Source organism: Diabrotica virgifera, chromosome 10, assembly GCF_917563875.1.
Source record: "Diabrotica virgifera virgifera chromosome 10, PGI_DIABVI_V3a".
NCBI classification, from domain to species: Eukaryota; Metazoa; Arthropoda; class Insecta; order Coleoptera; family Chrysomelidae; genus Diabrotica; species Diabrotica virgifera.
This window is the reverse complement of record NC_065452.1, coordinates 141,191,954-141,326,172: the sequence shown is the minus strand read 5'-3', so window position 1 is coordinate 141,326,172 and position 134,219 is coordinate 141,191,954. Positions and strand designations below refer to the sequence as shown.

Sequence of the window (134,219 nt, the reverse complement as noted above, 5' to 3'; positions counted from 1 at the left end):
GTATATTTACTTTTAATTAATATTAATAACTAATTAATAAATTATACTAGGTAAATATACCTTGTATATTTATCTATTAACGATATTTTTTATATCATTTTAAAGTGCGCATGCGTTTTGCTGCTAATTTGTCGCCAACAGGCACCCGCGAACGCACTTAATGCATGCTCCAAGTTAAAATTTTTGAAGTCATCATAGTAGACTTGAGCTTGAGCAAAAATATTTGTACTTAAGTAAATATTTTTAGTTGGTGGAACGAAACTCAACGGACTTAGGTAAAAAGTATTTCTTAAGATCAAATTTTCACTTAAATCACGTTGGTGGAACTGGGCGTAAGACTCTCTCAAATTTTGATCTGTTTGTCATGTCAAATGGGCTTAGGGAAATATCAAAACATGTAAGCAGCACAAAAGGCGAATATGCACATAATTTTTTTTCTTAGTTTTTTAACATATTTTGTTCGAATAAACATCTGTTTAATACTTCCACCTTAACAAGATGGGTTTTAGAATGATGGTAGTTTGTCGTGAACATTGTGAACAATTAAAAATAACCAAGAAATATAACTATTGTGATATATTCAACAAATTATATAAAAGGCACAAGATTTTCGAATAGTACTCTTAGATATTTACACTGTTTTAAGAGAAAAAACGATATTTACAAGAGTTTTGTTAAGAGTATGCTGTGGCTATTATACCTTTAGGGAAGAAGTCACTCTACGACCTACAAGATCTATTCTGTCCTCCTTTTCTTGTCTTCTCTGATGATTTCTCAGTGATTGTTTAGAGTCTAGTCCCATATATAGCAGTATGATTTATTACAAAAAGGACATTAAAATCTATAGAAATGAAAGATGAACAGGGGCAATTGGAATAAGCCAGTATAGATAGATAAAAAAAGATAGATTACGATTTTTATGAAAGATGTTAACTATTGAATAAGCCACTATAGATAAATGAAAAATAGATAACGATGTGTATTAAGGATATTGACTGTTTTAAATAGATGCAATGATAGATTGATAAATGTGAGATAAAAAATCTCAAAAAGCTGCAATAAATTTAGAGACAATACAAGACAATACTGCCGCTATTATGTAATCTGAGTATAATAAACTTACCTGCATAGAAATCAACCCACTTAAAAATTTGGTCATTTTTGATGTCTCATATTTCCTAAACCTGTTGGCCGATTTAAGTGATTTTTTAAACATATTATAGCCTGATTCTTTAACAATACCACTGTAATAATACTGCTGCTAAATAGGTAAATTTTCATTGTATACCTGGTGTACCAATCAAGCTGTGTTTTTTCACAAAGTTCGCAACACCCTGTGGAATATTCTAGCATTTATAAAATACTCAAATTAAAAACCTACTATAGCCTCAGGTTTTCTTAACATTCTGTTTTTTGATTCATTCGTTTATGTTGGATAATAAAAAAGTTAGGTACTTTAACAACTAGACATGTTCTTCATGAATACACGGTGTTTCTAAATAAGTGCGACAAACTTTAAGGGGGATACTTCTGCATGAAAAAATAATGCCAGTTGGCTTTATAAACGTATGCCCGCAAATGTTTCGTTTCCGAGATACGGGATGTTGAATTTTTTCTTACAAACTGACGATTTATTTTATTGATTTAAAACCGGTTGAGATATGCCAATGAAATTTGGTGGCTTTTAAGATGTAGTTATTGCACATTTTTTGACATACAATTAATTAAGCATTGAATATTCACCATTAGCGCGCATACGTATAATATGACCGATCATATTACCCGTATGTACGCTAATAATTGTGAATATAAAATTCTTAATTTTATGTCAAAAATCCGCCATAACTATCTCTTAAAAGCTACCAAATTTCATTTGCATATCTCAACTGGTTTTAAAGCAATAAATAAATCGTCGGTTTGTAAGAAAAAATTCAACATCCCGTATCTCGGAAACGAAACATTTGCGAACATACGTTTATAAAGCCAACTGTCATTATTTTTTCATGCACAATTATCCCTTAAAGTTTGTCGCACTTATTTAAAAACACCGTGTAGTGATGAATAACATGTCTAGTTGTTAAAGTACCTAACTTTTTTATTATCCAACATAAACAAATGAATCAAAAAACAGAATGTTAAGAAAATCTGTGGCTATAGTTGGGTTTTAATTTCAATATTTTATAAATTCTAGAATATTCCACAGGGCGATGCGAACTTTGAGAAAAAAACACAGTTTGATTGGTATACCCGGTATACAATGAAAATTTACCTGTTTAGCAACAATATTATCACAGTGGTATTCTTACAGAATCAGGCTATAAGATGTTCAAAAAATCGCTTAAATCGGTTAACAGGTTTAGGAAATATGAGACATCAAAAATGACGAAATTTTTAAGTGGGCCGATTTCTATACACGTAAATTTATTTATGAAACACTAAAATGCTTGAGATGAACTATCCGAAATGTTGATGATACTGTGATAAATGCTGAAAGGTTAGATGTGTGATTGATGGATAAAATTGAGCTGCGGGTTATATGGATTTTCTAAACATCAATAAAACCTTAGGATTTGATCAACAAAAAAATTAAAAAGCGTCATATTTGAACAAACTAATAAAAAAACAAAATATGGAAATAAAGAGAAGGAAAAGGATGACTTTGTGCATCGGTCGTTTAAGACAGATAACATTGAATAAATGAGTGAAAATAGAGGTAACAAGAAATTACAATTACCGCATTCTTAATATTTAGAACCAAACTCAATGGACTAAATTCAAGTAACAAGAATTTCCTTAAATTCGCCAATTATATCATTGAACAAAGTAAACAAAATATAAAATAAAATAATGATAATGAAGACCACAATTTGGACAGACCATGCTGGTCCAAGATTGGACAAAGTGCTCATAGAGTCGAAATCAAAATAAACTGCGCTTCATAGAAAACGGGCACCCTAAAAAATGGGTCATTTTTGATGTCACGTATCTCCTAAACCTGTTGTCCGATTTAAATGATTTTTTGAATATGTTATAGCCCTATTCTTTGTCAATATCCCTGTAATAATATTTTTGCTAAACAGGTAAATTTTCATTGTATACCGGGTGTACGAATCAAACTGTGTTTTTTCTCAAAGTTCGCAACACCCTGTGGAATATTCTAGCATTTATAAAATACTGAAATTAAAACCCAACTATAGCCTCAGGTTTTCTTAACATTCTGTTTTTTGATTCATTCGCTTATGTTGGATAATACAAAAGTTATGTACTTTAACAACTAGCCATGTTCTTCATCAGTACAGGGTGTTATAAGTCTAAGGGGTTTTAGGGAATAAATAAGTTCGACAAACTTTAAGGGGTAATTCTGCATTAAAAATAATGACAGTTTGCTTTATAATCATATATCCGCAAAAGCTTCGTTTCCGAGATACGGGATGTTAAATGTTTTCTTACAAACTGATGATTTATTTATTGCTTTAAAACCGGTTGAGATATGGAAATGAAATTTGGTAGGTTTTAAGAGATGGTTATTGCGCATTTTTTGACATTCAACTAAGAATTTTATATTCACTATTGGAGCGCATACGGGTAATATGACCGATCATATTATTCGTATGCACGCCAATGGTGAATAAAAAATTATAGTGTTCTAAAGTTACGTCTTAAAACTCACCAAATTTCATTTGCATATCTCAACCGGTTTTAGGGCAATAAATAAATCGTCAGTTTGTAAGAAAAAATTCAACATCCTGTATGTCGGAAACGAAGCATTTTCGGACATATGTTTATAAAGCAACCGGTCATTATATTTTCATGCACAATTACCCCTTAAAGTTTGTCGTACTTCTTTAGAAACACCCTGTACTGATAAAGAGCATGCCTAGTTGTTAAAGGACATAACTTTTGTATTATCCAACATAAGCGAATGAATCAAAAAACAGAATGTTAAGAAAACCTGAGGCTATAGTTGGGTTTTAATTTCAGTATTTTATAAATTCTAGAATATTCCACAGGGTGTTGCGAACTTTGAGAAAAAAACACAGTTTGATTCGTACACCCGGTATACAATGAAAATTTACCTGTTTTGCAAAAATATTATTACATGGATATTGACAAAGAATAGGGCTATAACATATTTAAAAAATCACATAAATCGGACAACAGATTTAGGAGATACGCGACATCAAAAATGACTCATTTTTTAGGGTGCCCGTTTTCTCTGACGCTATGTACATGGAAATTGTAGCCAAAGATTGATGTTTTAACTTCACCGATGGAGAAGTTGGAATAAAATATATATCTCCATATAATCATTATTAACACTATACAGGGTGTTTCAAAAAAGGTAACACGATCTCTAGGATAGGTAAAAAACTGAAAAATAATCGGGGTTTGCTTAATAAAAAATTTTTGTATCGCCATACGTTTTCAAGATACAGGTAACATTGTAATGAAATTTGGTATGTTTTAAGAGGTAGTTGTTGTGCATTTCTTGACGTACAAGTAAGAATATTATATTCATCATTGGCGCGCAAGAAAAAAAATAGTACGCCATTGAAATATTTCAAATTAAAAATCATTTTTGAATTTTTCGCTAAATGTGTGACAAAAACTCATCTTACCTTTCTTCGTTTTCGCGCCGTTTTCATACAAAATATCTTGATGCTTCCAAAGTATTAGAATTAAGTTTCCTTGATGAACATATTATACAAACTTATTTCAAATATTTTGTAAGGGTTAAGATATTTTATTGTTGCATAAAAACAACGCGTGGTATAAAAAAGGGTAGATAGATTTGTTGTCACAAATGGAACGAGGAATTCAAAAATGATTTTTAATTTTAAATACCATACCATGGCATACTATTTTTTAAATACCATTACCCGTATGCGCGTCAATGATGAATATAAAATTCTTAATTATATGTCAAAAATGCACAATAACTACCTCTTGAAATCCACCAAATTGCATTACAATGTTGCCAGTAACTTCGGCAAAATCATAAAAAATGTGTAATTTTTTTGTCTTCAACGCCCTGTATCGACTGGCGTTACAAAAATGTTTTACTAAGCAAACCAACCCCAATTTTTTTTCCAGTTTTTTACCTACCCTAGAGACGGTGTTACCTTTTTTTGAAATACCCTCTATGCCTTGAGAGATAGGTACATGTACATCCTATCAAAAATAACAATTTTGCAACTGTTTTTTTTTATTAAGGTAGTTTAATAAACGTATATTAAGAAAATTTACCATTTTCTCTCTGAAACCCAGATTTTTATGATGGTAAATATGGTGAAACCTCTCTGATGAAAATCTGATGAATGTTGTGTACATTTGCCGTACTTTGGTAATGAAATCTAATACTTTTATTTATCTTACAGAACATGACGTTTTTTTTAGATCTTAGTCAAGTTCGTTTGTAAGTTGCTTGTTTTTTATTCGAATGGATATGTACTTGTTAAGTTGTATTAATGATGTATATTTTTTATTTCTATTTTTAAATTCTACTGGAATTTAAAAAATAAACTTTTTATGTGTTAATCGTTTTTCATTTATTAAATTATATAACATTATAAAAGCATGGTTTTAGTACCTAGCTGGAATTGTAGAGCATAGCTGTCATGCAAAAAAGGACAAACGTGAATTAAAGAAATTCAAAATTTAGATTGTAGATACATGTTGGTACTTCACATAAAATTAAAAATACCAAAAGTCCAATGTATCCAAAAATCAAACCAGACATAACTGCTCGGGGAGCAAAAATCATACTCGCCTTTGCCGATGACGTCGATGCAGTGGCACAATCAACATTAGAAGTTAAGGATATTTTCTCGAGCTTTGAAGAAGCTGCATTAAACATCGGTATAAAAATAAATGAAGACAAAAAAATGCAGATCATAAATGTGCAAAAACGATGTTTTGCATACCTACACTGTAAAAATAGTAACTATTTAACAAGATCTAAAAATTGTCCTTTTTATGAAAAGTAAAAGAAAATTAAGACCTTTGTGTTAGAGCAGAAAACTACCTTTTTAGAAGCAAAATTATACTGCGAAAATTCTTTCTCCCGCCAAATCAGTCACAATCTTTTATCCTTATCGATAAGGTAGAGTTGTCATTATTTTGGGTCGTGCCGCATTGAAGGGTCGCCAACTGTCATCAAATGACTAACTTAAATTCTGGGTCGGCTAAATTGCGGCTGCTCCAGATGTGTTTATATAGTTTCTCGTTTGATATATATAAATCTGGGAAATTGTCTGGCTTTTGGAGTACATTCCTATATAAATTATCGTACCAACCGCATGATTTTAGTTCCGAAGCTGGCAACTCCAGCTCTGGTTCTTCGTTATGGGTTTCTTGTGGCTGCCGTGATAAAGCGTCTGCTACCTTGTTTAGAACTCCCTTTTTATATATCGCTGCTTTCGAACAAGACTGGCACAATTCAAAATTTCATGTTTTTCAGTAGAAGCAGTTAAAATTTTTGTGTCGCAATTTATGATAAATAATATGTTTTTAGACTAGTATTATAAAAGATAAAATCAAAATTTCTTTTGTTTAAAATTAAAAGTTATGTAAGTCAAAATTTTACTACGGTTATCATAAATTTGTGGTTTTTAAGTGTCGTTCTTTCAGGAAAACAAAAATACCCATATTTATGAACAAGAACGACACAAAATGAAATGGCTCAATCTTGTGTATAAAAACATCATTTTTCAATGGAACTTTCCATTTTGAGTCATTGTTACAGGAAAATATATATGTAAAAATTTAAAACTGCTATGAGTCTTTTTGGATTGTCACAATCTTGCATGCAAAGTTCGACACTTACCTTATAAAAGTCACGACCAAACTAAATTGATACGTTTTTGTCCACAATACATATTGCGTCTTGTCAAATATGCCGATTTGCAGGAGCGCCATCTAGCGAATACGACTGCTAATTAGATAGAGGAAGCTGTAGATAAATTCTACGCCGTTTTTAAAACCTAGTGGCATAGAAAACTCTAAAATGAGAAATTTTGAGTTGTGCCGGTCTTGTTGGAAAGCAGCGATATGACCTCGAAATCGTACTGTTGCAGATCTAAATAAACTCCATCTGGCTAATCAACCTGACTGGTTTTTGAGGTTCTCATCCCCTCTCCCATCTTGTAGGAAATTTAATTAGGCAACTTTTATGTCAGAGGAACTTTTCTCGGAAATGCATACTTTTAAAGTTATGAACAAAAAACGAAGAAATAATCGTATTTTTTTTATTTTTTGACACTTTTATTATTTAAGCAATGTTCCGGACATTTTTGAGTGGAAAACTAACTCAATTATTATTAAACAGGGTGAGTCGTGAGGAACTGTACATACTCCTACCTCGTATAGAGGCTCCTATGGGGAATAACAAATGACCAATAAAAAGTGTCTGCTCCCATTGTTTAATAATATACAGGGCGAGTTTCGCATTTTGACAGAAATTTATATTAGTCATAATTTTTGAACGGTCTGATCGATGTGTCTCTTATTTTTGTCAATCGTTACACTATTACCACCTAATCAACTGATTGATTCAAACTAGAAAAAAATCAGGTCCGGCTTAAAAAAAATAGTTCGTTTGGGTCTTAGAAAAAATTTCACCCTGTATATGCTTTTTGAAAACTCTAATATGAATTTTACAAATTAGACAAATAGGCAATTAAAATGGAATATTAATTTTTTTCCCCACACAATTACTTATTTTTTTATAAAAAAAATCAAATTTGCCTATGAATTAAAAGTTTGGTAAAGTAAACCATAGGTTTAAAAAAATTTACTTTTATTACAAAAATTTATTTTTTTAACAGATATTTGATTTATGTTGCCACCCAATCAACTGATTTATTCAAACTAGAAAAAAATCAGGTCCGGCTTTAAAAAATTAGTTCGTTTGGGTCTTGGAAAAAATTTCACCCTGTATACGCTTTTTGAAAACTCTAATATGAATTTTACAAATTAGACAAATAGGCAATTAAAATCGCATATTTATTTTTTTCCCCACATGATTACTTAATTTTTTATAAAAAAATCAAATTTGACTATGATTAATAATTAAAAGTTTGCTAAAGTGAACCATAGATAAAAAAATTAAAGGCACTCATGGGAGTGCCGACAGAAGTGAAAACTTATTATACTATATGTATTACGAGCTCAATGCTTTTACCCCATCCTAAAAGAAGTGCTATACCTATATCATATACGATATACCCTATGCTATTTATGTATACATACACATAATTTATATATGTACAAAATTTATTTCAGCGAAGTGATGACGGTCTCAAATTCAATATTTTTTCCTAATCCAAGAAGTGCACAAGGTCCCTAAAGAATTTTTCAATTCAAAAATTTATTTCGTCGAAGCGATAGCGGTCGCTAATTTACTATTTTTTCCCCATCCAAAAAGTAAACAACGTCCCTCAAGAAGTTTTCACTTCAAATATTTATTTCGTCGAAGCGATGATGGTCGCTAATTTAATACTTTTTTACATCCAAAAAGTGCACAATGTCCCTAAATAAGTTTCACTTCAAATATTTATTTCGTCGGAGCGATTACGGCCCTAATTCAATACTTTTCCTCCATACAAAAAGTGCACAACGTCCCTATAAAAGTTTTCACTTAAAAAATTTATTTCGTCGAAGCGATGACGGTTGCTAATTTAATAATTTTTCCTTATCCAAAAAGTGCACAACGTCCCTCAAGAAGTTTTTACTTCAAAAATTTATTTCGTCGAAGCGATGAAGGTTCGCTAATATAATATTTTCCCCATCCAAAAAGTGCACAACGTCCCTCAAGAAGTTTCCACTTCAAAAATTGATTTCATCGAAGCGATGACGGTCGCTAATTTAATACTTTTTTACATCGAAAAAGTGCACAACGTCCATAAATAAGTTTCACTTCAAATATTTATTTCGTCGAAGCGATGACGGTCCCTAATTCAATACTTTTTCCCCATCCAAAAAGTGCACAACGTTCCTAAAGAAGTTTTCACTTCAAAAATGTATTTCGTCAAAGCGATGACAGTCGCTAATTTAATAATTTTTCCCCATCCAAAAAGTGCACAACGTCCCTAAAGAAGTTTTCACTTCAAAAATTTATTTCGTCGAAGCGATATAGGTCGCTAATTTATATTTTTCCCCATCCAAAAAGTGCACAACGTCCCTCAAGAAGTTTCCACTTCAAAAATTGATTTCATCGAAGCGATGACGGTCGCTAATTTAATACTTTTTTACATCGAAAAAGTGCACAACGTCCATAAATAAGTTTCACTTCAAATATTTATTTCGTCGAAGCGATGACGGTCCCTAATTCAATACTTTTCCCCCATCCAAAAAGTGCACAACGTTCCTAAAGAAGTTTTCACTTCAAAAATGTATTTCGTCAAAGCGATGACGGTCGCTAATTTAATAATTTTTCCCCATCCAAAAAGTGCACAACGTCCCTAAAGAAGTTTTCACTTCAAAAATTTATTTCGTCGAAGCGATATAGGTCGCTAATTTATATTTTTCCCCATCCAAAAAGTAAACAACGTCCCTCAAGAAGTTTTCACTTCAAATATTTATTTCGTCGAAGCGATGATGGTCGCTAATTTAATACTTTTTTACATCCAAAAAGTGCACAATGTCCCTAAATAAGTTTCACTTAAAAAATTTATTTCGTCGAAGCGATGACGGTTGCTAATTTAATAATTTTTCCTTATCCAAAAAGTGCACAACGTCCCTCAAGAAGTTTTTACTTCAAAAATTTATTTCGTCGAAGCGATGAAGGTTCGCTAATATAATATTTTCCCCATCCAAAAAGTGCACAACGTCCCTCAAGAAGTTTCCACTTCAAAAATTGATTTCATCGAAGCGATGACGGTCGCTAATTTAATACTTTTTTACATCGAAAAAGTGCACAACGTCCATAAATAAGTTTCACTTCAAATATTTATTTCGTCGAAGCGATGACGGTCCCTAATTCAATACTTTTTCCCCATCCAAAAAGTGCACAACGTTCCTAAAGAAGTTTTCACTTCAAAAATGTATTTCGTCAAAGCGATGACAGTCGCTAATTTAATAATTTTTCCCCATCCAAAAAGTGCACAACGTCCCTAAAGAAGTTTTCACTTCAAAAATTTATTTCGTCGAAGCGATATAGGTCGCTAATTTATATTTTTCCCCATCCAAAAAGTGCACAACGTCCCTCAAGAAGTTTCCACTTCAAAAATTGATTTCATCGAAGCGATGACGGTCGCTAATTTAATACTTTTTTACATCGAAAAAGTGCACAACGTCCATAAATAAGTTTCACTTCAAATATTTATTTCGTCGAAGCGATGACGGTCCCTAATTCAATACTTTTCCCCCATCCAAAAAGTGCACAACGTTCCTAAAGAAGTTTTCACTTCAAAAATGTATTTCGTCAAAGCGATGACGGTCGCTAATTTAATAATTTTTCCCCATCCAAAAAGTGCACAACGTCCCTAAAGAAGTTTTCACTTCAAAAATTTATTTCGTCGAAGCGATATAGGTCGCTAATTTATATTTTTCCCCATTCAAAAAGTGCACAACGTCCCTCAAGAAGTTTCCACTTCAAAAATTGATTTGATCGAAGCGATAACGGTCGCTAATTTAATGCTTTTTTCCATCGAAAAAGTGCACAACGTCCCTAAAGAAGTTTCACTTCAAATATTTATTTCGTCGAAGCGATGACGGTCCATAATTCAATACTTTTCCTCCATCCAAAAAGTGCACAGCGTCCCTCAAGAAGTTTTCACTTCACGAATTTATTTCATCGAAGCGATGACGGTCGTGGTGACGGTCGATAATTTAATACTTTTTTCCATCCAAAAAGAGCACAACGTCCCTAAAGAAGTTTTTACTTCAAATGTTTATTTCATCGAAGCGATGAAGTTCTCTTATTTATTACTTTCTCCCCATCCAAATTTAATAATTTTTCCCCATCCAAAAAGTGCACAACGTCCCTAAAGAAGTTTTCACTTTAAAAATTTATTTCGCCGAAGCGATGACGGTCGCTAATTCAATACTTCTTCCCCATCTAAAAAGTGCACAACGTCACCAAAAGAAGTTTTTACTTTAAAAATTTATTTTGCCGAAGCGATGACGTTCGCTAATTTAATACTTTTTCCCTATCTAAAAAGTGCACAACGTCCCTAAAGAAATTTTCACTTCAAAAATTTATTTCGTCGAAACGATGACGGTCGCTATAATTTAATACTTTTTCCCCATCCAAAAAGTGCACAACGACCCTCAAGAAGTTTTCACTTCAAAAATTTATTTCTTCGAAGCGATGACGGTCGCCAATTTAATATTTTTTCCTATCCAAAAAGTGCACAACGTCTATAAAGAAGTTTTCAATTTAATACATATACGTACAAAATATATTTCGCCGAAGAGATGACGGTCGCGATGACGAAATAAATCCTTTTTCCCTATCGAAAAATAGGTTTTACATTTATTTTAAATTTAAATAATTCTATACAATTTATGTATAGATACACATAATATAGATACGTACAAAATTTATTTCGTCGAAGAGATGACGGTCGCGAAATAAATCTTTTTTACCCATCCTAAAATAGGTTTTACATTTACCTTAAATTTAAATACTTCTATACAATTAGTATATACATACAAATAATATATAGCATAAGCGATGACGGTCGCGAATTCAATGCTTTTTCCCCTATCCAAAAATCACACAACGTCCCTAAAGAAGTTTTCACTTAAAAAAAAATGTACTTTTATTACAAAAATTAATTTTTTTTGAACAAATATTTAATTTATGTTACCACCCAATCAACTGATTTATTCAAACTAGAAAAAAATCAGGCCCGGATTTAAAAAATTATTTCGTTTTGGTCTTAGAAAAAATTTCACCCTGTATACGCTTTTTGAAAACTCTAATATGAATTTTACAAATTAGACAAATAGTCAATTAAAATGGCATATTTATTTTTTCCCCACACGATTACTTAATTTTTTATTAAAAAATCAAATTTGCCAAAATCGGAATTTTACCATATTGGCCCAGGCCATTGTGACGAGTTTCTAACTGAGGCCGGCCCTGCCCCTAGCAGTCACAAACAACGGGGCCACGTCAAAGACGAGTAATTTCTCCGCTAAGCCAGAGTATTCCCGATGATGGGCGGAGACATGTCTCAGGCATTCGAAATGTTCTCGAAGCAGAGCCGTATCTATATAAGCGGAGGATTTTTAAGCAGAGGGCAGTCAGTCAATGAACGAGCCGCGACGCGTGATATAATTGTATTCGAGTCGGATTTAATGAAATGTATATATTAGTTATCGAAGTTATTATGTTTAGTTAATTAAATCATAAATTTGAGTTGTAAATAAATTAGATGTGTTAGTTGGTGTTATTTGTAATTATTAAAATAAATAAGTGATATAAATAAAATAATATAAGTAAGTCTTCCTTTATTTAAATTAAACTTAGTGCCTAAAGATATAAATAAATAAAATAGTAGAGTCAATCGCGTAACAAAATGGTGCAGAAGTGAGGATACTTGAAATAAATATCAACGTAAATTTTCGGTTTAAATACAGTGTGGAACCTTTAAAAATAAATAAAATATAAATCGTAATAAATAAAGTGTTTGATCATGTCTACCTTGTGTAAGCTAAAAATTGCAGACCTGAGACTTGAATTGGAAGAAAGGGATCTGAGTTCTACTGGGAAAAAGGCTGATCTGGTCGAACGTCTAAAGAACGCTCTTCAGGAAGAGGGTCAAGATCCAGAAACCTATTTGTTTGAAGACAAGCATGCTGCTGTGATCTCGTCGATTTCGAAAGTTTCCTCCGATGTTTCTAAAGTTTCGACAGACATTACGTCGTTAGAGACCAAAGTTTCTAGTGAAATCTCCCAAGTTTCCTCGGATGTTTTGAAAGTTTCTACAGACATTACATCGTTAGAGAACAAAGTATCGACAGACATTAAATCGTTAGAGAACAAAGTATCGACAGACATTACATCGTTAGAGAGCAAAGTTTCTAGTGAAATCTCTCAAGTTTCCTCGGATGTTTTGAAAGTTTCGACAGACATTGCATCGTTAGAGAAGAAAGTTTCGGGTGATATTTCATCCCTTGAAAGCAAAATGACTAACGAGATCTCTGCTAACATCTCTAAGGTCACTTCGGATTTTGACGACAAGATATCGTCCAGAAAATCTACTTTTGAAGAAAAGATCAAGGAAATAGAAAAGAAACTGGAGGAAACTGAAAAAGTGGACAAAGTGGTGGAACCCATCTTAACAGATATTAAAGATGATGAAACCAAATACAAGTTGGAGCCACGGTCGATAGTTGAAGGGAGTGTAGGTCATGCTCGTGTTAAGATGCCAAATTTCGACGGAAAGTCATCATGGAACAACTACATGAAACGGTTCGAATCGGCGGCCAGAGCGAACGGATGGTCCGAAAAAGAAAAAGCTGTAAACCTCACTATTGCTCTTCGAGGCGACGCTTTGGATGTCCTCCAGACCATAGCCGTAGAGGAGACAGATGACTTCGAGCAGCTTAAAAAGAGACTGAATATGCGATACGGGCACGAACATTTAGAGCATGTCTATCAGTCGCAGTTTAAAAATCGAAGACAAAAGAAAGATGAAGCTCTTCAAGAATACGAGGTCGATATTGCCAGGTTGGTACGATATGCATATCCAACAGCTCCCGAAGACATGATGGAAAAGTTGGCTGTTCAAACATTTATTGATGGCCTTCGTGATCATGAAATGCAAAGAACACTGCGATTAGCTCGTCACAAGACGCTGGTCGATGTCTTGTCTGCCGCCCTCGAATACGAATCAGCTACCCAGGCCTCTGGTGGGTACAGTAAAGTGAGGACTGTGAAAGAGGAACAGGATGAGGACAAACTTGACCAGCTTGTTAATATGATGAAAGACATTGCATCCAAGAAAACGAAGACCATAAGGTGCTGGAACTGTGGTGAAATGGGACACGTACGGGGTTCATGTAAGTACCCTAGGTACAATAACAATCAAGAGACTCACCAGCAGGAAAACTAGAACGGGTCGGCCTTAGGGGGGCAGCTTCGACCCGCAACTTTTCCAAAGACCCTCTCATACTAATAGCTTCTTTGAAATGTCGTGAAGATAGTGTATATGTGGATGGAGAAATAAATGGTAAAAAGTATACATTGTTGGTGGATACTGGAGCGACCAGGACCATTATACGACCGTCAGTTATAAACAGCCGTAAGAAACTCTTACCAACGAGGTTGCGACTGCGGACTGCCACAGGTGAAAATGCCAACACTCACGGAGAAATCCAGATACAATTAGGTATTGGAGCAGAAAAGTTCGTCCATACTGTCATAGTTGCAGACATCGAAGAAGATGTTATATTAGGAATGGACGTAATGAATTTGCATGGATTTCAATTGGATTTTAAGAACAGGGTAATCAAAGTTGGCAACGAGGAGGTATTTCTTCATCCACATGATGACAGAACTGTGCTAGCAGCCATTAAAGAAGATACAGTTGTGCCTGCGAGGAGTGAAACGATCATCGTAGCGCGGCTATAGGGAACTGTAGAAGAAGGAACGCCTGTTATGATGGAGCCATGGAACCACGACGAGGAGGTTGGCCGAGGAATCATAATTGGAAAGGAATTGGTTACTTCTGCTAAAGAAATTCCCGTGAGATTGATTAATGTCAATGACTACCCAGTGACCATCAAGAAGGAGACAAAAGTAGGAACTTGTGTACCCGTGACGTCCATAATCCGTCAGACGACAACATCAGATAATTCCAACGACAAGTTCGACCAAATGGTTGCAGTTGCAGGTCAGTCTCTAAATCAAATGGAAAAAAGAAAATTAAGGGAATTTCTTAGGCAATATCGTGATATATTCGTACCGAAAGGAGGAAAGACAGGAAGAACGACAGTTGTCAAACATAAAATTGACACTGGTACCGCTAGGCCAATTCGTCAAACAGCTCGACGATTACCACAGGCAAAGAGAGAGGAAGCTGAAAGGATTGTTCAAGAAATGAAGAAATATGATGGGTGATAGAGTCTTCTACGAGCCCATGGGTCTCTCCGGTGGTCCTGGTCAAGAAGAAAGATGGAACTACGAGATTCTGTGTGGACTACCGTTTGTTGAACAATGTTACCAAGAAAGATAGTTATCCTCTGCCTCGGATCGACGACACGTTGGACACACTGGCTGGAAGTAAATTGTTTTCTACGTTGGACTTGAAGTCTGGATATTGGCAGGTAGAAATGGATCCAGTGGACAAGGAGAAGACGGCCTTTACGAGAGGATCTGGATTATGGGAATTCAACGTTATGCCGTTCGGACTCTGTAATGCTCCTGCGACATTTGAGAGGCTTATGGAAAATGTGTTGAGAGGGTTATCTTGGAAGACGTGCCTGGTGTATTTAGACGACATAATCGTTTTGGGGGAGACGTTTGAAGACCACCTGAAGAATTTAGAAGACGTTTTTAAACGACTTAAAGCTGCCCAGTTAATGTTAAATCCCAAGAAATGCTATTTCAAAGTAAAGTCAATTATTTAGGCCATATAGTCAGCAAAGAAGGAGTGGCCGTGGATAAAGGAAAAATCGATTCCATTAAGGAATGGCCTGAACCAACTGATAAACATCAAGTGAGAAGTTTTCTGGGACTATGTACATACTACCGGAGATTCATTAAGAAGTTTGCAGATATTGCTAAGCCATTAACGCGACTTACAGAGGAAGCAAACGATTATTGCTGGGATGGAGACTGCCAAACGGCCTTTGAAACTTTGAAGAGGCATTTAATTACAGCGCCAATATTAGGGTATCCACTGCCAGAAGGAGAGTTCATCTTAGATACGGATGCAAGTAATGTGGGAATTGGAGGAGTGCTGTCGCAGATCCAAGGAGCACAGGAACGAGTCCTTGGATATTTTAGTAAAGTGCTTTCAAAACCTGAACGAAATTATTGCGTCACGAGAAGAGAACTTCTAGCAGTAGTAAAATCAGTGGAACACTTCTATCAATACCTCTACGGAAGGAAGTTTCTAATCCGAACCGACCATGCCGCCCTTAAATGGTTAATGCAGTTTAAGAATCCAGAGGGTCAGATAGCCAGATGGATTGAACGACTTCAAGAATATGATTTCAAGATCGAGCATCGGGCCGGAGTTAGCCACAGGAACGCCGATTCTCTATCTAGAAGACCGTGTCCAGCAGAATGTTCCCATTGCAACAAAACAGAGTCAAAGGAAGCAGCAGTACTAAGAACAACAGTGGTCAACGACGAGTGGACGCCTACCAAGATCAAGGAAGAACAAGAAAAAGATCCAGTTTTACAGAAGATTCGAAATGGAAAGAAGAACATCGTCGACCATCTTGGCAAGAAATATCAAGCCTAGGCTCAGTAGTTAAGACGTATTGGGCCCAGTGGGACTCATTTATCTTGGAAGACAGCTTGCTTAAACGGGTAATAGAAAATGATGATGGTTCGGTGAGGAGAACACAGTTGGTGATTCCAAAGAGCAGAGTAGCCGAAGTACTTCGTCAGTTACACGACAGTCCATCAGGAGGGCATTTTGGTGTAAAGAAGACCCTTCAGAGAATTCGGGAACGATTTTATTGGATGAATAGTTCCGACGATGTGAAGGACTGGTGTAAGAAATGTACTACCTGTGCTACAAGTAACGGGCCCTACCGGAAAAGAAAGGCTCCTATGAGACAGTACAATGTTGGAAGTCCATTTGAAAGAATAGCTTTGGATATTGCCGGGCCATTTCCAGAAAGTGACAATGGATGCAAATACATGTTGGTGGTAATGGATTACTTCACGAAGTGGGTGGAGATCTACGCAATTCCAGATCAGAAGGCCGCCACTATTGCAGATGTGTTAATCAAAGACTGCATCAGCCTATTTGGAGTACCTCTGGAGATCCATAGTGACCAAGGAAGGAACTTTGAGAGCGATCTATTTCAAGGAATCTGTGATAAACTAGGCATGAAGAAGACAAGGACCACGGCCTATCACCCGCAATCGGATGGAATGGTGGAGCGTATGAATAGGACAGTCGGCAAGTATTTGACAAAGATGGTGTCCAATCATCAACGAGACTGGGACCAGTACCTTCCGTTCTTCGCAATGGCCTATAGATCTGCTGTTAATGAATCAACTGGCCAAACACCAGCAAAAGTCCTATTTGGACGTGAGATGCGTCTACCCTGTGATCTAGAGTTTGGATGTCGACCTGGAGAAGATGTTGCTGGTGAGGATTACGTGAATGAATTGCGAAGAAGAATGGACGATATACATGAGTTGGTCCGTTCTAATCTTCAGATCGCTAGCGACCGAATGAAGAAACGATACGATACCCAAGCCGAGAGGGGATGTTTCAAGGAGAACGACAAAGTCTGGCTTTATAATCCAAAGAAGCGAACAGGTTGTTCTCCCAAGATGCAGCAGTTCTGGGAAGGTCCGTACCTCATTGTCAAGAAAATCAATGACGTTATCTACCGAATAAGCAAGATTCCTAGGGGAAAGCCGATGATAGTCCACCATAACCGGTTGGCGCCGTACGAGGGAGACCACGACGTAGATGAAGAAGTGGAGGTAAACCAAGTTCGAGAAATACCTGACCTCACGTTTGAGGAGTTCATGGGGGCCTATGGAGGTACCGGTAAAGCAAGACATGGTGTTACCACTGAAGAAAAGCGAGATTTACTCGCACTTCCCGATGACTATTCACTGGCCCATACCATCCCGGCCAGTATTAAAGATGCACGAGGGTTGGCATCCGCCTTCCGAATGAAGTTTGGTCGAGTTGCAGAACTTCAATGCCAACTGCCAGCTCCTGGCAAAGCATTGAAACTCCAAGATGCATCACGTTACCTATTCTATCTGGTAACAAAAGACACTGTCCATGACCAACCTACCTACCAAGATGTATGGGATGCATTAATTCAATTGAGAGAGCATGTGTTGGAGTCCGACGTGCAAAAGTTAGCCATGCCAAAGTTAGAATGCAGCCAATTAGACTGGAGAGTTATCCTAAATATGGTAGAAGAAATTTTCCAAAACACCGAGGTCCAGGTGTTAGTCTGTTGCAATCCGCATAGTTACTGGTGCGGAGAGAAGACCGTCCCCTGTCACTTTTATACAACTGGGAGTTGTAAAAGAGGGTCCAGTTGCAGATACCAGCATCCAGTTCCAGCCCCGACAAGGTTCCAGGAGGAACCATTTTTTTAAGGAGGGGGCAATGTGACGAGTTTCTAACTGAGGCCTGCCCTGCCCCTAGCAGTCACAAACAACGGGGCCATGTCATTGACGAGTAATTTCTCCGCTAAGCCAGAGTATTCCCGATGATGGGCGGAGACATATCTCGGGCATTCGAAATGTTCTCGAAGCAGAGCCGTATCTATATAAGCGGAGGATTTTTAAGCAGAGGGCAGTCAGTCAATGAACGAGCCGCGACGCGTGATATAATTGTATTCGAGTCGGATTTAATGAAATGTATATATTAGTTATCGAAGTTATTATGTTTAGTTAATTAAATCATAAATTTGAGTTGTAAATAAATTAGATGTGTTAGTTGGTGTTATTTGTAATTATTAAAATAAATAAGTGATGTAAATAAAATAATATAAGTAAGTCTTCCTTTATTTAAATTAAACTTAGTGCCTAAAGATATAAATAAATAAAATAGTAGAGTCAATCGCGTAACACCATACTAGTTAATCCTAACGCGCTTAGGCCAAACTAGTTTGTCCTGAAATCAAGTTTGGCCGGTAAAATTAGCTGTTGTTGTTCGTAAAAGTAATTGATCGATCGCTCAAATTACATATAGAAAAATTAAGACAAGCACAAGTAACAGTACTTAGGCTGATCTGATGTTGGCAATTAACCCACATGAGTCTCTATATCCTAACTGATTGTTAGGTTTAGAGTTAAGAGTGGCGATCAACGCATTGATTATTGACCACTCGCCAGCAGAGAATTTTATCGCAGAATCAATACCTATCAACGCTTTATCGATGCAAACTTTTAGGCTGTAGAAACTTTCCAGCATACTGAGCTACTGCTAGCGCGATAGAATGGCAAGTTGTCGACTGATGCCTTTGAATAAAGAGGCCAATGAAGATATTAAGTAAGTTATTTCGAATTTGACACGTTTGCGGATCCGCGCTGCTGAATCCAGCATGTAAAAAAAGTGCTGGATCCAGCTCGAGTGCTGTATGCGGGATCCAGCAATTGCAATCTCTATGTAAAAAGTTCAACTTGCTATTTGCTTTATTTTCAAGACTGCAAAATTTTGAAAAATTGCATTTTTCTGCGAAAGCTGGATTGCAAAATCTATTGAACAGCAAAATCTTGATTAAATTTACAGTAAGTATTATTTTATCCACTGATGTTGCGGCTGACCCTCACTTCACTTCGCCGTGAGGTACGAGAGTTCAAGCCCAGCCCAGGCCATCGGAAAACAAAAAGGCTAACGCGTCAGTATAAAATTCTAAATATGAATCTGGCGTTTAGACCTGAATATGCGGGCATCTGATCGACCTATGAGGGAGCAGTACGGCAAGGGATAAGGGCTTGCGGCTCGGTGAAACTCCCCATAGATCCCTACCGAAGGGCGTTGACGCCTAAGAACGGTGTATATACATTATTTTATCCAAGATGTTACAGTAATCAATAAAATCACTGTTGGGAGTGACCATCGGTTGGTTAGAGCAAAAATATTGATCAACATTAGACAAGAGAGGAGAGCAATGATAACAGAGAGGCATTCTAATAAATGGGAATCGATAGAAGATATTGTAGCTTATCAGAATCTCATAACTACAGAACTGAAAGAAGTAGAACACCTAAATGAAAATGCATTAGATATAGAGGTGACAAACATGCGAATAAACAGTGCGATTTGAAACGCTCATAGCAAATATAAGGAAAAAAGAAAAAACAAGATGGATAAACTTACTCAAGCTACTAAAGACCTTATAAACAAAAGAAGAGAATTGAAAAACAAATACACAGATAATTTTGCAGCACTTACACAGTTAAACAAAGATATCACAAAATCCATTCGAAAAGATGTCAGAAATTACAACACTGAACACATAACTCAAGCCATTGATAAAAATAAGAGTTTAAAGGTACTGCGCCGACAAATGACTGAAGGATCGAAAAATATTTGTAAACTTGTAAATAAAAAAGGAGAAATAACAACAAATAAGGAAGATATTTTAAAAATTGCTCAAGATTTTTACTCAGAATTGTATAAGCGAGAAGAAATTCCAGATCCTGATCAAAGTCAAATACCAAAAGTTCAAAATGTAGGCTCAGAAGACATCCCAGATATCACAACAGAGGAAATAAAATCAGCTCTCTCGGAGATGAAAAACAATAAATCACCTGGAGAAGATGGGATAGTCATTGAACACATCAAAGAAGGAGGAGAAACGTTAATAAATGTGTTGAAAAAGATGTTCAATGTTTGTTTGACAAGAGGCGTAACCCCCTCTCAGTGGCATAATGCAATAATAACCATAATGCATAAAAAAGGTGACATTTCAGATCTGAAGAACTACAGACCTATTAGTTTGCTCTCCCATACATACAAACTATTCATGAAGATAATAACAAAACGGCTTGTGAACAAACTGGATAGTTACCAACCTTGTGAACAGGCTGGGTTCCGCTCCAGATACGGAACAAACGATCATCTACAAGTTATAAAAACGCTAATAGAAAAGTGCACAGAGTATAACAAGCCTATCTTTCTTATAATCGTGGATGATGAAAAGGCGTTCGATACTATAGATCATCATAAAATGCTTCGAGCATTGGCGGACTGCCGCATTGACTACCGATATATCGCCTTGATTAAAAGTATCTACGAAACTGGTACAGCTTGTGTTCGACTTCATGAAGATACCAAGAAATTTAGAATAGAACGTGGAATTAGACAGGGTGATACTATCTCCCCGAAATTGTTTACAGCTGTTCTTGAATATATGTTCAAGCAAATGGAAGGAGAGGATAATATGGGAATCAATATAAACGGGGAGGATCTGAACCACCTAAGATTTGCCGATGACATCGTTTTAATATCTGATAGAGTTGATAAAGCTACAAAAATGCTGCACACGCTCTATAAAGTGTCAAAAACAATTGGTCTTAAAATTAACACCTCAAAGACAAAATTTATGACCAACCTTGTAGTCAGCGATAAAATTCAGATTGAGAGTCATAGCATCGACCAAGTAATAGCTTACAAATATCTAGGGCATGAGATTCGCTTAGGCCGAGATAACCAGACAACTGAAATACAAAGAAGGATAGGTCTCGCACATGGGCTGCCTTCGGTAGATTAAATAACATTTTCAAGTCTAATATTCCAGTTTGTTTAAAAAGAAAGGTTTTGACCAGTGTGTTTTGCCGGTTCTTACATATGGTGCAGAAACACTAACTCTGACAAAAAGAACAATAAATAAAATAAGAGTTACACAACGCGCTATGGAAAGATCAATGTTAGGTATTACCATCAGAGATAAAGTACCGAACCTAGAAATAAGAAGAAGAACAGGAGTCACGGAGGCAGTTGAAAGAATAGCCATGGCTAAATGGGCTTGGGCAGGACATGTTGCCAGACTGACGGATGACAGATGGACCAAAAAGATTGGCAACCAAACTTTTGATGGAATGGCGACAAGGCAGGAGGCATATCGAAGCAGAGGACGACCATCGACTAGATGGACGGATGATATCAAGCGCATCACCACAAATTGGATACAAGAAGCTCAAAATAGAAATAGGTGGAAATTTTTACGGGAGGCCTACGTTCAGCAGTGGACAAATATAGGCTAGTTGATGATGAGTTGATGAAGTATTATTTTATTATACATATCATAAAGTTTTTCTGGGTGAAATATGAATGTCCTAAGTGTAGCATAAATGGTTGAAAAAAAGTAAAATGCGAATACTTGTTTTTTATGTTTCTTTCGTGATTATTGCTATTTTGCAACAAGGGTGACAATGTTTAAAATTTCTAATCAATCCTATCTTATAGAAAATTTAATTATGCAACTTTTCTCAGAAATGAATACTTTTGAAGTTGTAATCAAAAAACGTTTTTTGACATTTTTATTATTTAAACAAGTTTCCCACCTTTTTGAGTAGGAGGATAACTCAATTATTAGAATGAGTTATTTCCAAGCAATTTCTGCAAAAAAATATGTCATATTTTTACAGATGTGCCCTGTCCCGAGTCCGACTATTTAGCTGGCGCCGGTACTGTACATTGTATGTTTGTAAAAACGATAGACGATAGACTATAGACCGTATCCGTATTGTTTATTTTTATACAAAAGAATCTGAAAATTGTAAATCTAGTAAGTTGTTTTTTAATAATTATAAATGATTAATATTAGGATTTGGTACTATCAAGATGAAACCTGTATTAACTAACATAAATATTTAGTATTCATCATAATATTGAAGGTAAAATCTCATGCTTTAACCTCACTTTTTCAATAATTAATCGGCGATAAGACCAAAAAAATGTGTTTCTACAGTTTTATAAACACTTTTATGAATTTAAATGTGTAGTTAACTCTTGTTGGGAGGGTAAATACTTAGTATATACCAAAAGTAAATACTGCTATTCCACTTATGGGGCCTAGTTAGCAAAATACCGTAATTTGAATTTACTTCAGATTGTATTGGCATATTTACTTATATTATATTTTTTATTTCTAAATTAATCTCACATTTTTTACGTTGTTTATTTAATGCTACAATCTAGTCGAAGACCAATCAGTAACTTTTTATTGATCCTAACTTAAGTACTACAATCTAACTTAAAGGCGCGTTTACATGTATCCAGTAACTGGCGCCAGTCGCACTGGAACGACAGTGCTGGCATCATATAAACGCTTTTTCGTTCCAGTCCAGCGCTGTCTCGAATAGAAGGCTGGTCTATTTTTCGTGCCAGTGGCACTCGTCCGCGTCCCCTCTAACCCCGTGCCAGTGGTTGTAGACACATGTAAACACAGCGTTCCAGTCGCTGGCGCTGTCGTACCTGTGGTTTCAGTGGCCGTATTAGGATTTTTAATAAGAGTGCCAGTGAGATTGGCGCCAGTTACTGGATACGTGTAAATGAACCTATCCAGCGCTGTCTTAGTCAAGCACTCGCATTCCAGTGAGACTGGCGCCAGTTACTGGATACGTGTAAACGTTACTTAATCTAAGAATTACCCAATGGTGTATGCTTGTTCTAATTTTTAAAGCACCTTTTTCTTGTGAGCCAATCACAATAATAGCTTTTTCACTTAACTTGCACTATGCACTACACTAACTCATATGGATTTGTCCTCTTGGGTCTTCTTTTTTAGTTAGAGTTATCCAAAAGCTGAATGGCCTAGACGTTTTGGTGCTGTGAAAGCCTTTCTTCGTACCTGCAGGCGTTTTTTTTGTATTTCTTCATCAACATATCCCACCTATAGGTCTCTAGTCTCTGTGGATATCTTGGTTGCTGATGGACCAAGGTCCATTAACTATATGCACTTCAATTCTTTATTTTGGAAAGTCTGGGCTATTTTAATATCAGTTTTTTTGGTACAACCCTACAGTTGGATGCCATATGTCCACTTTGGTTTTAGAATCTGGTTATAGAGTAAAAGCTTGTTATGAATTGACAAGGCTGAGTGTCTTTTCAGAAGCCAATACATATTTTTGAATCTGATACCCAATTCTTCCCGTTTTTTCTTTATGTGTGCTTTCTAGTTCAGCTTTGCACCTAGGGATAAACCCAGATATTTGGCTGTATTAGCATATGGAATTTCATGTCCATTAATATTTACATGCTTGTGTTCCTCACATTTGTTAGTAAATTCTATATGACCCCATTTGCCTTCATTTTGGGAGTTTTTCCACTTCCTGGTCCAGTTATGGAATTTATTTACTGCATTTTGTAGACTAATAGTTGAGTCTGTATTATCTGTACCAACTGTCAGAATGGCAGTATCATCTCTTAAAGTGGCTATAGTGTGGTCTTCTAACTCTGATACGTCATTTGTGAATGCAGTAATCCCTCGTTATCCACGGACTCATCAACTGTGGTTTCACTTATCCGTGGTTGCGATATCTGTTAAATCTTTAATGAGAATATTTTATTATTTTTGTATATTTTTTATAATTTGACCAGTCGTGTTAAATTACTTATGATACGCCACTGGCACTTGTTCTTAGTAGTAATACTATGGCAATTAGTTTATAGTTCAGAAGGTTTAAAGGGAATGTAGACGCTGATCTCAGGGTTTTTATTTTTGTTGATATGATAATACTATTTCACAGATATGCAATTATTTCTTTCTATGTACTAATATACAGTATGTCCCTGTAAGTTGTATCCATATGGAAAACTTTTTTATTATTAATTTTACGAAAAAAAGTTATTCTTCATAAAAAGCTCTGCATGGTCCAAAACCTAAGATTTAACCATCAAATATTAAATTTTTTGAATATTATACGAGGTATGTCAAAAAGTTTGAATTTCACTCAAGAGTAAAATAGCTTTATTTTTCACAATATTGAAAATTGCTATTATGAAAAGTTGTTTGGAATTAAAAACTATATTCTAGTATGCAATAACTACATCCTTCTAATTAAATTTTTTTTTTTTTTTTGAAAAGTTATGGATAACTAACATTATTTTCAGTTATTTTAATTCAGATAACTCTTTTATTATTAATTTTAGGAAAAAAAGTGATTCTTAATAAAAAGTTCTGCATGGTCTAAAACCTAAAATACAACCATCTTATGTCAAATTTTATCAATTTTATACGAGGTATGTCAAAAAATATGAATTTCGCTCAAGAGTAAAATACATTTATTTTTCACAATATTGAAAATTGTTATTATGAAAAGTTATTTAGAATTAAAAACTATGTTTCAGTATGTAATTACATCCTTCTAATTGAAATATTCTGAACTATAAAGGTACTTTACTTTTGATCTAAATTTATCTTTTTTGACATACCTCGTACAAAATTGATAAAATTTGACATAAGATGGTTGTATTTTAGGTTTTAGACCATGCAGAACTTTTTATTAAGAATCACTTTTTTTCGTAAAATTAATAATAAAAGAGTTATCAGAATTGAAATAACTGAGAATAATGTTAGTTATCCATAATTTTTCAAAAAAAAATTTTTTCAATTAGAAGGATGTAATTGCATACTAAAATATAGTTTTTAATTCCAAACAACTTTTCATAATAGCAATTTTCAATATTGTGAAAAATAAAGCTACTTTACTCTTGATTGAAATTCAAACTTTTTGACATACCTCATATAACATTCATAAAATTTGATATCTGATGTTTGAATCTTGGGTTTTGGACCATGCAGAGCTTTTTATGAAGAATAACTTTTTTTCGTAAAATTAATAATATAATAGTTTTCCATATGGATACAACTTACAGGGACATACTGTATATATCCAAATTGGGATTATATGTCATATTCTTCTTTGGATCGTGGATCCCTCGGCAACCACGGTTTCACCAACCTTACCTTTCTCTTCGGAACGTAACCCCCATGGTTGAAGAGGGATTACTGTAGTAAATAGAGAATCGGCCCCAGGACACTACACTGTGGAACACCAGTTTTAATTTCGTTGGGGCTTTTATAAGCATTATCTTGTTTGACCCTGAATTGTCTGTCAGATAGATATGATTTTATTATCTCAAAATAGTGCTTGGATAAAATAGGTCTCATTTTTCGATGTAGTCTTTCATGCCATACCCTATCAAATGCTTGAACTACATCCAGGAAAACAACAGAACATATTGTTTTTTCTTCTAGAGCATTTTCTATCATGTTAGTCACCCTATGTATTGACCTATGGTGGAGTGCTTGGCTTTAAACCCAAACTGATGGATAGGCACTAATTTTTTATCTTCAATAATTCTCTGTAGTCTTGTAAGGAATAGTTTCTGAATAATTTTGATAAAACAGGTAGTACAGATATTGGTTTGTAAGAGAAAATAAAATGTGGAGGTTTACCTGGTTTAGGTAGGAACCATGATAATTTCTGCTACCTTCCATTGTAAAGGAATATATTTTAATCTAATTACTGCATTAATTATGTACATTAACTTAACAACTGGAAACTGCTTTAATATTGTTCCAGTTATCAAATCAAATCCAGAATCTTTTTGACGATTTATTAATATTTATTTCCTTCAAGACTTCTTTTGGAGTTCCTAAAGTTATCTTCTCATTAGTCTGCATAACAGGTGCTTCCAATGTTTGTTCTTCCACATCAGTGTTATGAGGTTGGAATATTTTTGCCAGATGGGATGCAAAGCATTCTGATTTTTCCTCATTACTGAGATCAAAGAATAATATACTTATGGTGGTAAACGAGTTTTTACTACCCTAACAATGGGGTTGATTAACTGGAAGACACTATATTTCCCATTAATACTTTATTATTTTATTAAGTACATATATTACTCGTTTCTAGTAGGTACCCAGTTGACGATGGAATGAACGTCCTCTCTTCGAGGTGGCACCTCTCTAAAGTAACCCCAACATTAGACTGCCCTCAATATCTCTGTGTATGAATACCTATTGATAACCTATGTTTGTAATACTTTCGTATATATATTCAAGATTATTATGTCAATAATAATATACAGAAATGCAATCTTGCACTAATACCTACATGTATAAGTTTTGTTTACAAGACTACTTAAACATTCGGCATGCTTGATTGTTTACTAATATATTTAAATATATTACAGTGGATTAATTTTAAGATATTTGAAATTATCTGAAATATTGTTAAAATCTAGGACATACTCTCCTAGAATAGTACTGCCCTGTAACGTTTCAGCATAGGATTTTGTGTTCCTACTGAGTAGGTGCATGTGACCTGACAATGACTAGGGAGCTTGCACGATCTCCTCACCACCGTGGCCGCAACATGCCTCGTCAACAAGCCTGCTTCTAAAATATGGAAGAGTGGAGCAACTTTCTTTAGATACTTTAGATACAGAAAAATTATTCAATGAAATAATTTCGAAAAATGTTCTAAAAAGTTTAACTAAAAAAAGTCTTAACAAAGTTGAAATTTTTGGTAAAATGTATTTTGAAATTTTTTTGAAAAGTTTCGTGGATGATTTTTTTGGGCAGGAATAAATTACAACAAAGAGTTACGAATGACAACAAATAGGGTAGTCAGGACAGCGAGAGACGGTTCCCCAATAGGAAGACGATCAGTGGGAAGACCACGAAAACGATGGAACGACAACTTACTAGAGGCACATTGAAAAAACAGACAGAGTCATGTCTATACAAAAGGAAGAAGAAGAAGAAAGAGTTACGTGCCGGTTTTTCGATGTGTTAGAACAAAATCATTTTTAATACATACATACATACATACATACATACATACATACATACATACATACATACATACATACATACATACATACATACATACATACATACATACATACATACATACATACATACATACATACATACATACATAATCGATGATCCTTTTATACCGGAAGGTGTCGAGGTGTCTTCTTTACTCGTTATTCTCTGCAATATTTACATCACACTTGCATTCCACGTTTTCTTTGGTCAGCCTCTCCTGTTTTTCCCTATCGGCCTCGCTTCCCATGTCATTTTAACCTGTCTGCCGTCGTTCATTCTAAATAAGTGCCCAGTCCATTTTAATTTCTTTTCATGAATTTTCTCCTTTAATGTTTTTACTTTTAATTCTCTTCTAATTCTCTCATTATCCAAAAATACAAAACTGAAAATATACAATAGTTGCAATCAGACCAGTAGCTACATACGCAGTTAAGACAATGTGCCTCACGGAAAAAGATGAAGAAAAATTGAAAACATTCGAAAGGAAAATCCACAGACGGATTATGGGCCCGATAAGAATGGACAACGGAGAAATGAGAAGAAGAATGAACCATGAACTAAGAGACATAATGAAGGGAGAAGATACAGGGTGATTGATTAGTAGGCTCAATAGCTCCGCTATAGTAATAGATAGCAAAAAAATTTAATAACAAACATTTTAGCCACCTTTGAGCTTCATATTACAAAATTAGTTAGAATGTTACAGGGTGTTCGATAACACAGTGGCAGACCAAACTTATGTTTTTTTAAATGGAACACTCTATATTTTATTTTAAATTCGAAATCCTGTTAACTTCTCCATCACAAAAATATAAAGGTTTGTTATGTTATACAGGGTATTTACAAAGTTATAACCAATTTTATATGAAAATCGTAACAAGTTCAACTCCCTATATAAATAAAAATAAGCAAAACAACAATGGTTTATTAATACCATATTTTTTAACGTATTGTCAAAATTTTCAAGAATGGTCGATATTGCTAATTTTCTTTATATCAAATACAGGGTGAGTCAAAACGCAAGTACATTATTTTCTCAGTAATTTTAAATGGAACACCTTGTATTTTATGTCACTATTGAAAGATACCATTACCGTACTTTAATTTTTAGATAACATTCCCTATGTCTAAATTTATTAGTTTTCGAGATATTTTCATTTTCAATGGACCAGTAGCGTGGCCACCCAAATTACCAGAATTTAATAAACTGATTTTTTTGCGGTTACGTTAATAATGAAGTTTATAAAATACCTCCAACAACAAGGGATGAGATGAAAAATAGAATACAAAGTGTATTTCGATGTGTTAATTTACAATTACAAATGCTCCGTAGAGTAAGTAGCTCATTCAATGATCGTTTTTAGGCGTACATAAATGTGTTAGGAGATAATTTTGAACACCTTATGTAATTAAATATTAAAAATATTTTATTAAAAGTAGCTTCTAATTTTTTCAAACATGTTTTTTTGCAAAATGTATTACTGATAAATTATGTTTCGTTCTTTATTTGTTACATTGTTACATTTACATACAAAAGTAGTGTTTAATTGTCTTCACAAAATATTGTATTTTGTGTTTGTGTGTTTTTTTTGTAAAATTTAGTACTAATTTTCTTTGTTTATTTGTTGCATTTACATAAAAAGATAGTTTTTAATTGTTTCAAAAATGTTGCATGTAGTGGTTGTGTTTTTGTTTTTAAAATGTATTACTAACAAATTATTTTTATTTCTTTATTTGCTACAGTGTTACATTGATTACCGGATTGATAATCGGTAATCTTCAATTGTCAATTCAGTCATGGCTTACTTAAAATTTAGATAAATTTAAACACCTAAAATAATTTGCTCTGAAAAATGAAAATATCTCGAAAACTAATAAATTTGGGCATAGGGAATGTTATATAAAAATTAAAATACGTTAATGTTACTTTTCAATAATGATATAAAATACAGGGTGTTCCATTTAACATTACTGAGAAAATAATGTACTTGCGTTTTGACTCACCTTGTATTTGATATAAAGAAAATTAGCAATATTAATAATTCTTAAAAATTTTGACAATAAATAAAAAAATATGGCATTAATAAACCATTGCTGTTGTGCTTATTTTTATTTATACAGGCAGTTGAACTTGTTACGATTTTCATACAAAATTGGTTATAACTTTGTAAATACCCTGTATAACATTACAAACCTTTATATTTTTGTGATGGAGAAGTTAACAGGATTTCGAATATAAAATAAAATATAGGGTGTTCCATTTAAAAAAACATAAGTTAGGTCTGCCACTGTGTTATCGAACACCCTGTAACATTCTAACTAATTTTGTAATGTGAAGCTCAAAGGTGGCTAAAATTGTTGTTATTAACTTTTATTGCTATCTATTACTATAGCGGAGCTATTGAGCTTTACCCTACTAATCAATCACCCTGTATAGTTAGATTTATTAAAGCGCAGAGACTGAGATGGCTGGGACACATAGAGAGAAGTAAAAACGACCTACTGATTAATCAGATCACCAGATGGGAACCAGAAACTGAAAGACCAAGGGGAAGACCCAGAAAGAGATGAGAGGAACAGGTCATGAGAGATATCAAAATTCTGGAAGTGAGAAACTGGAGAGAACTATGCACATATCGAAATTAGTGGAAGAAAACGAAATCCAAGTCATACAACAAACTTTGACAACACACACGTGGAATGCGGAGTGATTCAACGCAATAAGCGAATCAGAGAGCTCTAAGCAAGAGTGGCAAACATTCCATCCGGCATGAAAAGCCCTGATGATGATGATTTGATACAGGGTGAGTCATGAGGAACTATACATACTCCTACCTCGTATAGAGGCTCCTATGGGGAATAACAAATGACCAATAAAAAGTGTCTGCTCCCATTGTTTAATAATATACAGGGCGAGTTTCGCATTTTGACAGAAACTTGTATTCGTCATCATTTTTGAACGGTCAGATCGATGTGTCTCTTATTTTGGTCAATCGTTACACTATTACCACCTAATCAACTGATTTAGTCAAACTAGAAAAAAATCAGGTCCGGCTTTAAAAAATTAGTTCGCTTTGGTCTTAGAAAAAATTTCACCCTGTATACGCTTTTTGAAAACTCTAATATGAATTTTACAAATTAGACAAATAGGCAATTAAAATGACATATTTATTTTTTCCCCACACGATTGCTTAATTTTTTATAAAAAAATCAAAGGACATCGCACACATCTTATGGAAAATATAATGTCACTCAAATTCAATAAAATTTATACGAATAGATTCGTTTTAAATTAACGGTCAATTCTTATCATTGCGACAACTCTTAATTATGATTAATTACGGCGCAAATTGCAATTAAAGTTTATCGAAATCACATTTTTGGAGTTCATAAACGTGTCAGTTATAATCACTATTGCTCTGGGTGCTATTCAAAACAGCTTAAACCCCGCTGGGCTTAAGCGGATCAGTAAAACTATTATAATAAGATGCTTAATAGCCCGAGAAGATTTATGAAGTTACCGATAATCTGGGTATTTTAAAATATTTTTTCTCTCTCTAACTTATGTACCTACCCATTTGATTTCAGATTGATTTATATCAATTTCTGCTCTTATTATTGAAAATTAAGATTTGGCGCAATGATAAGAATTGACCGTTAATTTGAAACGAATCTATTCATATAAATTTTATTGAATTTGAGTGACATTATATTTTCCATAAGATGTGTGCGATGTCCTTTGACTATAAATTAAAAGTTTGGTAAAGCGAACCATAGATTTAAAAAAATTAACTTTTATTACAAAAATTAATTTTTTTAAACAAATATTTAATTTATGTTACCACTCAATCAACTGATTTATTCAAACTAGAAAATAATCAGGTCCGGCTTTAAAAAATTAGTTCGTTTGGGTCTTAGAAAAAATTTCACCCTGTATACGCTTTTCGAAAACTCTAATGTGAATTTTACAAATTAGACAAATAGGCAATTAAAATGGCATATTTATTTTTTTCCCCACACGATTACTTAATTTTTTATTAAAAAATAAAATTTGTCAAAATCGCAGTTTTACCGTAACAATAAAAAAAATTAAACAACGTTTTTCTTAAAATTAAAAGTTTCACCATTTTTTTTTCTATAACACGTCTAGATCTAAAACTCCCCATACACTTCTCTTTGGACTCTATAGTTTAACATAGACGTGATCAAATAGATAAATTTTAAATTTTTTCACTTAATTTTTGCGATTTAACTTTGCAATTCACGAATCTGCACCTTTTATTTTTAAAAATTCATAACTTTTACGAGAAGAAGACTGAAAGTCTACAACAATTTTCATAGTCTTCACAATGGTAAGAGATATATGCTGTAAAAATTTCAGAAAAAAAAATATTCAAATGGAACAGAGTTGTAGCGAGTTAAACCGTGATTTCATTTTTTTTTTCATTTTTAGGTTAAAATTCCGATTTTGACAAATTTGATTTTTTAATAAAAAATTAAGTAATCGTGTGGGGAAAAAATATGCCATTTTAATTGCCTATTTGTCTAATTTGTAAAATTCATATTAGAGTTTTCAAAAAGCGTATACAGGGTGAAATTTTTTCTAAGACCAAAACGAACTAATTTTTTAAATCTGGGCCTGATTTTTTTTCTAGTTTGAATAAATCAGTTGATTGGGTGGTAACATAAATTAAATATTTGTTAAAAAAAATAAATTTTTGTAATAAAAGTTTATTTTTTTTAAATCTATGGTTCACTTTACCAAACTTTTAATAATTATTCATAGTCAAATTTGATTTTTTTATAAAAAATTAAGTAATCGTGTGGGGAAAAATAAATATGCCACTTTAATTGCCTATTTGTCTAATTTGTAAAATTCATATTAGAGTTTTCAAAAAGCGTATACAGGGTGAAATTTTTTCTAAGACCCAAACGAACTAATTTTTTAAAGCCGGACCTGATTTTTTTCTAGTTTAAATAAATCAGTTGATTGGGTGGTAACATAAATTAAATATTTGTTTAAAAAAATTAATTTTTGTAATAAAAGTTATTTTTTTTAAATCTAGGGTTCACTTTACCATACTTTTAATTCATAGTCAAATTTGATTTTTTTATAAAAAATTAAGTAATCGTGTGGGGAAAAAATAAATATGCCATTTTAATTGTCTATTTGTCTAATTTGTAAAATTCATATTAGAGTTTTCAAAAAGCGTATACAGGGTGAAATTTTTTCTAAGACCCAAACGAACTAATTTTTTAAAGCCGGACCTGATTTTTTTCTAGATTAAATAAATCAGTTGATTGGGTGGTAACATAAATTAAATATTTGTTTAAAAAAAATTAATTTTTGTAATAAAAGTTATTTTTTTTTAAATCTAGGGTTCACTTTACCATACTTTTAATTCATAGTCAAATTTGATTTTTTTATAAAAAATTAAGTAATCGTGTGGGGAAAAAATAAATATGCCATTTTAATTGTCTATTTGTCTAATTTGTAAAATTCATATTAGAGTTTTCAAAAAGCGTATACAGGGTGAAATTTTTTCTAAGACCAAAACGAACTAATTTTTTAAAGCCGGACCTGATTTTTTTCTAGTTTGAATAAATCAGTTGATTAGGTGGTAATAGTGTAACGATTGACCAAAATAAGAGACACATCGATCTGACCGTTCAAATATTATGACGAATACAAATTTCTGTCAAAATGCGAAATTCGCCCTGTATATTATTAAACAATGGGAGCAGACACTTTTTAATGGCCATTTGTTATTTCCCATAGGAGCCTCTATACGAGGTAGGAGTATGTACAGTTCCTCATGACTCACCCTGTATAATGTTTTAATGTACAAATTTTATTGTTTAATTGTTTCTTTTTTGTTGTTGTTTTAATAGTTATTATACATAATCTTGACTTGGACATCAAGGGTCCGAGAAGTTATCCACATTAGATTTTCACAGAACGTTGAATTTAAGTTTGACAGTGTTGCCATGTGATTATAATGTATATAATGTATATTTTGCACTCTTCAAATATACAGAGAAAACTTTGAAAACTACATACCATTTTTACATGATTTTATCGATTGTGCTCTTTTTTAATTTATGTAAAACACGAACGAATAAATATTTGTTGTTTGTTTTGATATTAATTGCAGTTAATTATTAAAAATTTTTTTGTGGCAATTGCCCTGATAGGTTACTGGCTAGATTTGGCAAATGAGTCAGAACCTTTAAATTTGCGTTAACCAGATTGCACAGATGTTCCGCAGATATAAATTTTATGACTTTCTTTTTATTATTTTATTATTTATTATTTAGAATGAATGTACCCGAATACTGGTATACTGTTAGTTACTGAAAAGTGTTCACTTCGTCAGTACGTTATTTTTGTATTTATTGTGTGCCTTTTTAAAATACATATTAAAATCTAACAATAAAACACTGAAAACGTTTGTTTTCTGTACTTCCACAAAATTTATTACAACTAAGTGACTACAACTGTTTCGGCAGAGTGCCTTTCTCAAGTGATATAGTTTACAATGTGTTTGCCTTTTTAAGTCTTTAACTGAAGAGGTTGAGGAGTGGGGAATTTTGTGGAAGTACGGAAAACAAACGTTTTCAGTGTTTTATTGTTAGATAAAATGAAATTCCATCAAGTAACGGTCGAATCCATCAATTACATATTAAAATGCCTTTAACTATTGTACCACGTGAAAGTTTTTCACTGTTTAACTTTATTATTTATACAAATCGTATTTTCATATAGAATATAGATAATAATAAACTAAAAATATAGTAAAATCTTAAAGCAGCAGAATTTTACTCATTTTACACTTTTTAACTTTATTATTGATACTAAAATCTTGGTATTTCGAGATAATTAGAGAAATTTAAAAATTTTTCTCGTTATTTTATTTAAATTAATAAAAATATATCACATGCTCTTTCCAGTGGCGGCTCGTACCACTTTAAGAAGGTAGTGCCAGAATTCGGGCAGCCGCCAAAATTTTTAGTGACGAGTTTACGATATTGTCAAAAAAGTTATAAAAAAAAAATTTTAAAAATAGACGCTGATACTTATGTATCTTATGTATATTTATCTGAGGTGCCAAAAAATTGTTTAAAATTTATCAAAACAGTTCCGTAAATTCATTAACAATAAAAAACTCTCTACAATCATTATTTACTGCTAATATTACTTAGCTTGTACATATTACGATTTAGTCTCTATTTACAAAATTATAAAAATAATACTATTTCATTATTACACACATGCACAAAGTTGTATTTATACCACTTTTAAAGTTTACGATACATTCTTCTTGTTTTTTGGTTGCAAAGTTTTCAATGACTTTATTATTAAAATTATCACTACCATTTACAAAATGCTTTTCAGCAGATACCTAAGTCGTTCTTCTTTCATTGTATTTTTAACTAATGTTTTAATTCGTTTTAACATCGAAAAACAGCGTTCTGCTTCAGATATTGATATAGGAATGGTAATTAAAATTCTTAAAATTTAAATAGTTTCTTCCAATGTGCTTCTTAAACCTTCCTCATTTAATAAAACTCATAGCGGAATAGCCCCAGAGGTAGTACTTAATTCGTCTCACTAATACAGTACTTCTAATTCAGTTTTAAACCGAGTTTTGTTTAAAAATTAAAATTGTCTCCATGTTTCATTAAAAAATTATTCGGGGAACCGACGCTTGTAAGCAGAAAACTTCTCCGACATAAATAAATTAGAAGCAACTACATGTCAGGAGACGGTAGACCTTTGAAAGATCTGGAACTTTAAATATTATAAGTCGTTGTCTAATTCGGCGCTAAAATTGACCAGTTCCTTAAATAAGCCTCTATTTTGTGAATTTTTTTCGTCGTGACCTCTTTAATCTGACTCGAAAGCTCCACAAAACCTTATAAAATTTGTAAAGAAAAACCACCAAAAGAGTTTTTTAAGATACTAATCTGATTCATTGTCAATTAATAAATTAAACTAATAATCAAAATATTATTTATACTACACCCACGATCATGATGCACTAAAAGTTTAATAATAATATTAATATTATAAATACAAAAACTTTAACAGAAAATAGACATAACAAAAGCGACAATCCAGCACTTAAAGAAACTCAAAATCTTGTGCCAGGCACGAGATTCCCATTTAAGGTATACTAAATACTCCAATATAGCTCTTTCTCTGTCACTTATATAGGATGCTCGTAAAATCTTTCTCTTTTCAGCCGTGCCAGTACCAATTTTAGCTCAAGATTCTTCAGCCGAATAATCTCCGCTGTAAGTGGCAGCGATTGTACTACGCGCACAGTTGCCAGATTTTATATAATTTATGAACATAAAAAGAAATACACACAAAAAATTAACAGGCATTAAAAGATTTTAAAAATAAAAATATGCTTCTGCATAGTTAGTAAGGTAGTGCCATGGCTCTATGGCACTACCTCACGGGCCGCCACTGGCTCTTTCCGATTTATTCTAAGAACACATGGCAACACTGTCATGCCTTAATGTCCTTATATCTGTAGCTAACTTGTCGGATCCTACAATTTAATGATGCCCCTTTACTTTTTAGTATTCTATTGTAAATGGTTCTACCGTTGAAGTAAATAAATAAATCAATGTTTTTTAGCACAAAAATGTCAAATCATGTCAAGACCCCGGCGATGGTTCTTCAAGAGCTGGCAATAAAGAAAGGCTTTCAATCACCACATTATGAAATTACTCATAGTGTCACGGGAACTCATAACAATAGATTCGATTATAGAGTAAGAGTAGCCGGAGTGGAAGCAACTGGTACTGGTTGCTCAAAGCAGATTAGTAAACATGATGCTGCATACAATGCATTAAAGCTGTTAGAAGAGGACGGCATTTATGATCCAAAAGAAATTCCCATGAGGGAGTTTAAGGCATCTATTATACAAAAACAGTGTGAATTAGATGCTGGTGCAGCTATACCTTCATCTGTTAACTTCGTAGGTAAGTACAGGGGCGTCATTTGATAGGGTCAGGGGGGACATTTGCCCCCCTGACCCTGAAAATGACTGAAATTTACAAAAAATAGATCAATTTAGTATTATGTTTGCATATAAATGTATTGTATACAGGGTGTAACAAAAATACAGGTCATAAATTAAATCACATGTTATGGGACCAAAAATAGTTCGAATGAACCTAACTTACCTTAGTACAAATATGCACATAAAAAAAGTTACAGTCCTTTGAAGTTACAAAATGAAAATCAATTTGTTCGAATATATCGAAAACTATTGGAGATTTTTTATTGAAAATGGACATGTGGCATTTTTATGGCAGGAACATCTTAAAGAAAAATTATAGTGAAATTTGTGCACCTCATAAAAAATTTATGGGGGTTTTGTTCCCTTAAACCCCCCCAAACTTTTGTGTACATCTCAATTAAATTATTATTGTGGTACCATTAGTTAAATTCAATATTATTAAAACTTTTTGGCCTCCTAGTATTTTTTCGATAAAGCAGTTTTTATCGAGTTGAGGCTTATTTTTTAATATGTTTACATAAATATTTTATGGGGGTTTTGTTCTTTTAAACCCCCCAAATGTTTGTGTACGTTCCAATTATATTGTCACTGCGCAACCATTAGTTAAACACAGTGTTTTTAAAATTTTTTTGCCTCTTTGTATTTTTTCGAGAAGGCATTTTTTATAGAGATGTGGCTTCTTTTTTAATATGGTTCAAAATATACCTAAAAATGTAAATCATAAATATATTTTCATATTATTACCAAGTCTCCATAATCGTACTTAACCATATACAAATATGTGGTGGATTTGACAAATATTCAAAATATCTCGATAAAAACTGACTTTTCGAAAAAGTACTAAGAGGCAAAAAAGTCTTAGAAACAACGTGTTAAACTAATGGTACTACAATAATAATTTAATTGGAACGTACACAAAAGTTTGGGGGGGTTTAAAGGAACAAAACCCCTATAAAATTTTTATGGAGTGTAAATTTCACTATAATTTTTTCTTAAGATGCTACTACTGCCATAAGAATGCCACATGTCCATTTTTAATAAAAAATCTCTAATAGTTTTCGATATATTGGAAAAAATAAATTTTCATTTTGTAACTTCAAAGGGCTGTAACTTTTTTATGTGCACATTTGTACTAAGGTAAGTTAGGTTCAGTCGAACTATTTTTGGTCCCAGAATATGTGATTAAATTTATGACCTGTATTTTTGTTACACCCTGTATATAATGCTTGCCCCCCCCTATCAAAATTTCAAATGACGCTCCTGGGTAAGTAGAATAGTGTTTTTTATTAATGAGTAATCACAGTTCTTTTGGTTTATTATTATAAAATACTTTAACTCATTAACGCCCAAATTTTTTTTCCAATTTCAAAATTTTGTGTATGCTGGGTGTCCAGAAACTCTACCGACAAACGAAGACAGGAGATTCTTCAGATAATTGTAAGACAATTTAGCTCAATTCGCCTAGTCCGAAAATGCTTCCTAAAGGATCTTTTTGAAGATGGCTTCTTGTAATTAGTTTTTCTTAAATACCTCCAGAACGCTTCAATTTAGAAAAACGAAAATCGGTACGTATATTTATCTTCCATAGATAAATCGATTCCATCCATTTCCAATTTCTAGTACCGATCATAGGCGTCCGTTTTGGGTAGGGCAACGGTTATTTTATCACATAACTTTTTTGTCTTTAACTTTTAAGCATTTTTGACACTGGATTATTAAATTGTGAGGTATTCTAGTACTAAAAGGTACTCTTGGTTTAAGTCCGTAGGACACACGGTTTTCTAGAAAAATTGAATTGAAAATTTTTCGTTTTTTGAATTTGAATAAAAATTGAAAAAATTTTCAAAGAAAACCGTGTATTTTATCAACTTAAAGCAAGAGTAACTTTTAGTACTAGAATACCTCATAACTTAATAATTCAGAGTCAAAAATGCTTAAAAATGAAAGACAAAAATGTTATGCGATAAAATAACCGTTGACCTACCGAAAACGGACGCATATGACCCGTACTAGAAATTCGCAGTTAATAAAATCGATTCATCTCTGAAATATAAATAAACGTACCAGTTTTCAGGTTTCTAAATAGTTTTTTTTTGAAATTTTTTTTGGAAATTCAAAAAAAGAAAAATTTTCAAATCGATTTTTCTAGAAAACGGTGTATCCTATCGACCTAAAACAAGAGTACCTTTTAGTTGTAGAATATCTCACAATTTAATAATCCAGAGTCAAAAATGCTTAAAAATTAAAGATAAAAAAGTTATGCGATAAAATAATTGTTGCCCTACCCAAAACGGACGCCTATGAGCGGTACTAAAAATTCGCAATGCATGGAGTCGATTTATCTCTGGAAAATAAATATGTGTACCAATTTTCGTGTTTCTCAATAGAAGCGTTCTGGAGTTATTTAAGAAAAACTACTTACAAGACGCCATCTTCAAAGAGCTCCAGCTCCTTTAGGAGGCATTTTCGGACTAGGTGAATTGGGTTAAAATATCTTAAAATTATCTGAGGAATCTTCTGTATTCGTTTGTCGGTAGAGTTTCTGGATACCCTGTATAAACGAAAATAATGTAAACGAAAATATTTAATGAAAATATTTTCGTTTATTTTCTACTTCCGGTTATTGGAAGTACTTCAGAAGTTGCTTATAACTTCCTTTTTTTTTTAATAGGACACCCGGTATTTTTTTACATTTTTGGATTTTTATTGATGTCTTCTTTCTTAAAATATGAGGTTTTGTAATATTATACGGGTTAGTTTAAAAGATAATTACGTTTTTTTTATTAATTTCGTAGCAACATCATTCACACCCTGTAGGACTGTACTGACTTGATATAAAAACTCTATTTATGTTCAAATGATTTTTATGATTTTTAATATATGTAGTTTACTATTGTTAAAAATTATTAATACGGCGAAATATTTAATTTTAGTTGGTCGAAACTCAGAATGCGTATTTCTGAGTTTTCTTAAGTGGAACACCTTGTATTTAAGTATTGTAATGAAATAATGTTTGATTGTACTTTTTTATTTCTTAAGCATTTCCTACACCTAACTGCTTTAATTTGTGAATTATTCGTGATTCTTTAATTGCAACAAAAATTACATAAAATTTTAATAGGTTGGCCGTGAAAATATTCAATCAGAAATAATTTTTTGATAATAAATACATATTAATTTAAACTGCTCCTTAATTTATTAATATTAGAGGAGATACCAAAATGCCTGCGTTGTTAAGATTACTCTACCTAGTTGGCTATGACTTTGACATTAAACTTACTTAAACATTTTTGACATTATATTATTTTTATAGTTCCAGTTGCTTTGTTACCATTAGATACTAATATGAATTTTCTAATAAGGAACTGATTAACTCTAATGGATGTTAGCGATCACATTTTCCATTGACTCTCTGTTTCTTGCAATGTGTATCAGAGATTGTATGTCGTTAATCCCTGTCCATTGTCTTATGTTTCGGAGCCAGGACATTTTCTTGCGTCCTATTCCTCTCTTGCCTTCAATTTTACCCTGGATTGTAAGTTGAAGGAACTGGTATTTTTCGTTTCGCATGATGTGACCCAAATACGCCGTTTTTCTTTTCTTGATGTTTTCGAAAAGCTGGCGTTCTTGGTTGTGAGTAGGAAATGTAAGTAAATCAAAGAATTACAACTTAAAAAAATAAGTATATAAAGTCATAAGATTTAGAAATACATTTCCATATTTTAATCAGACAACAATATTGTTTTAGAAAGAAAACATTGATTATGGTGAAAAACTTTACTGGAGAACTTGAACAAGAGGTAAATCAATTTTAAATTAGTGGAAAACTGTTGATTTGTATGTAAAGAAGACAAAGACAAGTTTAAATAAAGACAAGCTAGCTAATGAAACAGATGCAGTGGTAATTTTGTTTACATAATTATAACATATGATTATTAATATATCTATTAACTCTTCAATGATGTAAAAATTTGTTAATGTGGGGAAAACTTTTATTTAAATTCAATACTATATTTCTGTAGTGGTATGGCAAAACTTGATATTATGTCTGATTTTAGCCAGAATGAGATTATTTGCTTGATATGCTATTTAGTAACATTTATTCAAGTTGGTAGAGTTTGGCATGTGTATAATGAAGGTAAAACCCCCTTTGTTCCACCCCCTTTTTCCCCTTTTGTATAAAAGATATGTCCCCTTTTAACTTACAGTAGAACCCCGATTATATGGGTGGGGATTATCTGTGCTATGATTTTCTATTACTCAAGTTGCATTTTTGAGGTTTTATCAAAATAGCATCATCGTAATTCACTTGACGGAAACTCTATAATATGACGAAAGAGAGACTCATAATGAAAGATTTATTTTTTGAAGTTATACTTCTTTAGGCGCTATTGAGATTGAGGGTGAATTTATATTGATCTGCGCGCATGCGCACACCGACAGTATGGTATTAGTCGTTATACGGGCTCTGATTGGGTGTTGAAATGATCTGTCAATAATAAATAATTGTTCAATATGAAGGTAAACAAATGTATAATATATTAGTTTTATTGTTGTGAGGACAGAAACAACAAAGTTTATAATTGTAGTGACATTTAAATAGTTTTTAAAAGCAACAGGTACGTAATAATTGTAAATGTATCATAGGTACCTACCTATTTGAACCTACCAAAATACATAGTATGTAATACTTTTATTTACATAATTTGATTACCATCAAAATTTCTATCAATGTTCACCTAATATATTGTTTTCTTACTCTATGTTTTGTTGTATTTTTTCAATTCTAAATCATTTCAATTCAAAATCAAAATAATTTAATTTAATTCAAAAATTTCAAAAGCTTAATCCGTTTAGTTAGTCGATCTTCGCACATAATGACACATTGCCTCCGTGGCGAAGCGTTTAAGGCGAATGAACCCCAATATACCAACCGCGCTGATAGCTGGTTCGAATCCCAATAAAAACTTTTATTTTTTTATACATTTTATGATTGTAAGTATATTTATTATATAATTTTATTTTCAGAAAATACGTATTTAGTTAAAAAATTTTCCGACAATTAATGTTCAGAAATCATTTGTGGCATTTTTAATGTGTTTGTGTGTGTTTTATTCTTTTATTATTTTAATTTTTGGCACTGTTTTAATAAAAATGTTTGAGAAGTAGTAAGTATAAATTAGTTTAATATTTAAATAAAATATAAATAAAAAGTATATTAATTTCGTTTAAATCATAATAGAAGTATAACTTCTTACGTGCGTACAAAGTACACACACATTCTTTTCTGTTATCTTTTTATAGTAGGTACATAAGTAAAGTATACACATACATATTATGTATGTGTATACGTACGTATTATACATATGAAATACATGTTCGGATTATCCGTGCTTTTCAATTATCAGTGCCACCTTCGGTCCCGAGGAGCACGGATAATCGGGGTTCTACTGTATTAGGTAGGCCAGAACTTGATATATTACTTGATTTCTTATGTTGATTACTTTTCGTTTTTGGGTTGGCAAAGTATTAGGTAGGCCAGAACTTGATATATTACTTGATTTCTTATGTTGATTACTTTTCGTTTTTGGGTTGGCAAAACATTAAAACTTTCGAAATGCTCTCCTGAAAAATTAGGCTAGATGGACATATCAATATTGTCAAAACGCTACAAATTTATAATCCATCCAACTGGTATACTGAATAGTAAACTAGGGCTAAACCAAATATGTATATCAAAACACAATATTCTTAAAGATTGGATAATTTACATGGTAAATTGAAGAATTCCAATAACAAGAATAAAACCTAATTTTAATATTTGTTAGTAGACACCTTTCCTTTTCTAAATAAAAAAATTAGTTACAGATATGACAAACATCTAGAAGATGAAATCCTGCGTTCTTAAAGAAAAAAGCTAGTTCCAGAAGTAAGCTACCAATAATAAACTAGAGAATGTATTACAAGAAAGAACAACGCTAATACTCAACATAGCTCAATTGCTTCAGATAGAAAAAGAGGAGGAAATGGTACAACACAAGCGTGCCAGAGAAAATGAAAGGGCAAAAGAGAGACACAAAAATTCATTGATTTATTAAATTTAAAAATTAAATTATACAAAGGACAATTAAATAAAGAATAAAAAAAATGATACATGTATATTAATGATCCTTCTATTTCTCCATAAAGCTTGTTACTGACCAGGGGGTATACTATAATAGATATATTACATCTCATATTGCTCACTATAATAATTAGTGAGCCTGCATAAACGGAACTATAATGTACATTATAGTTCCTTGTATGCAGCCTCACTCATTACTATAGTGAGTGATATGAGATATATTTTAGTATAGCCCCGTGCGTGATAAGCTTAACACAAATTTTTTTATAAGGTTATCAAACATCTTAACTACAGTAAATTCAATAATTTAGCTTATTCCTGGTATATACTTAGCAATTCATTTTCAAAGTTGTCTTCATTTTGATCTCTCTCTATGTTATAAATATATTGCTTCAGTGTAAGATATGACAATTGAATCAATTTAATTGTTTTGTTTTCTGCCATATACAAAAAGGGATGTATTTGTGGACTCATTAAAAATGGCTTCAGTGGACAATCGGAATCTCCAAGTAACAACCCATTGCTATGATCTGAATTTAAACAGCAATAATACAGAATTATTTATATTTGGCACAAAAAATATTAGTAAGAAGGTACCAGGTACCTATTTAAAACATATCCAGGGAGTATTATTACTATGTTTTGGATACTTACATAACTATGCAGCTTTTTTTTCAAGGTAAGTATCTACTGTTTTGGAGAACCATGTGCATACTTAATTCTAGTTACTATATCAATACCTTTCATTTTGGAATCGTAAAATATTTGGCAATTCAAAGAAATCATTATTTTAAAAATGAGAAAACTAAACAATTTTTTAACAAAACTAGAGGTAAAACTTTTACCAATTTCATGTTTCACAGATTATTCTGGTGGGTAACTTTAAGATAGATACTTATGCAAGATGGGATAAAAAACTATTCTATTTTTATTTTTTACAACTTGTTTTTCTTTGTAAATGAATATATGTAGTTGGATAGGTATACAATAATACATACATATTATAATTTTCTCAAATTATAACCCATCTTTAATAATTTAATATCTAATAACTCTGCTCAAAAAATTACAGTAGGTATGTATAAAAACAAAATAACATAAAATTTGTGATTGAGAATTTTTAGAAAGAACTAAATTTTACTTTTGCAATAAATTCAATCAGACGTACAAGATTTTAGGTTATATTTTTAGTTTCACGGTAACCAGAAACCATGAAATATACAAAAAGCAAAGTTTATCTTCCAGATAACTTCTTATTGGGTACTTTATTCGGCAGTTAAATATTTAATATTTAACGTCAATTTATCTGCCGGATAACTTTATTCCAGAGTGAAAAGACGCTACTTTTTTTATCTGTCAGATAAACTTCCCGTTAACTATTTATTCGGAGGTGAAAAGACCGGGACTTAAATTTATAGGTAAGAAAATTTTGTTGTTAATTATTTCATTATACAATTTATCTGTGGTTGCACTATTTAATGAACACCCAAGTATAATGTGAGTTAAGTCTCCCAGTTCACCACATAAACATGAAGAATCATCCATTAAACCAATTTTACATTTATAGGTTGGTGACATTGTATGATTTGTTCTTATTCGATTAATGGTAATAATAAAGTTCTTGTTGTTTTGGTTGTGCAACAATCTTAGCCCGATCTGGACTTGACATGATTTATAATTTAGTCCTGTTTGTTTGCTGTTATACAATTCTTGCCATTTAGTTTTGAGTTGAATTTTAAGTATGGAATTCAAATCTGTATAAGGAATACGCTGATTAATACAATCTCTGTCTAAGTATGACGCGGACTTTGCAAACTTATCGGCAATTTCGTTTCCTTGAATACCCGAATGTCCTTTTATCCAAACTACTATATATTGGTTGGATTTTTGATGTGTAAAGTGACAACCTTTATTGAGAAAGAGTGGTATAACATTCACAAATTAGTGGAGTTTTCTTTTTGAAGATATTCTTCTTTAGCGGCGAATCGATTGAGGGTAAAATTTGATTGATCCGCTCGCATGCGCACACAGACAGTATGGTATTAGTTGTTATACCGGCTCTGATTGGGTGTTGAAATTTTGAAATGATCTGTCAATAATTGTTCAATATGGAGGTTATCGGTAAACAAAAATATTGTATAATATTAGTTTTTATTGATGTGTGGACAGAAATAAAATCAAATTTATAATTATAGTGACTTTTTAAATAGTTTTGAAAAGCCGCAGGTACGTAATTCTAAATGTTTCAGTTGGAAATACCTAATAGTTTCAATACCTATCTATTTGGAAAATGTAAACAAAATAATGTAGTTACCTATTAGTAGGCAATGCTTTAATTTACATAATCTGATTACGAACAAACTTTCTACAAATCTTCATCTCATATATCGTTTTCTTACTCTATATTTTGTTGTATTTTATTTCGACAAAAATCAAACTAATAATTTTATTAAATTCATATAAATTTATGGTGTAAACGTTTAGTTTGTGTATATTCCCACATGACGTATACGAGAGTTTGGTGCAGTTTGAAATGGCGTCAACTTTCGTACGGCGCGGTAGACGTGAAGTGGGTTCAAGCCCCAAGCAAGTTATTATTTTTTTATTTTTTTTTATAGATTTTATGATTGTAACTATATTATTATATAATTTTTGAAGATATTCTTCTTTTTTGAAAGTGGTAGATAAGAAAGTTAGTTTGATTTTTAAATAAAATAAGTACAAATAACCTTTTAAGTATATTTACTTCGTTTGAATTACCTATTATATAATAGAAGAATATCTTCTTACGTGCGTACAAAGTACACACACATTCTTTTTTAGCCAATACGACTGTACTTGTTACTGATTAGTTGCCTTCTCAGTTGTAATGGTGGTTCTACGTCTTCTGCTTCCATAATATTTATTGGAGTTGACTTGAGATATCCAAGACATATTCTCAAGCTTTTGTTTTTTTAGTTTTCTATTTTATCTACATGCGTTTGTGCCGCTGATCCATACAAATGACTACCATAATCCAGGATTGATCTTATCATGTCTGTACTGTTATATAAATAAAGTCTTATATAAATACTACGGGTGAGCTGTTGAAAAATCTTCCCCGAAGAGCTATCGTAAAATTAACAAACCTCTTTAACGGTGCATTCAGATTAAAATATGTACCAATGATATGGAAGATGGCGGAAGTCATTATGATTCCTAAACCAGGAAAACCAGCACATGAGGTTTCGTCATACAGACCGATATCTCTGCTTCCTGTAATATCGAAACTGTTTGAGAAACTGCTCCTCAAGAGAATAAAACCAATTATTGAAGCAAGGAATTTGATACCGACACATCAATTGGGATTTAAAAATAAGCATTCAACAATTGACCAGGTGCACAGAATCACAAATATCGAAAGATCCCTAGAAGAAAAGAAAGTCTGTTCAACTGTATTCCTTGATGCTGCACAGGCTTTTGATAAAGTCTGGCATGAAGGTTTAACATACAAACTAAAATGTTTTTTACCTATACAGTACTCAAAACTTTTACAATCATACATAAAAGAACGAAATTTTAGAATTAAGCAAGAAGACTGTTTTTTAGACTTAAAAGAAATTAGAGCAGGTGTTCCACAAGGCAGTGTGTTGGGTCCGGTCCTATACCTACTATACACGTGTGATATACCTGTACTGGAAGACAACACAGTTGCCACCTTTGCTGATGATACAGCTATTCAAGCAGTAGGGACGACAAGTGAAGAGGCGACCAACAAGGTCCAAATAGCAGTTAACCAAATCCATAAATGGGCACAAAAATGGAGAATCAGGCTAAATGAAGCTAAATCTATCCATGTTAATTTCACCAACAAAAAAATACAATATATACCAGTTATAATCAACAATATCCAAGTACCATATGCAGATACTGCTAAGTATTTGGGTATAACATTAGATGCAAAACTACGCTGGAAGGTGCACGTTAAGAAAAAAAGGGAAAAACTAAATATAAGATATAAAAAAATGTATTGGCTAATCGGAAGAAACTCCACATTGTCGATGCATAATAAGTTACTAATTTACAAACAAATATTGAGACTTGTATGGACTTATGGATGCCCACTATGGGGTGTACTAGACCAAGTAATATAACAGTAATACAAAGATTCCAGAACAAAATACTAAGAAATATTGTAGATGATCCTTGGTATGTTACAAACAGTGATCTCCATAAGGACCTAGGAATAGAAACTGTGGATATAATCATATGGCAGGAAGTCACGAGCAACGACTTCATATGCACGAGAATATTGAGGCAATCCAGCTCCTCGATACCACTGGGCAAGTTAGAAGACTGAAGAGGACAAAGCCTTATGAACTAGTTTAGGTGATAGTGAAAAGCAGAGCATAGTGCTTGTGCGCGTTAGTGTGTATGCGAGAATAGTGCACTATCTTGTTAGGTTAGATAAGAGACGCTATGGGGTAAGCTCTCAATTTTAAGGAACAGTAATAATTTAGGTTAGATTAAAATTGCTCATTGGTCAAGTATGACCAGATTGTAATTGTAATAATCATCATCGTAGTGATGGTTATGAAAAAAAAAATAAATACGAGCCTTTTGTTTTATTGTTACATTATTAAATTTATAGTAGTTCTACTAGATAATATTATTTTTTATTAAAATGTGGCCCATTATGAGCATCAGGTGTCTCGGAAACCATCGCCTATATGGTATTAGGTTTGTTCTAGCATATAGTTTTGTATGGTTTGACACCAGATATTGTACTGCTTGACTGCGCATGTTAAATCCACAAACTGACGCTAGACGCTTAGAAGTTCGTACTAATATACAGATTCTCAGTGACACTAAGGATTACTTTTAATCATGTACAATAGTTTCGGTTCGATCATATTTCTCTTAATCTAAGTGCCCAGTCCGTTGAAACCGTTCTAGTAAATTTTGAAGTTTCTCTTCTTGGATGTAATCTATCAGGGAATTGCTGATGATAAATTCTTATTGCGCTCATAGCACATTTTTGTTATTAGATTTCCTTATTAGAAAAATTCATATTAGTATCCAATGGTAACAAAGCAACTGGAACTATAAAAATAGTATAATGTCAAATGTTTAAGCAAATTTAGTGTCAAAGTCATAGCCAACTAGGTAGGATATTACATGTTTTTATAATATTTTACACACCAATAATCTTAACAACGCAGATATTTTGGTATCTCATCTAATATTTATAAATTTAGTAATGGTAATTAAGCAACTTGAACTATAAAGATTGTGCAATGTTTAAGCAAAGCAAATGTATAAGCATATTTATTATCAAAGGCATAGCCAATAAGATAGAATATTGTATGTACTAATATTGCACGCACCAACAGTCTTAACTACGTAGGTATTTTGTTATTTCAACCTCATCTAATATTAATAAATTTAGCAATGGTAACAAAGCAACTTGAACTATAAAGATTGTGCAATGTTTAAGCAAAGCAAATATATAAGCATATTTATTATCAAAGGCATAGCCAATAAGATAGAATATTGTATGTATGACTAATAGTGCACGCACCAACAGTCTTAACTACGTAGGTATTTTGTTATTTCAACCAATATTAATCAGTCACTTCATTACTAATAAACAGTGGTGTCATGGTGCGGGTACGCCGTTCCGGCACTGGTTAAGAAAAGAAAAAAAATAAATAGAGAATTTAGGTTTTGTAAAGAAAAATTAGCAGTGCGTTCCGGCACTGCTAATTTTGCCATGACACCACTGCTAATAAATCAATATAATCATTCAAAAATAAAATTTTACGTAATTTTTGTTGCCTTATTGCTTAAAGAATTACGAATAGAATAACTCAAAAATTAAAGCAGTTAGGTATAGAAAATGTTTAAGAAATAAAAAAGTACCATAAAATATCAATTCATTACAATACTAAAATACAGGGTGTTCCATTTAAGAAAACTCAGAAAATACTGATTCCGATTTTCGACCAACCCTGTATACTAAAATTAAACATTTCGCTATATTAATAATTTTTGATCATAGTAGACTATATTAGAAATCACTTAAACGTAAATGTAGTTTTTGACAACAAAAAATTGATTTTCGCTTAAAACTCAATGTTCAAGGTGCCACCCACATGCCTCTTGGCAGTTTGAACATCTATTAAGCGAAAAGCAAAGTTTATTTGTCAAATACACATTTAATTCTGTTTTTTGACAGCAGTAAAATGTATTTTGACTTAAATTAATTACGCACATTTTTCTTTTTGTGTCAATTAATTTATTTAAAAATTTTTTTTGGAAACCCTGTATAAATAATTATGTTAATATTTATATTACTCAATACAGAATTAAATTACTTTTCAAATGAGCTAGCACACGACCACTATTCTCATTTAAAAAAATCATTGATTACGTCATCACGTCTAGACGGATGACGTCACTAGTATGATATATATGCCAAAAAATCATAAATTAAAATCAAAATTCGACCTGTATCGGGAATTTCTAGTAATGTTTTTATTTAGCTAATAATGAATGTATGCGTTACTTTATGGACGCACTGCAAGGTACGGGCTGTGGTAGTACCTATTAATACTTCTAAATTAAATATTTATTCATATAATATAATTTTTACAAGAAAAGTGACATTTTAAAAATCTAAGGTTCACTTTAGATTTTAGTGATCCCAGGGGATCAGTCTTCAAAGCCACCAGATTACTTCACTTATACAGGGCGTTTCATTAATAATTGTAAATATTTTAACTGTAGATTCTTGGGCTCAAAATATTAAGATTTAATCCAAATCACTTAAATAAAATGTGGCTCCTTAGTGAGTTACAGTGTTTTATTAAAAAATTTAATAATTATTTGTACTCAATACTCTAAAACCAATTGACATATACTTGTCATATTTGACAGCAAGTGTAGGTACTGTACACCCTACTAAATTATGTTAAACAAATGTTTCTGTCTATTACCAGAGGCGTACGAAAAGGGAAGTCATTTGATGACCCTTCCCAAATTCTACGCCACTGGCGGAATTGCTATTTTAGTGTAATTTTTCGATTCGCCAATACTTTGAATGTATAATATAGTCTTCATTCGTAACGATAAAGTCATTAGTTTTCGAGACATCTGAAGTTAAAAATGAAACGGCACAGTTATTTTGATTAATGTATTATACCCCTTCGTTTTTAACTTCAAATATCTCTAAAACTAATGATTTTATCGTCACGAATGAAGAGTATATTATTTACATAGGAAGTACTGGAGAATCTAAAAATGATGTTAAAATAGCAGTTCCGTCAGTGGCGTAGAATTTGGGAAGGGTCAACCATTCACTATCCCGTGTCGTATGCCTCTGGTAGTGGCCAGTAACGATTTTATTTAACAATTTAGTAGGGCGTACAGTACCTACATTTTCTGTCAAATCTGATAAAGATATGTCTAATAGTTTTAAAATACTGGGTACAAATAATAGTTCTAAAAGTTTCAAATAAAGAATAAATTATTGAAAAAATGATACTTTAAAATTATTTGACATATCCGTATTATACTTGACAGAAAGTGTAGATACTGTACACTGTACACGCTACTAAATTATGTTAAATAATTGTTTCTGGTTACTACCAGAGGGTACGGCAGGAAAAAGTGAATGGTTGACCCTTCAAAAATTCTGCGCTACTGATAGAATTGCTATTTTAGCATAATTTTTAGATTCTCCAATACTTTCCATGTAAATAATACACTCTACAACTTTTCATTCGTAACTATAAAATCATTAGTTTTAGATATATATTTGAAGTTTTAAACGAAGGGGCATAATACATTACCTAATCATAATAACTGTGCCGTTTCATTTTTAACTTCGAATATCTCGAAAACTAATGACTTTATCCTTACGAATGAAGAGTATATTATTTACATAGCAAGTATTGGATTTTTCCAAAATTTGCACTAAAATAGTTCCGGCAGTGGCGTAGGAGTGTCAAACATTCACTTTCCCCCGTTGTACGCCTCTGGTAGTAGCCAGAAGCGTTTGTTTAACATAATTTAGTAGGGTGTATAGTACCTACACTTACTGCCAAGTATGACAAGGATATGTCAAATCGTTTTAAAGTGCTGGGTACAAATAGTTTTTAAATTTTTAAATTAAACACCCTGTAACTTACTAAGTAGCCGCATTTTATTTAAGTGATTAAAATATTTCCAATTATTAATGAAACACCCTGTGTATGACTTTTACACCAATCTTTGGATTCACTAATCAGTCCGACTTTAAAGTTCTAATAAAGAGTAGATAGCGCAGGGTAGGGAATGATTTTTATTATTAGTTTTAAAATCATAAAAAATAACCATGAATAACATTTACAAAATTTTAAGCTCCTTTAAAAGACATTTGTGCTGAAAAGAAAATTCAAGATCCAGTGTTTAAGGAACTATCAGATGTTGGTCCGCCACACTGTAGAGAATTCACTTATGAATGTGGCATAGGTTCTGTCAAAACTGTTGCGACTAGCACAACAAAAAAGATGGCGAAACAATTAGCAGCAAGAGAAATGCTGGAAAAGTAAGTTTATATAAATATTTACAAGGATCTGTGTAAATTTTTTTAAAACGTTTTTATATACATACTTCACTTGTTCTTTGTCTGTCTCTTTGTCACTGTGTCCGGGAAATGTTGCAATCGATTTTAAATATACTTTTCGACTAGTTAGACGTCTGAAATTTTCAGAATAGCTCAGAACTCGATGATAATGCAATATTCAACAGCTTTTACATGGATGCATTGAGATTTATTTTGAATTTTAAGCCATTTTAAATGCAGTTAATGCAATGACATTTAGATCCCGTTGTAGTACGTTAGTCAATAGCGGATATAGCTCAGTGGTAGAGCATTCGACTGCAGATCGAGAGGTCTTCGGTTCAAACCCTGATGTCAATATATTTTTAATTTTTTAGTTTTCTTTAATTATACCTATAGCATATTAATAGTTCACATTTTATTAAGTTAATATAATATTAGCTATATTAAGCTATATCACAATTATTCTTTCGACACACGTTTCATTAATTTTTTAACATTTTAAACATTTTCTTGATTTATGTGAGTTTAAAATCGATTACAAAATTCTTTCATGACAGGAAATGAAACAACAAAATAGTTTATAATTTTATATTATGTCATAGAAATAATAAAAACGTGGTATTATAAAAAGTTGTTCAACAATCACCGACACAACTAACAGCCCACCTTGTATTTCTTTTAATTTGCAGAAATTGTCAATATTGGACCACATTTTATGAAAGATACGGTGAAAACTACCTTTGAGGAAAAGATAAAATTATTCCAAAAAGGTCGTTTATCAAGGGATGCTTAGCAAAAATCCAATGTTTAAAAATCTACGAAGAAAATTCATACAAACATAGTTTTGGAAATCATAGGGCCGGTATTTCCAACCTCACTTAAGCCAAAGCTTACTTTAAGCCTTTGCTTAAGCTTAGATGCCTGTATTTCCACTTCAATTTGAGGCTAAGCCTAGGCTTAAACCAAATAATTTTAAGCTAGCGCGGGAGTTGGTTTAAGCCTTTGCTTAAAATTTGTTTTCTGTTTTTTGAGGTTATTTCTATAGATTATCAATTATAGAGTTATTTTGAAAACCAACTTTTGAGTAATAACGTTATTATTAGATTATTAAATAATAATCTAATAATCTATTAATTTATTAATCGTAATAACGATTAATAGAATTCTTACTGTACTTTTGGAAGGTGTAGGTACATGAAAATTATTTATTTCTACAATGCTTGGTAGGTATATTATTTATTTTACAAAAATAAACTTACATTCCAATTTGACATTTAGGAATATATGCAATAAACAAAACTACAAAGACGGATTTATTGATTATGCAAAATAACAATAAAAATATAACCAGAGAAAATATAGACAATAAACTAACAATACATGTACCATGCACACAAAATTAAGTGAAGTAAATGGGTGCATTCAGCAGACACAATCGCTAACTAATCGATTAGTGATTTTCTGCTGAATGCCACATAAATTGTGACATTTAACATGTAAATCACAAATCGATTACTAATCGATTAGTTAGCGATTGAGTCTGCTGAATGCACCCATTGACATTGATACAGGTGACAAAATAAAATTAAATGTCAACAGTAGTGGTTTTTACCTCAGAACAGTTAGTTCTGGCATTTTGACGTATTCAGAGGTACCAAACCAATTAAGTTTACAGTTAAGCATCAGTTTAGTTAAGGAAATGATGAAAATACGGCACCCAGCTTAAGCTTCTCCTTAACTTTTTACACAGGCTTAGCTAAGCAAAAGCTTAAGTAGCTATTGAAATAGCGGCCCATAGTCTAATTAAATAAATATTAGTATTAATAATGGGTGTTGCCGCCTCTGGCCGTCAGGACTTCTTGGAACTGTTTCGGCAATCCATTCATGATATCCTGGATATGGATATCCAATTGGGAGATATTGTGCCACTCCCCTACCGCAGCCGTCTTGAGGTCTCCGAAGAATGTAGGGGTTGAACTACGGTACGGGATGATATTAGACGATTTCTAGTCCAGGGCACATCTGTTTTGAGGTGGACGTTGAGAGGTGACTCATATTTTTTTGCAGAAATTGCTTGCAATTAATTCATATAATAATAATTGAGTTATCCTCCCACTGCAAAAGGTCCGGAACATTGTTTAAATAATCAAAATGTCAAAAAATGAAGGAAAAATTCCATTTTTTTCTTCGTTTTTTGATTATAACTTTAAAAGTATTCATTTCCGAGAAAAGTTGCATTGATATAAAAGTTGCGCAGTTAAATTTTCCACAGTATAGGATTGGTTAAAAATTTTAAAAATTGTCACCCTTGTTGCAAAATAGCAATAATTGCGAAGAAAACCATAAAAAAACAAGTATTCGCATTTTACGTATTTCAACCATGTATGCTACCCTCAGGACCTTCATATTTCATCCAGAACAACTTTATGATACAGTAAAAAAATACTGTAAATTTCGTTAAGATCGGTTTAACAGATTTTGCAATCCAGCTTTCGCAAAAAATGCATTTTTTCAAAATGTTGCAGGACTTAAAATGAAGCAGACAGCAAGTTGAAATTTTTTTTATTGTACCTTTCATTTGCAATTTGCAAAACTAATAGCTATTTGTATAACAAGGGAGGAAAGTGCTACTTTTCCTCCCGAGAATGAGTAATCATTCAAGGGAGGAAAAGGCACTTTACTCCCATGTTATACATATGGTTTTTCCACCTTCCTCAAATAACAAGTAATTTTTTCATTTTTACTTAATTTATTTATGTAACTAACCAACAAAATTTATTAGAACTAAAACTAACAAGTAGGTACAATATAACTGTCAACTGTCAAATATAAGTCAAATTATTAATGTAAACATTGTTAAACCAGAATAACAATTTACTGTTTTTTACCATTCTGCAAAATACAGAGTGTTTTTAAATAAACGTTAAAATGTATAGATACTTACTTAATAGAAAATAGATATTGTACAGGGCGTCAATAAGTTATATTCATGAATGAAATACCATGACGTCACTTTTACTTTTCCTCTCTAGGGAGGAAAAATATTTTCCTCCCTAGGGAGGAAAAGTACAACTTTGCTCCCTACAATCAGGTCCGGAAAAGTATACTTTCGGTAGAGGTACGTGGAAAAATCTTTTAACTACCACGGTGTCAGGAATTTTTTTAAATAAACACTAATTTTGGGTGCTACGCGCAGGACAGCGGATACGTTTGTTCTGATTGGGCATTCCAGTGACCTGTCAAAAATTATCGAATATTGCGGCTACCAATCTTTATCTGATATATTATTTTCTTACTTTATATTTTGTTGTATTTCAATATTTTAATTCCACAAAAATCGAACTAATTTGTTTATTGTTTGTGAAATATTGTTTAAACAATTGCATATGTTTAAAAATAATAAACTTTTATTCTCTAAGTTAAAATATATGAACAAAGAAAGTTTTCGTTAAAAAAAGTATTATTTCAAAGGACAGAGTATGTGTTTTTATTTTGCAATAAACAAATTTATTTATGTATATCGAAATGTACTAAAAACTATAAAATTTATCAATCATTATCAAAGGCCATTGGAATGCCCAATCAGAGCAAACGTATCCGCTGCCTTGCGCGTAGCACCAAAAATTAATGTTTATTTAAAAAAAATTCGTAACGCCGTGGTAGTCAACCGATTTTAATTTTGCAAATTGCAAATGAAAGGTACACTATTATTCTATATCCAAAAAAAAACTTACTCTCTGCTTTATTTTCAGTCCTGCAACGTTTTGAAAACAACAACATTTTTTTGCAACATTTTTTTGCGAAAGCTAGATTGCAAAATTTATTTTGCAAAAGCTAATAAACCGATCTTAATGAAATTTACAGTATTGTTTTACTATATCATATAGTTTCTCTGGGTGAAATATGAAGGTCTTAAGTCTAGCATAAATGGTTGAAAAACGTAAAATGCGAGTACTGGTTTTCTTATGTTTTTTTCGCAATTATTGCTATTTTGCAACAAGGGTGACAATTTTAAAAAATTTTAACCTATCCCATATTGTATTACATTTAATTACGCAACTTTTATGTAAATGCAACTTTTCGCGGAAATGATTACTTTTAAACTTATAATCAAAAAACTAAGAAAAAAATCGAAGTTTTCCTTAATTTTTTGACATTTTAATTATTTAAACAATGTTCCGGACCTTTTTGAGTGGGAGGATAACTCAAATATTATTGTATGAGTTATTTTCAAGCAATTTCTGCAAAAAAATGTGTCACCTCTCAACATCCAAATGTACTAATATTTTTACAGATGCACCCTGGTCTATTCAGGAGACAGGTTCATACAGCTGTAGGCTAGGTCAAGGCCGACATCGATGCCCAATTCGAGATGACCTTTTCATTGTCAGCAACGTGTTGAAAAATCGCTTTTACATCGATCCTGAAGCTCATACGCGTCTTTTTGAGGTGAGAAATGTTAGTGTAACTGAATGTACCATTAGAAGAAGACTGACAGAAAGAAATTTGGGGGCTTGTCGTTCAGCTCGCGCCCCACAGCTGCTCCCACAACACCGTAGAGCTAGACTTGGGTTTGCGCGCGAATATGATGGACGGTGCCAGGAATGGAAGAAGATACTGTTCTTAGATGAGAGCAGAATGGCCTTAATAGGTCCAGATGGACGTCAGCGTGTCTACAGGCGTCGGCATGAAAGGTTTGCTCCATACACTATAACCGAAACAGTGGCGCACCGAGGAGGTTCAATAATGATTTGGGGAGGTATCTCTTACTAAGCTCGTGATGATCTTGTTGTGTTCGATAGAGGCAGTGTGAATGCTCAAAGATACGTGGAAGAAGTTCTCTAAGACCATGTCATGCTTTTTGCACTGTTCATTGGTGAAAACTTTAGATTAATGCATGACAATGCACTTGCCATACCGCAAGATTCACCATTGAGTACTGTAATGAGGTTGGGATTCAAGTTTTACTATTACCGACACGCAGTCTTGATCTTAACCCAATTGAACACATTTGAGACAACCTCAAAAAACGGGTAAGAGCAAGAGTACCAGCCCCTAGAATCGCCGGATAGCTCCTGTGGTAGAGGAGTGGCATAATATCTTCCAATGGGATATCCAGGGCATCATGAATGGATTGCCGAGCCGGCTTCAAGAAGTCCTAAGGGACAGAAGCAGCAACACCCATTATTAATACTCATAATTTTTTTAAATTAGACTATGATTTTCAAAATTATGTTTGAATTTTCTTAGAAGATTTTTAAACATTGAATTTTTGCTAAGCATCCCTTGATAAATGACTTATTTTCAATAATTTTATTGTTTTGTTTTACTCAAAGGTAATTTTCACCGACTCTTTCATAAAATGTGATCCAATCTTGACAATTTCTGATAATAAAAAGAAATACAAGGTGGGCGGTTAGTTGTGGCAGTGAGTGTATAGTTATAGTGCTTTTATGGATTTTTATACATGTCATATTTCGTACAAAGGTTCTCGGAGATCCCATAGAGGCTGTTTGAGTACCATCGTATTTAATAGTATTCTATTTGTTGTGTATTACCAAATCAACAGGCTGGGTTATTAATAACATTTATAGGTATGGTTTGTTCAACAGTAAATGGCTTGAGTTCAATTAGTGCGGTCGTAAATATTATTAAATTTATCTGACCTGCCCATTGTTAAGACCCACTCGGAGCGATAAGCCACCGAGGTAGACAGAGTTGGTCTTTTGCAATTAACACTGACTAGACGGTACTCCCATAATAAAGCCTAAAATAAATTTTACCTGAAACCGGGCCTTTTATACTATTATCGGTTAATCCGGGCTGTTTATAGTGGTAACTAATTGAACTTAACCATTTACTGTTTAACATACCATACATGTAGCTTTGTTACATGAATAGAATATACAAAAAGTTAGAACAAGACATTGGACAAACTCAGTTCGGATTTAGAAATGCTCAAGGAACCAGAGAAGCATTATTTGCAGTAAATGTGCTAATACAGAGATGTTTAGATGTAAACCAGGACATCTATGTCTGCTTCCGAGATTATAACAAGGCATTCGATACGGTGAAACATAATCCGTTAATAAAACTACTGAGAACAAAGAACATCGACACACGGGATATAAGAATAATAAATAATCTGTATTATGAACAAGAAGCTGTCATAGGAATAAATAATTTAAACACCAATAAAATAAAAATCAAAAGAGCCGTTAGACAGGGCTGTGTCTTGTCGCCATCACTGTTTAATGCATACTCAGAAGAAATATTTAAAAAAGCATTAGAAGATGAAGTAGCAGGCATAAAAATAAATGGCCTAACCATATGTGAAATTAGATACGTCGATGACACAATAGTAATAGCAGAAACTATTACAGATCTACAAAGAATTTTAGATAAGGTTGTTGCAACGAGTGAAGAATTTGGTCTGTCACTAAACATAAAGAAAACAAAATTCATGGTTATATCAAAGAAAAATATTAGGAACATCAATCTACACGTAAATAATAAGACGATAGAACGAGTTCAGAATTATAACTATTTAGGAACAAACATTAGTGAAACAAACGATTATACCAAAGAAATCCGAATTAGAATAGAAAAGGCTAGAAGTGCATTCACTAATATGAAACAAATATTATGTAGTAGAGACCTCAGCCTAAATCTTAGAAAGCGAGTTTCTAAAATGTTATGTATTTTCTGTTCTTTTGTATGGTGTGAAGACATGGACTCTTAATAAACAATGCCTCAATAGATTGGAAGCATTTGAGATGTGGACGTATCGAAGAATGCTGAGCATCTCCTGGACAGACAGAATAACCAATGAGGAAGTACTAAGAAGAATAGAGAACAGCAGGGAAATATTGGATTCCATCAAAATAAGAAAACTTCAATACTTGGGTCATATAACACGTGGTGACAGATATGAACTCCTAAAATTAATTATGCAGGGAAAGATTCAAGGAAGGCGCAGCATAGATAGGAGCAAAATGTCCTGGCTGAGAAATCTCAGAGAATGGTTTGGATGCAGCTCAACTGAACTCTTTCGGGCTGTAGTGTCAAAAGTGAGAATAGCAATGATGATTGCCAACCTTCGTCGCGGAGATGGCACGTAAAGAAGAAGAAGTAGCTTTGTTAGTTACAGCTCTGAAACTTCAGTGTCTGCTGACGTTATTGCCACAAATTAGCCGCCTTGCTCCTGTACTGATCCTTTCCGAAGTTAATTATCTCCTGTTCTAACTTAGCTGCACCATACTGATGAGGACCAAATGGTATATACAGGGTGATTCATTAAGAATGTCCAATCTCTGAGTTCTAGATTCTAGACTTCAAAATATTAAGATTTAACCCAAATCGCTTAAATAAAATGTGCCTCGTTACAGGGTGTTTTATTTAAAAATTAAATAACTATTTTTACCCAGTACTTTCAAACTATTTGACATATCCTTGTCGTACTTGGCAGAAAGTGTAGTTGCCGTACACCCTACTAAATTATGACAAACAAACGTTTCTGGCTACTACCAGAGGCGTACGACAGAGGATAGTGAATGATTGACCCTTCTCAAATTCTACGCCACTGGGGGAATTATTATTTTAGAGCCATTTTTAGATTCTCCAATACTTTCTACGTAAATAATTTACTCTTCATTGGTAAGGATAAAGTCATTAGTTTTCGAGATATTTGAAATTAAATATGAAACGGGACAGTTATTTAGATTAATTTATGATATAATTCATATTATGATTAAAATTTAAAAACTATTTGTACCCAGTACTTTAAAACTATGGTGTACCCCTCCCAAATTCTAGGCCACTGGCGGAATTGCTATTTTAGCACAATATTTAGATTCTCCAATACTTTCTAGGTAAATAATACACTCTTTATTCGTAACGATAAAGTCATTAGTTTTTGAGATATTTGAAGTTGAAAATGAAACGGCATAGCTATTTTATTAATTAATTGCGCTCTTTTATGTTTAACTTCAAATATCTCGAAAAATAATGATTTTATCGTTACGAATGAAGCGTATATTCTTTTCATAGAAAGTATTGGTGAATCTAAAAATTATACTAAAATAACAATTCCATCAGTGGCGTAGAATTTGGGAAGGGTCAACCATTCACTTTACCACGTACGCCTCTGGTAGTAGCGAGAAACGTTTATTTAACATAAATTAGAAAAGTGTACAGTACCGACACTTTTTGGCAAGTACGATAAGGATATTTCAAATACTTTTAAAGTACTTACTAGGTACAAATAATTTTCAAATTTTTAAATCAAACATCCCTATTACATATATTAACTATTTGTATCCAGTACTTTAAAATTATTTGACATATATTCTTTTCATATTTGGCAGAAAGTGTAAGTACTGTACACGCTACTAAAATATGTTAAAAAAACCTTTCTGGCTACTATCAAAGGCTTACGACAGGGGAAAGTGAATGGTGGACCCTTGCCACATTCTACTCCACTGGCGGAATGACTATTTTAGTGCAATTTTTCGATTCTCCAATACTTTCTATGCAAATAGCATCGTCTTCATTCGTACCGATAAAATCATTGTTTTCCGAGTTATTTTTAAGTTAAAAATAAGGGGGCACAATTAAAATAGCTCTGACGTTTCATTTTCAACTTCAAATATCTCAAAAACTAATGACTTTAGCGTTACGAATGAAGAGTGTATTATTTATATAGAAAGTATTGGAGAATTTAAATATTGCGCTAAAATAGCAATTTCGCCAGTGGCGTAGATTTTGGGAAGGGTTAACCATTCACTATCCCTGGCGTACGCCTCTGGTAGTAGCCAGAAACATTTATTTATCAGAATTTGGTAGGATGTACAGGTCCTACATTTTCTGTCAAGTATGACAAGGATATGTCAACTAGTTTTAAAGCACTGGGTAAAAATTGTTATTATTTAATAAAACACCCTGTAACTCAGTAACGAGCTACAGTTTATTTAAGTGATTTGGGTTAAATCTTAGTATTTTGAGATCTAGAATCTAAAACTCAGAGATTGATCACGCTGTATACAAAGATATAAAACTTAAACCTAAAATCAGTACATGTCAATAAAAAATTTAATATTAAAATTAAACTCACCAGGTTTCCGGGTTAAAGCGCGTCGTTAGTTTCTAGGCCGAGCTTTCGACGTCATCTTTCCGACGTCATCTTCAGGACTTTCGGGGTGTCCAGTTGACGTCAGAGAGGACGTCGCAAGCTTGGAATAGAAACCAACGACGTGGTACCCGGAAGGCTGGTGAGTTTACTTTTAATATTTATTCTTATGTTGATATTAATTTTAGTTTTAATTTCAATGTATTAACCGCGGAAAGCTTTCCGCGGTGGTATTATATACAGTGTGGAAGGCACTTACGGAATAAAATTATTTCTCTCCTTGTTTTAAAAATTTATAAAAAACCGCTGAGACCCCTTTTTTTATGGCCTTGGCATAGCCAATTAGCCAGGCTGAAACCCTTCGATTTTTAAATAAAAATGGGCGCTTTACAAACGTCAATTTAAATATACAGGGTGATTCACGCAAGTACAGCATAGTCCATAATATTTCGTTTTTATAGATCACCCTGTATATTTTTATGTTTTTAGAAGGTACTTCTCGACCTCATCTCAAAAAGTGTATTATGTAGGGTCCACTATGAATAATACAAGGTGACATTTTGAAATTATTTATAAATTTCGTCAAGACATTAAGTACAAAACCCAATATACACTCACCGGCACAAAATTCCGCCACCCAAAATTTTTGATTAAGTTTGACAATCTATAACTTTATTATTTGTACTTCGATTTTAAAGATTCTTGCACGAGTTTGTAGGTACATGTATTGATGTCAATTGCTATTATTCACGTAACAAAAATTTTTTGCTTAGATGGCATTATACATTAGTGAATGTAAGCGTTGTTTTTTCTCTTAACTTTAAAAAATTCTGTGGAAAAATTGGAGGGCTGATTTTGTTTCATACTCCTTTTGTATTATCCTGGAGGTATCACTAAGGTCTTGTTTTTTGAATTATCTGAATATCTTTTTTCTTGTAAGAGTTGTAATTAAAAACACTGCTTTGAAGGTTGATTTAATTAAAAATATCAAACGCACTAAAATTAACAAAACAAAAAAAATTTAACAACAAAACAATTCAAAAGCGGTTATGTCCACCTCTTGCAGCAACGACTGCTCGCAATCTGTTTAGCATCTAATAAAGATGTGTTTTTCTTGCCTGGGGAATAGCCCGATATTCGTCAGCTATTTGCCTGGCAAATAGCTTTTTTTATTCATCCCAAAAATGCTCGTATGAGTCAATCAGTGTTTTTATTTACAAAAAATGGTACAGCTCTTACAAGAAAAAAGATATTCGGATAATTCAAAAACAAAATGTTGGTGATGCCTCCGGGAAAAGATGACAGGACTATGAAACAAAATCAGCTATTCCATTTTTCCACAGAATTTTTTAAAATTAGGAGAAAATACAACGCTTCCTTTCACCCCTGTACAATGACATGCAAGCAAAATTTTTGTTACCGGAATAATAGCAAACAATATGAATACATGTACCTACAAACTGGTGTAAGAATCTTGAAAATCGGAGCACAAATAATGAAGTTATAAATTGTCAAACTTAATCAAAAATTTTGGGTGGCGGAATTTTATGCCGGTGAGTGTATTTATGCTTAGTATAGAAAATGTATGTCTTTATTCAGCTAATTTAAAAAATAATACCATTAATAAATTTAAAGTAAGAATGATAAATATATTATTAATTTAAAAATCTTCTGTAGGTATTATCTTGCGAAAATTATACATAATTTTAAAATTTCATCTTGTATTATTCATAATAGGCCCTACATAATACACTTTTTTGATCTGAGGTAGTTTAGCAGATTCTAAAAACAAAAATATACAGGGTGTTTCATTAAAATTAAAGATCTTTGACTATGCTAGACTTGCGTGAATAACCCTGTATAATTTAGTTTATGTTTAAACAGTGCACATTTGAATTTAAAAGTTGACGTATCCAAGCGTCTTTTATAATTTTCTAAAATAAGGACACAATTTTATTCCATAAGTGGTTTCCATACAAAATAATATTAAAATTTCACCCTGTCAATAAATCAATAAAGCACCATAGATATGGTTCGTTGAAATAAGTTTGTTAAGCAGCTTTTAAAACTATAAAAATATATAGGGCGTTCCATTCAAAATAAAGCTTATGGACTATGCTAGGCTTGCGTGAATCTATACGATCTTGCGTACACCTGTGTTAAATTTATGTTTAAAAAGTGCAAATTTTTATTTAAAAATCGACGTGTCTCAGCGTCTTTAAAAAATTTTTAAAACAAGGGCAGAAATAATTTTATTCCATAAATGCCTTCCACCTATATAATAATCGGTTTGCTATTTTTTGACACATTCTATACAGGGTGTTTCATTGGGAAAGTAACATACATTAACTATAGAAAGAGAACACTTAGGCGGTCTCAAAAATACCATACTTAATGGGTCTGACTTCATTAATAACAAAGATACTGTGTGTTTTATCTATTTTGTCATTTTATTATTTTTCTCATAACTTTTTAACCACACTGTATATTTATTTTATATTTGGCATGGAACAATTATTAAAGGTGTACAATAAATTAATGTATTTAAAATTGTAAAAAATCCAGGGCCGGATTAAAAAATATTGGAAAAATGTTCCGACCCAAAAACAACACCCTGTACATTGAATTTTTTAAAATAGATTTTGCATTTGAAAATAGGATGAAAAACTAAATTTAATGGTATACTTTGAATTTTCGGCAAAATGATTTTTCTGGTCAAATTTTGAATTTGAATTCTGAAATTATGTGAATTGCAAAAGCTCGAAGTCGAAAAAAAATTGAAATACGACTTACAACTTGCTAACCATACTTTATTTTTATTTTATATTTATCACTGAGTATTCTTTAAGGTGTCCAATCATTTAATTTATTTACAATTATAAAAAAATCCAGCGCCGGATTAAAAAATATTGGAAAAATGTTCCGACCCAAAAGCAACACCCTGTACATTGAATTTTTTAAAATAGATTTTGCATTTGAAAAGAGGATGAAAAACTAAATTTAATGGTATACTTTGAATTTTCGGCAAAATTATTTTTCTGGTCAAATTTTTAATTTGAATTCTGAAATTATGTGAATTGCAAAAGTTCGAAGTAGAAAAAAAATTGAAATACGACTTACAACTTGCTAACCATACTTTATTTTTATCTTATATTTATCACTGAGTATTCTTTAAGGTGTCCAATCATTTAATTTATTTACAATTATAAAAAAATCCAGGGCCGGATTAAAAAAATATTGGAAAAATTTTCCGATCCAAAAAAACACCCTGTGCATTAAAATTTTCTAAAATGGATTTTGCATTTGAAAAGAGGACGAAAAACTAAATTTAGTGGTATACTTTGAATTTTCGGCAAAATGATTTTTCGGGCAAAATTGTGAATTTGAATTCTGAAATTATGTGAATTGCGAGAGCTCGAAATAAAAAAAATAAACTGTGACTTAATTTTAATTAATACCAATATTTAATGTAAATTGGTTAAATGTTAACATTTTAGTATTTTTTATTCTGACGACAAATAATTCATAACAAATATTCACCTTTAATTAATGAATAAACAATAAAAGAGTCCACAAAAAATACATAACTAAAAATTTTTCCAAAAAATAACTTATCAAAACTATAGTAATTGTTCAAAGTGACCACCACCTTGTCGAAGACAAAGTCTTGCTCTTTTTGTTATTTGTCTGACTGACTTCCTAATATCGTCGGGTTATTCTTCATTTATTGGAAGGCTTCTCGAATCCGCTCAAGAAGTTCTTCCCTACTATTTATTTCCTCGTTATAAACTTTGGATTTTAGATATCCAAAGGTTATTTTTCTATTTTTTTTTAATGTTTAAGATAGTTCGTTGATTAAAGTTATGTATTTTTTATGGAATCTGTATTATTTATTTATTAATTAAAGGTGAATATTAATTTGTTATGAATTATTTGTCGCCATAATAAAAAAAATACTAAATTGTTAACATTTTAACAATTTACATTAAATATTGGTATTAATTAAAATTAAGCCACAGTTTAATTTTTTTACTTCGAGCTCTCGCAATTCACATAATTTCAGAATTCAAATTCACAATTTTGCCCGAAAAATCATTTTGCCGAAAATTCAAGATAACCACTAAATTTAGTTTTTCATCCTATTTTCAAATGCAAAATCTATTTTAAAAAATTCAATGTACAGGGTGTTGTTTTTGGGTCGGAACATTTTTCCAATATTTTTTAATCCGGCCCTGGATTTTTTACAATTTTAAATACATTAATTTATTGTACACCTTTAATAATTGTTCCATGCCAAATATAAAATAAATGTACAGTGTGGTTAAAAAGTTATGAGAAAAATAAGAAAATGGCAAAATAGATAAAACACCCAGTATCTTTGTTATTACTGAAGTCAGACCCATTAAGTATGGTATTTTTGAGACCGCCTAAGTGTCCTCTTTCTACAGTTAACGTATGTTACTTTCCCAATGAAACACCCTGTATATAGGGTGAGGCAGATAAAGGGCCTATTAGAAATATCTCGAGAACTAAAGTAAAGAAAATTATGAAAATTGGAATATAGGGGTTTTGAGGTGTGAACTATTTAATGAAAATATTTTGGTCTGGTTTTGAGGTGTGAACTATTTAATGAAAATATTTTGGTCTCTGCTACTTCCGGTTATACCGGAAATTGATTGTAACTTCGTTTTTTTAAATTGGATTCTCCTCGATTTTTTATTTCTTAAAATATAAGGTTTTGTAATATTATACAGGGTAGATTAAAAATAATTACGTTTTTTTATTAATTTCGTAGCAAAATTCACACCCTGTAGAATTGTAGTAGTTTTACATCAAAATCCATTTATATGTTCAAATGATTTTTAATATGGTCTACTATTGTTACCAATTATTAGTATAGCTAAATTTTGAATTTTAGTATACAGGGTGGGTCAAAACTCGGAATGTGTATTTTCTGAGTTTTCTTAAATGGAACACACTATATTTTAGTATTGTAATGAAATGGTATTTTATGGTACTTTTTAATTTCTTAAGCATTCCCTATACCCAACTGCTTTAATTTGTGCTTAATTGTTAATCGCACCAATAATCTTAACTACGTAGATATTTTGATAGCTCAACCATTATTGGCAATTTTAAGTATCGGTTCGATTAGTATGTATTTATTTCCGAAAAATTATTTGTGATTGAATATTTTTACGGCCAACCTAAGAAAATTTCAGGTATTTTGTGTTGCAATTAATGTTTGGTTTGAATTACCAATATCTCACAAATTGAAGCAGTTAGGTATAGGGATTGCTTAAGAAATTAAAAAGTATCCTAAAATAACATTTCATTACAATACTAAAATACAGGGTGTTCCATTTAAGAAAACTCACAAAATACTCATTCTGAGTTTCGAACAACCCTGTATACAAAAAAGGAAAAATTTAACTATACCAATTATTCTTAACGTAGTAGACTATATTAAAAATCATTTGAACATAAACAAAGTTTATTATGTCAAACTACTACAAACCACTACAAACACAGAATGATCACTGGGATATTTAACGAATACATTAATGGCCATCCAACACCAGATAAATGGAAAACAGCATATATGACTCCAGTATATAAAAAAGGTGACAGGAGAAATTGTAAAAACTATAGAGGGATATCGGTCACAAGTTCAATGAGTCGGCTATATGGTCGAATACTACGGGACCTGATAGAGGAAGATTATCAATCGTCTGAAGACGAAGAACAAGGAGGATTTAGAGCAGGTCGTTCATGTACAGATAATATCTTTTGTCTTAAACAAATTATAGAAAAGAAAGTTGTGACAAATAGAGAGTTACATATGACTTTTGTAGATCTTGAGAAGGCATATGACACAGTCCCGCTAAATAAACTATGGGAAGTCCTGGACACATCAAACATACATCAAACATTGGTTAGTGCTCTCAAAGATCTATATTACGGCTCAAACTCCCAAATGAAATTCGGAAACCTCTTAGCTGAAAAATTTGCAGTTACTAAGGGTCTCAGACAGGGATGTTGTGTCTCTCCGACTTTGTTTAAGATTTATATCTCTGCAGCTCTGAAACAATGGAAAAGGAAAGTCAAAGGAATGGGTATACAATTGAACGATCAGGATTGTATATATACTTTACAGTTTGCAGATGATCAGGTGGTGATCTCAAATGACAAAGACGACATGGAATATATGCTTAGAAAACTAATTGAAGAATACCAGAAATGGGGATTAAATATCAATTTAGAAAAGACAAAATACCTCTCAATTGGCGCTGAAGCAGAACAACTCGATATCGAAGACAATCAAAAAATAAATCCATGTGACGAATATAAATACCCGGGCGTCATCTTCGGCCGTAGTGGAAAAGACGAACGAGAAATTGAACATCGAATCATACAAGCCCGAAGAGCTATAGCATGTCTAAACGGAGTTCTATGGAGTAAAGAAATATCAAAGAAAAGAAAATGGAACATATATGAGACTTGAGACAATGGTTAAAACTAGCCTACTTTATGGAGCCGAGACATGGAGAATAACCGAGAAATATAAGAAAAAGGTCGAAGCCACGGAACTGGATGCCATCAGAAGATCGATGAGAATATCAAGAGCCGAAAGAATAAGGAATGAAGTAATAAAACAACAAATGGGTGTAGAGGGCACTATAGTTGAGGATATTGAAAGAAAACAGCTCATATGGTATGGGCATGTGAGCTGAATGGGGGACGAAAGATTGCCTAAAAAAACTATGATGTGGCAACCCCCAGAGAAGAAAAAACGAGGACGACCACCACAGAGCTGGAATCTGGGAGTTAGGAAAGCGATTAGCGCTCGAAATCTAAATGAAGACCTAACTCAGGACAGAATACAGTGGCGTTTGGGAGTCAGACAACGTCGTAAGACGTTATAAAACCGAATATATATAGGGTGTCCCAAAAGTAGTGGAACGGTCGAATATTTCGCGAACTAAACATCGGATCGAAAAACTGAAAAATACTTGTTCAATCATTTTCAAAAATCTATCCAATGACACTAAACACCAAACCCCACTACACCCCCTGGAGGTGGGGTGGGGGGTAACTTTAAAATTTCAAATGGAAACCCCTAGTTTTTCTTGCAGATTTGGATTCGTTACGTAAAAGTAAGCAACTTTTATTCAAGACATTTTTTCGAACTGTGGATAGATGGCGCTATAATTGGGAAAAACGATTTATCCTGATACCATAGGTAAATTATAGAAACGGTCTAATATCTCGAGAAATACACTTCCAAATGAGAAACCAAAAAACAGGGTTTTAATATTTTTCGAAAACCTATCGATAAACACCAAAAATGACCCTCCAACCCACCCCCTGGAGACGGGGTGGGGGGTAAATTTAAAATCTTAAATAGCAAGCCCCACTTTTTATTGCAGATTCGAATTCGTCATGAAAAATTAAGCAACATTTATTCGAAACATTTTTTAAAATTGCTGATAGATGGCGCTAATAAATCGTATTTTTCCAATTAAAGCGCCATCTATCAACAATTCTAAAAAATGTTTCGAATAAATGTTGCTTAATTTTTCATGACGAATCCGAATCTGTAATAAAAAGTGGGGGTTGCTATTTAAGATTTTAAAGTTACCCCCCACCCCACCTCCAGGGGGTGGGTTGGAGGGTCATGTTTAATGTTATTCGATAGGTTTTCGAAAAGTATTAAAAACCTTTTTTTTTGGTTTCTCATTTGGAAGTGTATTTCTCGAGATATTAGACCGTTTCTATAATTTACCTATGGTATCAGGATAAATCGTTTTTCTCAATTATAGCGCCATCTATCCACAGTTCCAAAAAATGTCTTGAATAAAAGTTGCTTACTTTTACGTAACGAATCCAAATCTGTAAGAAAAACTAGGGGTTTCTATTTGAGATTTTAAAGTTACCCTCCACCCCACCTCCAGGGGGTGTAGTGGGGGTTGGTGTTTGGTGTCATTGGATAGATTTTTGAAAATGATTGAACACGTATTTTTCAGTTTTTCGATCCGATGTTTAGTTCGCGAAGTATTCGACCGTTCCACTACTTTTGGGACACCCTGTATATATACTATAGAGGGATATCAGTGACTAGTACATTCAGCCGTTTGTATGGACGAATAATTAGAGACCGCATTGAGAAGGAGTACAAAGACCAAGAGGAAGAAGAACAATCCGGTTTTCGAACAGGAAGAATCTGTACTGATAATATCTTCTGCCTCAAACAACTAATAGAAAAAATTAAGCACAAATCAAGAAACCCACCTCATGTTTATTGACTTGCAGAAGGCGTACGATACAGTTCCTGTAAACAAACTCTGGAACGTGTTACGACAGACGAATATTAGTGTCACCTTAATAAAAGCCTTAAGAAATTTGTATGAAGGGTCAACATCACAAATAAAAACTGGAAACAGATTATCGCAAAGCTTCCTGGTTAATAAAGGTCTACGTCAGGGGTGTTGTGTATCACCGACCTTATTTAAAATATATGTTGCAAAAGCATTGAAAGAGTGGAAACGAAAATGCAGAGGCATGGGCGTAGACCTTGGAGAGATTTGCTTATATACATTGCAGTTTGCTGATGACCAGGTTGTTATAGCAAACGATAATGATGATTTAGAGTACATGGCAAGGAAATTACAAGAAGAGTATAGAAAGTGGGGACTAGAAATTAATACAGAAAAAACAAAATACCTGCCAATAGGTACCGAACTATCGAACATCACATTAGAAAATAATGAAATCATCATGCCCTGCGACCATTACACATATCTAGGAATCGTTTTTGACACAACGGGGAAAGATGATGAAGAAATAAAGAGAAGAATAACACAATCCAGAAAAACAATAGGTTGTCTAAACAGCGTACTGTGGAATCATGAAATGGGAAAAAGAAGAAAACACAATATCTACGATCTCTTATTAAAAGCAGTCTATTGTACGGAGCAGAAACTTGGCGGATAACCGAAAACAACAGAAGAAAACTGGAGGCAGTAGAAATGGACGCTTTTAGAAGATCAGTAGGAGTGTCACGCAGAGAGAGAATACGTAATGATGAGATAAGACAGCGAATGGGGGTTGACGGCTCTCTAACAACAGACATAGAAAGAAAACAGCTGATATGGTACGGACACGTCCAGAGGATGGATAACTCAAGACTCCCTAAAATAATGATGCAGTGGGTACCACCAAACCGCAGAAAGAGAGGAAGACCCAAGAAATCTTGGAGAGAGGGAGTAACGAAGGCGATGAGCGCAAGAGATCTTAGAGAGGGCCAATGGGATGATAGAGTGTCATGGAAATTAGGCATCGGACAACGTCGCAAGACGTTTTAAAACCGATTGATATGTATATATATATATATATATATATATATATATATATATATATATATATATATATATATATATATATATATATATAGTCTTTTGAGTCCCTTTTACTTTTCAGTGTCGGGACTGGCACATCCTTTCACGTGTGTACAAATGTTGACCATTGTTTCTTATTGTATGCTAATCGGCTTGCTTCTGCTATTGTTTTCCCCTTTGGATGATTTTAGCGACTACTGTATCCCAATCTTCTCTAGGTCTTCCTCTACTTCTTTTCTTTTGTATCCTGGCTTCCCATATTTTCTTCACCGGTATGTTGTCTTTCATTCTTTTCATGTGTACCCACCAACTTAGTTGTTTTTCTTCAATATACTCAAGTACAGATTTCATCTTAAGATCTGTGCGTATATCTGTGCTTCTTATTCTGTCTCTCATTGTCACTCCTCTAACTCTTCGTAAATACTTCATTTCTAGGGCTTGTATCTTGCTTTTTAGTTTTCTAGTTAGTATCCATGATTCACAGCCGTATGTAAGCACTGGTCTATATATGGTGTTAAATACAGTTAGTTTGGTTTTTCTTGTGATTTCCTTTTTGTTTAAGAAGCTATTTTTTATTGCATGAAATAGTTTTGATGTTTTACTTATCCTCTCTTCAACATCTTTGTCCTGCCTTCCATTATTTTCGATTGTAACGCCCAAGTATTGGAAATGGTTTACTTGTTCTATTGCCTCCTCATTAATTTGCATATTTATTACGACTGGTTCTTGCGATATTACCATGGTCTTCGTCTTATGTGTATTTATCTTCATACCCTGTTTACGTAATGCGTGATTCCATGCTTGCAGGTTATTTTGCAGGTCTTCTTCTTTTTCTGAGATAACTACTACATCATCTGCGAATGCACATTCCGAAATGGTTACGCTATGGAGATTCCTGTACCCTACATGCAATTTCTTTAGTTTTGGTGTGCACTCTATCATGATTTCGTCCATAAAGATGTTGAAGAGGGTTGGACTCATGACACCTCCTTGCCTTAGTCCTTCAGTTGTTTCGAATTCTGTTGATTTCATGTTTTTATGTATTATGTAGTTCCTATTTCTCTTATAAAGACTTTTGATGATTTCAACTAGTTTATCGTCAACCCCTCTTCTTATCAAGCTGTCCCACACAGTTTGTCGTTTCACCCTGTCGAATGCCTTTTCCAGGTCTATGAAGGCCATATATGCTTTCTTTTTAGACAGTAACGTTTTTTCAATTATTTGTTTTACCGTGAAAATATGGTCTTGTACTCCTCGTCCCTTTCTAAAGACACTCTGTGCTTCATTTAAAGTAGTTTCTGTAATGTTTCTCAGCTTTTTTTCTAGTACTGTTTCATAGACTTTGAGAGAAGAACATAACAGTGTAATTCCTCGATAGTTGTTACAGTCTTTGTGGTCTCCTTTCTTATATATCGGTACTATTACTCCTATCTCCCAGTCCTTCGGTATTGTTTCTTTTTTGCTTGCTTCTTTGAATATTTCAGCTAATTGTTTTACGCCTTTCATTCCCATGTACTTCAGCATTTCCGGTGGTATATGGTCGTGTCCAGGTGCCTTTCCGTTTTTAAGTTTGCCTATTGCTTCTATTGTATCTTCGATTGTTATCTCGATGCTTGTTCTCTGTTCTTCACTACCTGTCGCGTTACTGTTTTCTTTATTCCTATCCTCTTTTGTGGTAGTTAATAATTCTTGGAAGTGTTGTCGCCATCTTTCAATAATTTCTTTTTCTTCTGTGATTATTTTTCCTTCTTTGTTTTTAATTCTCATATCCTTACTAGGTTTGTCTGTTCTCAGAGATTTTAATGTTCTATAAAAAAGTTTTTGATTTTCTTTGCTATTGTGTTCCAGCTGTTGTCCAAATTGATGCCAACTCTTTTCCTTTTCTGTTTTTATCATATCTCTTACTGCAGTTCTTGCCTCTTTGTATTTGTTGTAATTGTTTACTGTTTTGTTTCCTAAATAATTATTCCAAAGTTTTTTCTTAGTTTTCACTTGTTGTTTTATTTCGGCATTCCACCAGTTTGTTTGTTTCACCTTGTCATTCCTTTTACTAATGCCACATACTTTTTTCGCTGCTTCCAGTAATATATTTTTAAATATATATATATATATATATATATATATATCAAACAAATGAAATAGAGAATGTGGAAAAATCCCCTTACGAACAATTCACACATCCACCATTTCAGGTATATATATATATATATATATATATATATATATATATATATATATATATATATATTCGGTTTTATAATATATATATATACTACAATTCTACAGGGTGTGAATTTTGCTACGAAATTAATAAAAAAACGTAATTATCTTTTAACCTACCCTGTATAATATTACAAAAACTTATATTTGAAGAAAGAAGAAATCAAGGAGAATCCAAAAATGTAAAAATCTACAGGGTGTCCCATTTAAAAAAACGAAGTTACAACCAACTTCCGGTATAACCGGAAGTAGCAAAGAGACCAAAATATTTTCATTAAATAGTTCACACCTCAAAACCCCTGTATTCCGATTTTCGTAATTTTCTTACTTTGAGTTCTCGAGATATTTCTAATAGGCCCTTTATCTGCCTCACCCTGTATATTTGTTGTATTTCGTCCTCGATGTCTTGTAATAGTTTGTTACAAAACATTGTTTTGAGTGTGGAATTTATGTTTTCTTTAAAATGATTGCATATGAACGGCCAAATTTTTGATTGGACTTATACTAAAATCACAATAAAGCTGCACTAGAAATAAACAAACCAAGACACGTTGAATGTTACGAGGAGCACTCCCGAATCATGATTTACAATATATAAAATTTATAAATCATAATTTGGGAGTGCTCCCGGTAATATTCAACGTGTCTTGGTTTGTTTATTTCTAGAGCATCTTTATTGTGATTTTAGTATAAGTAAATGTTGGATTGTTTCTGGTAATTGATTTTTGCAATCATCGGTGATAGTATTTTATGGCGGTGTTTGTTAAAAATTTTCTTATGAGTCACTGTGAGGTTCAAATATAGAAATTTAACTTGGTTAGTTGACTTTCGACCGCTGTGTGTTGCGTGTCTTCGTCCGTTGTTTTGATTTACGATTATAAAATTTCTTATTTGTTTGGGTAATAATGGTTTATTATTTTGTTGTGTCTTTAAATTTACGGTAATACAAATGTGCACATAAAAAAAGTTACAGCCCTTTGAAGTTACAAAATAAAAATCAAATTTTTCCAATATATCGAAGACTATTAGAGATTTTTTATTGAAAATGGGCATGTGGCATTCTTATGGCATCAACATATTAAAAAAATTATTGTGAAATTTGTGCACCCCATAAAAATTTTGGACATATTGGACATTAGTGCGCCCTAATATATCTGTGTAGATTTTGGCATTGGATCCGACCATCACTTGTAACGCCGTTGCCGTATCCTCTATTTTAAAACCTTTTTATATACTTGGCTTGGTTGGTGTCACGGACTCCGCAAATTTTGTAATCCATTTTAACAATAGTTCTAGACTAACTAGGTACTTGAAATTTTCAGGATAGATAAGAGCTGACTAACAATGCAATATTTAACTGCTATTGTATGGATAAATGGATTCTTTTTTAAATTTCAAACTGTTTTAAAAATGTGATTTTTATGACATTTTATATTAACTATGACATTTGAATTCCATTTTAATGTACGTCAACACGTCAAGGGCCGATAGCTCTGTGGTAGAGCATTAGATCGGAGATCTACTGGTCCTGAGTTCAAATCCTAGCTCTCGCTTACCTTTTTTTTATTTTTTAATACATATTTAAAACTTAATATACTTAAAATTCATATTTTATAAGTTAATTATTATATTATGCCATTGTAAACAACCGTGGTATTATAAAAAGTACATTTTTATACTAATGTAATTCTTGGAAAATAATCTTGAACTCGGAGGTAAACAACTACACTATGTTATTTCGAGTAACTGTGTTTAACGTGTGTTTGCAATAAAGTTAAGAGCACTTAAGATGTTAATAAAAATCTGATATATCCCATAATTGGTTGAAAAACCATTACCTACTATTGTATGGATAAATGAATTTTTTTTTTAAATTCCAAACTATTTTAAAAATATGACTAATGCTATGACATTTAAATTCCATTTTAACGCAACATAATACATCGAGTCCTGATAGCTCAGTTGTAGAACGTTGGGCCGGAGATATACTGGTCCTGGGTTCAAATCCTACCTCTCGCTTACCTTTTTTTAATTTTTTTAATACATAATTAAAAGTTAATATACTTAAAATTCATACTTTATAAGTTAATTATTATATATGCCATTTTAAATAACCGTGGTATTATAAAAAGTACTTTTTTATACTAGTGTAAGGTTTGGAATTATAATCTGGACCTCGGAGTTTAAACTACACTATATATTATTTCGAGTAACTGTGTTTAACGTATGTTTGCAACAAAGTTAAGAGCACTTAGGATGTTGATAAAAATCTGATATATCTCATAATTGGTTGAAAGACCATATTGCAACGACAGAAACCGCAGTGTTGGTTCTTGTTATTTCGCCGCGGCTTTATACAAAAGATGACGCTACTAGTTTACTCGGTTGATGTTTACTTTTAATAGATGGCTTTACTTTATATGTCATATTAATTTCATATTTTATTTCTGAAAACTATTGAATATTATTAAAACCTTTTTATATACTTGGCTTGGTTGGTGTCACGGAATTCGCAAATTTTGTAATCCATTTTAAAAATAGTTCTAGGCTACCTAGGCACCTGAAATTTTCAGAAAAGCTCAGAACTAGCTAACAATGCAATATTTAACTGGTATTATACAGTGTGATTAATTAGTGGGGTAAAGCTCCGTAGATCCGTTATAGTAATGTATAGCGATAAAACTTAATATCAAAAATTGTAGCGAACTTTGAGCTGCACATTAAAAAATTAGTTAGAATGTTACAGGGTGGTCGATAACATAGTGGCAGACCCAACTTATGTTTTTTTTTAATAGTACACCCTATATTTTATTTTATATTCGAACTCTTCATAACTTTTCCATTATAGAAATATAAAGGTTTGGTATGTTATACAGGGTATTTACAAAGTTATAACCAATTTTATATGAAAATCGTAACAAGCTCAACTCCCTGTATAAATAAAAGTAAGCAAAAGGGCAATGGTTTATTGACGTCATATTGTTTTACTTATTGTCAAAATTTTCGTAAATGATTGATATTGCTAATTTTCTTTATATTGAATACAGGGTGAGTCAAAGTGCAAGTAAATTATTTTCTCAGTAATTTTAAATAGAACACCCTGTATTTTATATCATCGAAAAGTACCATTACCATACTTTAATTTTTATATACCTAACATTGCCTATGTGTAAATTTATTAGTTTTCGAGATATTTTCATTTTTCAGAGCAAAATTATGAATAATTACGGGTCTAAATCTTTCCAAATTTTAAGTAAGCCATGACTGAATTGTCTAAAACTGACAATTTACGATTACTGATTATCAATCTATAATCAAAGTTACAATTTTTGTTATTAACTTTTATTACTATCTATTACTATAACGGATCTACAGAGCTTTACCCCACTAACCAATCACACTGTACGGATAAATTGAATTTTTTAAATTTCAAACTATTTTAAAAATGTGACTAATGCAATGATATTTTAAAGTACGTTAATAAATCGATATCTGCTACATAAAACTTGATGGTGGCTCAGTGGCATTAGACTTCAGATCGAGAGGTCCCGAGTTTGAACCCGGCTGTTGCGTATCTTTTTTTAATTGTTTTAATAAATAATTAAAAGTTTATATACTTAAAATTATATATACTATTTTAAACAGCCGTGGTATTATAAAAAGTACTTTTTTATTACAGTGTAATTTTTGGAATTTTAAGCATTTAATATCGCTAAATTATTTTATATTCTCTCCTATAAATAATAAAAAGGTTTTCTATAAAAAAGTTCTTTTTTATAAAAGTGTAATTATTTTCATACTATCACGTTACAATTTTTTGTGATAGATATTATACACGAGAGGGACACCCTCAAAAAAGCGCTTAGTTTTCGAGATTCTGACCACGGAGGGGTGAATGACTAATTTTATTCATACTTTATATTTTCGAGGGTGCTGAAAACGAAAATGAGGTTTATTTTGAATTTTATGTGGGGGAACATTGTCAAAATCGCAATTTTAACCTAAAAATAAAAAAAAAATGAAATCACGTTTTTTGCGTTTACCCCGCTACAACTCTGTTCCATTTTAAGATTTTTTTCTTAAATTTTTACAGTATATAACTTTAACATTTCTGAAGACAAGGGTACCTGCTTCAAGTTTTTATTCTTATCATGATAAAGGTTATGAATTTTTCAAAGAAAAAGATGCGGATTTGTGCATTGCGAAGTTTAATCGCAAAAGTTGTGTGACGAAGTTTAAAAGTTAGCTTCTTAATCACGTTTATTTGAAAGTAGAGAGTACAAAGAAGTTTTTTGGTAAGTTTTAGATCAAAATGTTTTATAGACAAAAAAAAGAATGTGTGTGTACTTTGTACGCACGTAAGAAGTTATACTTCTATTATATAATTTTAACGAAGTAATTGTATTCTATTTAAATATTAAACTAACTTTCTTATCTACCACTTTCAAAAATTTTTTATTAAAACAACTAAAAAAAATGAATCGTAGAGGATTGGAACCCGGGACGTTTCGAATTCTGACCGAACGCTCAACAACTAGACCACCGAGGTCATGCAGTTGACACGTACGTTTCGGATATAATTATGAGTGCAGCTGATCTCACTACTACCAACTTTGTTAAATTTCGAAACAGTAATTTCACTTTTATTTAATAATGGTACGGTAAACAATCCTCATTTTTTAATATGTTATTCCTTACAAAAATACCTTTAATTTAAGCACAAATAATTAAAAATCGTAAATTTGGGTCAAAAGTTATTAACTTTTTAAGAATTCCCATAAGAGCCCATGTTAAAACTTAACTTTGACCCTTAATAGTAATTAAACGGCACGGTAAAACATTTTTTAAAAAATCAAGTCTTAATTTTTTTAAGTAAACTATAACATACTAAAATTTCATGCAAATCCTTAATTCTTTGCCGAAGGTGTAGAACTTGTGATATTTTGAAAATTGATCAAATTATTTTAATTTTGAATTGAAATGATTTAAGTGCACTTTACATCAACAATAAATTGAACAAGAAATTGACAAAGTTATTCAAGGCCAAATTTGACGAGTACAAAATGTATGGTTTGTAAAAGAAAATGAAGGAATTTGATGAAATAGAACAATTGGATATGTTTTATTTTGTCAAATTTCTTTATTTTCTTTTTATTCACGGCAAAATTGGATGTATAATTGTATTTTGTATAAGCCAAATTTGACCTTGAATAACTTGTTGTCAATTTCTTATTCAATTATTGTTGATGTAAAGTGGACTTTAGAATTGAAAAAAAATACAACAAAACATATAGTAAGAAAACAATATATTAGGTGAATATTGATGGTAATCAAATTATATAAATAAAAGTATTACATTATTACATACTATGTATTTTGGCAGATCAAACAGGTAGGTTTATACCCATGATACATTAACAATTATTACGTACCTGTTGCTTTTAAAAACTATTTAAAAGTCACTACAATATTATAAACTGTTTTGTTTCTGTCCTCACAACAATAAAACTAATATAATATACATTTGTTTACCTTTACCTTTTCCTCCAAACCACAGCTGTCCTACAGCTGCCATATTGGATAATTTTTGACATGTCATTTGAACATCCAATCAGAACAAAGTTATAATGCGCGTATGCGCCTGGGTGATGCGTATGCGCCTGGTTTTAACATATAAAAATTCACCCTCATCGCGCGTAAAGAAGTATAACTTCAAAAATAGTGCAACTTTTAATGTTGACATTAGAAATCCCCAATATAACGCTTATTTTTTGAGGGACAGACAATCTAGGTATAATTTCTCATCTTTGGTACTATCCTTGGATTTTAAGCTTTCATTTGACACCTCATTTGTCATTCTACCTAGTATAATGACGGAGAAATAAACGTTCTTATTCTACTATTCTTGTAGGTACGTTTAACATTTATTGAAATTATGAAAGAAATGGCATGGCAACACTGTGACGCACAAACATAAGATTTAGCTGTGCGTTACATAGGGTGCACTAATATCCAAGATGTCCAAAATTTTATGGGGGTTTTGTTAACTTAAACCCCCCTAAACTTTTGTGTATGTTCCTATTAAATTATTATTGTAGTACTATTAGTTAAACACAATGTTTTTAAAACTATTTTGCCTCGTAGTACTTTCTCGAAAAGCCAGTTTTTATCGAGATATTTTGAATATTAATTTGTCAAATCCACCGGATATTAGTATATGGTTAAGTACGATTATAGAGACCTGGTAATATTTTTTTTTTATTTTTTATTTAATAAAACTCCAACAGGAATCTTATGATTATTGCTATCTGATCATTAATATGATCAATAAGCAAGTTAGTTCTATATACAAAATATTACAAAAAACTTATCTAATGTTATATTCAGCAATATTCCTTAGGCTCTAATACATTATAGTACTACCAGCTCACGTGTACACTTTAGTCGCACTTTGCTCTGCTTTTTCACTTTCACTCGCTTGTTTAACTTATAGCACTAACTCAAACGGCTTCGTTCTCTTCAGTCTTCTTATCTGGTTGGCGTTGTCTAGGAGTTTGATGGCCTCGACATTCACATGGTGGAGAGCCTTTGTTCATGACTCTCGGCAAACTTATTTATTGTCTGGATAACCGTATCCATCTGGAGGTCTCGATGAAGATCACAATTTCTGAAGTACCATGGAGCGTTAACGATGTTTCTTAATACTTTATTCTGATATCGTTGTATAATTTGGATGTTACTTTCTTTTGTACAGCCCCATAGCTGTATCCCATATGTCCATATCGGTTTAAGGACTTGCTTATACAATAACAATTTGTTATAAGTAGACAGAGTGGATTTTTCCCCCTTCAACCAGTACATCTTTCTGAACTTAATTTCTAATTCCTCCTTTTTTTTCTTAATATGCTCTTTCCAACGTACATAGCTTGGAATCTAATGTCATACCCAAATATTTTGCCGTATTTGCATAAGGTATTTGGTTTCTATTTATACTAACTGGGATATGTTGTTCTTTTTTGTTAGTAAAATTGACATGAACAGATTTTGTTTCATTCAATTTGATACGCCATCGCCTGGTCCAAATGTTAATTTGTTCAACAGAGTTCTGTAGGATGGTTGCTGCATCCTCGTGGTTTTGTCCGACTGCTAGAAAGCATGTGTCGTCTGCAAATGTCGCAATTGTGTTAGGTTCTAATGATGGAATATCGCTAGTATAGCACTGGCCAAAGGACACTTCCTTGTGGAATTGTAATAATATGAAAATTTATTTATAATGTACATTTTTAGGTATATTTTGAACCATAAGAAGTCACATCTCGATAAAAGGTGTGTTATCGAAAAATTACCAAGAAGCAAAAAGTTTTAAAAACACTGTGTTTAACTAATGGTACCGCAATAATAATTTAATTGGAACGTATACAAACATTTGGGAGGTTTAAAGGAACGAAACCCCCATAACATTTTTATGTAAACATATTAAAAAAGAAGCCGCATCTCGATAAAAAATGGCTTATCAAAAAAATGCTAAGAGGCAAAAATTTTTTAAAAATATTGTAAAAGTACCACCATAATAATTTAATTGGAACGTACATAAAAGTTTGGGGGGGGGTTGAAGGGAACAAAACCCCATAAAATTTTTATGGGGGTGTACAAATTTCACTGTTGTTTTTTTTAAGATGATCCTGCCATAAGAATGCCGCATGTCCATTTTCAATAAAAAATCTCTAGAGTTTTCGATATATGAAAAAAAATCGATTTTCATTTTGTAACTTCAAAGGGCTGTAACTTTTTTTGTGCTCACTGTTATACAGGGTGTTTCATTAATAATTGTCCATATAGTAACTGGAGAAACCTTAGTACAAAATACGAAGATTTACCCTAAAACACTAAAATAAAATGTGGTTCCTTACTGAGTTACAGGGTGTTTTATCTAAAAATTTAAAAACTATTTTTGCTCAGCATTTTAAAACTATTCGACGTATCCTTTTCATACCTGGCAGGAGGTACATGTACTGTTCACACCACTAAATTATGTTAAACAAACGTTTTTTTCTTTAACCAGAGGCGTACGACGGGGGAAAGTGAATGGTTGACCCTTTCAAAATTCTACGCCACTAGCGAAATTGCTGTTTTAGTTTAATTTTTGGATTCTCCAATACCTTCTATGAAAATAATATACTCTTCATTCGTAACGATAAAGTCATTAGTTTTCGAGATCTTTGAATTTAAAAATGAAACGACACGGTTATTTTGATTAATGTATTGTGTCGCTTCATTTTTAATTTCAAATATCTCGAAAACTAATCATTTTATCGTTACGAATGAACAGTATATTATTTACATAAAAAGTATTGCAAAATCAAAAAATATACTAAAATAGCAATTTCGTCAGTGTCATAGAATTTGGGAAGGGTCAACCAGCCACTATCCCCTGTCGTACGCCTCTGGTAGTAGCTAGAAATGTTTGTTTATCTTAATTTAGTAAGGTGTACCAGTACCTACACTTTCTACCAAGTATGATAAGGATTCGACAAATAGTTTTAAAGTACTGGGTACAAATAATTTTTAAATTTTAATCATATGAATCATATAAATTAATCAAAATAACTGTGCCGTTTCATATTTAACTGCAAATATCTCGAAAACGAATGACTTTATCGTTACCAATAAAAAGTATATTATTTACGTAGAAAGTATTGGAGAATCTAAAAATGACACTAAAATAGTAATTCCTCCAGTGACGTAGAATTTGAGAAGGGTCAACCATTCACCATCCCCTGTCGTACGCCTCTGATAGCAGCTAGAAACGTTTGTTTATCATAATTTAGTAGGGTGTCTAGTAGTCGCACTTTTTGACAAGTATGAAAAGAATACGTAGAATAGTTTTAAAATGCTGAGCAAAAATAGATTTTAAATTTTTAGATAAAACACCCTGTAACTTAGTAAGGAACTACATTTTATTTAAGTGTTTTAGGTTAAATGTTCGTATTTTGTGCTAAGGTTTCTCCAGTTACTATATGGACAATTATTAATGAAACACCCTGTATATGGGTAAGTGAGGTTCAATCAACCTATTTTGGCCCCAGAATCTGTGGTAAAATTTATGGCCAGTCTTTTCGTGACACCCTGTATTTCTGTTGAGATTTGTGATTGTCATAAATTATACATTTTTGGAGTGCGTCTTCTATATTTATTTATTTATTAAGCTCAACAGGCCTTGTAGGCCTAGGGCTAAAACGTTTACATTTCTGATTACATTTTATTTTAGTCTTATAAATTTTATTTATTTACACTGCAGACTTTTTATATACTCCTTCACCACCTCCATCCATCTCCTTCTATTACCACCTCTTACTTTTTTTCAGGTCTTCGTACACACTGTCCTTCCATCTTTTTCTTGGCCTCCATTTCTTCCTCTTTTGTATTGGTCTTCGTGAGAGTACCATTTTCGACATTCTTTTACTTCCCATTCTTTCGATGTGCCCCAAATATCGTATTCTGTGCTTTGATTATCGTCATTATCGTTGGCTGTTTATACAGTTCTTCCAATTCTTTATTGGTTCTTCTTCTCCACTGACTTATTTTCATACCTCCCATGTTTCGCATGCGTATGTTATTGCAGGTCTGATTCCAGTCTTATAAATTCTGATTTTTGTTTTTCTTGATACGTATTTGGATTTCATTAATGTTCGTAATACTGTAATACTCCATACTTTTTATTCCCTTAAGCCTTTATTCCCCCTTATGACTATTTTCATCTATTTTGGCCCCCAGGTAATTCATTTCTTTGGTTCTTTTGAACGAGTATGCGTTTTCATATACAGGGTGTTTGGTAAAGAATGGACCATAGCTTGACCTTAGATTCCTGAGGTTAAAATAGGCCGATTTAAGCTAAGTTACCTTAGTACAAAAGTTTATAATAACTGAAATACAGGCTGTCAAAGTTAAACTTTTATTTTATTTATTCTTGGATATTTCCTAACAGGCATGGAATAATACGAAATTTGGTAAGCGGGGTTTTTTTGTGACGAGAAATCTAAATTCGCCACCAAACATGATGTACTGCCCAGAGGGCGCCACATACGCCTTTCATCGCTCATTAAATAGTTTCAATTTTTTTATTACCCACTCTGCATACTTCTTGAATCAAAAATTTTATTCTCTTAATATTTTTACGTAAAAAAGGTATACTACATTTATCTCGTTAAACTCAACTGTTTTTGAGATAAACTCATTTTAAATCTGCGAGGCAACATAATTCTTTGCATATTATCATTGTAGTTACACCCAAAAAATAACAACACCATAAAAATTTACAAAAATGTATCGCAAATTTCTTCAAATGGAATTTGCGTTGCAATGGCATAAATATGAGCACAATGGCATAATACTGGCACAATTATTATGGTTTCAAGTTTATTTTTAGGGTTTAACTACAATGATATTATGCACAAAAATATGTTGTATTGCAGATTTAAAATGCGTTTATCTCGAAAACAGTTGAGTTTAGCGAGATGAATGTAATATATCTTTTTAAGTAAAAATATTAAGAGAATAAAAATTTTGATTAAAAAAAGTATGTTGAGTGGGAGGTAAAAAAAACTGAACGTATTAAATGAGCACTGAAAGAATTCGCTCTGGGCAATACATCATTTTTGGTGACGAATTTAGATTTCTCATCTCAAAAAACCCCCGCTTAAATACCAAATTTCGTGGTGTTATCCCATGCCTGTCAGGAAATATTCAAGAATAAATAAAATAAAAGTTTAACTTTGACACCCCGTATTTCGGTTATTATCATTATATTTTGTACTAAGGTAAGTTAGCTTAAATCGACCTATTTTAACCTCAGCAATCTAAGGTTAAGCTATGGCCCATTCTTTACCAAACACCCTGTACATACTTTGTCTTTTCTTTATTTATTTTAAGTCCCAATTTTTTAGCGCTTCTGTTATTATTCACTCACCGGCACAAAATTCCGCCACCCAAAATTTTTGATTAAGTTTGACAATTTATAACTTTATTATTTTCCGCTGAAATTCTTTATTTAGTTTTCTATATTCTTCTTTGTTTCCCTTTTCTTTCTCGCTTTCGTCGTATTTCCATGAGGGCTTTTGTATATATGTATGTATCGGTTTTAGAACGTCTTTCGACGTTTTCCGATGCCTAACTTCCACGTCCTTCTATCATCCCATTGGCCATCTCTAAGATCCCTTGTACTCATTGCTTTGGTTACCCCTTCTTTCCATGTCTTTTTCGGTCTTCCTCGTTTTTGCGGTTTGGTGGTACCCACTGCATGATCCTTTTAGGCAATCTTGTGTCTTCCATTCTTTGAACATGACCATACCAAATCAACTGTTTCCTCTCAATGTCTGTTGTTAAGTAACCATCTATTCCAATTCGTCGTCTTATTCCTCATTTCGAACTCTTTCCCTACGGGATATACCTAACGATTTTCTAAAGACATCCATTTCTACAGCTTCTAATTTTTTCCTGTTGTTCTCGGTTATTCTCCAAGTTTCTGCTCCGTAAAGTAGGCTGCTTTTAATAAGTGTTTCATAGATATTGTATTTTCGCTGTATTCCTATTTCGGAGCTCCAAAGTATTCCATTTAGACAGCCAATTGTTCTTCTAGCTTGTGTTACCCTTTTCTTTATTTCCTCATCGTCTTTTCCCGTTCTATCGAAGATTACTCCCAGGTAAGTGTATTCACTACAGGGTGTGATTTGTTCATTATCCTCTAGTTCGATATTGGATAGCTCAGCTCCTATGGGTAGGTATTTAGTTTTTTCCACATTAATTTCCAAGCTCCACTGTTCATATTCCTCCTTTAGTTTTCTTGCCATATACTGTAGGTCGTCTTTATCATTAGCTATGATGACTTGGTCATCAGCAAATTGTAAGGTATATAAACAAACCTCTCGGAGGTCTATACCCATACCGTGGCATTTACGTTTCCACTGGTTTAGTGCTTTTGCAACATATATCTTGAACAAAGTTGGTGAAATACAGCAGCCCTGGCGCAGACCCTTGTTAACTATGAACTTTTTAGATAGTGTGTTGCCAATTTTTACTTGTGATGTAGAATTTTCATATAGATTTTTTAAGGCTTTGATTAGAGTGTAGCTGATGTTAGTTTCTTGTAGTAATTTCCACAATTTAGTCACAGGAACGCTGTCGTATGCTTTACGGAGGTCAACAAACATGAGATGGGTGTCTTGATTGGTTGCTGATTTTTTTGTCAATTAATTGTTTTAGGCAGAAGACATTATCTGTGCAAGTCCTTCCAGCGCGGGCTTTTGTATCTTTGCTAATCTTTTCGGTTTTGGTGTCATTTTTCTTGCCAAATTTGAGTTATGCGTTTCTAAGCGAGTCTGTTATTAATTTTTATTGTAATCGTCGATATTTAGAGGTTTGGGATTATCACTGTGTAAAGTTTCGGCTATATTTTTTATGTATGCTGCTGGCTGATTTGATGAATTCTAAACTATGCGTTTGCAACTGTTTATCATATTTGCTCTTTCTTTTTATGGGTTTATCGTATATATTAATCATCAAGACTTTGAGCTATTATTTAATATTGTTTATTTATTATCATTTTTTTATAAAGTAGACATATTTCGACAACCTCTATATATTTCGTAGGTTAAACGATATTCTACAGGATTTATTATTAGAGTGTCCTCGTGAGGAAGAGGAATTTGAACAGTTACCATCTACTATCAGAGATCGAATGTGTGCAGAATCAGCACTGAATCAAAAAATTCTCCATCGTTACAATAAGTTATTCGGACAAGTTATACCGAATAAAAAAGGAAAACTAAAGGATTTCTCAACTTGTTTCCGTGAGTTGCTGAACAAATTTGAAAAAACCAGAGACGATTTTGTCGAAGTAAGTTTTTTTTAATTTTGTAAGTAGCCCTAAAGTATTGAACTGACTTTTAAGCATAATTATTCATACTCCAGGGAAATAACCAAATATATACCATGTTCGGGACACTGAATTATCCAGGTATTTGATAATCTTTTTAGTTATTATAGACTTATAGGAAAAAAACCTACCTGTTTCCTGCCTAGAGTTCGGAGGCGTTTTCTAATTATTAATAACTTAGTGCAATAAACGCGATTTTTTACACCCAATTAAAAAGCTAAATTGTTGTCATAAAATTACAAAATTTTATTTTTCAGAACATTGAAAAATTTTGATGAAAGTGTTGATTTATGAAAGTTAAAAAGTCATTTTGTTGCTTCGTAAACTGCAAAATAACTCAAAATCGTTATTTGTTAATAACTTTTATTAAAACTAACGTATAACTTTGATGTTTCACCCAAAGTTGGGTATTGGGGTACTTAACAAATCCTCAAAATTTAATACCCATCAATTAATTAGTTTAAAAGTTATTCTATTTGTTTATCCCAGAGACCTTTGTTTTGCAATAACATTTATTTATTTTGCTCAACAGGCCATGTAGGCTGTGGGCGTGAAAAACACAATTACATTTTTTTACTATACATATCTACAATATACAATATTAATTTGTCTATTAAAAAATACATCATATAAATATATACATATTGTTATGAATCACCTTAGCATATTTAAGTAAGTTAGTAAGTCAGACTACTAAAGGATCTGACAGTTAAGTATATTTGTCAATTTTAGAAATTTTGTTATTAGTCTTGTCACGTTTTACTTTTGGAGGATTTATTTTTTGTACTTTAGTTTATTAGGAACTTTAATAAACTTGTTAAAACAGAGTAACAATTCTCTTAATCCCTGAACCCATCTAGAAATACAACAATTATATAGCTCTCATTTTACAATTCATGGCACATTGTTCTGTTACAATTTCTCTTGCGCTCTTCTTACCACTCCTCTCCATTCTCTTCTGTCTAATACCTTGTTTCTCCAGTTATCTATTTTTAATTCTCGTAAATCTGCTTGGACGCTGTCAAACCATCTTTTACGGGGTCTTCCTTTCCTTTTTTTCCCTACTGGTTTCCTGTTCAATATCATCCTGGTCATTCTATGGTTTTCCAATCTTTGCACATGTCCCAGCCATCTTATTCTATGCGCCTTTATTATTGCGGTGATTTTTGGTTCCGTATACAGCTCTTCCAACTCTTTATTTGTCCTTCTTCTCCATTCCATTTGTGTATTTATGCCTCCGTAAATTGATCGGAGAATTTTTCTCTCCCATCTTTCTAATCTTTCTTCATCTGCCTTTCTTAAAACCCATAATTCAGCTCCATATAAAACCGTAGCTCTAATCACTGTCTTGTAAATTCTTTCTTTTGTTTTTCTTGAAACAAACTTAGACTTCATTAAGGATCTCAGCATTCCGTATTTCTGGTTGCCTTTTGTAATTCTGGATTCTATTTCTTTATCCTCATGTCCATTTTCCATTACTTTCACACCAAGGTAAGTAAACTCTTCCAATCTGTCAAAACTGTATATGTAATCTTTCTCCCCTTGTATTTTTATAAACTCTTCATTGTCTTGCTGCGTATCACCCATTATCATGTATTTAGTTTTCTTTTCATTTATCTTTAGGCCAAACCTATTTGCTTTTTTTTCTATCTTTTTCACAATTATTCTCAATTCTTTCTTTGATTTTGCTAATATTGTTAGATCATCCGCAAAAGCAATACATTGATGTTCATTTTTAAATATGGTTTCTTCCATTTTTATGCTGCAATTCCTCATTATTACTTCAAGAACAAGATTGAACAACGTGGTTGACATCGGGTCACCCTGCCTGAGTCCTTGTTTGATTTCGAAGTCCTCTGAAATGTCTTTCCACACTACTTCGCTTTTCGTTTTTGCCAACGTCATTTCAATCAAGCCAATCAATTTTTTGGGGATTTGTAATTGTTTCAGAGCACGGTACATTTCTTTTCTATTTATACGATCATATGCATGCTTGAAATCTACGAACAGCACATACAGGGTCGTTTTGTACTCATAGCAATTTGCTTGTAATTCTTTTAGCGTGAAAATCTGGTCTGTTACCGAACGGTTGGATCGAAAGCCTGCCTGGTACTCTCCCACAGTATCCTCCATGTATTCGTTCAGTCTTCCACGTATGCATTGTGCTATTATCTTATACCCTGTCTCTAGGAGTGCTATTCCCCTATAATTTTCACATGTTTGTTTATCTCCTTTTTTATGTATGGGGCAGATTCTAGCCAGCATCCAGTCATTTGGCATTTTTTCCTCTTCCCATATCTTTTTCACCAGCCAATATATTTGCTCGTACAGTTGTTCTCCTCCTGCCTTTAACATTTCAGCTGTTATTTCTGTCGCTCCTGGACTTTTGTTGTTTTTAAGTTGGCTGATTATATTCATTACCTCTTGTTTTGTTGGCGTCCCCACTATCGTATCGTTTTCTTCCATGTTCTGTATTATGTCCATCTCGTCCTCTTCAACATTATTTAATAGCTCTTCGAAATAATTTTTCCATCTTTCTAGCACCTGCGCAGTTTCACTTATTAGTAATCCTACTTCATTCTTAATATAGATGCTTCGGCTCTGATATCCTTTGTCCATTCTTTTAACCTCTTGGTAAAATGACCTTATTTCTTTAGTTTGAAATTTTTCTTCAATTTCCTTTAGCTTATCTTCTTTGGATATTCTCTTCTTTCTCCTACATTGTCTTTTCATTTCCCTTCTTGCGTCCCTATACACATTTCTGTTATTCTCATTTTCTTTTAATAGCATTATTTGTCTAGCTCTCCTAACTGCTTCAGCTGCTTTTTCACATTCTTCATCATACCAGTCATTTATTTTTCCTTTTCTCATTGTACTGTTTAGAACTGCCTCATTTGCCTTCATTATTGATGTTTTTACTTTCTCCCATCTTTCTTCGATTTCCACTTCTTGTGCGCATGTTGCCAGTTCTATTTCTATTTTCTCTTTATATTTATCGTTTACTTCTTCACTTTTCAATAGGGTCGAATTGTATTTTCTCTTACCTTCCGTTCTTTTCCTTTTTCCCTTCCCGGTCGCACACCAGTTTCTCATGCATGTCACTCTTACTAGGTAGTGGTCTGAATTGCATTCTGCTCCTCTCATGCTTTTTATTTTTGATATAAAATTCATGTCCATTTTTTCTATTACTACATGATCTATTTGGTTAATTGTTTTTCCGTCGGGCGACTTCCATGTCCCTTTGTAGATTTCCTTCCGGCGCAGTTGTGTACTTCTTATTACCATATTTCTCTCCATTGCAAAACATACTGCTCGGTGCCCGTTATTATTTGTTATATCATGTTTGCTATGTTTCCCTACTATGTTCTCATATATATCTTCTTTTCCAATCTTTGAGTTGAAATCGCCCATTATTATTTTCATATCGTATTTCGGTGTTTTTTCGTATTACTCCTCTAGTTGCTCATAGAACATGTCTTTCTCATCTTCATCCGCATCTTCTATGGGAGCATGCACATTTATAATGCTTATATTTCTTCTTTCCCCTTTCATTCTTAAAGAACACAGTCTGTCAGATATAGGCTTAAAAGCTATTACCCTTGATTTCAAGTTTTCCTGTAGTATGAAACCTGTTCCTCTGGTTCTGTCTTTTCCACCACTTTTAAAAAAGGTTGAGCCCTCTACATCCACTATTTCAGTTCCTAATTGTTTGGTTTCTTGTACTGCAAGCAAGTCCAATTTATATTTCTTGACTTCTCTCACTAGTTCTTTCAGATTGCCTGCACCATACGTCCCTATCACATTCCAAGTTCCAAAGTTTATTTTTCGTATATATTTCTCATTTGCCTTAATGGTTGCCTCGGTCGTTTTACTGTTACATACCGTTTTCATGTGTTTCAATTTTCAAATATAAACACAGAAAACCGAAATTAGACATGACTGCAAAATAATATAACATCTCTCTTTTAACCAGATGGATAAACTCAGATTCTCACGTATTTTTTTGAAACAGAGATAAATTCAATGAATTTACTTAGCATATGAGGCAATATTTTTATGTCTACAGGGTAAGACAAAAATATGTTACGATAAATTCACAATTTGTGGTTTCTGCATAAGGCAAAGTAATTGTGTTCTTTTAAACTGTTTCAAATTGATATAAACAGATTACTCATGGGTTTTTGGGATTGCTAAACACGAATATGCCATCAGAATTGACCTCCGGAGGACTTGGTGGCCAGGACCATTGCAAGAGACGTCATATTCTAGAGTTTCGATGGTTTTCGGCATTTAATTGATGCAAATGAATTACTGGAGGGTTTTTTGAGGTCGCTAAACACGAATATGCCACCAGAACCGACGCCCGGAGCACCTGGTTTCCAAGGTCAATGAAAGGGGCTCCTGGAGTTTCGAGGGTCTTTGGTACTACAATAATGCAAACGGATTAGTTATAGGTTTTTTTGGTTGCGGAACACGAATACGTGATCAGCACAGACACAGGAGCACCTGGTGCCTAAGACAGGTTATCTTCTGGAGTTTCGGAGAAATCAAATAGAGGAATTAAATGGATTACTCTTACGTTTTTAACTCCATTTAAACATACAGACATATGTAATTCTGTATGGCCAACTTTAGACAAACAACTACCCACTCCTCAACTTATTCAGTTAAGACTATAAAGTGTAGGAGCATAGTAAAATCACATCACTTTAGAATGGCTGCCGAAACAGCTGTGGCGACATTCTTCTTATTCATCTAGCCATTCACGTCCACATCTGAACATAAGGCTCTTCAAGTCTTCCTTTCCATTGTTTTTTGTTGACGCTACTTGTAGCCAATTTTTCCCGGCAGTCCGTTTCAGATCTGTCGATCTCATAGGTCTGCCTCTGGGTCTTTTGTGTTGGTATGGTCTCTAGGTTAGAATTGTTCTGTGCCATTTGTTTAGATCGCTCCTAGCTACATGTCCAGCGTATTCTCATTTCAATTTTAATGATTTTTGTACCACATCGGTGACTTTGGTTTTCTGTCTTATCCATGTGTTTGTCTTCCTGTCCTTAAGTTATATGTCTAGCATTGCTCTTTCATCGCGTGTTGGGTGACTCTGAGTATGTTGATATTCTTTTTTGTGATTGTCCATGTTTGTGCCCCATATGTTAATATCGGAGTAATGCATGCGTCAAAAACTTCAGATCTAAGATGTAGTTGGCGACATTAATTTGTAATAAATGTTGTGGAAGTATTGAAAATAAAAGTTTTTAGTGTTGTTTTATCAGATATAATGAACTTCCCTCAGGTAACGGTCGATTCCCGCACCAATTCTTAGTTTAATTTGATCGTATGTACAGATATATTCAAGGCAAAGTAGATCAGCTGGAAGTATCTGCAGAAACTGTTAAAGCAATTTATGAAAGAATATGTACAGAAATTGGATGGAGAACAAGAACAAATCAAGAAATAGAAAGTTTAATAATAATATGTAACCAGAACAAGTTTTAAAAAGGGACAACAAGTAGATTGGTTAAGATATAATATAGAAATTCTTGAAAATGAAATTAGTACAACTGCGAAAGTCACTAGAAAATGGAAGAAAAGAGAGACAGCGAAAAAATGACTAATTGGTGCTTTTAAAATTTAACGATGATGATGTTAATCATTTTAAAAATTATAAAGACAAAATGGTAGAAATTAAAAGTAATGTAGGGGAGAACCTTATACATAAACTTTCGTGCATAGAAATCGGCCCACTTAAATATTTGGTCATTTTTGATGTCTCATATTTCCTAAATCTGTTGGCTGATTTAAGTTATTTTTTGAACATGTTATAGCCTGATTCTTTAGCAATACCACTGTAATAATATTGTTGCTAAACAGGTAAATTTCCATTGTATACCGGGTGTGCCAATCAAACTGTTTTTTTCTAGAATTTCGCATCACCCTGTGGAATATTCTAGCATTTATAAAATACTGAAATTAAAACCCAACTATAGCCTCAGGTTTTCTTAATATTTTGTTTTTTGATTCATTCGTTTATGTTGGATAATAAAAAAGTTAGGTACTTTAACAACTAGACATGGTCTTCATCAATACACGGTGTTTCTAAATAAGTGCGACAAACTTTAAGGGGTAATTCTGCATGAAAAAAGAATGACAGTTGGCTTTTTAAAAGTATGTCCGCAAATGTTTCGTTTTCGAGATACGGGATGTTGAATTTTTTCTTACAAACTGACGATTTATTTATTGCTTTAGAACCAGTTGAGATATGCAAATGAAATTTGGTAGGTTTTAAGAGATAGTTATTGCGGATTTTTTGACATAAAATTAAGAATTTTATATTCACCATTAACGTGCATACGGGTAATATGATCGGTCATATTACACGTAGGCGCGCTAATGGTGAATATTAAATTCTTAATTGTATGTCAAAAAATGTGCAATAACTACGTCTTAAAACCCACCTAATTTCCTTGGCATAACTCAACTGGTTTTAAAGCAATAAAATAAATTATCAGTTTGTAAGGAAAAATTCAATATCCCGTATCTCGGAAACGAAACATTTGCGAACATACGTTTATAAATCCAACTGTCATTATTTTTTCATACAGAATTACCCCTTAAAGTTTGTCGCACTTATTTATAAACACCGTGTATTGATGAAGAACATGTTTAGTTGTTAAAGTACCTAACTTTTTTATTATCCAAATTAAACGAATGAATCAAAAAACAGAATGTTAAGAAAACCTGAGGCTATAGTTGGGTTTTAATTTCAGTATTTTATAAATGCCAGAATAGTCCACAGGGTGATGCGAACTTATAAAAAAACACAGTTTGATTGGTACACCCGGTATACAATGAAAATTTACCTGTTTAGCAACAATATTATTACAGTGGTATTGTTAAAGAATCAGGCTATAACATGTTTAAAAAATCACTTAAATCGGCTAACAGGTTTAGGAAATATGAGACATCAAAAATGACAAAATTTTTAAGTGGGCCGATTTCTATGCACGTAAGTTAAGTATAGTATGCAACTAGCGTTTAATGACGATCATTTTGATGCGAGTAGATATAATGGATACGATCATGAGCCGCGAAGCGGCGATTGTCTTATGAAAGATGAGTATTATAATGACAATAATTAAATGCAAATTGTATACATGACTTTTTTCTATGATCATTCACAACAAAAAAATATATTCAAATTTATTTATTTTATTTATAACACAAACAAATCAAGTATCTACTTATATGATTAAGGGCCGGTTTCATAAACAACAAATAAATCGGTGATCTGCGTTTCAGTAACTATTTGTACTCCGCAGTTAGTTATTTTTCGAATAAGTTCCAGTGTAATGATTTTTCAGTTTGTTTAAATATTTAATATTATTTGTTTAAATTATAAAAGGTCAAAATGAAAGAATTTTACTTGACATTGAAGCTCATTATGATACAGGTAGTGGCATCATAATTAATATATTAAAGTATGAGAGTAGAAAAAATAGAATATCTTGTAATTTTTTAAATTGTAGAAATACATTTTGTATTTGAAACCGGTTAGAAAAATATTAACTCTAAAGCTCCATCCGTTGGTTTTACGTTAAAGACACTTATTATAGTATATTGATCGCATCAGGCATCGCGGCATGATGCCTGGCGAGATGCGAGGCTTCCCTATATTTCTACGCTTAGATATATGAGGCCACAAATTAAGAATATTTTAATATATCAATAAAAGCAGCAACATTAAATCTTCGGATTAACAGGGGCCTACACAACCTACCTCTATGTTTGGCTATATGGCGCTACATAATTTGTGTATCCCATTTCTATATCCCATAAAGATAATGGAAATACGAATCCAAAGATTGCAGTTATCTCAAAACTTCGTTTTTGGGCTTAGGCGACTGTTGCTCTGATAACTTCAGATGTTTTAGGGTTGAGTTAGACACCAATTTTCGTTTCCAAGGTCACCATACGTCATTATTAGTAGTTGCAGGAATTATTTAGTGTACTAAACTATCGTAGAAATTGGGTAAGATCTTCTTCCTCTTTATAAGCAGTTCTGCTTGTTATTGGCGGATTGATACCTCTATGGAAGGTCTATCTTTTACGCGGTCGGCCGATACTTCTTCTACCGGTTGATGATTTATCTCTTGCTATTTTGACCACACATGTCTTCCCCATTCTGCTCATGTGGTCCATTCTTTTTTTTATTTAGTGTCCATTCGTTTATACATTGTACGTTACATTTTCTTCTAATTTTTTCACTCCTTTTTCGATCTCTTCTTCTTTCTCGAAACTCCTTATGCCCCTCAGGGGCGTCGGAGGTTTTATTCATCTTCTATCCATCTCTTCCATTTCTTGCGGTCCTTTGCTAACTCTTTCATTTGTTGATGTGTTTTTCCCTTTTCCTGTCCAATTTCTATAATCTGATCGATCCATCTCTTCCTTGGCCCCCTTTCCTTCTTTTACCATATCTTTTCGATTCCATCACCTGCTTTGGTAGTCTTCCCTGGTCCATTCTGTTAATGTGTACATACCATTTTAATTTTCTTTTTTGTATCTTGGTTATTATCGATTCCTGTTTCAGTCTTTGTCTAATATCTTCATTTCTTATTCTGTCCAATTTCGTTTTTCCTGCTATTTTTCTTAGCTGCTTCATCTCCGCTGCGTTTATTGTACTGTCTATTTTTGCATTGTTTACCCATGTCTCACTTGCATATATTAAAGTTGGTACAGAGATTGCGTTGTATACCTTCAGTTTTATTTCTTTATCTATTTCTTCCTTTCCAAATATTGTTTTATTTAGTGCATAGTAGATCTTATTTGATTTTTTCGCTCTGTATGAGATTTCTTGATCTATCTTTCCATCCTCTGATATTATTACTCCAAGGTATTCAAACGACGAGACTGTTTCTATTATTTCGTTTTTGCACCTAAATATCGTTTGGTTTATTTCTTCCCTTTTCTTTTGGGTTACTATCATGGTCTTCGTTTTCTGTACATTTACCTCCATTTTCAAATTTTCTATTTCCTCCACCCAGATATCGAATAATTTTACCATTTTCTCTTAATTGTCTGCTATTATTACTAAGTCATCTGCATTTAGTAATCCCTCCATTCTCACTGGTACTAAATTCCTGTACCCTATTATTGACTGTAATTGCCTTGACCTTCTTTTAGCGCTCTTCATTACTCTATCCATTACTAATATAAACAAAACTGGGCTGAGACTGTCCCTTGTTTTATTCCTCTCCTTAGGTTTATTATTGGCGGTCTGTTTCCGTTTATTTGTACTTTAGCAGGTATGTTTCTATATGTACTTTTTACCACGCTTACTATCTTTTGCGGGATTTGCAGATCTTCCATTACTGACCATATTACTTCTCTATTTATAGAATCAAAAGCAGCTTTAATATCTATAAACGTAATATATAAGTCTTCTCCTATTTCGTTTTTCCTTTCAATTATATTTCTCAGTATGTATATATTATCTGTTGTTCCTCTTTCTTTCCTAAAAGCAGCTTGTTCTTCTTCTAGTTTTCCTTCCAGTGTTTATTTTTCGATCTTCTTTTTCCGATCTCTCAGCGTATTTTCTGTAATTCTTCTCGGTACTCTCATCTCTGCTGTTTTCAGCAGTCTTTGTGTTGTGGCTGTATCGGGTCTTGTTTCTGATGCAGTCTTACACTGGCTTTATAAATTCTTGACTTCATCTCAGTTTATTCATAAAAAATATGAATTGCACTCAAGAGTAAAGTACCTTTATTTTTCACAACATTGAAAATTGTTATTATAAAAAGTTGTTTAGAATTAAAAACTATGTTTCAATATGCAATTACATACTTCTAATTGAAATACAGTGGAACCCCGCAAACCCGAACCCCGCTAATCCGAACGTTCGGCAAATCCGAACCCACGGAAAGTTAAAAAAATTTAAAAATTCAAGACAAAAACTTAAAAACTAGTTTATTATACATACCAGAAAATTTAACAATGTAGGATTAATAAGGCGTATTCTTTAAGAAGTCGGTAACTTTCGTCTGACGCATGGAGGTGTAGCGAGTTAACGCAGCGATGTTAAACCATTTACGCATAAACATTACTATAACAGTCCGTTAACTTTAATTATCTTTATAGTTATTTTATTTAAATTTTAATAACGGTTTGTCATTAAATTATACTTAAAAATAATAAGATCTAACTAAAATAAATATTTGACTGACGTCATACTTAACTATTAGTTGGCACAAGTACTTCAGTTGGTATTAGACACCATTCGCTGTCATGTGAGTTTCGTTCTGTGAGGCTCCTCGTCTAACGACGGGAAATAATTGACTTCGCTTGGTACGCTAGAACGGAAAAGTGGCGGATGACTGATTGAAAAGGACGGAAATTTTAATACAATAGTTTCAAGCTTTTATAAGTGATATTTAGTGGCAAATTATTGGTGGTGCTTTGGAGAAGCTAGGAGACTAAGTTTTGGGAGATCCCGGAGGAATTGGAAGTCATGTCATCCGCCACTTGGGGGAAATCTTAAACTGTAACCAGTCCGTCAGCTCCCCTCACAACTGGGAGCAACCGTTCTACGCCAAGCCAGGTCATTTGGAGACCAGCCTGGAGAACCTCCCACATACCTACTTTGTATCCTGCCCTCTGCACCCCAGAAGGGCATCGGTATATTAATTGGTACAAGCTAGCACCATCCCTGTGCTAATTCGCCTACCAGGGATTTTGGAATCCGTAGCAAGGACACTCTCGGGGACCATTTAGGGTTTGTTTTGGGACACTTAGTATCTGCTAGTGATTGTCACTTCCACTATTACACCACATTCATTTTTTGTATAAGACTCGGGACATTTATTTTGATGATTAAGTTTTATAGTTTATCGCACATATTTTGTTTCAATATTTAAGTTGCATATTGTTTTTATATATCTATAATAGTTGATAGTGTTCCCCAAACCAGTAAACTCTCTGGTCAAAGAGGTTTGAGCTCAGATCATCTTTTCCCCATATGAGATTCTCTTTACCTTTATATATTACCTGAAATTTACTTGTACCATTTATTTACTTAATTAACTTTATATTTTTAGTACTAACCTTGCTTGTCTCCACTTATCAATTTAAATTTATATACTTTGTCCTCTTAATTTGCTTAATTTATTAACTTATTCATATAACTTTAATCTTTCTTTAGTCAATCATAATTATTTAACTTATTTGCTTAACTTTACTTAAATTCATTTAATCAATTTCTAATTATATCTTTGGACGCTATTCCCTTTGAATAGCTATCCATTTTACTTGTTATATTTTTTAGTGACTACGTGTCGAAGCAACTGATTTTTATATATCAAGTAGACCGTAGGTTCACCTTAATGAGGCTAGTGCCTATTTAACTCTTTGAGAGTTACGGAAATTATTCATTGTGAATAATCCTCCCTTAATTATATTCTGGTTCATTAGTTCTATAGGGTTTAACGTTGCTGTACGTATTGCAATCGTACAATTATTTGGTGAAGGTTGTTATTTAACCTAGTATATGTAAGTTGGGGGTATGCTCCATATAAGAGTTACTCCATTACTAATGTAACTATAGATTATATTTATATTACTATAGGTAATTATTTCCTATTGTCATTTTAGAGTTACATAGTTTGTATTTTTCTAACTCAGAGGTTGTCAAAAATCTAAGTAGTTATATTTAATAAATATTTATTTGTTTTGTATATCCATTATTTTTTTTCCCATTTTTGAATTTAATATATTTACTATTTAACAGCAGTGTAAGATACCTGGAAGTTTGGTCCATTCCAACTTCTGGCGCCCATAATTCAGTCTATTTTATTTATCTCCTATATTCTTCTATTTTTATTATACTGCAAAGGGCTAGTATATCTCCTATAACGGGCTACTGCAAAGTAGTATTTTTGTTACATCGGCAGCCCAACTTGGTGCCAACCTTTTATAGGTTCTAAGACAGTAGTTCTTTTAGTTCATTTTTTTTCTTTTATTTATATTATTTCCTTCTGATATCTTTTTATACATTCTGTTCTGATTTATTTTGTTTTTAATTACTTATTAATACTTAACAGGTATACTGTCACTGCTGTATCTATTAATTAGTTGAGATTTTGAAACCTCGTTTATAGTTTTGTCATACAGCTTACATTCTGGGTTGAATTTGAAACGAAGTATAAGTAACTAGCATATATTAGATTATATTATTTTACTCTTTCAGCCAGTGTTGTATTTGTACGTACAGTAATCGTTAATACTTACATATTTTTTTTTCTAGTACAAGTATAATAATTAATTTTTTTTTCCAATATTTAGGTACTATATTTACTTGATTATACCTTATTTACTTTATTTATTTGATACATATATTTTGCTGGCCATTTTTGATTTTGTTGGTGTGTTGCTAATATTTTCTCCGTACTTATATATTTTGCGTACAAACTTAAGTATATTTCATATTTCTGACCTTTGGATTGCTTGTCAATAATTTTTGCTTTCATCATGTGTGCTTTTAAAGTTGAACATCTTCTGGTGGACGAATTGGACTATGAGTTGAAAATTAGGGACGTAGTACCAGAGGAGTCGGCAACTGTCGATAGGAAACGCAATCTTCTGCGGGGTGCTTTGAAGCAAGAAGAAGGCAATAGGAGTTTCACCCAACTTTCGGCTGTACATATCCCTTTTGAGGACCAACGGAAAGGAATATCCGAAACGTTGGATAGCTTGTCGAAGAAAATAGAGAAGTTTAGGGGAACTGTACAGGACAATGAATATGTTAGATTAATATCTCGTCTAGCTCATATTTCTGGCCGAGTACACTTGTTACAGTGTACTACAGAAGAGCAGGAACCTTTTAAAAAGTCTGTTTCTCTTAAAATCCTTACCTTGGAGGGTGAGCTTGATTCTAAGGTTAACCCCATAGCCACATCTACTCCTAATGCTCCAGTCAGTGTCGTTCCTAGTTTCACATACTCCAAACCTGTGCAAGTACACAAATGGGGTGTTTCATTTTCCGGTGAAAAACAGCACAATGATGTGATTACATTTTTAGAAAAAGTCGAATGTCTTCGAGTATCTAGAGGTGTCTCTGAAGAAAATTTGTTTGCTGCTTCAGCTGAATTGTTTACCGGTCCTGCTTTTACCTGGTTCATGAATAATAGAGGTAATTTATCTTGTTGGTCTGATCTGGTTCGCAAGTTGAAGTCAGATTTTCTTCCTTACTCATACCAGGATGATCTCTTGGATGAAATCAAAAACCGTAAGCAGAAACCAGGAGAGTCTGTCACTATGTTCATTAATACTATATTAGGCATGTGTAGCCGTTTAGATACTCCGTTATCTGATTTGTCCAAAATAAAAATCATCTTAAAATGTTTACTGCCCTTTTATCATCAGCAGTTAGCTCTTATGGACATCCAGAATATTGATGACCTCACTGTAAAGTGCAAACGTTTGGAGGAAACGTTATCCTGGTCTTCTCAGCCTCCATCCACATCTCGACCCTCTTCTAATTCTTCTTCTCAGCCAACTTCCTTTAGACAACGTTCTTGGCAAAATAAGGGCCCTGAACGTAATGTTTCTGTTTTTAGTTCCGTTGTTTGCTGGAATTGTCATCAGTCTAATCATAAGTTCAATAATTGTGGTATCCCACAAACTCGTATTTTCTGCCACGGTTGTGGTAGGGAAAATACCCTCAAAAGAAATTGTGTCAAGTGTTCGGGAAACGAAATGTCGGAGGTCCGTCCCCTGAGCGTTTCTCCGTCCAACACCCAATCAGGGAATCAAACCCCATCAGAAAACGAGACAGCTGGCCCAAGCACACCAAGCAACTCAAACCCATCTTCCAATCGGAAAGGGAAGAAGGCATCGTTCAGGAAACAAGCACACACCACAAATCAAAATCAGTCCAGAAATTAAGTTTTAGTCATGATACGTTGAACGCACATGTTTCACAGGGTTGCAAAGCCACAAATTCTTTAATTGGTAGTGTTAAGTATAATAATAATTTTGATGGTGAAGTAGTTCCATATAATGGTTGTATCCAACCAAATATTTTAGATTTAGATATTAACTCTTTATTAGTTAGGAAACAAAATGATAATAGGCCATATCTACCTATTCAAATTTTAGGACAATCGTGTTTAGCTTTATTAGATAGTGGCTCTAATATTTCATTGATAGGAGCACATTCATTAAATTTATTGAAAAATGCTAATATTCCCATTATGCCCATTTCATCTTTGCAAGTATCTACTGCAGATGGTACAGTCCAATCTATTACAGGCAAACTCCAAATTGAAATCACGGTGGCAAATTTATGTAGGAAAATTACATTTTATGTTATTCCTTCTGTACAGAATTCTATAATTTTAGGTATGGACTTCTTTAATGCTTTTAATAGCACCTTAAGTTGTTCTGATTTTTCTTTTTCCATATCTGAATTTAATCTGTCTACCCTTAGTGCTATTCATGATTTTGCCAGTTTATCTAGTTCTGAACAAAGGCAATTGGAGAATATGATCTCTCAGTTTACTACTATTTCTTCAAATGACAAACTAGGTCGTACTTCATTAATATCTCACACTATTGAGGTGGGAAATCCTACTCCTTTCAGATTATATCAGTATCCCATACCTCAAGCCTGGCAGGCAGATTTAGAAAAAGAAGTCGATTCGATGCTTGCTTTAAATATCATAGAACATTCAACGTCGTCCTATTGTTCCCCACTCTGGTTAACAAAAAAGAAGGATGGATCCTTCAGGATCTGCTTTGATGGTCGAAAACTAAACAGTATCACCACTAACAGGGATGCTTATCCAATTCCCAGAATCGACGTGATTTTGAGCAAACTTCAGAATGCCAAATACATCTCTTCGATTGATTTGTCTAAGGCCTTTTTACAGATCCCACTGAGTGAAGAGAGCAAGAAATATACTGCTTTTGCTGTCAGTGGTAAAGGATTATTCCAGTTTGTCACCATGCCTTTCGGTCTTGTTTCTGCTCCTCAGACAATGTGTCGTCTGATGGATTTAGTCATTGGTCCACAGTTAGAGCCCTATGTTTTCTATTATTTGGACGATATTTTAGTAGTCACTCCTGATTTTTCCCTTCATATGGAAATTTTAGATAAATTGTTTTTACGTCTTAAGGAAGCTAATCTAACAATTAATCTGGATAAGTGTCAGTTTTGTCGCCCTAGTCTTAAGTTTTTGGGTTATGTTGTTGATAATCAGGGTCTAAGGACTGATCCTGAGAAAATAGTTGCTATTAAGAATTTTCCTATACCTAAGACCACCACCCAAGTCCGTAGGATATTGGGAATGTGTGGATATTATCGCCGGTTTGTACCTTCGTACTCTACCTTGTTGTCACCTCTTACTGATCTTTTGAAGAACAGGAAAAAGGGGCAGACCATTACCTGGACTCCTGAGGCTGATGAAGCTTTTAGGCGCGTTAAAGAGGCTTTAACTAGCGCACCAGTCATGATGTCACCTAATTTTAATGAGCATTTTTATTTGATGACTGATTGCTCTAATACTGCTTCTGGTGGCGTATTGTTCCAGTTGAAAGATGGCTCGGAACATCCCATAGCTTACACGAGTAAGAAATTGAATAAGGCCCAGAAAAACTATTCCACCACTGAGAAAGAACTCTTAGCTATCATACATGGGTTGGAAGCATTTCGTTATTATTTAGAGGGCCGTAATTTCACCATAATTACGGACCACAGTTCCTTGGTATGGCTTCATAGTATGAAAAACCCATCTCAGAGACTTTCCCGATGGATATGCAAACTGGCTGCCTATTCATATAAGATTGTTCATCGAAAGGCCAACGGTGTAGTGGTTGCTGATGCTCTTTCCCGTGTCCATGATCTTAATGTCTTAGATTTGTCCACCTTAACTCCTGACGAGTGGTATCAGAATATGATTGATAGGGTTACTCAAGACCCACAAAATTATCCTGATTTTAAGGTAGAGAACAATATACTGTACAAACATATCTTAAGTCCTATAGAGGCCTTATCCAATATGTCAGATTGGAAAATAGTTGTACCTACGCCAAATAGGGAGAACATATTACGTATGTTTCATGATGAAGTTACTGCTGGACATTTTGGTTTTTATAAAACTTTTCATCGTATTGCCGAATTATATTATTGGCCTGGCATGCGCAAGTCTATCAAAAAGTATATTTCTAAGTGTTTAGTTTGTGCGACTTGTAAACCCAGTAATTTACCACAAGCTGGACTCATGGGTTCCTTTAGGAACATTAATTTTCCTTGGCAGATGATCTCGTTGGATCTCATTGGACCCTATCCTCGTAGTTATAAGGGTAATACTTACTGCTTGGTAGTTGTGGATTATTTCACCAAATTTCCTGTAGTTTGTCCTCTTCGTCAGGCCACAACTCCAGCCATTCTGAAATATTTAGAGGAACAAGTCTTTTTGTTGTTTGGTGTTCCCCAAATTGTGTCATGTGACAATGGTCCTCAGTTTGTGTCGAAGGCTTTTAAAGATCTTTTAGCTAAATATAAGGTCCAGAAGACCTTTTATAATGCTGCCTACCATCCCCAAGCCAATCATACTGAGAGAGTGAATCGCAGTATCGTCACCGCCCTAAGGTCCTATACATTCCCAGATCACAGAGCTTGGGATCAATATATCCATTCCATAGCTCAAGCCATAAGGACCTCTGTCCATGAGGTTACCCAATGTTCTCCTGCATATCTCAATTTTGGTAGAAATGTTGCTTTATCTGGTGACTATTTTGGTACAATTTCCGACACTTCCACAAATCTCCCTCAGATATCCGATAACCTTCATCGCTTAGAAGATCTCCAGACTCTACCTCAAATTTTTTCTGACATTCGGAAGAAGTTAAAAACTTCCTATCTAAGGAACCAGCAGCAGTATAACTTGAGGAAAAGAGATCTGCAATTCTTCGTTGGAGATAGAGTGTTGAAGCGAAACTTTGTAAAGTCTAATAAGGGTGATGCTATTTCGGCAAAATTTTGCCAGAAATATATTCCCTGTACGGTTGTGAAGGTAATATCTCCTTTAGTGTATGAATTGAAGGACAATTCGACTAACAAACGAATTGGACAATTTCACATAAAGGATTTACTGCCTGATAACACCATGGATGAGGTTGATTCATCATCTTCGGAAGAAGATTAACTTTATAGGGTTGTTTGAGCTAACTTCTTCCTCTATTTGTCTTTAGCTCGATCCTTATTAAGATTCAGTATTTTAGTTTAATATTTTATTCACCAGATAGAGCAGGTACATATCTCCATTTTTATCTTTTGGCATGGTTGTTAGATGACTTCCAATTTATGAATCATTAGGTTAATTATTTTTTTTAGTACGCTTAGGTATGAGCTTATCATTTTTTTTCATTATTAATGTTGCACTTTAATTATTATGCATCAACATTATTAATTATTAATACTGTTAGTAGGATTACCCAGTTAATAAGAACCAACTTGTAATTTTTAGATTGTGCACCTACCCCCTTAGCATAGAAGGGTTGTTGATTATTGTATATTTATATATTTGAATATGTAAGCTCATGCAAGTACGTTGGTTTAATATTGATATTTGGTATGGAACTATGGAACTAAGAATATTATACACTACTTATCTCAGGTTGTGTGTTGTATTTTTGATATTTGACTACATACTATTTTTTTTATATGTATCTTTTATTATCTTGTTATTAGATTTGCCATATTGGAAAGATGGGGTGGTTCTTAATTTTATATTGGTTTACTTTATCAACATTTGTCACAGATATCCTAAATACTTTATAATAATTTATATCCTTATGCCCTACACAGTATGATTCTGGAATTAGTTTGGAATTCTGATGTATGTATGGATTTCTTCTTAAGAACTAGTCTGCCAATGCTCTGTAATTTGGGTTCCTAGGTAACCTAGTGAATGCGTGGGTTCGAAATTCAGCAACTGATCACTGCTATCCGATTTCGTAACCTATGTTTTCATAGCAGAGTACGCAGATGTTTATTCATCAAAATATTTCTGGTCAGGAAATGTTGGCCACATGTCCTGACCATCCTTGTGTAATTATTCCAATCATTCCAGTTACATTTTTTAGCATTTGATAGGGAATATTTAGTTTACATTATGTCCCGTACTTCATAGGTAGTAGGTTCCTTTTAGTATTTGAGGTGTTCGGACAAATGAATTGCTTATTTTAGTAGATTTCCTCTTCTTTCCTGAGGCATTAGTTTGTTGTTGAGATTCAGGAATATTTCCTGGATAATTCTATGTATGCGAGAACGTATGAATCTACAGTTTTATTCCAAATTGGTTGCTCGTTCTTGTCATATTTTTTTTCTATCATTTATCATGGTGTCATAGACCTTGTCAGTTCACCTTTTAGATTTTTTTTTATTACAATTGGTACGTTATCAGCTATAGCTATAGCTAGTGAACAACAGCACGGACCAATTTTAGTTAGTCAACGACTTACTTGAGTCGATGGACCTAATTTAGTTTATTTAGTATTAGTGAGAATTGGTACACAAATCTTCCTGATCGTTCTTCTTTGGATATGCTCCTATAAATCTGGTGTCCATTGATAGTCCGATTTTGGATAAAGCGTCCGAGTCCTCACTTATTTTGTTTATTTGGTTGTATAGGCTCGTATTACCGGTTGTGGTTGTACATAGGCCTAATTAATTTATGTGATTTAGTATTGGTGTGAATTGGTCCATAAATCTTCCTGGTCGTCCTTCTGTGGATATGCTTTATGAATCTGGTGTCCATTGATAGTCCGACTTTGGATTAAGTGTCCGATTCCACATTTATTTTGATTAATGAGTTTTTGGATAACTTTGATATGCTTACTATTTGTATTATTTGGCACTGGTGAGAATTGTTCCATAAATATTCCTGATTGTTCTTCTCTGGATATGCTATTACGAATCTGGTGTCCATTGGTAGTTCAATTTTGGATGAAGTGTTCCATTCTTCACTTATTTCAGTTGTTGATTTCTTTTGTCTTACTTTAGTATATTTACTTGTGTTATGGTGCGAATTGGCTCATACCTTTGCCTGGTTGTTCGTCCTTGGATATACTCTTTATAAATTTGATGTCCATGGATTGTTCAATTTTGCATTTAGTGCCAATTCGACATTTATTTGTCATTATGAACTTTAGTACATTATTTAGCTTATGTTTTGGTTTGCAGACAAAATGTCGATGACATTTTAATATGACTTCGAGTCATCTTTTCCGATTCGTAGTTTTGGTGTAGTGATCATCCTTCTTTCCCTGATCCTTAATTTGTGGTTACTTGTAATCTTGCGGGTCAACGTAGAATGATAGATTATTACCACTTGGTTATTAATATTTTGAAAAAAAAAAAAAAAAAAAATTTTTTTTGCTTAAAATTTTTTTTTCTCCGAGTAGAAGGGGAATATAACAGTCCGTTAACTTTAATTATCTTTATAGTTATTTTATTTAAATTTTAATAACGGTTTGTCATTAAATTATACTTAAAAATAATAAGATCTAACTAAAATAAATATTTGACTGACGTCATACTTAACTATTAGTTGGCACAAGTACTTCAGTTGATATTAGACACCATTCGCTGTCATGTGAGTTTCGTTCTGTGAGGCTCCTCGTCTAACGACGGGAAATAATTGACTTCGCTTGGTACGCTAGAACGGAAAAGTGGCGGATGACTGATTGAAAAGGACGGAAATTTTAATACAATAGTTTCAAGCTTTTATAAGTGATATTTAGTGGCAAATTATTGGTGGTGCTTTGGAGAAGCTAGGAGACTAAGTTTTGGGAGATCCCGGAGGAATTGGAAGTCATGTCATCCGCCACTTGGGGGAAATCTTAAACTGTAACCAGTCCGTCAGCTCCCCTCACAACTGGGAGCAACCGTTCTACGCCAAGCCAGGTCATTTGGAGACCAGCCTGGAGAACCTCCCACATACCTACTTTGTATCCTGCCCTCTGCACCCCAGAAGGGCATCGGTATATTAATTGGTACAAGCTAGCACCATCCCTGTGCTAATTCGCCTACCAGGGATTTTGGAATCCGTAGCAAGGACACTCTCGGGGACCATTTAGGGTTTGTTTTGGGACACTTAGTATCTGCTAGTGATTGTCACTTCCACTATTACACCACATTCATTTTTTGTATAAGACTCGGGACATTTATTTTGATGATTAAGTTTTATAGTTTATCGCACATATTTTGTTTCAATATTTAAGTTGCATATTGTTTTTATATATCTATAATAGTTGATAGTGTTCCCCAAACCAGTAAACTCTCTGGTCAAAGAGGTTTGAGCTCAGATCATCTTTTCCCCATATGAGATTCTCTTTACCTTTATATATTACCTGAAATTTACTTGTACCATTTATTTACTTAATTAACTTTATATTTTTAGTACTAACCTTGCTTGTCTCCACTTATCAATTTAAATTTATATACTTTGTCCTCTTAATTTGCTTAATTTATTAACTTATTCATATAACTTTAATCTTTCTTTAGTCAATCATAATTATTTAACTTATTTGCTTAACTTTACTTAAATTCATTTAATCAATTTCTAATTATATCTTTGGACGCTATTCCCTTTGAATAGCTATCCATTTTACTTGTTATATTTTTTAGTGACTACGTGTCGAAGCAACTGATTTTTATATATCAAGTAGACCGTAGGTTCACCTTAATGAGGCTAGTGCCTATTTAACTCTTTGAGAGTTACGGAAATTATTCATTGTGAATAATCCTCCCTTAATTATATTCTGGTTCATTAGTTCTATAGGGTTTAACGTTGCTGTACGTATTGCAATCGTACAATTATTTGGTGAAGGTTGTTATTTAACCTAGTATATGTAAGTTGGGGGTATGCTCCATATAAGAGTTACTCCATTACTAATGTAACTATAGATTATATTTATATTACTATAGGTAATTATTTCCTATTGTCATTTTAGAGTTACATAGTTTGTATTTTTCTAACTCAGAGGTTGTCAAAAATCTAAGTAGTTATATTTAATAAATATTTATTTGTTTTGTATATCCATTATTTTTTTTCCCATTTTTGAATTTAATATATTTACTATTTAACAGCAGTGTAAGATACCTGGAAGTTTGGTCCATTCCAACTTCTGGCGCCCATAATTCAGTCTATTTTATTTATCTCCTATATTCTTCTATTTTTATTATATTATTATATTTATCTAATTTATTTTCTGAACATATATTTTTAACTTAAAAGATTTCCCTTTTTCTAGTCATCATCTCTCTTTAGGTTGAGCTACTGTTCTTCGACAGGCATGCAAACGAGCCGTATCCATCCTTGAGTGTCAAGTTGCTCTCTTGCATCTATAGCTAGCCAACTCTATTCAGTTTGCCTTTGTCTCTCCATACTTCCATTATCAGTTCATCACCCTTCCTTCATTCATTTCATCTTATCATTTTAGTTCAACAAATACTACTGCAAAGTAGTATTTTTGTTACATTACATCGACCGGTAACGCAGCAGAGTTCTGCTCCACGTAACGTAGAGCCACATCCAGAGCTTTAGTGGCAACTGCGTGTGACACTCGATCTGGCAGAAAAACTTCTTTCTCGCTTTCTTCTTCTTCATTAGGGCTGCCTTAAGGTTGAACCAAATCTACAATGTCTTCATCCGTAAATTATTGGTGCTCATTGTCGTCAGCTTCAATACATTTTGTAATTGCACTTTCTTCTTTGTTTTCACATCTTGGAAGTTGTGTTACGACTTCTAGATCATCTTATAATGGAGCTTCTTCAAATTGTAAATCTGGCCACAACTTCTTCCATGATTTTGTAATTAAAGTCTAAGGGCTGTTGTCCCAGGCCTCAGCCACCCAATAAATGAGATCTGTAGTAGAGATCTTGTCAGTAGTGGACGGCTTTCCTCGCCTTCTAATACAGTCCGTACCAAATTTTTTCTATAATACAGTTTCATAAACTGCAGAATACCCTGGTCCATGGGTTGCAATAAGGTGGTCATATTTGGTGGTAGGAAAACAGCTTTTCCACTTCCTTATTCAATATCGAAACGGATGGAACAAATTGTTTTTCAAATCATTCCTTAAAAAGTGCACTATTCATCCATGCTTTCCAGGCTAACTTTCGGATAATCCGAACTTTTCGGAATCCGAACCGGCTGTCCCCCCAATTAGTTCGGATTTGCGGGGTTCTACTGTATAGTAAACTATAAAGGTACTTTACTCTTGAGCGAAATTCATATTTTTTGACATACATCGTATAAAATTGACAAAATTTGATATAATGGTTACATCTTAGGTTTTAAACCACGCAGAACTTTTTATGAAGAATAACTTCTTTTTGTAAAATTAATACATAATAAGAGTTATCACAGTTGTAATAAATAACAATGATGATATACATACATACAACGATGATATACTGAGAAAAATTTTCTTCAATTTTTTTTCAATTAGAAGGACGTAATTGCATAGAACATAGTTTTTAATTCCAAACAACTTTTCGTAATAACAATTTTCGATATTGTGAAATATAAAGGTACTTTACTCCTGAACGAAATTGATATTTCTTGGCATACCTCGTATAATATTGATAAAATTCGGTATCTGATGGTTGAATCTCAGGTTTTAGACCATGCAGAACTTTTTATGAAGAATACATTTTTTTCGTAAAAGTGTATGTATATTTATGTATGTATGGCCCAAATCCCCCATTTTAGCATGTAATCATAAATAATAAATATGAAAATAAATATTAATTCAAATCATATAGACTATAGACTATAATATTAATTTCAATGTTTCATGTTTTAAGGATCTCTGTGAGAAGACAGAAGAATCTCTAGTCAGAATTTTAGACAAAATGGAACTACAACATGATGTAATTGCTGTACAAGAAGGAATTCCAATAATTGTTTGTTTATGTATCAATACTGATGTATCATTGACTACATCAGGTGTTGGTCAAACTTTCAAAGAGGCCAAAGAAGAAGCGCTCGAGACTGCATTCATGATGCTTGACATGTATATTGAATAGTTTTCAAATAAAAATTAAAAAATGTATAATACATTGTAATAATTGTATTTTTGTTACAATATATATTCTTCTACAATATTATGTTTAGATTTTAGATGGGATTAGTTTTAATGTTAACTCGTTCAGAGCCCACGCCGTGACATATACGGCATTAGCATGTTCTATTGTAGGGCCCGCGCCGTATATGTGACGGAGTAAACACGTTTATAAATAACAGTTCCTATAAAGTGGGCGTTTGTAGTAGGCTTTCTCACTGGTTCAGGGGAATTTTAGTAAGTGTTTATAATTTACAAAAGTGCACTTGGGTCAGAACTTCGTTTACATACTTCGTAGATAAGATGGTAATAAAATTCGAAGTAACATTATCCCTAATAAAAAAGACATGATTTATTTAGAATAAAATTTTGATTATGATTGTGATAATGATGTGTAATTCAAAGTTCACGGTTGTACTTCAAAGTTGTACAAAGTTCTACTTCACTTGATGACAGATTATTTTGGAAATGGACACAGCTTATACATGGACAACTTTTACAGTTCTGTTGGCCTTTCCAAACAATTGTTGGCTAGAAATACTTTATGCATTGGAACTCTGCGAGCTGCAAGAAAAGAAAATCCCAGAGTGACTAAAGCAAAATTAAATATTGGTGAAATGGTGCAACGTAATTGTAGAGACGTGCGTGTTGGTAAATGGAGAGATAAAAGAGAGGTGCAGTATACAGTATATACAGGGTGTCCCGAAAAGGTTGGTCATAAATTATACCACACATTTTGGAGTCAAAAATAGTTCGATTGAACCTAACTTACCTTAGTACAAATGTGCTCATAAAAAAAGTTACAGCCCTTTGAAGTTACAAAATGAAAATCTATTTTTTTCAATATATCGAATACTATTAAAGATTTTTTATTGAAAATGGACATGTATCATTCTTATGGCAGGATCATCTTAAAACAAAATTATAGTGAGATTTGTCCACCCCATAATAATTTTATGGGGGTTTTGATCCCTTAAACCTCCCCAAACTTTTGTGCACGTTTCAATTAATTCATTATTGTGGTACCATTAGTTAAACACAACGTTTTTAAAACTTTTTTACCTCCCAGTATTTTTTCGATAAGCTAGTTTTTATCGACATGCGGCTTCATTTTTAATATATTTACATAAAAACTTTATGGGAGTTTTGTTCCTTTAAATCCCCCAAATGTTTGTGTACGTTCCAATTAAACTATCATTGTGGTACCATTAGTTAAACACAGTGTTTTTAAAACTTTTTTGCTTCTTAGTATTTTTTTGATAAGTCACCTTTTATAGAGATGTGGCTTCTTTTTTTAAAATATACCTAAAAATGTAAATTATAAATACATTTTCAGATTATTAACAGGTCTCTATAATCGTACTTACCATATACTAATATGTGGTGGATTCGATAAATATTCAAAATATCTCGATAAACACTGGTTTATCGAAAAAGTCGCAAGAGGCAAAAATGTTTTAAAAACAGTGTGTTTAACTAATGGTGCCACACTAATAATTACATTGGAACGTACAAAAAAGTTTGGGGGGGGGGGTTTAAGGGAACAAAACCTCCATAAATTTTTTATGGGGTACAAATTTCACTTTAATTTTTATTTAAGATGCTGCTGCCTAAATAATGCCACATGTCCATTTTCAATGAAAAATCTCTAAGAGTTTTCGATATATGAAAAAAAATTGATTTTCATTTTGTAATTTCAAAGGGCTGTAACTTTTTTTGTGTGCACTATTGTATATAGGTAAGTAGCTTCAATCAACCTCTTTTTGACCCCAGAATCTGTGGTATAATTTATGACCAATCTTTTCGGGACACCCTGTATAATATAGGACTTAAGATGCTACCCTGTGGTAGTCCCAAAGATGTGTAGCGTGAGTTAGATTTATCTCCATTTAAACTAACGTGAACTGCTCGATTAATGTATAAGTTAATGATGTTCCATGTTACTATCTTGAGTATAGACCAGGGCGCATCTGTAAAAATATTAGTACATTTGGACGTTGAGAGGTGACTCAAATTTTTTTTGCAGAAATTGCTTGAAAATAAATCAAATAATAATAATTGAGTTATCCTCCCTCTCAAAAAGGTCCGGAACATTGTTTAAATAATCAAAATGTCAAAAAATGAAGGAAAAATTCGATTTTTTTCTTCGTTTTTTGATTATAACTTTAAAAGTATTCATTTCCGAGAAGTTATATTGACATAAAAGTTATGTAATTAAATTTTCTACAATATAGAGTTGGTTAAAATTTAAAAAATAGTCACCCTTGTTGCAAAACAGCAATAATTGGGAAAAAAACATACAAAAACAAGTATTCGCATTTTACGTTTTTCAACCATTTATGCTAAACTTAGGACCTTCATATTTCACCCAGAAAAACTTTATGATACAGTAAAACAATACTATATATTTCATTAAGATCGGTTTAATAGATTTTGCAAAATAAATTTTGCAATCTAGCTTTCGCAAAAAAAATTCATTTTTTCAAACTGTTACAGGACTGAAAATAAAGCAGATAGCAAGTTGAATTTTTTTTGCTTATAGAAGTGTACTGTACCTTGCATTTGCAATTTGCAAAACTAAAATCAAATATCCACCACGGCGTCAGGAATTTTTTTAAATAAACATTAATTATTGGTGCTGCGCGCAGGACACCGGATAGTTTGCTCTGATTGGGCATTCCAATTACCTTTGATAATGATTGATACATTTTAATTTTTATTACATTTCGATATAAATAAATAAATTTGTTTATTGCAAAATAAAAACACATACTCTATCCTTTGAAATAACACTTTTTTTAGCAAAAACTTTCTTTGTTCATATATTTTAACTTAGAGAATAAAAGTTTATTATTTTTAAACATATGCAATTGTTTAAACAATATTTCACAAACAATAATAAAATTAGTTTGATTTTTGTGGAATTAAAATATTAAAATACAACAAAATATAGAGTAAGAAAATAATATATTAGATAAAGATTGGAATAAATTTTGGTGGAAATCAACTTTATGTGAATCGAACACCGCTGTCCTGCGCGTAGCACCAATATTTAATGTTTATTTAAAAAAATTTCTGCCGCCGTGGTAATTAATCGATTTTAATTTTGCAAATTGCAAATGAAAGGTACAGTACACTTCTATACGCAAAAAAATTTTGAACTTGCTATCTGCTTTATTTTCAGTCCTGTAACATTTTGAAAAAATGAATTGTTTTTGCGAAAGCTGGATTGCAAAATCTATTAAACCGATCTTAATGAAATTTACAGTATTGTTTAACTGTATCATATAGTTTTTCTGAGTGAAATATGAAGGTCATAAGTGTAGCATAAATGGATGAAAAACGTAAAATGCAAATACTTGTTTTTGTATGGTTTTTTTCGCAATTATTGCTATTTTGCAACAAGGGTGACTATTTTTTCAATTTTTAACCAATTCTTCATTGTAGGAAATTTAATTACTCAACTTTTATGTCAGTACATCTTTTCTCGGAAATGAATAGTTTTAAAGTTATAATCAAAAAACCAAGAAAAAAATCGAATTTTTCCTTCATTTCTTGACATTTTGATTATTTAAACAATGTTCCGGACCTTTTTGAGAGGGGGATAACTCAAATATTATTATTTGAGTTATTTTCAAGAAATTTCTGCAAAAAAATTTGAGTCACCTCTCAACGTCCATCTCAAAACAGATGGGCCCTGGACTAGTATTCCTATTTCCAACATTTTCGCGTATAGTATGTGAAGATTAACGTTGTCGTAAGCCCCTTTTATAGCTAAGAACAAAGCACTAACTGCTTTCTTATAAGTAAAGGAACTATAAATGTCTATTAAAAAGTGGCAGAGGCTATCTTTTGTGGATTTATCTTTTCTAAAACCAAACTGACTTTTTGGTAATAGGTCGTTCTTTTCTAACCAAAATTCCAGACGGTTTTTAATAAGTCTCTCATATGTTTTCAGTATAGACCGATTGGACGGTAAGAATCCCAATTCTTTGATGATTTTCCTGGTTTTAAAACCGGGATAATAGTGTAAACGTGCCAATCATCAGGAATCTTTATGCGGCGCATCCAAATTTCATTATGTAGATTTAGTAGTGCAGCCTTACCAATTCTTGAAAGATTTGATAGCATCGAGTAATGGATATTATCAGTACCTGGTGCTGAATTTGAGTTTTTCTTCAACGCAAAGTAAAGTTCAGTGGCAGAAAATGGTTTGACTAGGAAACGGATTGGTTCTGGATAGTCGTACAGAGCATTTAGTTGTAAATCAGGAATTACTAATTCTGCAGACGACGGTGTGATATTTTGATAGAACTCTTCTATCCACGAAGCTTCCGACAGTATAACAGGGACTTTGTTCATTGTTTTTCTATTTTTTAGTCGGTTAACTTTTGACCATACATCTTTAATAGGGACTGACCTATTTAGGGATCCGACATAATCTCTCCAGCTATTTCTTTTAGTTTGTTTAGTGAACTTCTTGACATGTGCATTTGTGCATCATCTTTTTTATACTTAAGTAGGTTTTCATGGTTTGGATTTTCTTTGAATATTCAAAAACTTTCCTGTCTTCTTCTGACTGCTTCCTCACATTCTAAATCCCACCAATATTTTCCTCTAGAAGTCGGTTTTTTTTATTTTAAATTTGGGGATGCAGTAGGATGCAGTTGTATTTATATTGTGCAAAAATTGTTCATAAGAATTTATATCTTCAAATTGAGAGAATATATCTTCCGAATACTGTTCATATAGTTTCCAGTCGGCATTCTTTAATTTCCACTTTTGTGAATATGGATTATATGTAAGATTTGGTTGATCCTCTAACTCTACTCTTATAGGTGTATGGTCTGAACCAAATAAGTCTTGAAGTGTTTTCCAAGTGATCAGGTGGTTTAAATCAGGAGTACAAATGGTCAGGTATATTGCCGATTTCTAGAAGTTCCTAAAGAAAGTAGGAGAGCCATCATTTTTGAATATTAAATTATCGTCTATACAGTCCATCAAGATTTTACCTTTCATATCTGTTTGGTTGTCTAGGCCCCAGGCAATGTGGTGAGCATTAAGGTCACCTCCTATTATAGATGGTATGAAATTGTTCCATTGTTGTAACGATAACTTCGTTCCTGGGGGAAGATACATAGATATAAATGTAACATAAACTTTATTTTTATTGCTACTTTATTGACTTTTATTAAATCTACTTTTATGGTGACTTCCTCATAATACAGGTTTGACTTTATTAAAATTGCTGAGCCACCGCCAACAGTTGCTGAAAAGCGGTCGTCTCTGACAATATTGTACCCGTGAAAGTTATAATACTTTTCTGGTTTAAATCTAGTTTCTAATAATAATGCCTAAAGAATGGCTCCAATCGACATTTATACTGCTACCCAAAAAAACCAATGCAAAGGAGTGCAATGAACATCGCACCATAGCCTTAATGAGTCATGTCTTGAAATTGTTTTTAAAAGTGATTCACAATAGAATACATAAGAAATTAGACGAAGGCATAAGTCATACACAAATGGGATTTAGGAAAGGTCTGGGAACACGGGACGCACTGTTTGCAGTAAGTGTTCTTTCGCAGAGATGCCTAGATATGAATCAGGAAGTATATGCCTGTTTCATTGATTTTGAGAAGGCAACTGACTGAGGATATCCAGATTCGTCGTGGGGTGCGCCAAGGGTGTATTTTATCACCATTGTTATTTAATTTATATAGTGAAGCCATCTCAGAATTAGCGTTGGCCGAAGTCAATGAGGGCCTAATAATAAACGGTGAGCCACTTAATAATATAAGATATGCTGACGATACCGTACTTTTAGCGGGAACACTAGAAAAATTGCAACACCTTGCTCAACAACTAAATATACATTGCAACGATTATGGACTAAAAATAAATTTGAAGAAAACCAAGTTCATGGTATTTACAAAAGCACAAAACATCAGAGTTAGACTAGTACTGGATAATACAGAAATTGAGCAAATATCTTCGTACAAATACCTTGGAGCATGGATCACAGAAGATACTGATCAGACAAAAGAAATAAGATGCCGCATTGAAATTGCACGATCCATTTTTAACAGAATGAGGAAACTTTTCTGTAATCGCAATATCAATATAACGCTCCGGATAAGAATGCTTCGGTGTTATATTTTCTCCACCCTTTTGTATGGGGTTGAGGCATGGACACTAAAACAATCCCACATTAAAAACCTGGAAGCATTCGAAATGTGGTGTTATAGACGTATTCTGAAAATATGGACAGATCGTAAAACAAACGCACAAGTGCTCGAACAACTAGGAAAACAATGCGAAGTTTTAAATTCCATAAAAATCAGGAAGTTGGAGTACTTGGGGCACATCATGAGAGGTGAAAAATACGAACTATTAAGGAATATAATGCAGGGCAAAATCAAAGGCAGAAGAAGCGTAGGAAGACGTAAAATCTCGTGGCTACGCAATCTCCGTGAATGGTTTGGATGCAGCTCAATTGAACTGTTCCGGCGCGTAACCAACAAAATTATAATTGCCAGAATGATTTCCAATCTCCGATAGGAGCGGAACTTTAAGAAGAAGAATAATAATGCGATATCAACTTTCTGGTCTTCTAATAGGTGGATAAGGTTTTCTCTATTAGAGTTAGCCGATCTACAATTTCATTGACAAATTACCAATATATTCATTATTATATAAGAGAGAACTTAAAACTGATTGAATTGAATTTATTAGAACTGATTTTTCTGGAATTTCAAAATTTTTGTGATTTATATTAGAGATAATACTTGTAACCATATTTGATATTAATTCTGTTATTTCTTTAGATGATTCATGTATTTTAGATCCTTGTTGTGGATTAAATGTAGATTGATGCGAAGAAGAGGTGATAATGCCACCAAGTCTGTTGGACATGGGGTTTAACTTTATTATTTTTTGATGTTCTATTGCCACTTGGTCTGGTGAGGAAGAGATAGGCCATTTGTATTTTGGTGGTTTTATTATTGTATCTCTATTTGAAACTGAAGAGAGAGCGAACTGATTGGAAGATGTGGGAGATGTGGACAATTGAGTAAAGGAATTTGAAGAGGATGGTGCATTCATATTTGGAATTTGATGAGAATTTGAGGAATTATTGGCTGCTATGGATGCATAGGTTATTTTAGGAAAGAGTTTAATTGTTTCCTTAAAAGACAAGCTGTTTTCAAACATAATGTTTTATTTTCTTTTGACGATCAAATTCTGGGCATATCTCCCATTCATTAGTGAAGTGTTCACCTTCAGAGGATAGACATTTTTTGCTAAACGGTGATAAAGAACAAGAATCGGAAAGGTGAGACTCGTGACACTTAAAACAGCGAGGACTACTTTTACACTGCTTACTCATGTGGCCATACCTATAGCAGTTGCAGCAGATAATTACGTTTTGCTGGTATTTTTCAACAGTGTGTAAAACATGATTAATTACTACATACTTTGGTATATTCTGGCATTTAAAAGACACAATAACTGATTTTGTTGGTTTAAATATTACTTTGTCATCTGCTATTATTTTTCTTCTATTCGTTTTCTATTTTTCTATTCGTTTTACATACTCAACCGAGAATTTACAATGATGATCAAATTCCTTTATTCTATTTTTAAGATATTCTTCCAATATATCTTGAATCTATGTCCCTCACTACACCTAGTTTAAACAATTGAAATTTTGGAATGTATGCGGCCAGATTTTTTTGAATAAGGAATTTGGAGGTAACCAAAGTATTTGCGCTACTATAATTTTTAAATGAGACCCTAACTCTGTTGCGTCCGATTGAGTCAATTTTTTTATATAATTGTCAATTTCTGGATGTAACGTAAATAGGATCTCGCCTATTTTAACAGCGTTTAATTTTCCTGTAAAATTTAAACTGGAATTTTCAATGAAAATGTAAAAGGGTCCTAAATCAGTTTTTTCGTATAAATAAACAGGTCTGGTTTTTTCTGGCTGATCTGAGTTTACTAAAGTATTTTGTTTTTCATTAATATTGCTGGTAAGATTAATACTACTACTTATCTTATTTTGAGGCTGGTTGGGTGGAAATCTATTTAAATCTTGTGACTCACAGCTACTATCCATCGAATTCTCAATATCAGGCGGTTCGCCTCCAATAGATGACTCCATAGAGGAGTTTTCAATAACGTTCAACTTATTAACACTTTCAAAATGTAAACGAAATAAGGAAAAGTTTAACAAAACCAAACAAACTAAATTAGAACGGTATAAATCAAATAATCCGCCAAAAATTAATATTTTTCGGAGAGATTTCCAAATTTAAATTAACTTTGACAATTATTTTGACGTCTGTATAACAAGGCATTAAAAATCAAAAAAGGGAATATAAACCGCAGCCTACTTATTACAAATATAATGAAGGAAACATTATACAGGGTGTTTCATTGGGAAACGAAAATACTTGAATGAATACTTTATTGCCTCACTGATTTTTATAACCAAGTTACAGGGTGTTTTATCGATTTTGCCCATTTTTTTCTGGACCCGTAACTTTAGAACCACATTGTATATTTTTTGATATATATTATGTCTCATTTAGAAACCAAACCAGCCAATTAGTAATCACAAGAAAAATCCAGGTCCGGACTAAAAAAAATTATAAATTAATTGTGACCTTGAAACAACACCCTGAATATCGAAATTTTCAAAATCCGTTTGCATATTTGAAAAGAACACAAAAAATTAAGTGTCATTTTTTGCTTCAATTTTTTGGCCTCGCCATTTAATGACTTTAATTTTGAGATTGTATAGAAATTTTTTAGAACTCAGATTAAAAAGCAGATATTATTAACTTTTAAAAATAAATTAATAAAGTTAATGAACAAATACTCCTTTTTGCAGCCCTGCAGTCCACTCGCTCCTTTCATTGCAGAAAAATATAAACGACAGCACAAAATTTACAATTTAAAAAAACGTCGCCTCGTAACCCTACGAATTTCGACTGACTTAAGTAAATGCTGGCCGTAAGGCGACCAGAGAATCGCTTCCAGGGTAAGAAAATTCGCGAGAACTCAAGATGACTTTGTGGGTGCGGTCATTAAACCCTGACTACCCCTGGTCAACATTTGGATGGATCAACTGCGCTGATTTTGAAAAGAGCTTCCGTACAGGCACGGACCCTTGGTATAGGGTGCGTTAAATTGTGTGTATATTATTATTTGAGTTCGTTTATGCGATAAATTTTTAATATTTTCGATCCTATTGCCTACATAATAGATTATTTAGATTAGGGAAAATTTGTTGATAATTAAATATTAATTAATAATATATTTTCTTATATCGAAGTATAGGGAAGCGGTGCTTCCCCCGCTTCCATGGACCGCACGCCTCTGGGAAGCACTAATATATAGGTGAATGATTTGGCACTGAAATACGTTTTTTTCCCGTCATAAATCACCGAGTTACGTATTCGTTGAAATTTGCCGTAAATTTAACGTAATCATCACGTAACTGGGCTCAAACCTGTTTGCTGGGTACATGCAAATGCTTTACTGGTTGCCTTAAAATTCATACCTGATTTACCATACTTTTCTACCAAATAAAGTCTAAAAAGAATAGTATATTACATACCTAGCGGGAAAGTACTCTATTTCAGCCGAGCGGCAAGGTAAACTACAGACGCGAGGCTAGAATGAGTTCCCGCGAGGTTTGTATACTATTTTACTCACAATCGGTTAGTAGTTTATGGATTTCTAATACTCACAATCTACCAATAATAATTTCGTTTCAAATATCTGTATCCAAGCTACCCGCAGTTCTGGTGGCGTACATTCAAATTCACTATCAGACATTTTTGTAAAATAAACACAATTTGATTATATGTACAATTAATGGCGTCGTGTATCGCCTAAATGTCAGATTCAGTTGTTGTCTTACTTTAACCGTTAACAGTAATCATAATTCCAATCTAACTATTAATATTTATAATTCCAAATAGTTTTCTTTTTGTTATTTCTTAATTAAATAAATGTTGAGTGGATTCTATTCTTTCTAAACCATCTTTTAATCAAAAATGACATTGACATTTGCAGGTAGAAACAACTAGAAACTAGTGACAGATGCTAGCCGGGAAAGTACTTTCCCGGCTTGCTGGGAAAGTAAAGTAAGTAATAAGTCGCTTCCTGATTACTTCAAAGGTTAGAAATCCATATATTACTAACCGATTGTGAGTAAAAATAATACCATAATAGTAAGTCAAATGTAACGTTTTTTGAGTGGGGTCGATTTGTTTCAATTCATTTTTCAGTTCTTCTTTGTTTATCTTATGCACCTCTGAGCTTTCTGTCATTGAGATGTTGTCAGATCCTTTCATAAATCGTGCCTACTTTATGTTAATGGTATTTCGTAATATTTTCCCACTTTTTATTTTAAATCAGGTTTATATTTCCCTCATCTTTTCTAATACTTTTTATGAATTTCTAAGCTTGTGTCAGTTTGGTTCCCCCTAAGCATCGGTCCACCTCTTCGCATTTCTCTTCCCACATTTCGTTTTTTCTCTTAACCACTTCAGTCTTCGTTTCTCTGTTGAGTCTGCTATAAATTTTATGGTCTTCTGAGTCTTTCGTGGCTAGCCATGTTTGATAGGAGGCTTTCTTGTCTTTAATTAATTTTTCTACTTCTTCGTTCCACCACTCAGGATTTTTTCTCTTGTCTGCTTCTTGCTAGCCCAATGCCTCGTTGGCCGCCTGATGTATCATTCAGAGCCGGATTTAAGGCAGTGGGGGCCCCTGGGCAGAGTTGGTGTGGGGCCCTACCTCCTACCATTAAAAAATTGTTGTTGTAACTATGGTATGTAGCTTACTAGAGGGTTTTCTCGTTTAGAAATTAAAAAAAATGTTGATCTACTTTTACAAATATATTTTTAAAGAATAAAAATACAAGAACTGTAATTTGTTTTTTTGTTACAGTAAAACATTAAAAATAACTATAGTAAAATGTATGGTTAAGCCCGGGTACTTTTCGAGATTTTTTCATTGAGAATTCTTTAATTATGTCGGACATGTCTGGTTGCTTTAGGACATCGTGATCAATGCCCATTAAAGAGAGATGATTCAAACGCTCTTGGCCTATCAGACCGAAGTCGATTTTTAATTAACTTAAATTTTGAGAATAACCTCCCTCCACTGCATTTAGTTAGCATCAGAACTAAACAAACGAAGTGTCACCACAACATTTGGAAACGTATCATTCACATTCTTTTCTTTTAGCAGTCGGTACATTTGAAGTTCTTTACTTAGGTTCTTTTTTACTTAGGTTTACTTAGTTCTTTACCTATATTTAATGAGCTGATTTTCTCTTTAAATGAATTAAAAAAACTCTACAAATTGTACCAATTCAAAATATAGGTTTTCATCTAAATCATTGCCATCAATGTAGGTAGGCTTCAGTTTCATTGGAAGTTAAATTTTTTAAATAATGTAAAAATCCAAAATTGGAATGAATGGACTCACAAGCAGAAAGCCTCTGACTTAAAGAGGAAATGAAGTGAACTATAACAGCGACTAAATTTTGAATTATAAATTTCTCTGATGTTGCCATTTCAGTCTCTGAAATATTCCTTAAAAAATATAAATTCTTTAAGTGATCTAAGTGCCGTCACTCCTGAATTAAGATCAATATTTGGATCTTGGAGAATACGACTTGTGCTGTTTGTCCTCTTTAAGATTTCATTTCAAAATATTGCAAATATTCTTGTTTCCAGTAAACACATTCGATTATACAAACCATTTGCATCGTTACAAATTTAAAATTGTTGCTCATCGTCCTATGAAATGTTGGATAATGCTTCTTTGATCTGATTATAACCTTTAACTAGTTCTTTTTAGTTCCTTTAACAATAATATTTCTGCCACGGTCGGCGTTGCTCTCGCTTAAAGACGGTTTTAAACATTGGATTAACAAGTTGTATCTATATGTAGAGGGAGGAAAAATACATATAGTTCATATAGTCCATCCAGGAAATCAAAGAATGCTATGGCAGCAGGACAACACTCAGCTGCAGCTTTTGCAACTAAATATAGAGAGTGGACGGCACACGAAATCCACAACATCTAATTACAGCAGGAGCACCATTGTATTTTCCACTCATAACTGACGGGTCTGACCATCGCACAGATGCGATGGTCAGATGACCTGAAGAAACACACTGGGTCAAAATGGATGCAAATTGCCCAAGATAGAGAGGCATGGAAGAAGGAAGAGGAGGCCTATATCCAAGGATGGATGTTTAGGGCTGATTAGATAGATTAGATAGAACTGACGGGTTGTCCTTGGACCGCCCCCCGCAGATTTTCAAATTGATATCATCTTCTTGCAAGAATTTCATTAAAAAATTAAATATATCTTGTGCTTTATAATGACCGTGATTTGGCAAAGATACATTTTCAACAGGAGAGAAACCTTCAATGTAACGAAATATCACAGTTAATTGATTGACAAAAATTATTCTATGCGAATAATGTGCTGATTTTTTTTAAGTTTATGACTTTGTGGAGGCCCCCAGAATGTGGGGGCCCCGGGCAGCTGCCCAGCCTGCCCCCCCTTAAATCCGGCCCTGGTATCATCTGCGAATTGTGCCGATTTGTACGAAGATCTAAATTTAGGCAAATCATTGAAATAAATAATAAACAAAAGAGGTTCCAAGACCGAACCTTCTGGGCAGTGGCGTAGCGTGAGTCTCGGCCGCCCGGGGCAGAAGACAATTTGGCCGCCCTCTTATTTAGGTATTTTAATTTAATGTATACTATACATTAATTTATAGAAAACTTCTCGGCGAGAACTCAGTGCCTCTTCGATATCCCGATTAAACAACTCAACCTCTTCTTCGTAGGCATTCACCGTAGTAGCATACACTTGTATCAAGTTCAATCGATCAAACACTTTCTGGTAATCAATCAGACATGCGTATACGACGCAATTCATGTTTCTGCATCTCTGGAATAAGACTTATATTGCGAAAAAAGCCTCTCTCGTACCAATAGCATTTATGAGCCCGAACTGGTTGAGGGAAATTTGACTTTCGCAGAGCTTGTAAATTCTCGTATGGATTATATTTAGGAACAATTGTAGGGATTAGGAACTAATCGTGCGGTATGCTTCGCATTTTTTATTCCTGATTATTTTGGAAGTGCAATAAACTCAAGAATTCAGCCATTCTGTTGGTTGGTTCTCCAAAGTTGTAAATGTTCAGTACCCAGATAGCACAAAGACATCTTAAAGAAATCTAAAAGATAACTCACTAAAGACGTTTTAGACGTCTTAAAGATGTCTGGTATTTCCGGAAAGATATCTTTACGACGTCTTAAAGATGTACGGATGTTACAAATCCTTACATCTTAAAGATGTCTTTTTTTGTATATTATTAAGGTGTTTGGGATATCTTTCTTTTTACTTTTTTTATGAAATATTTTAAATGAACTTTTAATAAAAATAATTAGGTTCTAAAAATACGTTTATTGCTATTAAAATTTTACATGTACATGTAGAATAAGCTTTACCAATTATCAGATTTGCAATTTTAGTATCACAAAACTTTTGTTTGCCTTTTTGTCCCGGCCAACTGTACTTAAAGCTTGCTCATTGCTAATAATTAATTTTCCAACTCTTTATACAAAATCATAGGCTTTTGATCCTCCTACTTTAACAAGCTCCGATACCTACCTAAAAAATATATTTTTAAGAGCATATTGTTAAGGTAAGCTGTTGAATTAGGAGACATGCATTTACTCTTGATAACAAAGTTAACTTTTTACTTTAATAATTAATATAACAATCTAAATCTAAACTTACTGCATTATTAAAATCTGTAGTCTTCTAAATATCCCTCAAATAAAACCATATGGGAAATACCACTGAAGTCACTGATGTGAAAAAGCTTTTGTTTGGAGTTTGTCTTTTTGCTACCAGCAGCTCTTGTCTTAAATGTTTTACTAACCTAACCTAACTTTTAAATTCGTAATTATAACATAACCTATTTTTAAGAAAAAATGTCTTAAATATGATGTTTAAAAGATATCTTAAAATTTGGCGTTTTAAAGATATCTTTTAAAAGTCTTAATTGAGACCTAAGACATTAAGACCATATTTGGTTGTAAATAAGATATCTTAAAGATGACCTGTGCTGTATGGGTATCTTTGTGATTATTGCTATTGACTCGTTATCCATTAGTTTGAGTCAGGCACGTAGCCAAGGGAGGGGTTCATGGGGTCCGGACCCCTCTCAAAACTACCTCGGCTTTTGTATCAAAAATCCCCAATTTGTTTATCCCCAAGTTATTATTAACATTTTTGAAAAAGTGAACGTAATTATTATTATTTTTTACTAGGATTATTTCTGTTTTTATTCAGTGTACGGATCAACTTACATAAAATTTAAAAATCAGATTTAGCAAAAACGAAAATATTCTATCAGCATTTCAAATTCTTTTACCTGCATTTGACTCTACAGAAAAAGCAAAATTGCTAGAAAATTTGGCTGCCTATTATGGTAGGGGGGCAAAGTATGTTAAATTTGCAGTCACTCGAGCGTTATGGGGACCTATTGGGTTGTGATTATTAAGTCCTAAAACCAAAAATAGTTAAGTAAAATTTTCCATTTTAGTGAGGACTTTCCACTTTTTAATTAAATTATTCATTTCCAACAATCGTTTTTTCCGATTATAGCGTCATCTATCCATAATTCGAAAAAATATCTCGAATAAAAGTTGCTTATTTTTACGTAAAGAATCCAAATCTGCAATAAAAATTTGGGGGTCCCATTTAAGATTTTAAAGTAACCCCCACCCCACCTCAGTGGGGTGTCGTGTTTGGTACCATTCGATATATTTTTCAAAAACATTTTGAAAGTGTATTTTGCAGTTTTTCGATCTGATGTTCATTTTGCGAAATATCGCGGGGTTTGTATATAAAATTTTAAATTTACCCCCCACCCCCTTCTGTGGCGCTCATGTTTAGTACCATTCGATAGATTTTTGAAAAATATTGGAGACGTATTTTTTAGTTTTTCGATCTGATGTTCATTTCGCGGAATATTCGCTTTTTTTTGTGAAACTTTTTGACTCACCCATTTCCTTACGCCTCGCTCAAATCGTCAGATTTTCGAAATATACACTCTTTTGCATGTACTCGTACTTAACTTACCTTATCTTAATCTGACGGGGTGCAAAGCTGTCTCGCCTCCTCGTGGTGCACCCTGGGTAACGCTAAATGAGCAGCAACATCGAACCGCCAGACCATCTTTCAGATCTCCTGGCGAACACATTGCAGTACAACCATGCAACAAACAAAAAACGGTTCTTCTCAGAATCATCTGACAATTGGACCAACAATCCGAGTATGCCAAATAAACAGTGAAGGTATTAGCAGAAGCAAGAGCGAATACATCAGCAAGCTCCTTGCAAAACATAGCATTGACATAGCCACAGTTCAGGAAACACACACTGCTGATGACTTACAACTGAACAACCGAGGTCAAATTCCAGGATATAGATTGATAGCCTCACTTAATCACCCACAGTATGGAATTGCTACCTATTGTAGAACAGATATAAAAAATGTTAGCACCGTACATTCTTACTCATCCCAAGAACTCTTCATACTGGCAACCGTAATAGACAAGATCACAATAGTTAATATATATAAACCACCAAACGCAGTATGGCCACCAGAAGTGCTTCCCTCATTCCCGCATCCATCAATATATATGGGAGACTTCAATAGTCATCACACTACATGGGGCTATAACCAGTGTAATCTCCAAGGCGAACAAGTGATTGAATGGGCGGAGCTCAAGCATCTTAGACTTCTGCACGATGCAAAACAGAAGCCTACCTTTTTTCCGCTAGATGGCAGAAAAGCTACAACCCAGATCTTACATTTATATCCACCAAAGATGACTGCCATAATCATGCAACTAGAGAAGTTCTTGATAATTTCCCAAAATCGCAGCATAGGCCGGTGATAACAACTATGGGCATCACTATTCCCATTATAAACTCAATTCCTCTGCCTAGATGGAACTTTCGTAAGGCAAACTGGGATAAGTACCAAGCACAATTGGAGAAAGATATCAGATATATTGAGCCTAAGGTAGAAAACTACGGAAGATTCGCCAAACTTATAATTAGCTGTGCTAAAAAACATGTTCCACGTGGCCTAACCAAATCCGACATCCCATGCTGGACCGAAGAATGCAAAAACCTGTATGATCAATATGAGCAAACCAGAGACCCAGATCTAGGGGAACACCTTCTAGAGTCTCTAAATTCTGCAAGAACTACCAGGTGGAGAGAAACTCTCGAAAACCTTAACTTCACGCATAGCAGTCGCACTGCCTGGAACCTGCTCAGAAAACTGGACACAGGCGCTAGTATCCCAACAACTAACTCTTCATTACCAAATCCAGAAGATATAGCGAAACGCATTGCGCAAATCTCCAAACCAGTCATAGAAAAGGCTCATAAAAGAGAAGTACGATATCAGCTCAAAAAGATCAAAACTGCATCTCAACAAAGCCTACCCATCATGAGGCAAATAGAGACCGAGGAACTTTTCAACGCTCTAGACTTAATTAAGTGCCGCAAAGCTGCAGGAGTTGACAAAATATATCCTGAGTTCATAAAACACATTGGTCCAAAAACTGGAAAGTGGCTCCTCGACTTCTTCAACCAGATAATGACGACGCAAAAGCTCCCCAAACTATTCAAGCAAAGCAAAGTCATCGCAATCTGTAAACCAGGCAAAGATGCTTCATTGCCCAAGAGTTACAGACCAATCGCCCTTTTAAGTGTCTGCTATAAGATCTTTGAGAGGATAATCTACGCGAGACTTTTACACTCTGTAAGCGAAAATATTCCCGTAGAACAAGCTGGATTTATGCCAGGAAGGAACTGCAGTGATCAAGTTCTTTCACTAACCACATTTATTGAAAATGGCTTCCAAAAGAAAATCAAAACGGCAGTAGCATTCATTGATCTGACTTGTGCTTACGACACAGTATGGAAAGAAGGACTACTACTAAAATTGTACCAGATGGTACCATGCCAATCATTTAATAAGCTAATAAATCAAATGCAGTGTGACAGATTATTCCTAGTTAGCGTTAATGGGAAAACTAGTAAATACAGAAGTTTACAGAATGGGTTACCCCAAGGATCGGTTCTATCGCCGCTTCTGTTTAACATTTACACCTCAGACGCTCCTACTACAATCTCATGCAAGTTTATTTATGCAGATGACATGGCTTTAGGCATACAAGAAAGAAACATCGAGAACGCCCAAGCTATCCTAGAAAGCGACTTACATACTATTAACACATATTTTAAAAAATGGGGCCTTCAGCCAAATCCCACAAAAACAGAAGTTACTGCCTTCCACCTAAATAACCGGGAAGTGAACTACAGACTAAGCATAGAAAGCGAAGGGGTTACCCTAAAACATAACCCAAATGCAAAATATCTAGGTGTAACACTGGATCGTACTCTAACTTTCAAGGAACACTTACATAAAACTGCAGCTAAAGTAAAAACTCGCAATAATATCATTCACAAGCTTGCAAACACCTCTTGGGGAGCCAATGCAGACACAATCAGGACAAGCGCTCTTGCATTAGTCTATTCAACAGCCGAATATTGTGCTCCAGTCTGGCTAAACAGTCACCATACTAACGTCCTAGACACAACTAAATCAGACAATGAGATATATTACGGGGACCATAAAAAGCACACCAACTCAGTGGCTTCCAGTTCTAAGCAACATTGCACCAACCAAAACACGACGGTTAGCTGCCCTTAAATCACAATACCAGAAATGTCAAAACAATCCCTCATTGCCAATAAATACCGACATAGATCAGTTAAACCAGGGCCAATTGCGGCTGAGATCTCGAAACCCGCCAACAAGAACAGCAAAAAATCTTCCAAACAATTTCACAATCGATGAGCATTGGATAAGCGAATGGAACGAAGAAGTGAACAATGCACACCTAATAGGAAATCCCACAGTCAAACTTAACGGTTTCTCTCTTCCGCGCGGAGAATGGTGTAATCTGAACCGAATCAGGGCAGGTCATGGAGTGTGCAATAAATCACTTAACCAATGGGGCATCGCAGACAGCCCGCTATGTGATAAATGCAATGCTGCTGAACAAACAGTCCACCACATTACACAAGAATGTCCAGCCACACGATTCGAAGGAAGATTAATCGAAATCCACGAACTAACTCCTGAGCCAATGGAATGGCTCCACAGTAGCAATATCCGCCTTTAATGTTTTCATTTATATTCTTACAATTTATTGTATGTTTTAGCAATGTGTAAAGTTCATACGAATATATACAGGGTGTCCCAAAAGTAGTGGAACGGTCGAATATTTCGCAAACTAAACATCGGATCGAAAAACTGAAAAATACGTTTTCAATCATTTTCAAAATCTATCCAATGACACCAAACACCAACCCCCACTATACCACCTGGAGGTGGGGTAGAGGGTAACTTTAAAATCTCAAATGGACACCCCTAGTTTTTCTTGCAGATTTGGATTCGTTACGTAAAAGTAAGCAACTTTTATTCAAGACATTTTTTCGAACTGTGGATAGATGGCGATATAATTGAGAAAAACGATTTACCCTGATACCATAGGTAAATTATAGAAACGGTCTAATATCTCGAAAAATATACTTCCAAATGAGAAACCACAAAAAACGTTTTTAATACTTTTCGAAAACCTATTGAATAACACTAAACATGACCCTCCAACCCACCCCCTGGAGGTGGGGTGGGGGGTAACTTTAAAATCTTAAATAGCAACCCCCACTTTTTATTACAGATTCGGATTCGTCATGAAAAATTAAGCAACATTTATTCGAAACATTTTTTAGATTTGTTGATAGATGGCGCTTTAATTGGAAAAATACGATTTATTAGCGCCATCTATCAGTAAATTTAAAAAATGTTCCGAATAAATGTTGCTTAATTTTTCATGACGCATTCGAATCTGCAATAAAAAGTGGGGGTTGCTATTTAAGATTTTAAATTTACCCCCCACACGTCTCCAGGGGGTGGGTTGGAGGGTCATTTTTGGTGTTTATCGATAGGTTTTCGAAAAATATTAAAAACCTGTTTTTTGGTTTCTCATTTGGAAGTGTATTTCTCGAGATATTAGACCGTTTCTATAATTTACCTATGGTATCAGGATAAATCGTTTTTCCCAATTATGGCGCCATCTATCCACAGTTCGAAAAAATGTCTTGAATAAAAGTTGCTTACTTTTACGTAACGAATCCAAATCTGCAAGAAAAACTAAGGAGATTTGAGACCATTTGAGATTTTAAAGTTACCCCCCACCCCACCTCCAGGGGGTGTAGTGGGGGTTGGTGTTTGGTGTCATTGGATAGATTTTTGAAAATGATTCAACACGTATTTTTCAGTTTTTCGATCCGATGTTTAGTTCGCGAAATATTCGACCGTTCCACTACTTTTGGGACACCCTATATATATCTTAATCTGACAATTTCGAGTATTTTTAAGGATAGATTTTTATTTTCGGGCCCCCTTAACGAATTTCCCTGTGTTAAGAGCCCATATATGGTAGGTACCAGGTTTCTCCCCAAATGATAATCTGACGCGCTCGAGCCCAAATGATAATCTGACGCGCTCGAGTAACTGGAAAAATCCCCGCTTGGGCTCCCCTACCATTACTCCCGCGACACTTCAGCAATAAAAGCTGAATATGTTTGTTATGGTGTAACAGTCATACAATATGATCTTTGGAACCAAATACCGAAGTTCTCCACGTAATGAAATATTGTAATAAAGATTTGTTCTTTAAACATTTACAAATTCCTTACAATTTTGGCAACTACAACGGCCAGTGTAGAATCTTCGTTCTCAACAATGAAGCGAGTAAAAACTTTACCCAGAAACAAGATGGAAACGGAAAGACTCAGTTTATTGACCCGTTTTGAGCTGCCCCCCCCCCACTTGCAAAAATCAAAAAACAAATAGCCCTGATTTATGAGCTCTCATATTCCGCAAACTAAAAATTTTGAGCTCGTTCCACTGAGCAGGAATTTGATACTTTAGTGGAGGGGGGGGGGCTGAGTCAGCCCCCCCACTACTTAAAAATAGGAATATTGAATCGGTTTTTGCTGCAGAATTACGAGCTATTTATGAGCTCTTGAAATTATATAGTTTCGATTTTTGAGCTCATCTCCTTCACCCCAAAACAACCCTTTAATTGATTTAACTTAAGAGAAAAATGCTGAGAAAACTTAAAATATATCGTATTGCGGATATAATTCCTATAGCGTATATACTCTAAGAATAAACTATTAAATCACGTGCATTTCGATTATTGAGCTACAACCCCTTCGCAAGAAAACCACCCTATCTTCCCGGCTTACGAGAAAGTTGTGCTTAAAATGCATTAAACTAATTATTTGGCGACTACATATCATTGAATAATTTATAAGCTTCCAAATTACGCGCATTTAGATCAGTAAATTGCAATTTATTTTGTATAGTGCAGTCACTGAAGGTAAAAATCAACGATTACCTTCAATTTCGGTGAACTTTAATCGATTTTCACGAAAATTGGTCAGTGGTTAGAGGATACGTCAAGAAACAAAGGTGACATGGTACCACCTTGTGCTTTTACCCTGAGGGTGGATACCGCCCCTTCTCGGGGGTGAAAATTATTTTATTAAAAATAACTGCACAAATTAATAAAAGAACAAATTAAAAGCAAAATTTATTATATAAAGTTAATAAAATAGATCAATACTTTTTAAGTTATTAAAGATCAAAAATTTTAATTATTCGTGAAAAAAATGCATGTTATGAAGCGGTTTTTCATAAATCACTGAAAAACTGTAAGTTTTTACAAAAAAAGTTAATAGTAGTTTAATTCGTATAGCTTATATTCTAAGAATAAACTCTTAAATCACGCGCCTTTCGATTATAGAGCTACAACCCCTTCGCAAGAAAACCATCCCATATTCCCGGCTTAAGAGAGAATTGTACTTAAAATAATTTAAATTAATTATTTGGCGACTACATATCGTTTAATAATTTATGAGCTTGTAAAATATAAGCATCTCAATTATTGAATTGCCATTTTCTTTCTATAGTGTAGTCACTGAAGGTAAACTCAATTATGACCTTCGATTTCGGTAAATCTCCATTCATTTTCACGAATAAACAATAACAACTTGGAGTTTTAACCTGGGGTATATGTCACCCCTTCTCGGGGGTGAAAATTACTTTATTAAAAATAACCCCACAAATCGAGAGAGGGACAAATTGTAAGCAAAATTTGTTATATAATGTGATTAAAATAAATCAATACTTTTTGAGTTATTAAAGATCAAATATTTTAATTTTTGTGAAAGAAAATGCATGCTTTAAAGCGATTTTTCATAAATAACTCAAAAACTCGTAAGTTTTTACAAAAAAGTGTTCCATCACTAAAATTGAAGCTAATAAAAAATATTAAAAATTGCTTACTTGAAAAACCCTTTAATGTTAATTTAAAGTAAGTTATTGGTAATTAAATGTATATTTTTTTCTGCTACAGTTCAAATCTAAGGATTCAAGCTTAAATAACTGGAAAGAGATGCATTTTATAACACTTAGGTACTAAATACTTGTCAAAGTACCTAGAAATACCTATCAAAAATGAGCTCCAGAAAAAGTTGATAGCATCAAAATCCGCTCATCACCAATTTTCGTGAAAATGAATGGAGATTTACCAAAATCGAAGGTCATAGTTGATTTTTACCTTCAGTGACTGCACTATAGAAAGAAAATGGCAATTCAATAATTGAGATGCGTATATTTTGCGAGCTCATAAATTATTAAACGATATCTAGTCGCCAAATAATTAATTTAAACTATTTTAAGTACAACTCTCTCTTAAGCCGGGAATATGGGATAGTTTTCTTGCGAAGGGGTTGTAGCTCAATAATCGAAAGGCGCGAGATTTAAGTTTATTCTTAGAATATAAGCTATACGAATAAAACTACTACATATTAACTTTTTTGTAAAAACTTACAGTTTTTCAGTGATTTACGAAAAACCGCTTCAAAACATGCATTTTTTTCACGAATAATTAAAATTTTTGATCTTTAATAACTTAAAATGTATTGACTTATTTTAATAACTTTATATAATAAATTTTGCTTATAATTTGTTCTTTTATAAATTTGTGGTTATTTTTTATAAAATAATTTTCACCCCCGAAAAGGGGCGGTATCCACCCTCAGGGTAAAGGCGCAAGGTGGTACCATGTCACCTTTATTTCTTGAGGTATCCTCTAACCACTGACCAATTTTCGTGAGAATCTATGAAGGTTCACCGAAATTGAAGGTAATCGTTGATTTTTACTTTCAGTGACTGCACTATACAAAATAAATTGCAATTTACTGATTTAAATGCGCGTAATTTGGAAGCTTATAAATTATTAAATGATATGTAGTCGCCAAATAATTAATTTAATGCATTTTAAGTACAACTTTCTCTTAAGCCGGGAAGATAGGGTGGTTTTCTTGCGAAGGGGTTGTAGCTCAATAATCAAAATGCACGTGATTTAATAGTTTATTCTTAGAGTATATACGCTATAGGAATTATATCCGCAATACGATATATTTTAAGTTTTCTCAGCATTTTTCTCTTAAGTTAAATCAATTAAAGGGTTGTTTGGGGGTGAAGGGGATGAGCTCAAAAATCGAAACTATATAATTTCAAGAGCTCATAGATAGCTCGTAATTCTGCAGCAAAAACCGATTCAATATTCCTATTTTTAAGTAGTGGGGGGGGGGGCTGACTCAGCCCCCCCACTAAAGTATCAAATTCCTGCTCAGTGGAACGAGTTCAAAATTTTTAGTTTGCGGAATATGAGAGCTCATAAATCAGGGCTATTTGTTTTTTGATTTTTGCAAGTGGGGGGGGGGGGCAGCTCAACACGGGTAGTTTATTGGTTCTTTGTTCCGTTCATTGGAACATCGAAGCCAGATATATAGATATCAAATCATCATCACAGATGTCATAGAGCGAATAGCATAGCTGAGGTGGAATTGGGCGGGTCATGTAGCCAGAATGGAGAACGGTGGTGGACCCAAAAAATTACAGTGTGGAGACCACGAACGGACAGAAGAAGTAGAGGTAGACCACCTACACGATGAACAGACAACCTCAAAAGCCCAAGATCGACAGAGCTGAAAGAAATTAGGGGAGGCCTATGTTCAACTTTGAATGCAGAATGCTGGATGATGAGGATATATCAAATAACCCAAAATTATTGAGTATACAGCTGAATAGAAGACCAGGTGTACTCTTTTCTACGGAATTCTCTATTTCGTTAGTAGTCACTAACATCATCAGGGAAGCTAAAATGATATTGAAGATACAATGGTGAAATTAGCTATTAAAAACAACTTTACTAGGGTGAGATTGTCGTCATATGGATGGTATATCTTAGTAAAGTAGTAAACACTTGTTATTGCAATTTTTAAAATATTAAAATAGTTTTTTCAAATTTTGCATATGGATCTAAAATTTATTCTGAATATTTTTTTCATTGCCTTACCGTCTAACAAAACATTTGAGTTGTATTTGGACCCCCCTCAAGAACATTTCCTGGCTACGTGCCTGGTTTGAGTAGTTATGCTTGTCCGGGCCTGCTGCTTTGCCATCCTTTAGTTGCGTTATTGCAGAATAAACTTCCTCTTGTAGTATTCTTGATTAATCATTTACCTTTTCTTCTAGCTCAAAGGTGTTATCTATTAGTGGGCGCTCACAACGAGGCGCCGACCCTCGCTCCATAGTATCGATCGCCAAGTAAAATAAATGCATTATTTTAAATGCAAGCGTTCACGAACATGAAGAGTACGATGCTATGATCTAGGCGAGGATACAATACGATGGTCCCCGTTATGAACGTACCTGTAGGTCTTCAAATAGATTCGTATGTTTGTCCAGGATGATGCTTCCGTTAGAATCAGTTAGATTTCCTTCTGTCTTCCGTTCTTTAACTTTCCTATGTAGGTACATTGTGACTATCATACTTTGAATATAGTCTCAATTTTTGCTCATCTTTCCATTACTTCCCGTTCTTTCGCTTCTCTGCTTTTCCTTCTTATTGATATATTTATCGTTTTATATTTGTCTAGGTCATTTTTGACTTTTCTTCATTCATCTTATCTGTTATCCTTAGTTTCAGGATCTTATCTGTTATCCACGCATCGGTGCCTTGGGGTAACACAGAACAAAAAAATATTGCTATAAATACTAAGACTTTAATAGATACAAATATCGTAAATCAAACTGGAAATTTAATATACAAACCCATGGCTTCAAGAATTTATACAAACAAGAAATACTTCTTAAAATTATAACATAAAAACAAAGATCTAGAAAAAAAAGTGCGACCCTCAGCTGGTAAGAATTTATACAATTAAATACATCCTAATATATTAACATAAAAACAAGTAAGTAAAAAAGAAGAAAGTGTGCCCAACTTAAAGTGAACACTTACGGTTATTAAACATTAAATATACGTTATATGTCTTTAAGTTCTGCAGGCACCTCATTCTTTGGATGTTTGTTTTCAAAATGCTGCTTGTAGGTCTTTGGGTCGGGCATTTGAGCCTGAAACAAAATTTATAACAATAAATATATGCATACATAATTATTATCATTTAAAAACCTCAACAGGTCTTGAAGGCCTAGAGCTAAAGATACAATTAATGTAATATTCAAGTGGGGTGGCTTCTTGTCTCCAAGCATGCCCCTTGCCTACCAAATTGACTTAAGGGGGGGGGGTATGGTTTGAAATATTTAATTTTTTTATTATTTCAAATAAAAGTGCATACTTTCAAGAATACTCTCTGAAAATTTCAAAATAATCGGAGTAAAATTACCAGAGATACAGGGTGTTGAATATCCCTACCTTCGACTCGCTTTGCCGCGGCTTCGCGCCAGCACGCTTGAGCGTAGTGAGAAACGTTAAACAACTGTTCGCCTTCTCTTTTGTGGATTACTCCGCAATTCAAAAAATATATTCCAATGTTCATCACTTTACGATTTGGCAGACAAATAAGAAGATGAAGATGCAGTTGTCAAAACTTTAAGCGCATTTTTCTCAAAACTGTTTTTTCAAATGCGGTGGACATTGTAACTAAAAAACTACTTGACCGATCTACCTGAAATTTTGCATAGATTTTCTTTAGACATTTCGTGAGGTAACAACGTCGAGATATTTTTCGTTTTGTGCTTATTTTTTGTTCAACAATATTAAATCTGTTGGTTTTCACAAAAATTTTATCAAAAATTTCGTATTTTTGACTTCTGAGTGATACCAAAAATTTAAAAATAATTAAAAATAAAAAAACTCGACGTTGTTACCTCGTGAAACTCATAAGCTAATTAAATCTTTTTGAATTTTTTGTTTCGTATGATCCAGTGATGAGTTCTGATGTCCACCGCAAAATCAATTTTTTTTGAGCTGCCTGCCAAAATTTGTCGCTAATGGCTTATTTTTCAATATTTTGGATTGACTTTTTTCTTAAATATTCTTTGAATTGTACATAATATGTTTATTTAATTTAAAAATAAAATAATTCTACCATAGCGTCGAAAAAAATTCACAAAAATGTGCCTGATATGTTGATTTCAAACCATACCCCCCCTTAAGGTGGTATGACACAATGTTAAAATTTATATAATTTTTAGGTACAGTTACCGTCACTATTTCAAAACCAATTTTCAACTTATGGGTATGTACGTGAACGGTAAACTTTCTAGTTTAATAGTATCTAGTTAAAATTTCCAAAGAAAACAGCAATTTTTTTATAACTGTACTTAAAGGAACCCATGTCATAACTTACTTGGTATCCTGCCCTAAAAATCGGATTTATGCAATAATTTTTGAACTTCGGTACAAAATAACTACCCTAAATGATTAACTATGCAATAAGCTTTATTTTAAGCAAACGTTCATTATTCATACTGCCATAATTTTTAAATTAACTGTACCTAAAGATAAAAATTATAGTAAAAGCTGCAATCTAGGAATTTTGTTGATATAATCGTAACAAGTTGGCATTGTTCTAGTGATAAATTAGTTCGGCTAAACTGAGTTCACGTGTCATTTAA

At 33.2% G+C, this 134,219-nt stretch overlaps 2 protein-coding genes and 2 long non-coding RNA genes across 6 annotated transcripts in view; 2 read left to right on the top strand and 2 right to left on the bottom strand.

The window, feature by feature from the left end:
* The first annotated feature begins 22,258 nt into the window (after positions 1 to 22,258).
* LOC126893240 (RISC-loading complex subunit tarbp2-like) lies at positions 22,259 to 108,058 on the top strand. 3 transcript variants are annotated; one of them, XM_050663226.1, is made up of 5 exons: positions 22,259 to 22,407; positions 36,119 to 36,465; positions 51,013 to 51,199; positions 84,608 to 84,854; positions 107,761 to 108,058. In XM_050663226.1, the coding sequence occupies exons 2-5, from the start codon at positions 36,126 to 36,128 to the stop codon at positions 107,980 to 107,982; spliced, it is 996 nt and encodes a 331-aa protein (XP_050519183.1). In that variant the 5' UTR covers positions 22,259 to 22,407; positions 36,119 to 36,125; the 3' UTR covers positions 107,983 to 108,058. The 3 variants fall into 3 exon arrangements, with proteins under 3 accessions (XP_050519183.1, XP_050519184.1, XP_050519186.1); XM_050663227.1 differs by having other exon boundaries at positions 22,351 to 22,516; XM_050663229.1 differs by lacking the exon at positions 22,259 to 22,407 and adding an exon at positions 22,567 to 22,642.
* On the top strand, positions 36,807 to 42,657 carry LOC126893245 (uncharacterized). The gene is made up of 2 exons (XR_007701095.1): positions 36,807 to 40,407; positions 42,369 to 42,657. It is a non-coding gene; the product is annotated as an uncharacterized LOC126893245 (long non-coding RNA).
* Positions 108,059 to 121,629: 13,571 nt separating the features above from the next.
* LOC126893244 (uncharacterized) lies at positions 121,630 to 121,972 on the bottom strand. Its single transcript, XR_007701092.1, has 2 exons — positions 121,860 to 121,972; positions 121,630 to 121,730 (listed from the first exon to the last, which is right to left on the bottom strand). It is a non-coding gene; the product is annotated as an uncharacterized LOC126893244 (long non-coding RNA).
* A 10,373-nt stretch (positions 121,973 to 132,345) lies between these two features.
* LOC126893242 (zinc finger protein 706-like) overlaps positions 132,346 to 134,219 on the bottom strand; it is an 18,134-nt gene continuing 16,260 nt past the window's right edge. The window contains exon 3 of the mRNA XM_050663231.1: positions 132,346 to 132,713. Coding sequence (XP_050519188.1) covers positions 132,624 to 132,713 — 90 coding nt within the window. The 3' untranslated portion in view covers positions 132,346 to 132,623. The remainder of the gene's footprint in view (positions 132,714 to 134,219) is intronic.

Excerpts from the sequence above, each read along its gene's own strand:
- LOC126893240 (XM_050663226.1), top strand. The coding sequence starts at position 36,126 with ATGTCAAATCATGTCAAGACCCCGGCGATGGTTCTTCAAGAGCTGGCA. Across the intron at positions 36,466-51,012 it reads TTCATCTGTTAACTTCGTAG|CTCCTTTAAAAGACATTTGT; the intron begins GTAAGTACAGGG and ends CAAAATTTTAAG. Across the intron at positions 84,855-107,760 it reads CCAGAGACGATTTTGTCGAA|GATCTCTGTGAGAAGACAGA; the intron begins GTAAGTTTTTTT and ends TCATGTTTTAAG.